The sequence below is a fragment of the Plecotus auritus genome (assembly GCF_963455305.1).
Source record: "Plecotus auritus genome assembly, chromosome: 9".
Classification (NCBI taxonomy): Eukaryota; Metazoa; Chordata; class Mammalia; order Chiroptera; family Vespertilionidae; genus Plecotus; species Plecotus auritus.
Genome location: NC_137783.1, coordinates 6,293,365 through 6,430,184, shown reverse-complemented (window position 1 = coordinate 6,430,184; position 136,820 = coordinate 6,293,365). Strand labels below are relative to the sequence as shown.

General features: G+C 53.5%; 9 protein-coding genes across 18 annotated transcripts; 5 read left to right on the top strand and 4 right to left on the bottom strand.

The window, feature by feature from the left end:
* Positions 1–15,895: 15,895 nt before the first annotated feature.
* SYCE1 (synaptonemal complex central element protein 1) lies at positions 15,896–20,893 on the top strand (the record flags this gene model as incomplete). The annotated part of the gene is made up of 12 exons (XM_080641204.1): positions 15,896–15,938; positions 16,578–16,637; positions 17,000–17,074; positions 17,736–17,783; positions 17,990–18,044; positions 18,751–18,840; positions 19,084–19,147; positions 19,857–19,923; positions 20,053–20,176; positions 20,245–20,355; positions 20,498–20,585; positions 20,816–20,893. The coding sequence occupies exons 1-12, from the start codon at positions 15,911–15,913 to the stop codon at positions 20,891–20,893; spliced, it is 888 nt and encodes a 295-aa protein (XP_080497330.1). The 5' UTR covers positions 15,896–15,910.
* Positions 20,894–22,210: 1,317 nt separating this feature from the next.
* CYP2E1 (cytochrome P450 family 2 subfamily E member 1) lies at positions 22,211–30,154 on the bottom strand (the record flags this gene model as incomplete). Its single annotated transcript, XM_080687859.1, is given in 8 exon segments — positions 22,211–22,238; positions 22,240–22,399; positions 23,170–23,311; positions 23,990–24,144; positions 24,147–24,176; positions 28,876–28,998; positions 29,259–29,310; positions 29,978–30,154. Coding segments are annotated over 8 exon segments (867 nt in total).
* Positions 30,155–41,634: 11,480 nt separating this feature from the next.
* On the bottom strand, positions 41,635–67,347 carry SCART1 (scavenger receptor family member expressed on T cells 1; the record flags this gene model as incomplete). Its single annotated transcript, XM_080687858.1, has 24 exons — positions 67,029–67,347; positions 63,086–63,403; positions 61,697–61,993; positions 60,643–60,951; positions 59,919–60,224; positions 59,465–59,779; positions 59,060–59,374; positions 56,429–56,881; positions 56,207–56,275; positions 55,817–56,131; positions 55,499–55,534; positions 54,769–54,903; positions 54,025–54,303; positions 49,942–50,265; positions 48,197–48,511; positions 45,703–46,008; positions 45,252–45,566; positions 44,862–45,176; positions 44,478–44,792; positions 43,933–44,001; positions 43,538–43,852; positions 42,863–43,009; positions 42,329–42,430; positions 41,635–41,723 (listed from the first exon to the last, which is right to left on the bottom strand). The coding sequence occupies exons 1-24, from the start codon at positions 67,156–67,158 to the stop codon at positions 41,635–41,637; spliced, it is 5,889 nt and encodes a 1,962-aa protein (XP_080543984.1). The 5' UTR covers positions 67,159–67,347.
* A 7,525-nt stretch (positions 67,348–74,872) lies between these two features.
* On the top strand, positions 74,873–78,846 carry SPRN (shadow of prion protein). Of its 3 annotated transcripts, none has more exons than XR_013959139.1 (3): positions 74,873–75,050; positions 75,798–76,783; positions 77,058–78,846. XR_013959139.1 is itself a non-coding variant. In XM_080643194.1 (2 exons), the coding sequence occupies exon 2, from the start codon at positions 75,814–75,816 to the stop codon at positions 76,246–76,248; it is 435 nt and encodes a 144-aa protein (XP_080499320.1). In that variant the 5' UTR covers positions 74,873–75,050; positions 75,798–75,813; the 3' UTR covers positions 76,249–76,866. The 3 variants fall into 3 exon arrangements, 1 of the variants encoding a protein (XP_080499320.1); XR_013959140.1 differs by lacking the exon at positions 77,058–78,846 and having other exon boundaries at positions 75,798–76,400; positions 76,487–76,509; XM_080643194.1 differs by lacking the exon at positions 77,058–78,846 and having other exon boundaries at positions 75,798–76,866.
* A 171-nt stretch (positions 78,847–79,017) lies between these two features.
* Positions 79,018–89,724, bottom strand: MTG1 (mitochondrial ribosome associated GTPase 1). Its single transcript, XM_080643193.1, has 11 exons — positions 89,537–89,724; positions 88,762–88,825; positions 87,645–87,750; positions 85,627–85,707; positions 85,102–85,158; positions 84,723–84,813; positions 83,080–83,141; positions 82,472–82,568; positions 82,191–82,272; positions 80,053–80,165; positions 79,018–79,513 (listed from the first exon to the last, which is right to left on the bottom strand). The coding sequence occupies exons 1-11, from the start codon at positions 89,646–89,648 to the stop codon at positions 79,353–79,355; spliced, it is 1,026 nt and encodes a 341-aa protein (XP_080499319.1). The 5' UTR covers positions 89,649–89,724; the 3' UTR covers positions 79,018–79,352.
* A 1,261-nt stretch (positions 89,725–90,985) lies between these two features.
* PAOX (polyamine oxidase) lies at positions 90,986–101,208 on the bottom strand. 3 transcript variants are annotated; one of them, XM_080640535.1, is made up of 7 exons: positions 100,885–101,208; positions 97,547–98,033; positions 96,376–96,575; positions 93,859–94,111; positions 93,158–93,270; positions 92,551–92,708; positions 90,986–91,368 (listed from the first exon to the last, which is right to left on the bottom strand). In XM_080640535.1, the coding sequence occupies exons 2-7, from the start codon at positions 97,912–97,914 to the stop codon at positions 91,225–91,227; spliced, it is 1,236 nt and encodes a 411-aa protein (XP_080496661.1). In that variant the 5' UTR covers positions 97,915–98,033; positions 100,885–101,208; the 3' UTR covers positions 90,986–91,224. The 3 variants fall into 3 exon arrangements, with proteins under 3 accessions (XP_080496661.1, XP_080496659.1, XP_080496660.1); XM_080640533.1 differs by lacking the exon at positions 100,885–101,208 and adding an exon at positions 98,546–98,828; XM_080640534.1 differs by lacking the exon at positions 100,885–101,208 and adding an exon at positions 98,546–98,768 and having other exon boundaries at positions 90,987–91,368; positions 92,551–92,805.
* Positions 101,209–101,283: 75 nt separating this feature from the next.
* Positions 101,284–110,412, top strand: ECHS1 (enoyl-CoA hydratase, short chain 1). The gene is made up of 8 exons (XM_080643206.1): positions 101,284–101,482; positions 104,359–104,556; positions 105,052–105,179; positions 106,198–106,297; positions 107,558–107,662; positions 108,104–108,223; positions 109,163–109,230; positions 110,270–110,412. Exons 1-8 carry the CDS (start codon positions 101,395–101,397, stop codon positions 110,333–110,335), a joined length of 873 nt encoding a protein of 290 aa, XP_080499332.1. The 5' UTR covers positions 101,284–101,394; the 3' UTR covers positions 110,336–110,412.
* Positions 110,413–114,304: 3,892 nt separating this feature from the next.
* FUOM (fucose mutarotase) lies at positions 114,305–118,182 on the top strand. Of its 3 annotated transcripts, XM_080688494.1 has the most exons (6): positions 114,305–114,402; positions 115,055–115,123; positions 116,452–116,522; positions 116,680–116,778; positions 117,472–117,545; positions 117,785–118,182. In XM_080688494.1, exons 1-6 carry the CDS (start codon positions 114,318–114,320, stop codon positions 117,849–117,851), a joined length of 465 nt encoding a protein of 154 aa, XP_080544620.1. In that variant the 5' UTR covers positions 114,305–114,317; the 3' UTR covers positions 117,852–118,182. The 3 variants fall into 3 exon arrangements, with proteins under 3 accessions (XP_080544620.1, XP_080544622.1, XP_080544621.1); XM_080688496.1 differs by lacking the exon at positions 116,680–116,778; XM_080688495.1 differs by lacking the exon at positions 117,472–117,545.
* Positions 118,183–123,059: 4,877 nt separating this feature from the next.
* Positions 123,060–133,252, top strand: CALY (calcyon neuron specific vesicular protein). 4 transcript variants are annotated; one of them, XM_080641214.1, is made up of 7 exons: positions 123,088–123,234; positions 123,388–123,512; positions 128,693–128,844; positions 130,109–130,222; positions 131,390–131,503; positions 132,514–132,848; positions 133,099–133,252. In XM_080641214.1, the coding sequence occupies exons 3-6, from the start codon at positions 128,713–128,715 to the stop codon at positions 132,808–132,810; spliced, it is 657 nt and encodes a 218-aa protein (XP_080497340.1). In that variant the 5' UTR covers positions 123,088–123,234; positions 123,388–123,512; positions 128,693–128,712; the 3' UTR covers positions 132,811–132,848; positions 133,099–133,252. The 4 variants fall into 4 exon arrangements, with proteins under 4 accessions (XP_080497341.1, XP_080497340.1, XP_080497342.1 ...); XM_080641215.1 differs by lacking the exon at positions 123,388–123,512 and having other exon boundaries at positions 123,060–123,234; XM_080641216.1 differs by lacking the exon at positions 123,088–123,234 and having other exon boundaries at positions 123,319–123,512; positions 132,517–132,848.
* Positions 133,253–136,820: the final 3,568 nt, after the last annotated feature.

The following is a 136,820-nucleotide window of genomic DNA, read 5'->3' as shown; positions in this document are numbered from 1 at the left end:
CTTGCTATTCATCTCTTTGAATATTTCTTGCCACTCCCGTCTGGCCTGCATAGTTTCTGTTGAGAAATCAGCTGACAATCGTATGGGTGCTCCCTTGTAGGTAATTAACTGTTTTTCTCTTGCTGCTTTTAATATTCTCTCTTTGTCTTTTGCTCTTGGCATTTTAATTATGATGTGTCTTGGTGTGGTCCTCTTTGGATTCCTTTTGTTTGGGGTTCTGTGCGCTTCCTGGACTTGTAAGTTTATTTCTTTCACCAGGTGGGGGAAGTTTTCTGTCATTATTTCTTCCAATAGGTTTTCAGTATCTTGCTCTCTCTCTTGTTCTGGCACCCCCATAATTCTGATGTTGGTACGCTTGAAGTTGTCCCAGAGGCTTCTTACACTATCTTCAACTTTTTGGATTCTTTTTCTTTTTTTTGCTTTTCCGGTTGAGTGTTTTTTGCTTCTTTGTATTTCAAATCTTTGACTTGATTCTTTCGTTCCTCTAGTCTGCTGTTGGGTCTCTGTATAATATTTTTTATTTCAGTCAGTGTATGTTTAATTTCTAGTTGGTCCTTTTTCATATCTTCGAGGGTCTCATTATATTTATCGGCCTTTTCTAGGATATTCTTGAAAAGCCTTATAACCGTGGTTTTGAATTCTATATCCAGTCATTTGTTTTTCTCCATTTCTTTCGTTTGTGATCTGTTTCTTCGTCTCCCCATTTTTCACTGCTTCCCTGAGTTGGTAGGGTGGCTTTGTGTGCTAGGTTTCCTATATGGCCCAGTGGGTTGGCCTCCCCAGTTAACCTGAGGTGGACACTCTTGGTGCACCCCTTTGTGGACTGTTTGTACAGACTTGTTGTACTTAAGTCTTGATTGTTGTTGGTATCACTGGGAGGAATTGACCTGCAGGCCAGTTGGCTATGAGGATCAGCTGTGTCTACACTGGGAGATTTTCGGTGCTGGAGACAGCCTTATAGTATTAGCCTTGCCAGATTGCAAAAGCCTCTGTGCTCAGCTTGGAAGGGGTGAAGTCTCAGGGCGGGGCAGACAGTCTTGGCTTCCCGTCAGCCCTGCCCTTGCGCACATGCGAGTCTCCAGACCTCTGCCTTCCGTGGTTCCCGAGTTTCTGCCTGACAGTCCAGATTTCCTCTGTAAGAGCGTGGTTCCCCAGGGGCTCGCCTGGAAATGCGGTTCAGTGCAGTCAGAACTGGGGTTCAGTGCAGTCAGGAGCTTCTGACTCCCTTCCGCTAGGGATAGCCTGTGGTAACCTCCTCAGTCTTTGTGCGCACTCGCACCTCCAGACCCCTGCTGCCACGGCTCCCCTGAGTCTCCGAGTCTCCGTGTGCCTTTTCTCTACCTGACAGTCCAAACTCCCCCTGTATGAGCCTGGGTCCACAGGGTTTCGCCCGGAACTGAGGTTCAGTGCAGTCGGAACTGGGGTTCAGTGCAGTTGGGGGCTTCCTTCCCCCTTCCACCAGAGAAAGCCAGCCAGGTACTCCGCCGCCCTTCCTCTCTGTGCGCGCGTGTCTCCGTACCTCAGTTCTTTGCCGCTCCTTCTCCGTGAGCTTTCCTCTTTCCTTCTAGTTGTAGAATTTCCACTCAGCCAGCTTTCCTGTGGTTCTGGATGGCGTCCGTTCTGTCTTTTAGTTGTAGTTTTGAAATTGTTGTGCGGGGCAGCAGTTTAGGTGCTTACCTATGCCGCCATCTTGGTTTCTCTCCATGTCAACATTTTTTAAAGAGGGCATTAAGTAACCCTATCTTCATATAATTACTGAGGGTTTTGGAAATACTGGGGTGGAAAAAAAGACACCATCCTTGCGCACATGGAATGTACAGTCCTGTGAGAGATGTATCTTACTAATAAAAGGGTAATATGCTAATTAGACTGAATGTCCTTCCAGACAAAGCCATGGTGGCAGGGCCAAGGCAGAGGCAGTTAGGGGTGATCAGGCCAGCAGGGGAGAGCAGTTAGGGGGATCAGGTTGGCAGGGGAGAGCAGTTAGGGGAATCAGCTCAGCAGGGGAGAGCAGTTAGGGGAATCAGGCCAGCAGGCAGGCGAGCTGTTAGGAGCCAGGATTGCAAGAGGGATGTCCAACTGCCAGTTTAGGCCCAATCCCACAGGAATTGATTCTCCTCTAAACTGGCAGTTGGACATCCTCCAAGGGGTCCCGGATTAGAGAGGTGCAGGCCAGGCTGAGGGACACCCCCTTCCTGTGCACGAATTTCGTGCACTGGCCCTCTAGTTACTAAATAATTATTCATTTACAACTATAATAGGTGTTAAGCAAGAAAAAGTGAAGTTCTGCCTGGCCAGCATGGTTCAGTGGTTGAGCCTGGACCTATGAACCAGGAGGTCAAGGTTTGATGCCTAGTCAGGGCACATGCCTGAGTTGCAGGCTCACTCCCCAGTGTGGGCTATGGAGGAGGCAGCTGATTGATGATTCTCATATTGATGTTTCTATCTCTCTCTCCCTCTCTGAAATCAAGAAACAGTATTTTTTTAAAAATAAGAAAAAGGAAAAAGTGAAGTTCTGTCGGAGGGATAAACAACTCCATCTTCTCTCCTGAGGTAGGAGGAGGATGCTTCAGGGTTTTCCTGAAAATACGACATGTACACTAGCAGTTAAAAGACAAATGAAAGTTAGCTAGGTGAAAAGTGATGCAAAAGTGTTCCAAGCCTTAACACGAGGAAAACAAAATACTAGTATAGATTGTGGCCTGGGACTGAGGAAACTGATTCTAAACAACTGGAGAACCAAAGACCAGGGACTTGTGTTCTGGATGGAACTGTCTTCCAGCTCAAGGAGATCTGACAAGCCCAGAGCTGAAAAGCCAATTAGACTGGGAGCCTGACACACACAAAAAGGGAAGCTCAGAACTTTGAGGAACTTATCCATGGCCCTCCAAGATGATGAGAAAGACCTTGAACTCAAAGGGTTTGTGGGGTCCCATGCCTGTGTTTCTTGTTGTCCCCAATACCTTCAGAAATTCACTTCAAATCCCATTGCTGCCACCAAATCTGTTCAAAAACAAAAACTAAAATAAAAAAAGAACAAAAATTCACCTGAGTAAATGTGAAGATATAATTGGCTTTATTGAATAATTCATGAATTGGACGGTACCCTATTTAATAAATAGAGAGGTGCTCTTCGGAGCTGTACACAATGTAAGGCTTTTATAGGCAGGAAGACAGGACAAGGAAGTTATTAGCGAAAGAGTAAGGACTGTTTCAGGCAGTCACCTATCTTTTGGGAACGCTGAAGGCTCTTATCAAGCAGATTACCTCACTAGAGTTGATCAGGAAATTCCAGACTGATTGGTTTAAGGCCACATTCCTGGGAGGAGCTGAAACTGCAAGTAAGTCTTGATTTGCTGTTCTAGGGGCTCCACCTTGGGCCAGTTTCTTTTTCTTCAACAGTATCATGTTTTCTGTATCCCACAGTGGGAAAACTCTCTTAGCTTATTCCTTCATTTGGCTGGATCATCTCCTCCATTGCTTTCTTAGTACGTTTGGGAGGTAAATAGTTTTGGAGCTGAATTCCTTTCCCTTTGACCTGCTTTTCTCCTTTTGGAACATTTAGGGATCTTGTCTCCATGCTCTGTGAAATATTAAAGTCGCTGTGTGTGGGCAAGCTAAATAGCCATCTCTGACTGAGATGAAAGAAAATTGAATTTATTTAAGAAAAGGGGATGGGGGGTGGAGTATCTGAAGGGAAGGGCTGCCCCACCAGGAGATATTGGGTAGATGATGGCTCCACCCAGAAGCTGGAGTTTCATCCATATATGTAGTCACTGGTGGGAAGCTTTTGTCATCAGTGGGTCTGGGGGCAGAGTTGGTGGGCTTGGAATGCAGATGGAATTCGGGTGTGCGATTAGGTGTCTTTAGGACAATTTCTATCTGGTCTGATTCCAGCAAGTTTTTCTGGTCTTTGTCCTCCTGTGGTGGGAAGCTTACAAAAGGCCATTAAGGTTATATGGCCCTATAGTCCTAACACTCCGGTGTGTGTCTGTTTTCACCAACTGTGCTGGGCACTCAACTCTTAATCTGAAAACTTGTATTCTTCATTTCTGGGAATGCATTTTCTCTGTGCCTATTCTTAGCAGAACTCTTAATATTCAGATATAGGATTTCCTGGCCTAGCACTAATTTTCTTATGTTTGTCTTTTAGCTTCCATGTTTGTCTTTTTTTGCTTTACTTTTTGGGAATTTTCTTACATTTATTTTTCTTCTATTGACTTTCATTTTTCTTTACTTTTTCTTTTTAAAATCTTATTCTCTTAATTCTCTTCAACTAATCAACATGACCTCCAATAACACAACACTGTTGTTGACATACAACAGTCAACAGTGGGGCCTCTCTTCACTCCAAGGGTTATTGACTTTCTTTTTTGTTTCTTGAATTTCTTTTCTTTTTAAATGCACCTGATGCTATCCTTGGTTGTTGATCCTTTTATCCCTCTGAAGATATAATTCATAGATATTTTTAAAATATATTTTTGTTGATTTCAGAGAAGAAGTGAGAGAGAGAGAAATAGAAACATCAATGATGAGAGAGAATCATTAATCAGTTGCCTCCTGCATGCTCCACACTAGGGATCGAGCCTGCAACCCGGGCATATACCTTGACTGGGAATCAAACTGTGACCTCCTGGTTCATAGGTCCACACTCAACCATTGAGCCACACTGGTGGGACCATAGATATTTTGTTTTGCTTTCTGGAGTGGGCTGCTGTTTCTTCTAAGTTGCTACTTCCTGTTCCTTTGTGTGTGTCTTGTTTTGCTATCTTTCATGTTAAAAGATCTTTTTTAAAGTGTGGGGACTAAAAAGGTGATTGGGAGCTCAGAGCATATAACTAGGCCCCGGTGGGGCTTTGTTGCTGTTATTGTTTGTTTAGTCTAGATGAGTGTATTGTCAGAAAGATTTCATAGAAACAGGAATGTACCAGCCACAGTCAGGGTAATAGGAAACAATTAAAAATATAGGTTTTTCCCTGTGGGAACGGGCTTTCCCAACATCAGGCTCAGCGGCTGCAATGTCTGATGCCTTTCTGCAGACACAGCCCTGGGCGCACGTGGTACAACACGTGGATCAGCAGGAGCAGTGGCTCTTCTCGCAGGAGATGCATTTGTACTCTTTACATTTGCAGGAGCAGTGCAAATGCAAGTGCAGGGGCCACCCAGCAGAACAGTCAGGGTTCGGGGTTCATTTCGAGCTGAGGTGAGCCCAAAGTTCCAAAGCAAGTGCTGAAGAAGTACTTGGGCAAGTGGAAGGTGTGTTCTGGGGCGTGTTGTGGGTGGATCTGGCTGGGGCATCTTATTGGGAAACCCTGATTTCAGTATCTCTAGTTCTTTTGTTCCCATGACCCAAAGAAGATTCTCCTGATATCCTCCTGCCTAGAGGCTGAAGTCTGGGCAGCTAGTGTTCTTGGAGCTGAGTAGATATTGGGCTGGGGTTGTGAGATAAGTTGTTTTATTATTCAGTATGTACATTTTTTTGCATAATCTTCCTTTTGTTTTATAGTCTTTTTTCCAAGAAGGGGGATGGGTAGTAATCCAGTAACTCAAGTCAAGGAGGGGACTTAACTGGTTCTTAAGCAGTTTTAACCAATCCTAGTTATAGGACTTCTCTCTGCCCCTTCACGGCCACTTCCAGAGGTGCCTGAGGTAATCAGATCCTAAACCTCTTGGTGAGTTTTATGGTGCCAATAAAATTGCCTTTGAGTTATCCTCGTTACTGGTTTTCTAAATCATCTAGTACTTGTTCATTTTTTTTTGGTGCCTTCCAAAATGTTCTTGCTGTAGCATTCTCCTCATCCTTATGGATTTATGCTTAAAAAAACAAACAATCCCATTTGTGTCTTTAACAGTTTCAGGAGGAAAAAAATGAAGATATATCTGTTCAGTCTAACCTCTTTCCTGAGAATTACTCCTGTTTCTGTTCACTCCTACTGCAGTCACTCGAATGTCAGCCACCCTCATCGTTCAGCGGGTTCACTGCCGCAGCCTGCCAGCTGCTTGTCCTGCTCCCAGGCTTGCCCCGTCCTTATCTGTTTTATTACACTGACGTCAGAGTGGACTTTCTACAAAGCAATATTATTTCTCCACCCTCCCTTACACCCTTCTGATTCCCTTTTCCTCTTAACTTATAAGGCCCTGCAGCATCTAGCCTTGATCTCCTAGCGGCGTTCGGCACCAGAATGTGACCAATGACTGAACCTTGATTCAGCAACCTCAGTGCTTGAGTTCTGGGGCTAAGAAAGAGTTCAGAGTCAAGACAAACAAAAATGTATTTAGAAAGTCACAGAGATAGAAAAAGTGAGACAACCGGGCTGCGTGGGCTCAGGAAACAAGTTAGAGAGGCAAACGAAGGGCCCTTGGAATTTAGGAGAAAGAAAGCAGGGATATTGGTGCCTGGGGGAAAGAGAGGGGGAAAGGCATAGGAGAGAGAGAGAGAGAGAGAGAGAGAGAGAGAGAGAGAGAGAGAGAGAGAGAGAGAGGCTGGGTCCTCTGTCCTAAGGGTTTTTATCTGCTCTCTAAAGGCGGGGAAATTAGGGGAGGTCTCAGGGGAGGATCTCAATGGAATATTCCTGGAAGGCAATCTTTGGCACACTGTGGCTTCCCAATGGGTCATTTTTCATTTCATGAACTCTGGACTCTTTCAAAGGGATCTGATCATTTTGAATTTTGCACAGCCCTAGATATAATCCCTTTTTATAAAAAGGTCTTTGTCCTAGCTGATTTGGCTCAGTGGTTAGAGTGTTGGCCCTCGGACTGAAAGGTCTGGGTTCGATTCCAGTCAAGAGTACATTTCTTGGTTGCAGGCTTGATCGCACATGTGGAAGGCACCCAATTGATGTGTCTCTCTCACATCGATGTTTCTCTCTGTCACTCTACCTCCCTTCCACTCTCTAAAAATCAATGAAAAAAATATCCTCGGTTGAGGGTTAATAAAAATAAAATAAAAGGTCTTTGCTCCTGACTATAGGAGCACTGTGGCATGTCTGTAAATATGTTTTTATAATTCTGTTTTAAGTTGGCGTACACTCAAATGAAACCTGTCACCGGCAGCTGCTGCTCCCTGGACAGGTCAATGATGGAATTCAGAAGGAATGGGGAGGGGGGTGTGGAATGAGTGTCTGTTCCCTGCAGGCCAGTGTGGTCTCAGACCTTTAGACTCATTGTAAGCTGCCACTGCCAACACAAGACCAAAGCCTGTGACTTGTCAGTGTGCGGCGTGACATCATCAAAGACTGATGCTAGCCTCGGAGCCTTGAAGCCTAGCCTTGGGCCTCAGGCCCTAGCCCTGCCTCTGAACCAGCTTTTCCTGGTAATCTCCTCTAAGGTGTTGTTCTCAACGTGCACCTGACACCGCAGAGAACTTTCCTGGTGACCTCTACTCAGGTGTTATTTCCAAGATGCACAGCAGATGGCAGCAGAGAACAGCATTTCTGGTTGTTTTCAAGACGGAAATAGTGGGCAGCAGAGAAAAACTCTCCTGGTGACCTTCACTGGGGTGTTCCTCCCAAGGTGCCCACAAGCTGGAAGAAAAGAGCATTTTCCTGCCTTGAGGGCTCTGCCCACTCTGCATTAAAATGAGGATACAGACCGCTGGTAATAAACTCACTTTGATATAATTCCTATCTTAAGACCCTCACTTACTCATCTGACCTACTGCCCCCATTTGGTAGATGAGGCAGGGCATGTGTTATCTCCATTTTACACGTATTTAAGCTGAAGACTGATTCTAACATAACTGAGGCCTTAGATGGGCCAGAAGAGCGAGCACACACAGTATCCTGGACAGATGGAGGAATCTCACAGTCCTCACCGCTTTGGGTCATTCTATTTGAAGAAAACCTGCACATTACCGAATGGTCCACCTTGCCATACACTCACCCCAGCTGGTGTCGGGTAGGACTTGGGCAGGCAGCTGGGGAAGGGGACAGGGAGGGACGGAGGGAGGAGGTGCCCTGGCCCTTTACAGGAGCACAACCAGCACCAGAGGCCTATGATGGGGGCTTCCCCACTTCTACACCCTGCCGGCCCTCCAGCCGTTTAAAATCTGTTCTTCAGGCCCTAACCGGTTTGGCTCAGTGGGTAAAGCATCAGCCTGCAGATTGAAGGGTCCCAGGTTCGATTCTGGTCAAGGGCATGTACCTTGGTTGCGGGCACATCCCCAGTAGGGGGTGTGCAGGAGGCAGCTGATTGATGTTTCTCTCTCATCGATGTTTCTAACTCTCTCTCCCTCTTCCTTCCTATCTGTAAAAAATCAATAAAATATATTTTTAAAAAAAATCTGTTCTTCAGTCCAGAGCACAGGTCTGTTCTGCCCACGTGATCTTCCTCTGAGGCCTCACCTGACAAGAGCTTCCTAGAAGCTCAGCATGGAATCTAGGGTGACAGGTGCAGAACTGACTTCTGGCCCCATCACTTACTGGCTGTGTGACTTCAGGCAAATAAATGTAAACTCAGTCTCCTCATCTGTCAGATGGGGATAACCGCTCCCCCTCAGGGTGGCTGGAAGGATTCAGTGAAGTGGTGTGTGTCAGCTCCTGCCCAACATGTGGCCCGCACCCACTCTCAGTCTTTCCTACCCTCTGTGCGGGATAAATCAAGAGAATAGCAACTAGTCTCCTTTTAGCAGAATGAGCTCTTCCATTCATGTCCAAAGAGCCAAGTCCCCCAAGGTACCAGCTCCTACACCCGTGTTGGCTTTATCTTCAGGACATTGTTAGCCACTGCCTCTCTCAGGTCTTCACACCCCTGTCCTCTCCAAACCCATGGTCCCTGCCTCAGCTCAAGCCAGCACCACCTCTCTCCAGTGTACTCACTGCGCCTCCCTCATCCAGTCCAACTGCCACACTGTGACCAGTTTGACCTTTTAAAATTAGGGACCTCATCCTGTTGTTTCCCAAGTGTAAGAACTACCAACCGCTTCCCCCTGCCCCGCCCCCAGCCTCGAGAAGAAAGGTTCTATTATCCCCACAGTGTTGAGACGCTATCAGGCTCATTTGCTCTCCTGGCCTCATTTCCTATCATGCCACCCCAATTCAGTCACTGGGAACCCCCACTGTCAGCATTAACCTCTCTGGTTGGAAGATCAGTGAGGGCTTTAACATAGAGGCGCCAGCACTGAGACTGAGCCTGCATGCAGGAACCCGAATAAAATATACATTGTAGTAAATAATAATGAATCAGTATTTGTTCATTACGTGTAACTTCTCTGTAAAATAAAAACTAGAAAGACAGGAGAAATTAAAAGTCAAATAAGAGAAACCTCTCGTATCAAACTGGAAACCTAGAGGAAATAGGTGATGTCCTAGTAAAAATCAACATTAATAAAATGGACCCTAAAATTAGGAAAATACAAGCAGACCAATTAGCTGTCCAGGGACCTCTTCCCGCTACTGGTTCTCCTCTCATTGTGCAGGGGTTTCCCTCTCCTGGGACAGGAAAGGAACAGGGACAGAGCTGTTCGGCAGCTCCCTAACCTGGGATCCGCCCCACCCAGTGTTCATCTCCCCCAGCCGTGCCCGGCCCAGCAAGCACCTGGTGCAGAGGGAGGCTCACGGATTATTGATCACAGCCACTGGAATGAGCCTAGGCTGGACTGCCTAGACCAGCAGTCGCCAAGTGGTGGTCCATGGACCACTGGTGGTCCGTGAGGTCTGAAAGGTGGGTGACCGCTGGCCTAGACGCAGGAAAGGGGGTTACACTAACAGAAGTGAGCCTGGCTGTGCTGTGTGGACTGAGGAAACAAGTTAGAGGCAAAGGGAGACAGGCTCAGAGGAAGAGCTGCTGCTGCTTGCTGCTCCCCTGGTTGCAGGTCTTGTGGGAACCTGTAGAGCTCAGCAGAAAGAGGAAGGAGGGGGGTATGTGTGGGCATGCTCAAGGGAGAGCACTAAATGGCATCCGTAGTCTTAAGGGGTTTTACTCTTTTCTAAAGGCGGAAGTTTTACAGGAGCCTGGGAGGGTCTTACAGAACACGCAACAGCTTTCCAGGTGTGTCCTCTGATATGCTAATGCAGTGGTCAACAAACTGCGGCTCGCGAGCCACATGCGGCACTTTGGCCCCTTGAGTGTGGCTCTTCCACAAAATACCACGTGCGGGCGCGCACGTACAGTGCGATTGAAACTTCGTGGCCCATGCGCAAAAGTCGGTTTTCGGCTCTCAAAAGCAATTTCAATCGTTGTACTGTTGATATTTGGCTCTGTTGACTAATGAGTTTGCCGACCACTGTGCTAATGCATCAGATTACAGGGGTCCTCAAACTTTTTAAACAGGGGGCCAGTTCACTGTCCCTCAGACCGTTGGAGGGCCGGACTATAGCTTAAAAAAAAAACTATGAACAAATTCCTATGCGCACTGAGGGCCCAGGACGAGTTGGCTGCTAAGCAGGACAGGCAGCGGCACCCGGCGGGCCGGATAAATGTCCTCGGCGTAGTTTGAGGACCCTGCATCAGAATGAGCGAATAGGGAGTTGGGATCATTCTCTAGTCAGCTTCACTTTTATCTTGGATTTGTCTGGCTCTAAATGGGTTGTTTTTCATTCCCCTGCCTTCATCTGTTCTGCGGTTTGGTGGACACTAATGGCACCACCTGGCTCTGTTATCTATCTCCTTGACTAGGGTGATTTAAGCTACTCACTCTCTGGTAGGGGAGGAGAGGTGTAAAATCGCTCCTTTGTCAGGGAAGATAAGATTTTTTTTATTTATTAGCTGGCTGTTAATTGCGCCACTCTTTGTTCAGCTGTCTCAGTTTCCCCATTCCATTTGCCAAGGAATTTCCTAGCTTCTTTTTTTTTTTTTTAATATGTTTTATTGATATTTTACAGAGAGGAAGGGAGAGGGGTAGAGAGTTAGAAACAGCGATGAGAGAGAAACATCCATCAGCTGCCTCCTGCACACCTCCTACTGGGGATGTGCCCGCAACCAAGGTACGTGCCCTTGACTGGAATCGAACCTGGGATCCCTCAGTCCGCAGGCTGACGCTCTATCCACTGAGCCAAACCGGTTTTGGCATTAATTTCCTAGCTTCTTACTAACCTGCCTCACCCTGACCCTAAAAATGAAACGTGATTCTAAATCTGGCTTCTGACAATGACCACTGACCCTTCCCGTGATCTTGCTCTTGACTTAGAACCTTACCTTGACCCTCAGTCCTAACACTGACTCTGTGATTTATTTCCATAACCTTATCCATATCATGGGAGGCATGGATTTGTAAAAGGCATATTAGCCTTGAGGTGAATCCGGGCTTTGACCCTTTGGAAGCGTGCTCTTGGTAAAGCTGACGTCCTTTGTAAGGGCTTGAGGTGGTTTAAGGTCCTTTGTTTTGAGGAAGAAGGCGGGTGGCTAGAGCAGAGTTAGTGCCGGGGAGCCCCATCGGGTTGGGTGTTGTCTGGCTGGGTAAAAGATTAAGTTAAACAGTCCTGTACCGTGATAAGAATAGGAGCCATCACGCAGGAAGCGCCTATTCAGAGTTCCTTCTTGTTTATTATTACTATTCCCGGTCTGCAGATGAGGGTACCTGCGAGTTGGCTCTTAAGAGTAGGGCTTTGCACACACAGCACTTCACACTGCTCCTTACGGTTGGCCCATCCCAGAACAGACTTTGTATACCGTGAACAGGCTGGAAACTTTATCCCGCAATGACTGCACCCAGGTCCACCGGCCCGGGGATGGCCCCGCAGCCATGCCTCTCCCCGGAAACGAGAATTCCGCGCCTCCACCTGCACCTGCACCCGCATCTGCACCACCCAGGTAACCACCTGCCACAGTGTGGGGTAGGGCACCTGGTCCCCTGTGGGCAGGGTATTCCCGCACCCCCTGCCCTCCCTGCCGACCGCGAGACAGTTCACCCCCTCGGCCCCACTTTCGGCCCCTCTCTGTCCACAGGTAGCAGGGCCAGCCGTGGGATCAAGCTAGGAGGAAGGAGGGTCATGCTCCACCCTGGCGCTCTCCCCTGCATCCTACCTAGACGTGCAGCCAAGGCTAGCCCCGTGGAGCCGACACAGTCTGCCTCGCTCCAGATGCCTGAGCGGAGTCTTCGGTGACACGGTAAAGCTCTGGTGTGCGCCGCGAGGAGCATGGCAGAGATGGGGCTCTACCGGATGGACTGCGCAGGAGCACGTGCTGCAACGCCAGCGACGTCCAGTGGGGCGCACGCCGGGGAGGCCTCTGCACATGCGCAGATCAGATTCCTCATACTGGCCACCCGGCAGCCCGGAAGTCTGCACGCGGGCCCTCCCCTCTTCTACCTTTAAGGACTTTCATTGGCGTTTGCCCCAACCGTTATCCTGCTGTAGCTCTCTCGGAAGGTGGTGTGAAGCGCATTGCGCAGGCGTGCTACAGACGCTCCGCCCCCTCGCAGGTGTCGTCCAATCCCAGCGGAGGTGCCAACCAGGCGCCCACGAGCTGAAAGGAAATGGCTGGGCGGCCGGGGCCTTCGAGGTCTGAGTCCACGGGGACGGGGACGATGGACCAGGCTGGGAAGGCCGAAGGTAGTGCTGGGGGTACGGGGTGCGGGGTGCGGGCCTCCGTCGGGGGCGGGCGGGAGCGCAGGTGGCTTCCCCTCGGTATCCGCAGGTCGGGCCTCCGCGGCCTAGCATCTGCGGGAAAAGCTTATTATCTGCGCGGGGTGCACGGAAGGGCTTCTGACTGCCGAGAAGGGGTTTGGATTCTGAAGGGAGCACACAAGTGAGGGCACATTTTTAATCCTATTGTTTGGTTTTCTGCGCGGTCTGTGTAGTTACTATTTGGGGACATTTTTTAACCGTCGTTCGAGGGTCAGATGTTAATGTCGGCCACAAGGGGTCACTGCAGGGCGAGTGTCCTTGACCTCCGACGACCCCGCAGGGTGTGCTGGGTAATGAAGCGTTGCGTCTGCAGCTCAGCTTCAACAGATGGGGCACCTGGGAACGGGCATGCAGGAGGTGTGGGTTCTGTTTTTACCACTTTTAAGTAAATTTGGAGTTATTTTAAAATAAAAAGTCAAAAATAGGGGACTCACACTACACAGGCTGTTCTGTGAGAGTCGTTGGCTCATTCGACAGCTATTTGCTGCTTCCCCATTCTGCCCTTCCTAGGACAAGCGCTGGAGAACGAAAACAGTATGGATAAGGCCCGAAAAGAATGATTGCTTGGACAAATTGTAAAAGTCATTTTGGGCCCCAGCTGGTTTGGCTCAGTGGATAGAGCGTCAGCTTTCGGACTGAAGGGTCCCGGTTCGATTCCAGTCAGGGGTACATGCTTGGGTTGCGGGTGCGATTCTCAGTAGGGGGCGTTCAGGAGGCAGCCGATCAATAATCCTCTCTCATCATTGATGTGTCTAGCTCTCTCTCCCTCTTCCTTCCTCTCTGAAATCAATAAAAAGGTATTTTTTTAAAAAAGTCACTTTGGGGTCACGGGGAAATTTATTAACTTAATATAACTATATGCAGAAGTGTACGTGAACAGTAAACACTCTTTCCTGTCCTTCCAGCCAGAGATTATGTAGACGCGGTAGGTGCGTATTTGGGGACTGATGGCTGCACAGAGCCCTGTTGTGGGGATGAAGCCTAAGTTCTCCACGGGTGGACTTTCAAGTGGTTTCCCGCTTTGACATCAACAGACATTGCTTCAGTGTCATCTCACATGCCCTTTTGGATATTTATCTGAGTATATCTGATGGATAAATTCCTAGAAGTGGGATTGTCTTCAAAGTGTTGCCGCAGCCACATAGTTGCCAGAGGTCGCATTGCTCTCCAGTCTGTCAGTGTGTGTAAGGAAGGGCCTGTGGCCCAGGTCATCCCAAACACACGCTGTCATACTTCCTCATCTTCACCCACCTCCGGGACACAAGGCGTTATTTTCATCTCTTACGATTTGAGGATGTGCATCTTTTCAAGTATTTCTTGGCCATTTGTGTAATTTTTGGTAACTATTCTTTTCTCCACTCTCATGTAGAAATGGTTGTTTAGCGTCTCTATATTGGTTGATTTTCATAGTTTTTATTATGAAAAAACTTCAACATATACAAAGGTCAAGAACAAAGTATAATTACCCTACGAGCCTGTCTTTCAGCTTTAACAGTGATCAGCTCTGGGCAGTCTGCTTTGCTCTTTTCTCCTCACCCACTCCACTGTTTCATTTCACAGCATTCCAGGCACAAAGCACGTAATCCATGGATATTGCCATGTACATCTCTAAAAGTTCTCTAAAGGATAAGTGCTCTTTTCAGAAAGCTCATCACAATACCATTGTGACATCTGAAATACTAAGAGATACAATCATTCTTTTGTTTCATCAACGTATCTGGTCAATTTCCAAATTTCCCTGATTGTGTCATCAGTATTTTTTAAAGTGCATTTGTTTGAATCAAGATCTAAATGTAGTTTGATTAGTTAACATGTCTCTTTAATCCCTTTTAGTCTGTAAGGGTCTTCCTTTCTCCCTTTTCCCCAGAATTTATTTGTTAAAGAAGCTGGGTTGTTTTTCCTGTGGAGCTTTCCAATCGGAATGTTGCTCATTTCATACTCATGAGCCATTTAACATGTTCCCCTGTCTCTGTGTTTCCTCTGACTTGATATTTAAATTGATAGGCTTAATAAGTATGTGTCATTTTTGGTCAAGAATCATACCTTGTATTTTTACTTAAGTGTCCCATGATGTCCGGTTATCTTTATTGTGATGTTAATGCCATTAGTAATAATTGCCTAGATCTACTACTTTATTAGGGAGTGAAAAACGTAAGTGCCTATATTGGTTATAAACAAGTCAACATGAAATACTTTACTGGGAGGCTTCAGAATAACAATTGATTGTATACAGGGAAGCTCTTTATCCTATCTAATAAAAGAGTAATATGCAAATTGACCATCACTCCAACACACAAGATGGCCGCCCCCATGTGGACACAAGATGGCTGCCACAAGATGGCCAGCAGGGGAGGGCAGTTGTGGGTGATCAGGCCAGCAGGGGAGGGCAGTTGGGGGTGGCCAGGCCTGCAGGGGAGGTCAGTTTGGGGGGACCCAGGCCTACAGGGGAGGGCAGTTGGGGGGACCCAAGCCTGCAAGGGAGGGCAGTTGGGGGCGATCAGGCCTGCAGGGGAGGGCAGTTAGGGATGACAGGGCCAGCAGAGGAGGACAGTTGGGGGCGACCAGGCCTGCAGGGGAGGGCAGTTAGGGACAATCAGGCTGGCAGGGGAGCAGTTAAGTGTCGATCAGGCTGGCAGGGGAGTGGTTAGGGGGTGATCAGGCTGGCAGGCAGAAGTGGTTAGGGGCAATCAGGCAGGCAGGCAGGCAGGCAAGCAGTTGGGAGCCAGCAGTCCTGGATTGTGAGAGGGATGTCCGACTGCCCTTGAGGGGTCCCAGAAAGGGTGCAGGCTGGGCTGAGGGACAACCCCCCCACCCATGCACGAATTCCATACACCGGGCCTCTAGTATTTATATATGCTTAAATGAGACATCTTATTAAATGTTCTTCCTATTCCTCATGGGATTTTAAAAATAAGATCTCTAGCACTTTCTAGTTGATTATGCTGTCTGCCAGGTGCAGTGATTTCTGACTCCTTGTTCCCAGTTTCTTCTATCCCTCTCTTTTCTTTCTCTATTACATCACAAGCATTGATCCAGTCTTGAACAGTAGCAGCAGTGAGAGTGCATCCCTTCCTCCTCCCTGAGTTTTAGTAAAAGGATATCTGTGGTGTCATTTACCCTTTAGTAAAAGCTGATCATGAAGGGACTCAATTTATCTTTCATGCAGTGTCCACCTCAAGACAAGGAGCCGGGGCATCTCTCTGACAGGAGGTCTGCCCTCAGCCCACCTCAGTCCCAGCCCAAGGTTGTCGGATCCTTCCTCAACCCTCTCACTCCTACAGGGTTCTGAAATGTTCTGTTTTGTCTCCACAGGGCAGGCCAAGTCCTCACAGAAAATTGAAAACTTGATGGATATGGTGAAGAAGTTGCAGAAAGGTCATCTGTCTCCATTATAACTGAGGCTCAAACAGAAGTGGATTCAACTACAGGCCCCACAGTTCACAACCTTTGGAAATCAATTCATTCACTCTTACTTCTAAAACTTAATTCTTGAAAATAAAAGTATAAACCCATGATCCAAAATTAAAGTATAAGGGGATAGCAGGCAAAACATTTTCGCAAAACCCAGTTGCAACCCCCTTGCTGACTACCCACTTGACTGTCACTGCATAAAAGGAATTAAAGTTAGACCCATGTTTTCACCTTCACCTCCCTTCCCTCCACCTCACCTCTGCTACTCTGCTTGCTCACCAGGCTCCTCCCAGCCATGTTGCCATCTCAGGCCAGACCTCTGACTGACTGCCTGCCATTCCCACCCAAGGAGTGCAGGGCCTACCCCCTCACTTGATTTGGGGCCTTCAAGAGGCCTTCCCATATCTGAAGAAGCATGTCCCACTCTTTCAGTCTTTGATCCCTAGCCCCTCTCTTTCTCTTGACTGCAGTTACCACAGCCTGGGTCAATATCTTGGTTTATCTCTTCCTCGTCTCCCCTACCTTGAAAGTGAGCCCCTGGAGGGTCCCCATGTGCCTCTGCCTGCCCTGTCATCTTCACTCAACCTCCTTTCCTTCCTGCAGCGGGAAGCCTAGAGCCCAGGGTTGAGGTCCTGATTAACCGGATTAATGAGGTCCAACAAGGTGAGCTCAGAATTTTAGCTTGTCAGCCAGGAGCAGCCAGATGATTTGCAGGGCCCGTTGTGAAATGAAAATGCAGGACCCCTTGTTCAGAAATTACTAAGTATTTCACCACAGCAACTGCAGAGCATTAAACCAAGCACGGGTCCATCCAAATGCAGCTGTTCTAGTCCTGGGTCCATTAGCCTGGACCTGCGGCAGACAGAGCCCAACAGAAAGGACTCTGGAAGCCTCATTCTTCTGCTCAATAAAATCTGGGCCCCCCTGGGTTTGCTTGAAGACAAATGTGAAATGTCCCTGTTTGCAAGGAATGGTGTAGCTGGAGGCTGCACTGACAATGCCTGACCTTCTGCTCTTTGGCACAGCAAAAAAGAAAGCCAGCGAGGAGCTGGGAGAGGCCCGGACTGTCTGGGAGACCCTGCAGAAGGAACTGGACTCACGTAAGTGTGCCAAGGTTCACTCAGAGGTCCCCAATGTCATGCCTCCCTGAGCCCAGTATTCCAGACACTGAGCATGTGTACTGTGGCCAAGGGCCCCTGCCCCCTCTCCAGCCTCAGGTCGTAGCCTACCAAACTCCCCCTTGCCTACTGTGGGTAGGGTACTTCCAAAACACCCTCCAAAGCATACTTTCACCTCAGGGCCTTTGCTAGGCTGTTCCCCACCCCTCCCCAGATAATATCGGTTCCCATTGCTTTACATCATCATTCAGCTCTAGCTCAGATATTCCATTCTCAAAGAGACCCTCCCCCATCATCCCATCTAAAGACAGCAACCTGCACCACCTGATCACATGCCCCTTCCTGCTTGACGTGTTTCCTCACAGGCTTTACCCATTTCATATGACGTGTTTCCTTTTTCTCTCCCCTCCATATAAACACACCTGCATCCACAGGGTCCTCCAGTCACCCTTTCTCAACATCAGAGCCCTTTGGTGCTCACAGCGAGTATGGTCACGAGAGGGGAGAGGGTTTGCCTTGAGAGGTCCATTTTGGTTTTTCGGAGGAGTGCTGTACCAAACTGCCTGTGTCCCTGAGGGTACCGTGGGTGGTCCTTGGTACCTGAACGTGCATTGATACCTGAACCTGTTACTGTGTTTTCCAGTGAGTGGAGAGAAAGTGCGCCTGAAAGAGATCTTGAGTAAAAAGCAAGGTAATTACAGCTACACTGCCCCCAGGCTTCTGCCTTTGCGCCCGCCCTGCGGAGCCTTTGAATCAGCTGGCATCCCTCCTGTGGCTCCCCCATCCCCCGATTTGCAGCAAATGACAGAGTCCCACCCCGTGTCCACGAGACTCCACATGATGTAACCCTATTACCTCTCCACAAACCTGACGCCTTGGCGGTTCCTCTCCCTGCAGAGACGCTGAGGATCCTCCGGCTCCATTGCCAGGAAAAGGAAAGTGAGGCACAGAGGTAAGCGCTCTCCTGGGCCTCCCTCTCACCTGGGCCTCACTCTGCCCTGCCCTTCATTCTGGTAAAGAACGTGAGGGGAATGTCTTAGACCACAGCTCTCCTTCACTCCTGTCACATGGAAAGGCCAAATGAGTGTCTTCCACCTCAGCTCTCGAAGTAGGCAGGCATGTTATGGGTGTTCTCACTCACTGGGGATAATGGTTCTTTTTGCTAGCATCCCAATTAAATTCTTACAGCTGGTTTTTATTCTAAGCCTTTTACTCTTTCCACAGTCTCCATGGCTGTCTATTCACTCACCTGCCTATCTGTCCCTTCATCCGTCTGTCCACTCAGCCTCTCATCAATCATCCATTATTCTTCATCCACCTGACTATTTGTGTATCCATCTCTGCACCTCCTGAACACTTATTCAGCTCATTTTGTGACCAGAGGCACCAGGCCCTGGAATCCTAAGATTGCTTGGGAAATTCAGATGAGATTAATGTGTGTGTGCTTCTGCACTTGACCCTGTCCATGCTGATCTCCCTAATCCTTACCAAGATATTTCCAGGGGGCATGTGCTCATGTCCCTCCATGAAGTTATAGAGAAGGACTCCACCTAGAGGGCTAGAACAGACCTCAGGAGAAGGAGGCAGAAGCCCCACCCCAGCCCCTTCCTGGAGAGACATTCGGAGAACATGACTGAGGGCTGTCTTGCCTCTTCCAGGAAGCAAACCCTGCTAGAAGAGTGCAAGGAGCGAATCTGTGCCCTCAACTTCCAGATTGAGGAAGAGAAGAGCAAACAGAGGCAGTTGAGGTAAAGCCCAGCGCCCGAGGCCTTCGGGGGCTGGAGTGGGTTGTAGATGGGGATGATATCAGGGCTTAAAAGAGGAACTGGCCAAGCTAAGGCTCGGAGGGTCAAGGTGGTGAAGTTTCCACAGAAGAGCAAAGAGTATGGGCAAGCCCCCCACCCCAGGACTGTACATGGAGACCCTTAGCCTGGGCCAGGATGTGGGGCGTCTCAATCCAGGACCCCTCATCCAATGTGGTTGCCCCCCAGATTGGATTTCGAGGAACAGTTGGAAGAACTGATGAGCCAGCACAAGGACCTCTGGGAATTCCACGTGAGTCACTCAAAGCCATTCCTCCCATTTCCCCATCTTCCTTGGCAGAACCAGGCCCAAAATTCAGAGTCACCCTCCAGAAGTCATTCCTCTCACCCGCCACACCCCGTGCCTGAGCAAGTTGTGACGGCCATACATCAAAATCCCCTCCAGTCAGACCCTCATCACCACCCTCACTGCCACCCAGTTTCATCCTCTTCGCTGGTCCTGCCCACCCATCCCTGCTGCCTTCTCAGGGCCCTTCAGTGGTCAGGAGGAATCCTGATGAGCTAAGGAGGGGTCATCCATCAAGGAGATCGATAGATATGTTTGGGGACATCACAGGTAGGGGGTGGGGGTCAGTGTTTGCCACCAGGGATTCCAGCCTCCAAACCAGAAACTAGGCAGAGAGAATGAATGTCAGGATGGAAGGGCTCAAGGAGGGGCCACGCAGAGGGATGAAGAAGAGCAACAGGGCTGGGCTGGTCCCGATTCTCCAGAGGACAGCCTCCTGAGCCTCTGCAGCACAGCACCGTAGGCAGCGGGAGAAACGTTCCCGGCAGAGGCAGTAGCCAGTGCAGAGGCCCCGGGGCTGGACCGGCCTGGCATGCTTGGAGGGCCAGGGTGGTAGGAGGTGAGGCATGCTGAGTGAAGACAGATGCAAGTAGGCTTCTTGGAGGCAAATGGGGGGCAGTGGGAGATAAGCATGGGCCTCCTTTCTCCCCCTCAGAGTCCAGAGCAGCTGGCCCGGGAGATTGGTGCCCTGGACAGCAGCAAGGAGCAATTGCTCAAGGAAGGTGAGAATGGGGGCGCCCTTCCCTGCTCTGCCCTGCCCTGCCCTGCCCTGCCCTGCCCTGCCCTGCCCTGCTCTGCTCTGCCCTGTCCTGTCCTGCCCTGCCCTGCTCATCTGTCCCTTCCTGCTGCAGAGAAGCTGGTAGAAGCAAAGCTGGAGGATGTGAAGAATCGTCTGAGCTCCCAGTTTGGTACCAAGGGCTGCTCTGCCATCACTGAGGGGCTCTTCCTCCGCAGCAAGGAGGCAGCAGCTGCCGTGTAAGACAGGGACGGGGTGGGGAAGGGCAGAGGGAGGGAGCTGCCAGCACTGATGGCCCCACCCTCAGGCATCTGTTTGAGGAGGAGACCAGAAAGGCCCAGGAGCTCCTGGAGGACACTGCCCAGCGCCACGAGCAGCTGCAGGAGGAGTGCCAGCAGCTGCAGCAGAGGAGGCAGAGGTGGGCATGGAGCCCCTCTCCCTGTCTGTAAGGGGAGGCTGGCTCAGGGAGCCTCTCTCCTGCCTCTGTCTCATGCCCTCTCCAGCTCTCTTTTCCTCTCCTCCCCTCCCCTCCCCTCTCTTATCCATCCCTTTATGTCCAGGCTGAAGGAGGAACTGGAAAAGCTCGGCGTGCAGGTCACTGCTCAAGCCCAGAGCAAACAAGAGGATGGGACCAGCCCAGAAGAAGCTGTGAGCCCCAGAATCAAATGACAGCTCATGAAAGGAACTGGGGGGCGGGAAGGCAAGGAGAGGGTCTGGGGCGTCCTCAGAGGATGATCTTTAAGGAAGGGCATTCCCACAGGGGCACAGCCAAGGCAAAGTCTAGACCAGAGGCTGTCAATGGTGGGAGGCAGGCCCCAGAGAGGGTGTGGGGACACGGATTCGGGGAGACTTCCATCTCAGACCCTGACTTCCCACAGGCCAATCCAAAGCCCCTCGGAGTCAGCGAGGAGAAAGACCCAGAGCTGCCCGCTGAGCAGGGCCTGATACCCTCCTAGGCAAGGAGGTCCCCCCTGCCCTGGAGCTTATGCCTGGGCTTCAGGAAATAAAGGCACTATTTCTGTACAACTGCCTCAGCTGTGTCCATGCTGGGGGGCTGGGGGAGGGGAGGAGAGGCCTCTGAGGCTGGTGAAGCTTTGGCCGCACTCGGCCTCTTGGCCTCAGAGGGCACTCAATGGTTCCCTCACCCCCCAGTCTCTGGTCTGCTCACCTCCAGGACCCACTGCTCTGCGTCCCCAGGCAGAGGGATGCAGGCCCGAGACCTCTCACGATAGGTCTAGGGGTCCTGAGAACCCACCCTGTGATTGTTTCTTCCATTCCCTAGTCAGGTTTGGACAACACAGCACCCCCGAAATCCCAACAGTGAGGACCAGGGTGCTGGAGACCTCCACCCCAGGACTGTACATGGAGACCTCCACCCCAGGACTGGACATGCCCACACTCACCACTGACTGGCTGAGAAAAAGAAATGCAATGGAGGCTAAGTGTGGTTTGTGCTCTCATGGGCACAAAATGTATCACTGAGACCCTGTTATAAGAATATAATGTTAGAAATCCGCAGTGTGCTGGAGGCACTCAGGACTATTGTGTGCTTCTGAGGCATGTTTCAAATCCCCCAAAATGCATCAGCCTGGTTAAAGGCAGTGTTGGGAGTGGAGGTCTGTGCTCCGGGGTCAAAACACAGCGAACTAAGTACAGAGATGTTCCTTGTCTTGAAAGGCTCCCACGCTCAGGTAGGACAGTGAACGGTGGGGGCGGAGAGAGACCCACACAGGCCCCAGACTGAAGAGCACCGTTTCCATGGAAAAGGAAGAACAGGCCTCAGTGGGACTCTTCTCCCGCCAGCAGGAGAGCTGAGGCATCAAACCTGAAATCCAGACTCGGTTTGAACAACAGGCCCAATGGCATCCTTATCCTAATCCCAGAACTTGTGCCTATGTTACCTTACCCAGCAAAGGGGCCTCTGAATATGTGGTGAGGGTCTTGGGATGAGGAGATTGTCCTGGGCCATGTGGGAGGGTCCCTACAAGAGGGAGGCAGGATGGTCCGTCAGAGAGAGACTGGCAGATGGCACCACTGCTGGCTTTGAAGCATGACCCGTTTTTTTTTGTTTTGTTTTTAATTTTTTTTATTAAGGTATTATATGTGTACATATCTTACCATTGCCTCCCCCACCCCCAAAGCATGACCTGTTTCATTGAGGACAGTGTGTGCCCAGTGTCCGGAGGCCCTGCATCCCTAGTCGCTCCCCCCTCACTAGCACAGCTGAGAGCAGCTTCCTCACGTCCCTTTACCATCTTCAGAGCACACGTGCCTCACACTTGTGAGCGGGGAAGGAGACAGTTTGTAATCGGGCGGGATGCTGGCAAACGCATTCACGATGGGGGTGAGGTCAATATCCTTGGGGTCGACGAGAGACTTCAAGCTAAAGTGCTGAAGAATGGCGGTGAAGAACAAAAACCACTCCATGCGAGCCAGGCCTTCTCCGACACACACCCGCTTCCCTGCAGTGACACGTATACATGAGACAGGCGGGAGTGACACAGTATACATGAGACAGGCGGGAGTGACACAGTATACATGAGACAGGCGGGAGTACGCTGCCGCCCTAAAGCGGGATGGACCCCCTCTGCCTGTTGAAATAAGCACAGAATGTATTTCAGGATAAGAGTACCAGTACCACATATTCAGGGACCAGCCTTCACACATAACCACCAGGACGCAGCTGCCTAAACCCATGGGAGGTTGGAGTATGCTCTGTGCCCACCCCATGCTCACCCATGTCCCACAGGCAAGAAGCCAATGCTATACCATCAGGTGTTAAAGTTAGCGAGCTGATAGGACCTTCCCTCACACCAACAGCTGAGAGAAGACCTGGGGAGGAGACCCAGGCCCAGAGGTGACAGCCCGGGAAAGGCTGAGGGTCCCATGATGGTCCAGGTAACCAAAGGTTACATTCTGTTTAGTAACAGATAGAGGATTAGGTAATATCGTTTTTGTAAGATTTTTTTTTACTAAGTTCTATTAAATAAAGAGTTTTAGCCCTGAATGAAGTGAAATATCTACTGTTCGGAAAGATAATTCATCCGCAACACCTCATTCCCAGGACTTACGGTGAGAACATGTCATTAACCTCTCTGAACAGGGAGGCACACACTGTGAATAGAAATGAAGGACGTGATGCAGGTCTGAGATGATGGCAGATGACCCGGGGAGCAGAGGACGGGAATTCGGGACAAATCCTGGGAGGGGGCTACAATTGAACTCTTCTTATCTGCAGAAAATGCCTTGAAATAGTCACTGTACTTGAACTTCCCTTTTTCATCCAGAAAATGCTCTGGCTTAAACTTGTCTGGATCAGGGAATTCTTGGTTATCAAACAAGACGGGGTCCAGTGTCGGAATTAGGACTGTGCCCTAGAAGAATAAAAGCGTTCTCAGTCAAGTTAGCAACCCATGGGCTTTGATCTGGGGGCCCCCAGTGAAGAAGGGGGTTTTGCATTTTACCTATGCAAGAGAGAAAGTGTTCAGTGGGGGACTAGATAGGAAACTCAGGGGTCAGGTCTAAACAGCAGTGAGAGCGCTAACCTTTTCACTGGAGCAAAGGGCTGGTTGTTGCTGTTTGTTTTCTGCTGTTAGAACATCCCACCAACAGCCCTGGCCGGTGTGTTTGGCTCAGTGGATAGAGCGTTGGCTCATGGACTGAAGTGTCCCAGGTTCAATTCAGGTCAAGGGCATGTACCTTGGCTGCGGACTCCGGGCACTTGCAGGAGGCAACCAATCGATGTGTCTCTCTCACACTGATGTTTCTCTCTCTCCCTTCCACTCGCTCTAAAAATCAATGGAAAAATATCCTCAGGTGATACCACCAACCCCAGGGACTATCTCAGGAGCCCATTTTCCATATTTCCCCGATCTCTGTGGTCACCAGGTCCATGTGAGGCCTGCTAGGGAAGGGGTACTCTGCAGCCAGGGGTGGCCGAGCCACATCTGCCAGAAGGAGATGTCCTTGGGCCCTCCATCCTGTCCCCAGGCAGGATAGAGGTTGAGCTGGTAGGATGGTACTCGGGGTGTGCAGTCCAGCTCACATCTGACCTTGGGGATGACGTAGCCTCTGAACACTGTGTCCCGGGTTGCTTCATGATTCAGGTTGGAGGGCAGGAGATTGATGAACCGCTGAATCTCATGCACCACGGCGTCCATGTAGGGCATCCCTAGCTTGTCCTTGATGGAAGGGATTCGGTTTGGCCAATCACCCTGTCAATTTCTTCATGAAATTTCTCTGCCAAGATATGAATGGAAAGGTGAAAAGGATTGACTCTAGGCTGGCTCAACAGCCAGCCAGCCAGCCATCTAGGGAGCCCTCCAGGCCAAGAGTGCTTCAGGGTGCCAGGAGCCTTGGATTGTTGGACAACCCCTCCACAAATGTCAGCAAGAGCCAAGCTCGTCAGGTTCTAGTCTACAGCATGTTTTGGCATCCACTCTCTTTTTTAATTATTCCTGAGGTAACATCGGTTTGTAGCATTATACGAGTTTCAGGTGTACAGTGTTAAAATTCAACATCTGTATGTACTACGTTGTGCTCATCACCATCCATCACCACAATTAACCCCTAAACCCAGGGGATATTAACACCTTATCATGTATGTGATTTGCCAATCTATATATTCATATTAATAATCTGGCCACTCAGTGTATATATATATATATATATATATATATATATATATATATATATATATATATATTAGAGGCCCTGTGCATGAATTCGTGCATGGGTTGGGTCTGGCCAGCCTGGCCAGGGGGAGGTGACATGGGCGGTTGGCCGGCCTGCCTGCTGGTCCAACTCCTGGTCGAGGGGACAATTTGCATATTAGCCTTTTATTATATAGGATATACACTGAGTGGCCAGGTTATTATGCGTTCAGAGATCATAATAATCTGGCCACTCAGTGTATTTTCCCATTCTGTAGGTTCCCTTTCATTTTGTACTGTGCAGAAGCTTTTTAGTTTGATGTTTTATTTGTTTATTTTCACGTTTGTTTCCCTTGCCTTTAGAGTCAAATCCATAAAAACATCACTAGGACTGATATCAAAGAGCTTAGTACATGCCTTCTTCTTCATATGTTATGGTTTCAGGTCTTAGGCTCAGCTCTTCAATCCACTTTGCGTTAATTTTTGGGTATGGTGTAATGCAGTGGTTTAGTTTCATTCTTTTGCATGTGGCTATCCACTTTTCCTAACACTATTTAACTACTAGAGGCCCAGTGCACAAAATTCGTGCATGGGGGTGTGTGTCCCTCAGCCCAGCCTGCACCCTCTCCAATCTGGGACCCCTTGAGGGATGTCTGACTGCCTGTTTAGGCCCGATCCTACTGGGACATCCCTCTCACAATCAAGGACTGCTGCCTCCCAACTGCTCACCTGCCTGCCTTCCTAATTGCCCCTAACCACTACTGCCTGCCAGCCTGATCACCCCCTAACCTGATTGATGCCTAACTGCTCCCCTGCCAGCCTGTTTGCCCCTAACTGCCCTCCCCTGCAGGCCTGGTCCCACCCAACTGCGCTTCCCTGCAGGCCCGGTCACCCCCAACTTCCCTCCTCTGCCAGCCTGGTCACCCCTAACTGCCCTCCCCTGCAGGCTTGATCGCCCCCAACTGCCCTCCCTTGTAGGCCTGGTCCCTCCCAACTGCCCTCCCCTGCTGGCCATCTTGTGGTGGCCATCTTGTGTCCACATGGGGGCAGCCATCTTGTGTGTTGGAGTGATGGTCAATTTGCATATTACTCTTTTATTAGATAGGATAGAGGCCTGGTGCACGAGTGGGGGCCGGTTGGTTTGCCCTGAAGGGTGTCCCAGATCAGGGTGGGGGTTCCCTTGGGGTGTGGGGCGGCCTGGGAGAGTGTCCTGTGGTGGTTTGCAGGCCGGCCATGCCCCCTGGTGACCCAAGCTGAGGCCCTGGTATCTGGGATTTATTTATCTTCTATAATTGATACTTTGTAGCCTTGAGTGGAGGCCTGGGCCCTCCAGGGTGTGCGGAAAGCTTGGCTTCCTCCATTGCCGGGGGTAACTCAAGCCTCCTGCTCTCTCCAGCTCCGTGGCTGCCGCCATTTTTGTTGGGATTTATTTATCTTCTATAATTGAAACTTTGTAGCGTTGAGCAGAGGCCTGGGCTGGCCAGGGTGTGCAGGAAGCTTGGTTTCCTCCATTGCCAGGGAAACCCAAGCCTCCTGCTCACTCCATGGCCACAGCCATTTTTGTTGGGATTTATTTATCTTTTATAATTGAAACTTTGTAGCCTTGAGTGGAGGCCTGGGCCCGCCAGGGTGTGCGGAAAGCTTGGCTTCCTCCATTGCCGGGGAAACCCAAGCCTCCTGCTCGCTCTGTGGCCGCAGCCATCTTGGTTGGGGTTAATTTGCATACTCGCTCCTGATTGTCTGGTGGGCGTGGCTTGTGGGCGTAGCGGAGCGATGGTTAATTTGCATATTACTCTTTTATTATATAGGCTACAGATCCCGTCCTTTTCCATCTCCCCTTTTATGTTTTTGTTGCCACAAACTATCCCATTTTATGTTGTGAGCTTGTTACCGAATTGAAATAGCTATAGTTATTTTTAATGCATTCCCCCCCTTTGCAATTTTCTGATTCCATCTGTCTCTTCATCACCTTACTTGAAGTTGTGTGTAGTTTCATCTCAGGGAAAAGAGCTCCTTACATTTCTTATGATGCAGGTCTAGTGGTGGTGAGCTCCTCAGCTTTTGTTGGTCTGGGAAGGCCTTTATCTCCTTCATATCTGAAGAGTACCTTTGTGGATAGAATCTTCCTGGCTGGCAGTGTTTGTTTTTCAGTATTTTGAATATGTCATTTTACTCACTTCTGGCCTGTGGAGTTCTGCTAGATTTCTGCAGATAGCCTAATGGGGGTACCTTTGTAGGTTACTACCCTCCCCCGCCCTCCACCCAGTTGCCTTTAAAATTCTATGTCGTTAACTTTTGACAGTTTTAATATAATGTTTTGGAGAAGTTCTTTTTGTGTTGAGGTAATTAGTTGATTAATAGCTTCCTATACTTGTATGCCCAGCTCCTTCGCCAGGTGTGGGAAGTTCTCAGCTATTATTTCTTTAAATAAGTTCTCTGTTCCCTTTTCGCTCTCTTCTTATTCTGGGATACCAAGTATCCCATGTTCCATTTTTTTTTTTTTATAGTCAGTTCTCTTAGAGTTTCTTCATTTTTAAAATCTTAGGTCTCTCTCCTCTTTCATGTGATCATTTCTAGATTTCTGTCTTCTCTCCCCTGTGGTCTGCTCTATTCCCAGGGCTTTCTGGTGAGTCTTCACCTCTTATATTGAGTTCTTCGGCTCCAGGATATCTGTTTGGTTCTTCTGTAGAGCTTCAGTCTCTTTGGTAAAGTGTGTTTCTGATCATTAATGTTACTCCTCAGCCTATTAAACGGTCCTTCTGAGTTTTCTCGTAGCTCGCTGTTTCTTCATCCCAGCTATTTTGAATTTGCTATCAATTCGGTTACAATCTTCTGTAACTTTAAGTTTGACTTCTGGAGAATTCTCATTCTCATGGTGTCTGATGAGTTGTTCCTCTGCCAGTGCATTTGAAGTAGCCAACAGTTTTCTTGTTTAGGTAAGGCGTTGTTTACTTTAATTCCAAGATCCAACAGGTCGGTAATTAGAGGCCTTCTTCTGCCTTCCAGTAGGTGGCGCTACAGCACACGTTTTTAGTTTCTCTTACCTGAGGTGCTTCAGGTTTGAGAGGTGGCACGTTCCCCCTCCACTGCCTCTGCCAGAGGTGCAGCCCTTGCTGTCCTTAATGCTGCTAAAGTGGCCGGGGCCTTGCTGCTGCTGGTGTCATTGTGGTAATGGGCATTGATGCCAAGGTCACCAGCCTCTCTGCTACCACCAGGGATGTCAGGTTTGAAGGCGCCACCACAGTCACGGGTAGGGGCTGAGGCCCTGGGCTCCGCCTTGGCAGGGGGGCTGGGGTTGCAGGCCCGACCTCCACTACCACTCGGTTCCTTGTTAGCTTCTATTATCTCAGCTGATCAGGACCACTCCAGCTCTTGTCTTTATGCCAGAAATAGAGACTAACAAAGTGGTCTTGGAAATTTCTTTTGGGAGAGGAATCTCTCTGTTCATGACTTCTAAGAAGTCTGACAGTGAATGACAGAATGAAGACCAACATGCATGTCTACCGCTTGGAGAACTCCCAGGAAGCAGAAGTCCGAAGTCCCTGTTTTTCTCGGCAGAGGTAGCGGCCACCTTTGGCAAGTTGCTTGGCCTCTCTGGGTTTGACGTTTCCTGTGGGCCTTCACAACATGCAGCATGAACTGCAAAATTACATCCAGTGCGGTACCAGAAGAAAAATGTAAAACACGTACAACAATACAGATTGTATGATGGTACTTAGTAAACGTTAAATGTACAAAGTCATGCCCATGTAGGTACTTCCACAGCACAACCTTCCACACGGTGGCAGCCATGTCTTCTCCTCCAGGCACCCTGAGTCGCACCTAGAAGGAGGGAAGGGGTTCCAGGGCAGCGGGCAGCCTTGGAAAGCTTCTCCCTAGGGCTTCTTCCTTCTGATCCGAATTCCTCCTCACCCCTGCCCGGCCCTCCCTCCCTGCTCTGCCCAGAAGGCCAGGTCTTCCTCGGGGGCAATGCAGACATTATTTTCAGGGTCATAAACAGGTCCTACTATGGAGCAGAATGCAGACGGCATCACATTTTCCCAACCTGGTGCTGGCTCTCCTTTCCTGTGATCCGGAGGTCAGTGGGGTACGGGAGGACAGGTGTTCAAGAGTGCCAGCTGGCTGTCATGCACAAGGACACGTCCCCTCAAAGAATGTGTCTGATGCCCTGCAAGGGTTAACAAGCAGCGCCACTTGCAGACTGAAAGCTGAAGCCTAATGCGTAGGCTGACCGCCCAGGTCAGACAGCCACAGGGCCCTGGGCTCCTTGCCTGCCGTTTACATGCCTCCCACCTCTGGGTGTTTCATGAGAACCAGGAGCCCGTATTTCAGAGAGACGCTGGTGGTCACTGTCCCTGCAAAGAACAGGTCGGCCACGGTCGAGGCAATGTTGTATTTTTGTATTTTTCCTGTGGATGTCAGGGACAGACAGGTAAGGGGACGAGAAAGAGACCCTTGCGTCCCTGAGCAGCACAGAAGTCGCAGCCCTGCCAGCTCCACAGGGAGGAAGGGCGGGTGTGGACACGGCCAGCCAGAAAGGTGAGGGGCAGGGCTCCTGGCCCAGGCGTGGGGCTTTGTGCTCTTTTATAGCACCGAGGGCTGTCCTGGGGCGAGGTTCTCCCTGGTCCTGTGCCATGACCTCCTTCCACCTAGGGCTGAGCTGTGGGGCCTCTGCTACGACCCAGCGCCTTTGGGTCCCAGGAGGCAGGGGAGCCAAACACCTGGAAAGGCAGTGAGAGGGGTCCCATTGATGGAGGAGATTCTCAGATAACCTGGGGCCATTATCCAGGGAAGTCACATGCTGGCTATAACCACAGTGACATCCAAGGACAGAGGTGCAGGGGGACCCAGAGCCCGCACCCTCTTGACCCCTGGGAGCCCACCCCAATGTGGTGCGTAAAGCACCATCAACACCTCTCTTAACGAAAACATTTTCCAAGCCTGCCCTGTGCTGTGTGGCATTCTTTTACTAACTCATTTAGTAGATTTATCAGCTCGTTTCGTTTTCAGATTTCTTAGCTCATCCACTGTTCACCACAATCATAGGAGGAGGTCTGTCTCTGGCATCTACAAAGGACTCCAAGTTGACACCAGCCCTTGTGCACCTGGTGTGAATGCACGACACCATGTATGGCAGTGGCCTCACCAAGCCAGCCAATGACAGAGGCAGTTAACACCCGGCTCAGGCAGGGGCCTCCAGGGCCATCCACAGCCAATCCCCATTCAAGTGCTCCGTGCCCAAGCTCTACCATCAGCTAAATATTTTGAATATTGCTCTTGGACACTACTGTTAATTCAGTTAATTCGGAACAATTTGTCTGACAATGAGTTGAATGCACACATATTACATCTAATTCTCCTCCCCAAAATTAACAGTATTTCTCTTACCCTGGTGAAGGATTTTGGCACATCCTTGAGTTCCAACTGAAATAAATTCCCAACAATGGGCAGTGGGAAAGGGCCTGGGGGCAATTTCCTGCTGCTGTACATCTGCTTCCAGAAGAAGGCACACAGCAGAGCCATCACCCATACCAGCAGGGCGACCGTGACACCCAGGGCAGTCATGGCACCTGCCGTGGTCTCTGCCGAGCTCCGGAGCGCTTCTGTGGAAAGACAAAGCTTTTATAACTCACCCTCCAGAAGGAGGGTGACTGGCCAGCCAATGCCACCTTCCTTCTCCTCTGGCCCAAGATATTAGTTTATTATTAGCTGCTGATTTCTGTAGTGACTGCCTCTGAGAAGCCCCATCCAGGCTCTGCTGACACCGGTTGCTGGCACTTGCACCAATTCCAGTGTTGACTTAAGAACGTCCAAACCGGCGGCAGGTGTGGGTCAGTGGTTGAGCGATGACCAGTGAACCAGAAGGTCATGTTTTGATTCCGTCAGAGCATGTGCTTGGTTGTGGGCTTGATCCCCAGTAGTGTGGGCAGCAGCCAATGAATGATTCTCATCAATGCTGTTTCTATCCCTTTCTCCCTCTCCCTTCCTCTCTCTGAAATCAATAAAATCATTTTTAAAAAGAACGTCCAAATTGCCCTAGCCAGTGTTCCCCAGTGGTAAGAGTGTCGGCCCGAAGGTTCAATTCCGTGTCTCTCTCACATCATGGTCTCTCTCTCTGTCTCTCTCTCTCTCTCCCCACCTCCTTCCACTCTCTCTAAAAATCAATGGAAAAAATATCCTTGGGTGAGGATTTACAAAAACAAAAACACCATCACCACCACAACAAAAAGAATGTCCATGGATGGAACTGGAGAGCATTATGCTAAGTGAAATAAGCCAGGCAGAGAAAGATAAATACCACATGACCTCACTCATTTATGGAATATAATGAACAACATAAACTGATGAACAGGAACAGATCCAGAGACAGAGAAGCATCGATCAGATCATCAAACCTCAGAGGGAAGGTAGGGGAGGGTTGGGGTAAGGGGGAGAGATCAGCCAAAGGACTTGTATGCATGCATATAAGCCTAACCAATGGACACAGACACCAGAGGGGTGAGGGCATGAGTGGGCGGGGGTGTTGGGGGGTTAATGGAGGGATGAGGACACATATGTAATACCTTAATCAATAAAGAAATTTTAAAAAAAAGAATGTCCAAACCTGTAGAGAATTTTTATAAAAATTTATTTGAGCCCAATAGAGGATAAATCTGGAAGCAAGATCTCAACATTTGGAATTAAGGAAGGAACAGAAGGAAGATTACGTTCAGGTGGGGGTTACAAGATCGTTAACAAAATCACGTGCTCCTTTGAGACCCTGAAAGGAGAATCACTCTGGCATTTCAAAGGTTTCAGATGCACAGAAACTGGGCAAGTTGCTTAAAGCAAAGAGTCTCAGAGGGCCTGGCCAGCGTGGCTCAGTGGTTGGACATCGATGTATGAACCAGGTCACGGATCAATTACAAGAGATTACAGTTTGATTCCCCGTCAGGACAAATTCCCTGGTTAGGACACATGCCTGGGTTGCGGGCTCAGTCCTCAGGAGGGGGGCTTGCAGGAGGCAGCCAATCAATGATTCTCTTCCATCATTGATGTTTCTATCTCCCTCTCCCTTCCTCTCTGAAATCAATAAGAATATATATATTTTTTTCTTTTTCTTTTTTATTTTTATTTTTTAATTGTTTTAAGTATTACAAATAGTAGTACATCTGTCTCCTTTTTTTTTCTCCCATTGACCTCCCCCCGGCCTCCCCTCCCCCCCCCCAGTACATGCCTTTACCTGCCCCCCCCCACCACAGTGTCTTGTATCCATTGGTTATGCTTATATGCATGCGTACAAGTCCTTCGGTTGATCTCTTACAGCCCACCCCCCCAACCTCCCCTGCCTTCCCGCTGTAGTTTGACAGTCTGTTCAATGCTTCTTTGCCTCTGTATCTATTTTTCCCCCATTTCTTTCCTTTAAAAAATCTTGCCTCTGCAGACTAGAAATAAACATATAATAACAAAAAATGTTTGAGTCCCAATTTCAATGTCCAACAGTTCTGAGTCCCCATTTCAATGTCAAACAGTTCCTTATGTGTACATGTCAGCAATGATATCTGGATGGTGGCCACATGGTGGCAATGCAGGTCCGACCCTCTCTGGTTTGGTCCTAGGCAACCTGCTGCGTCGCACAGCTGCTGACTGCTAGCGTGGCAAGGTGTCGTCAGCGTCTTCCATCTCTGGACTGTTTCTCCTCTTGTCTTCGTGGTTGGAGCAGTCCTGTCCATTCCTCTCTGTTGCAGGAATCCACATGGTCTTGGAGTTGTTTTCTGAAAATATACAAACATATTCTCGACCAAAAGTTAATAAAGGAATCTTTTCTATGTAATTGATTTGGGATCCTTTTTATTTTTGCCCAAACGATTTTCATTTGTCTTATTTAGACACCATGTGTGTTTTTCATGGGTGTCTTGCTTTATCGGGGGGATCGCTGTCCTTCCCGGCTGCAAAGTGTCTCACCAGTTGCGCCTCCTTCGCCAATTCGGGCTGGCTTCCACTCGTTTCAGCTGCTCCCTCTATCTGCTCCGGGACAAGGCTCAGGACACGTCCGTCTTTTCCGCCGCCATTTTGTCTCCTCTCCAAGAATATATATTTTTAAAAGAGTCTCAGAGGGCCCTAGCCAGTTTGGCTTAGTGGATAGAGCATCAGCCTGTGGACTGGAGGGTCCCAGGTTTGATTCCGATCAGGGACACATGCCTGGGTTTCGGGCTTGATCCCCAGTGGGGGACGGGCAGGAGGCAGTCAGTCAATGATTCTCTCTCATCATTGATGTTTCCATCTCTCTCTCCCTCTCTCTCCCTCTCTGAAATCAATAAAAATATGTAAAGGGAAAAAAAAAAGAAAGAGAAAAAAAAGAGTCTCAGAGGAAAGGCAGAGGAGGATGGGTGGGGAAAGATTAACTAAAGAATTTACATGCATATGTGCATAACCCATGGACACAGACAACACGTGGTGAAGGCTGAGGGAATGGTTAGGGGGTCCATGGGGGAAAAAAGGAGGACATCTGTAATGCTTTCAAACAATAAAGATAAACTAAAAAAAAAAAAAAGCAAAGCTAAACCACAACAAAGAAGCTATAGACCTGGGGTATGACTACCCACATGACCCACCCAGCTGGAATTTATGATCAGGTCACCCTGTGAGGGTCCTTTCCGTCGGATTAATTAGGAGCCCGTTTTTCCTCCACATCAGTAAACACAGCATCCGGAGGCACCAACCCGCAGGTCAGAACGTGGGGTCGCTCCTGGCGCCCTGGGTTCCTGTGACCTCCCAGGATAGAAATCTAAAGTTCACCAGACTGGTGCACTGGCCAGGATCGAACCAGGGGGCTCCATGGCAGGTGTCCACCATCGAACCGTCCCGAGTTCTTGGGATAGAAATCCAGAGAGTTCGCCCCAAAGTGGTGCTCAGGTGAGAGGTTTCTTACAGACAGCGCCAGCGCCGAGGGAGACAACATTAAAGGGAGAAAGAGACAGGTTGCCCCCAAACAAAAGCTGGGGACAGTTTTACAGACGATGAGGCAGGAAAGACCTCTAAGTGTGACGTAACGTGTAGAGAGATGGGGACGCTGGGGCCTGCGCAGTGGAACTACATGCTTCTTCATGCACTGCATGTGTCCTTAGCATGCTAAGTCTCCACCCAGGACTGTGTGTTTTAGCATGAAAACGAGGAAGGGTTCCCGAAAAGACAGTCTTTCTTGCTAGTGCGCACGCATGAGTGAAAGGCACAAAACGTACGCCCCCCCAAGTCAACCCTGCAGAGAGCAGCGTCCCGCAGTCCAGCTGCTAACTGGCTGGGGGAAGGGAAAGCATTGGGCAAACTGCCCGCCCCTTTGGCGCTAGCTGGCAGGGAGGGTTGTGATTATGTTTGCCTTTGAGTGTCTGGGGCGGGGTTTACGCAACATCAGTTTTGTGCTGACTGTCTCCATGGCAGAGTGCCGGATCTCAGGCTGGATTCTCTTAACATCTGATCAGAAGGTTTGTCTGGCAGCCCCAGACAGTACCTGAATCACCAGCAGCCAAACTCATAGGCCAGAGATGGAAATTCACCACCTGAATTCTATTACACTTTGTCAGATCAATTGAAAAAAATTAGTGAAGGAGAAAAAAAGGGTGGTGAGGTGGCGGGGGGGGGGGAAGAGTTGACCAAAGCTGAAAAGTTAATCTGATTATTTTTAGAAAGGTATATTTTTTATGATAAACAATTAGGATCCCTGACCGGTTTGGCTCAGTGGATAGAGCGTCGGCCTGCGGACTGAAGGGTCCCAGGTTCGATTCCAGTTGAGTGCATGTACCTTGGTTGCGGGCACATCCCCAGTAGGGGGTGTGCAAGAGGCAGCTGATCGATGTTTCTCTCTCATCGATGTTTCTAACTCTCTATCCCTCTCCCTTCCTCTCTGTAAAACATCAATAAAATATATTTAAAAAAAAACAATTAGGAGATAATTATTCTTGAAAATCATGTAATCAAATTAATTAAAAGTTACACTAGAATTTTTATTGGATTTGCTGTAAACCGATGAGTTAACTTGGGTGGACGTGTTTGTGACGTCTTACCTTTGCTTGTCTGGGCACACTATACACTCCACGTTCCCTACAGCTTCTGAGTCGCTGTGCTTCCTTCCCCAGGCCCAGCGTCGCCTTTCTGCTCCCAGGTGCGTGTGAGGAGAACTGTTCACCTAAAAAACCCAAGGCCGGCCCTACCTGGCTAGGCTCAGTGGATAGAGCATCGGCCTGCAAGAGCCCAGGATGGAGACTGAGCCGCCTGAGCCCTCTGCTCTCTTCTATCTGTGAGGCCTGCTGGGCAGACACCTGTGTGGTCCACGGAGCATGTCCTCCTGTTGCTGCTGGAGGGAGAAGCAGAGGCTGCCTCGCTCAGGCTAGAATTAAGCCTGCGGCTCCCCTGACTGAGCATGCCTAGGGAGGGAGGGCAGGCGCTGGTGAGCACGGACCCCCCAGGGGCAGCTGTGGGCAGAGGCCGGGCCCCGCGATTCCAGGTCCTCCGGCCATAATGCTTTCGGATGCCCAGACGACATCAAAGTCTAAGCACAGGAACACATGTCTTTGGAAGACATTGGTCGACACTGGTGAGCACTTCTTTTAGAAGCAAGGCCTTTTGTCTGGCATCTCATTTGATGGCTATCAGTTTTGGGGTGCCTTTTTTGTCTTTTATTCCTCTATTATTTTGTGTGTGTTTGTATGTGTGCGTGTTAAATAGACATTTTCAGGTATGCTGCTTTAATTTCATAGTGATTTTTTTTAAAAAACAACAACCCGATATATCCATGTAGATTGTAATGTAATACTACATAATATTAACATACAGCATAACTCTCCATGCAACATACCACTCCACTCTTAGGAATCTTAGTTTTAGAATATTCATTTTAAATTTGCTCACAGATATTTTCTCCTGTCTTATAAATTGATTTTAGCTGTTTATAGCCACCTTACCAATTATCTGCCCTGAACTACTCTTTACAATGTCTTCTCCTGTTACTTCCACCTGACATCTTGTCTTCCTTGGATTCCTGATCCTAAATGTGTAAAACCTATGCTCAGCCAGGCGCTATGCAGAGAGCACGGGTTAGAGGAGAGGCACCTTTGGGAGATACACGGAGCCCTTTCCCGCAGACGTTGCTTGGTGTAGGGTCCTGCGGGCTCCTTGGCCTCCGCCCCAGGGCCGAGTCCTCCTCGGGGGTAAAGGTATTTCCTGTCCGATAGACTCAGTGAAGTGATTTACCTTCCTTTACACTCACAAGGAGACAGTGTAACTAACCCAGAAGTTCTTCAGGAGGCAACTCAGTAGCCATGAGTCCTCAGACCACACAGGTAAAGCATGGGAGAGCATTACTTCCCTGGGCACCCACAAGGCTGGGGGTAGCAAGAAAGCCTAGAGTGGAGATGGAGTTGACCATACACTCAGACATGTCATTCCAGGACATGTCCTCTTCTTTTGTTTCGTAAAAGGGTTGAGAACCTCCAAATAGAATTGGCCCAGACAAGTATATAAAGCTTCATGCATCGCCCTGATTAAGAATGAAGTGCAGAATCTCCTTATACGTTTGTAGCCTCTTCTATGAAGTGCCTGCTCCTGTTGAGCTCTCCTCGTCTTGTGGGGTTTCTGTCGTCCAGTGTTGTGGGGAATGCTTCAGATTGGTTCATGGTCCTTTGTCAGTTGTATGTGTTGCAATGATTTTACTCAACTCTTTGGGCCATCTTTTCACAGTATTTGTGCTATGTGTTTTTTTAAATAAATAGATACTTTAAAATGATCGATCTTTTAGCCCTGGCCAGTGTGGCTCAGTTGGTTGAGCATCATCCATTACACAGAGAGGTCACCAGTTCAATTCCCGGTCAGGGCATATGCCTGGGTTGTGGGATCTCCAGTAGGGGGCGTGCAAGAGGCAGCTGATTGAGGTTTCTCCCGCGCGCTCTCTCCCTCTCCCTTCCTCCAGCTCCTTTGGGAAGGTCATCCTTGGCCACAGTCCATTAGTGGAGACCACAGCTGCCCCTTCTTGCCTGGCCCACTCTAGGCCGTTCCCTCGGGGAGCTAAGACTCCCACGAGGCAGGAGTATGGAGCAGGCTCCCTGCTGGGCCAGGCTTCTCTTACAGAACCTGACCCACTTAGAGCCCAGACCACATGGCTGGCTCTCCCTCCTGCTGATCTTTGGCTCAGATAGGCCGCAGATGAGCAGATGTGTGGAGGTTCTGGGGGTTCTACCATTTCAAACGGAAGTAAAAGGCATAGCAAAGCAATTCTGGTATTTTTTCCCCCACAATAAAATAGGTCAAGGCAAAAGCAAATTTGTCTTTTCAGAAACATCTAGAAGAAAATCAGGGACTATTGTCCAAAAGGCAAGACTGGAATGTAATGGCATACCCCGCATCGTCTCCTGCCTAAATATAAGACTTCCACATTTTCAGGAAAAGACGCAGGGAATTCTTACTCCGGCGGAAAATGGGGTGCAGTGTGAACCGTCTTCCCAAAGTTGGTGACTCCTTCATTTGCTGCTGGTCTTTAAGCACAGTCTGTCCCCTTGGGGTGAAGGCTGAGGTGCTGGGAGCAGGGACTCCCACCCCCAGGTAAACAGGGACCCCTGTGGGCACAGTCCCCGGCTGAGCACAGCCAGCACCCTGAAGGGCACAGAGAAGGGCTAGGGCCCCCGGGGCCCTGGGGGTGGGGGGACAGCGTGACCTCACTGACCACTGGTTTGCCAAGGGTCTCTCCCCTGAATGTATCTCAGACGACCAGTCCCTGAAGGAAAGATGGGATTTTATTTTAAATAGACTATTGCTTAGATTATTTCTAGATTTACATAAAAATTGAGCAAACCATACAGAAAGTACCTGTGAGGCTCACACCCAGTTTCCCTATCACTAGCACCTTATATCAGTACTAGTGGCCCGGTGCATGAAATTCGTGCACATTAAAAGGGGATTAATTAGAGGAAATAATTTAATATTGCTCTTTGCCCTTTCTCTATAATAGAAGTGTCAGAGATGAAAGAAAATTAGTAAAATGTATATGAAAACTTTCCTCCTGTCATAGTCTGGGGCACACCACGGGACCCAGAGTCAAGTCCCCGCCCACCCACATGCACCTCAAAATCGCGTGAGACCCAGACCCGGCCGCCCACCCCCCCATTGGGCTAGATCGAGACCTGGCTAGTCCCACCCTTGTCAAGCCCCACCAGGCAGGGGGTGTAGCCTCAGGTCCCCTGACCTGGTGCTAGAATGGGGGGCATGCCTTGAGGTCCCCCATCAAGCCCTGCCAGGTGTGGGACATGGCCTGAGATCCCCTGTTAAGCCCCGCTGGGTGGGGGGCATGGCCTGAGGTCCCCTGTCAAGCCCTGCCAGGCGGAGGGGGCATAGCCTCAGGTCCCCCAGCCCAGCACTGGGATGGGGGAACACCCTCAGGTCCCCTGTCAAGCCCCATCGGCAGGGGGGTGCAGCCTCAGGTCCCCCCTGGGCGGGGGGCGCGGCCTGAGTTCCCCCGACCCAGCACTGGGGGTGCACCTTGAGGTTCCCTGTCAAGCCCTGCCAGTCAGGGGGTGCAGCTTCAGGTCCCCTGGCTCGGTGCTGGGTCAGGGGGTGCAGCCTGAGGTCCCCCGGCCTGGTGCCAGGGTTGGGGGCATGGCCTGAAGTCCCCTATCAAGCCCCACCTGGTGGGGGGCATGGCCTGAGGTCTCCTGGCCTGGCGCTGGGGCCGGGGGAGCAGCCTGAGGTCCCCTAGCCCAGCACCAGGATGGGAAGTGCACCTTGAGGTCCCCCGTCAAGCCCCTCTGGGTGGGGGTTGCGGCCTGAGGTCCCCTGGCCTGGCGCAGGGGCGGGGGGAGCAGCCTGAGGTCCCCTAGCCCAGCACCAGTATGGGAAGCACACCTTGAGGTCCCCTGTCAAGCCCCATGGGGGCCGGGGAGGGCATAGCCTCAGGTCCCTGCTGATTGCTTGTTAAGGCTCCTTATGGGAACTTGGCCTCAGCTGTGGGTGCAGCCATCTTTGTTACGGAGTGATGGTCAATTAGCATATTCCCTCTTTATTAGATAGGATTATTAGATAGGATGGTATATTTGTTGTCATTAATGAATGAATATTGATGTATTGTTATCAAGTCACATTGTACAGATATTAAAGGACAATAGGTAATATTATGAACTACTTTATACCTATAAACTCAGAAACATACACAAAATGGACAAATTTCTTGAAAGGTACAATCTAATGAAGCTTATACAAAAAGGAATAAATTACATGAATAGTCTTTCCCCCCCCCATCACCATTTATTCCCGTCTCTGGCCTCTTCCACCACCTCCCAATCCCCTGTCCCCCCCCCCGCCCCCCAGCCCCCACATTAATAAACTTATATCCACTAAAAATTGAAATTGTAGTTAAAAACATTCCTGCAAACAAAACTCCAGGCCTAGGTGGCTTCACTGGTAAAATCTCCCAAAACTTTAAGAAATAGATAAAACCAATTCTACACAAACTTTTTTGTAAAATTAAACAAGAAAGAATACTGCCCAAATCATTCTGTGAGGTCAGTGTTAACCTTGTTTTAAAACCAGAGGAAGACATACGAGAAAACTTAATGCCAATATCTCTTATACATTTAGCTGCAAACTTTATTAACAAAATTTTCTAAGGAAACTTTCTAAACACAATAATTATGTGAGTGAACAAAAGCCATCCGCTCCCCCAACACCCAGAAGAGTACATGCTGTATAATTCCACTTACATAAATTTCCCAAAATACAAACTACTCCACAGCGACAAAAAGTTGAACAGTGATTAGCTGTGGGGTGGAGAGAGACATACAAAGGGACAGGAAAAATCTTCGGGGAGTGATGGATCAGTCCACTCCCACGACTGCTGTGATTGCTTCCTGAATGTATACGTGTGTCAAGACTTATCGCCACTTACATACTGTAAATATATAAAGCTTATTGTATGCTAATTTAACCTCAAAGCCGTTAAAACTAAAACAAAAATACAGCCTATAACTCTTGGTATGTAACTGAAGCGACATTACAAGGAAAGGTTATAAATTCACATGTATACATTAAAAAGAAGAAATGTGGAAAACAAGTGGTCTAAATATCACTACCAAAAAGCTACAATAAGTAGAAAGAAAAAGATTATACAGATCAGAGCAGAAACAAGTGAAACTGAAATCAGATGATCAATGTAAAGAAATGAAGGAAGTCAAAGGCACATGTTTCCTAGGCCCTTGAACATGCTAGTGAAGTGGTTAGCAACACTGATCAAGAATAACACAGCAGTCACAAGGTACCAATATCGGCATTGAAAAAAGGCACATAAGTATAGATGTTACAGACATTAAAAAGATAGTACAAAGATATTATCAATAACTTTATGTCAACAAATTTAAAATGTAGATAATATTGTCAATTCATTGATAAAAAGATCTAAGAATAAATAGAAAGCACAAATAATTCAATTATCTACAGTTTTAAAAATTAAATCTGAAAAGGAAAATTCCCCAAAAAATAAAATTGTAGGCCCAGATGGCTTGTCTGTCAAATTCTTCCAAACATTTAAGGAAGACATAAAACCAATGCTACATAAAATTTTGCAATTATTTCTTAAAAGAGGGAAATCTCCTAATTTTTATGAGACCTAAATAATCCTCAGACCAAAAGAAATGAAACAGAAGCATTCACAAAAAAGGAAAATTACACACCAAGCCCTCTTCCAAATATTGATCCAACATATTGCCGAACGGATTCCTGTAATATATATAACGAATAATAAATATGTCATGACAGAGGTTAGTTTGCTTAACCCAAGGTTGGTTTAACATTTGCAAATCAATCAATGCAGCTCACCACATTGACCACAAAGGGGAGGAAATCAGGTATAATCTTAACAGATGCACAAGCATTTGATTAAAGTCAGCACTTCATGATAAAAACCAAAACCCTTAGAAAATTGGCAATAGACTGACTTCCTTCATCTGATAAACGGCATTTACCAAAAAAACACATCCATATTGTATTTAATGGTGAAAAGAAACCGGGAGACTGTCTCTAAGGCCAGGAGAGGCACGTGGTCACTGAGCTGCCATATTCGACACGGGACGGAGGGGGCTGGCCCTTGAAATAAGGCACAAAAAAAGAGGTTAACGGTATAAAGGAAAGGAAAGGGTCTGACGTTATTCACAGACGACAGGATTACACGTGTAGAAAAGCGACGAACACTGTGGATCCAATTAAGGAGAGTTTACAAGAAAAAAGAAAAAGCAGGCCTAGCCAGGTGGCTCAGTTGTTGGAGTGTTGTCCCATACACCAAAAAGGTTGTGGGTTTGGTTCCCAATGAGGGCACATACCTAAGTTGCGGGTTCAATACCTGATTGGGCAAGTACCAAAGGTGACGGATCAATGTTTCAATGTTTCTCTCTCTCCCTTCCTCTCTCTCAAAAATCAATAAACATATCCTCCGATGAGGATTAAAAAAAACAAGGAAAGCAGATGCCTGCCCAGTGACACAGAGCCCTCCAGTGAGTGGTTCCTGAAGATGTTGCCAAATATGTGTTTTTTGTTTTGTTTAATCCTCACCCGAGAATATTTTTCCATTGATTTTTTTTTAAAGAGAGAGTGGAATGGGGGGCTGGGAGAGCGAGCGAGCGAGCGAGAGAGAGAGAGAGAGAAATACCCATGTGCGACACATTAATTGGTTGCCTCCCGCATACGCCTCCACCAGGCCCAGGGATCGATCCTGCAACCCAGGTGCAAGGGTCAATGCTCTAACCACTGAGCAACCAACCAGGGCTCACCACATATGTTGTTAAAGAAACGGAACCATAACAATGCATTTCTACAGGCGTTTGTGTTTGTGTTGTGGATGCACGGAAAGCCTGCAGGTGTATGTCTCCCGGAAGGGATGGGGGCGAGGGGACAGGGTGGAGGAAGACGGGGGTTTCACCTAGAGGCTTGAGGACAGGCCAGAAATGCTCCTGTGCGTTCTGGATTCAACACAGTCGTAAAGGGGAACAACGAACTGTGCTTTCCACACTGTCAGCGGCATATCTACCTCCAGGTCTTCATAGCGTCATCTCCTCCAGGGGAAATGCAGCCTCGTCGTAATCCTCCTCGGGCCCAGACTGTCCGTCTGTGAGGCTCGCTGCCCCTTCTGAAATAGGCACGCGAGGCCCCATGTCACCGATCGCCCCAGAAGCCATGTCTGATTCATCACCAGTGGTCTGGCCTGATGACTTCCCTCTTGATAGGAAAGCTTAGCAATGTCACCAAAAACACTTGACAGGCCGGCCGGCGTGGCTCAGTGGTTGAGCATCGACCTCTGAACCAGGAGGTCACGGTTCGATTCCTGGCCAGGGCACATGCCCGGGATGCAGGCTCGATCCCCGATGTGGGGCCTGCAGGAGGCAGCCGATCAATGATTCTCTCTCATCATTGATGTTTCTATCTCTCTCTCCCTCTCCCTTCCCTCTGAAATCAACAAAAATATAATAAACAAAAAAACACACACCACTTGACAGAGATCTCTGGGCATCTGGATACCGGGCGCCTCAATCATCCGGTCACAGCACATGACTGGTTCTGTCACGCTCCTCCTCCAGGTGAGGACGCTGAGGCTGCGAGCTTCAGCCACTCAGAAGCACAAGTACACCCCCTCCCCAAGGTTCCCACCTGCTGGACCCCCCGACCTGGCTTCCGGAGCTGGGAGCGCAGACACACCTGCCGTGGCCGCCCTGACCACACCCTGGTCCTCCTCACCCTGGGGCTCCTCTCCGATTTCCTCGTACAGCCCTGTGAGAGGCAGTTCCCCGATGACATCATAGGTGGGCTCCCCAGGAGACACCTCCAAACTTGCCAGGCCTGAGGAAGAGTGGAGCAGGGTCACACACAGACCCCCGGTATGGACGAGTCCATGGGCTGGGGGCAGGGGGTGCGCAGGACTTGCATGGGGGGACCCACTCGGGCAGCAGAAAGGCAGGATGCTTTGGGCAGGGCCTGGGAGGTGCAGTGATGGGACCAGGCCCGCAGTGCCCTCCCACCCCTGGCCACCAGCCCGCTCTCAGCAGAGCCTGATGCTGCTGCCCAGGGAGCCTCCAGGTGCTTTCCAGGTGGGACCTCCTAGGGTCAGCACCGAGTCCCAGGGGCCTGAGGCTGGCTCAGTTCTAAGTCACTGTTTGGCCAAGAAAAGGCCACTCACTCGAAGTGAAACCCCACGTCAGGGACCCCAACACCAGTTTTCAGCTTCCATGGTTTCTGCCATGCTGGCCACCGGGACCCGGTGGGTGTACATACCTCTCTGCTTGGCTTGTGTGATTCGTAGCAGGATCAGGAGGCCCAGGAGGCCCAGAGAGAGAAGACCAAGAAGCGCTCCCAGGACGGTGCTGACCGCCCTGAGCGCCGGGCAGGGCTCTGGGTTCCGCAGGGGAGCAGGGCCCGGCTCTGCGGAAGGAGAGGCCACGAGCGGTTCCTGGTGGCTGAGGCGGGGAAGGCAGCCCCCAGGGCCCACACCCTCACCCTCAGGGGCCCCCATGCGGCTTCTGAATTGCGGAGGGGGCATCTGCTGGGCAAAGCACCCCTAAGTGACTGGTATGTGCTGGTGAGGGCTCGAGGTTTCCGCTTTCCTGGGGCAGTCCCCTCCCCCCCCCTTGGTAAAACAGTGACTATTGTGGGACCAAAACGGAGGCTCCGGAGCAGCCACACTCGGTGACATAGCACAGGGGGCTAACTCCTTCTGCTCGGTGAGACACCCACACTGGGCATCACTGTGGTCATTTTTGTTCTCTGCAAACAGAATGAGGCTACCGCACTGCACTTGACACGAGGTGGCCCCCACTCCCCAGGAGCAGACATGAATTGGGGGTAAAAACCAAGAGCTGTCCCCCAAATGTTAGCAGAAACCACAACAATTCAGCTTATTCCCAAGAGAATGCAGCGAGGAAACTTCCCGTCGCACGCCGGCCCACTCACGGGAGCAGCGCACGCCCGCGTCCTCCTTGTGCCCGCAGTCTGCATGCCCCCAAGGCTCCGCGGGGCAGCCCCACAGGGACGCCTCGCTGCCCCGGCACCCCACCTCGTCCAGCCACACAGGCCCTGAGCCTGGACCAAAGGCGGCCCCTGCCAGGGCGCTGATGGCCCTGCCACAGCCCAGTTGGCGGCACACGACCTCCGCGTCCGCCAGGTCCCAGGAATCGTCGCACACGGTGCCCCAGGAGCCCGCGTGCCAGAGCTCCACGCGGCCCGAGCAGCTGTCCTGGCCCCCGCGCACGCGCACGGAGCCTTCCTCTGGAAAAGGGGGCGGTGGTCACTGCGGGGCAGGGCTGGGCTGGCATGAGCAGGGGGCGGGCAGAGGGGCAGAGGAGTACCTGGGCAGCTGCGGGTGGCCGTGCAGTTGAGGGTCTCCCCGGGGTCCGGAGGCGGTCCTGCTGCCTTTTCTGTAGAGGAAAGTGGGACTCATCGGATATTTGCGAGGTTGGCAGTTTCCAATTCTGTGAAATACTTTTCTTTTTTCTCTTCCCAGCACCAGGAATGTCTGCTTCAAACGAGGAAAGGTCTGTATGTTTAGCCGAGGGGTACGCACACAGGGTGAGGGGTTCCACACACTGTCCTGGGCTCCTCCAAGCACAGCGTTTCCCTAGGGGACGCCTGCCCGGCACACAGGGGTCCTGCTCCCCACTGTGGGGGAGTCAGGAGGTCTCAGAAGACTCCAGATGACGCCCGCCAGCTCAGACCCTCAGGGCAAGGACTCTCCCCCTTGCTGGACCAGCACCCCCAGAACTCCAAGGCAAAGTGACGGTGGCAGTGTCATCCCTTAGAGCAAAGGGCCTGAGCCATGACCGCTGCAGGGACTCCATGTCAGGCCAGCTCTGGGGCTCGATCCTTATAGACCCCAACACACCCGCTCCCTCACCTGCACACACCACCCAGGCTTCCTCCTGGCTGGAGCAAGAATGCTGGTCCCAGGGGGCGGATGGGCACTGCCACAGGGACAGGTCGTGCCTGTGCCGGCACTGAATGGAGGCCACCCAGAGCGTCCCAGAGGCCTTCCGAGTCCCCACCGCCGCCTGGAGCTGCCCCTGGGGCCCACAGCCCAGCTGCCCACACAGGACTCGCAGGGAGGCAGGGCTCAGGGGCCGGCAGACGCCTCCCCAGGTCCCGTTGTAGAACACTTGCAGGCGCCCGGCGCAGGGCTGGCTGCTGTCCCGCAGCCTCAGGTGGGTGAGCCCTGCAGAGGGAGAGGCTCCGTGAGAACCGCCCTCAGCGCAGGGGGCCGGGGACGGGTGGCTGCACCGACCTGAGCAGAAGACTCCGGCGTCCTCCTTGTGCCCACAGTCGTGCTGGCCCCAAGCCCCCGACGGGCACTGCCACAGCGCAGACTCGTTGCCCTCGCAGCCTAGCTCGTCCATCCAGATGCGCCCGGACCCGGGCCCGAAGTGCGCCGCCCCCAGGGCGCTGAGGGCCTGGCCGCAGCCCAGCTGCCTGCACACCACGTGCGCGTCGCGCAGGTCCCAGCCGTCATCGCACACGGTGCCCCACGCGCCCCCGTGGAGCACCTCCACGCGCCCCGCACAGCGGCCCGGGCCCGCGGCCAGGCGCACCCGGCGGCTCCCTGCCGAGACACCCAGTCAGCGCGGCCCCAGCTCCAGGCGGGGGGCGGGGGGCGGGGCGCGGGGTCCCCACTCACCAGCGCACACGACGCCCGCGTCCCGCGAGGTCCCCGCCGGCGCCAGCAGGGACGCAGACACGTTGCACTGAGCCAGGCGGGCCTCGGTGCCCAGACAGCGCACGCGGCTCAGCGCCACGCCGGCCCCGCGCCCCGGGGCGGGAGCATCGTAGGCCTGCTCCGCCTCTCCGCACCCCAGCTGCCGACACACCACGCCCGCGCCACGCACGTCCCACGCGTCGTCCAGGACGCGGCCCCACACGCCGTCCAGGGACACCTCCACGCGGCCATCACAGCGGCTCTGTCCATCCCTCAGCCGCAGGGCGTGGGGGAGACCTGGGGAGAGAGGCGGGGCGTGGGAGGGGCTGGCAGGGCTCAGGGAGCACCCTAGGCCTGGAAAGGGGAGAGGACCGCCCCTGCCCCAAAGCCCGTCCAATCCCAGCCCCTCTGCCCATCGCTCTTGCTGACCCACCTGAGCAGACCACGGAGGCCGAGTTTCCTGGGGCACAGGGGGGGGCGCCCAGGGTGCTCACTGGGCAATTCCACAAATAGGGCTCTGTCCCCACACAGTGAAACCTGTCCGGCCAGAGGGGAGCGCTTCCGCTCCCAAAGTGACCTCCTGCGGGCGCGGCCACGGCACTGCCACAGTTGAGCTGGTGGCAGAGGACGGTGGCGTCTGCTAGGTCCCAGTGGGCGGCACAGAGGGGTGCCCAGGCCCCCTGAACCTGGAGCTCCACGCGCCCCTCACAGCTGCTGCTGCCGTTGGCCAGCCGGAACCCTAGGGTGGGGGGGTTTGAGGGAAGAGGGTGTCAGCATTGCTCCCCCACCCCGCAGACCCTTCCTTAATGCAGGCTTTGTTAATCTCAGCCACTCCCACACTAGGGAAGGACAGCTGAGAGCGAGTAAACATCGTTGGGGAGTGACATCGCTGTCAATGGCAGATAGAGAACACCAAGATGCCGGCTCCGCGGCAGTAATGGTTAACCGGGGGAAAAGGAAAATCAGCTTCTCCAGCAGCCTGGCTGCAAGCAGAAACAGGACCCCAATGAGCAGCGAGGTGGCGGGATGCTGCCGCCGTGCCGGCAGGAAGAGGACAGAGGCAGGGCTCCGCTCTCTGCACAGCTGCTGCCTCTACTGACCCGCCAGGACCCCAGAGCAGCAGAGCCTCACAGCCTCACTCTCAGGCCCTGATCACTATGAACCTCAACCTACCCTGCACCCTGGAACTGGGAAGGAAAGCCTGAGACGTGGCAGAGGAGGGAACCCCCAAACTGCGTCTCTCCTCTAAATAATGTTTAGGCTTATTCAGGGACATGGAAGCGTACAACACGCTGATAAATCTCAGAGAGAAGTGGGGAGAAGGGCGCACGGGAAGAGGTTAACCACAGAACTTATATGCATAACCCATGGACACAGATAAAAGTGGGGTGAAGGCCTGGGGAGCGGGTGGGAGCGGGGAGGAGGGGGGTCTATGGGGGGGAGAGGGGCATCTGTAATACTTTCAACAATAAAGATGAATTTTAAAACATAAATAAATAATGTTTAGGCTTGTAAAAGTCATAACCAACTTTTTTGAAACTCTAGTCTAATCTAATCAAAAACTCACAACAATTAAGAAACACTTCAGGAAGCAAAAACTTGGCAAGTTTGGCTCTGGCAGGCAGGAAGTGAATGAATGCTAAGGCAGAGTTGAAAAATGGCCTGCCTCAGCCTTGAAGATATGCTCCAACAAAGAGCTAATCTGCAAAGACTGAAACAAATTTTATGTTTTATTTGTTTGTTTTTGGCTGCAAGCATTTAAGAAAATCTCTGTCAAATGGCTATCACCACTAAGATAACAAAACCTCATTGGTCACACACGAGAAAGAGTAGAGTCTTTACACAAAGAGTTTAAAAAGTCACTAAACAAACAACTATGACCCACAGCAATTAGCAAGAATGAACACTGGGTGGGAGAGAATCTGATTTTTTAAGTAACCATACTATAGTAAGATAGCAATGTCTCGTTCATGCAAAGCATCAAGAAACTAGGACACATTCACATGGAAAAAACACACAGAAACTGTCCCTGAGGGAACGAAATCATTATACTTAAGTAAGTGTCTTAAATATGCTTAAAGGGCTAAAGAAAACCAGTTTAATGCTATTTCATCATATAGGGAATTTCAATTAAGGGATATAAATTATTTAAAAAGGGACTAAAGAGAATTTATTGAGTTTAAAAAGAAAATTAATGGAGCCTGGCTGGTGTGGCTCAGTGGTTGAGCATCTACCTATGAACCAATAGGTTACCATTGATTCTGGGTCAGGGCACATACCCGGGTTGCAGGCCTGATCCCCAGTGTGGGGCGTGAAGGAGGCAGCCGATCGATGTTTCTCTCTCATCAATGTTTCTACCTCTCTATCCCTCTCCCTTCTCTCTGAAAACCAATAAAAACATATTTTTAAAAAACGAAACAAAGCATGAGCATCTCCGTTGAGGCAGAAAAAACATTTGACAAAATCCAACAGATTCTCATAATAAAAACACTCCATGAACTAGGAAAAGAAGGGAACATTTCTCAACATGATCAAGGGCATTTATGAAAAACCCACAGCTAACATACTCAATGGTGAGAAGCTGAAAACGCACCCCCCCCCCCCCGAGGTCAGGAGGAAGACAAGGATGGCCCCTCTCGCCACTGCTGTTCCACATTATCTTGGAAGTTCCAGCCAGAACCATTAGGCAAGAAAAGACATAAAAGGCATTCAGGTTGGAAAGGAGGACTAAAACGATCTGCATTCAGAGACATGATCCATTCAGAAAATCCTGCCGACTCCACATAGAACCATTAAAGCTAATAAATTCAGGAAAGCGGAGGGCGCAGGATCAATACACAAACATTATTGTGTTTCTATATACTGGCAATAAACAATGCTAAAGGAAAATAAGAGACAATTCCCTTTACAATCCCATAAAAACTTACTTTCCCCTGAGCACCTGAGCCCAGCCTCCTGGCCGTGCCCACACTGGTGCCCAGGCGCCCGGGGGCAGTGGAACAGCAGGGACTCGTTGCCCGCACAGCGGAAGGCCTCCGTCCACACGACTCCAGAGCCCTGGCCAAAGTGCGCAGCCCGGGGTGTGGACAGAGCTGAGCCACACTGCAGTTCCCGACACACCACGTGGGCTGTGGCCTGGTCCAGGTCCTCGTCGCAGACGGTGCCCCAGGTCAGGCCACGCCTCACCTCCAGGCGCCCAGCACAGGGGTGCTCGCCGCCCGCCAGCTGGGCCTCAGTGTGTCCTGGGGGCAGATATTGGACTGAAACAGCCCCTCAGGGGCAGGGCAGGAGCTTTGCAGGCCTTCCCGCCCTCCAGTCCCACGGGGAGGAAGCACAGGAGGACCAGAACCACCTGGCTTGGCCCAGCCCTAGGGGCACCGGGGTACCTGGGACCTGCAGGCGGGGAGGACCCTCCCATCCCTCAGCATCTCACTCCTATTCCGACAGCAAACATTCATTTCCCACCCCCTGGGGCTCCCCCAAGCCGGGGATAAGTGAGCACAGCCCCCATGTCCATGCACCCAAAGGGCCCAGGGCTGGGCTCCCACATCTGCCCTCCCCACGCTCCCCCTCCCCCCAGCCCCCGCCCCCAGACTTGGACGCTGTGTCTGGCCGGCACTTGAGTCACCTGGTCAGTTTAAACCCCAGCGCTAGCTGCACCCAGTACCTCCCAGGGCAGGGATGCAGGCTGGTGGCAGGGGGTGGACTATCCCCCACCCCCCACCCCGCCTCTCTAGTCAGTGGATGTCCCCTTCAGTCCCCTGAACACAGCTATGAAAGGGTGCCTGCCTCTCACAGACCGGGCGTCCTTACCTGAACACACGACCTGCGCATCTGTCGGAAGGTTGCACTGGTCCTGAACGTTCAGATTGAACCTGCAGTTGAAGATGTTGGACTCTGTTCCCTGGCAGGTCACCATCTTAGGTCCCCAGCTCCCAGAGCCCCCGGTGAGGTGGGGTCTGGATGCCTGGAGCACTGGGCCACACCCCAGACTCCTGCAGAAGACACTCGCCTCCTCCAAGTGCAAACCACACGTCACACGAGAGCTTTCAGTCCATCTGATCTCAAAGGTTCCCGCACAGGGACTGCCTCCTCCGCTGAGCCCCACTTTCGCCAGCTTCCCACCTGCAGACAGCACAGGAGCCCGCCCGCTGCTCACCTGAGCCCCACTGGTCTGGGGCGTGCACCCCACGCTGCACACAGTGGCTCCCGGACAGAGGCAGAGCCCTGGGTTTGTCTGCAGAGGCCCTTCTTTCCCACCCAGAATCCCTCAGGAGGGGAGGGGGGAGCAGCTGCATCCCCTCCTGCTGCCCGAAGGCCTCCAACAGTGGACGGCGGGACTGAGCTCCAAGCACTCCAGCTTCTGGGACTCTGGCGCCCTGGGGGCCCCGCCGGAGCAGGTGGAGAGGGAGACAGGCTCCCTTTCCTCGGGTGGTCACCCTGGGCCCAATGCTTGACCATCGGCGGGAGGAGGCAAACTAACGCCGAAAGGGCTGCCCTGGGTGTGCAGCCCGCAGCTGGGAAGCACAGGTGTTCCTCACCCGGGCCATCCCGGCCCTGCTCCTGCGGGGCCAGGCCAATGCCACGAGGGCCTGAGGGTCACGGTCCTGGAGTCCTGGGCTTCTCCCCGGGGGCTGCCTCCGACATGCCCCCCCTCACCAGGGCCTCCTACCTTTGCAGTGGACCGCGCCGATGCACTCACACGCGCAGTCCCTCAGCGGCTCCCACGAGCCCGGGGCGCAGTCCCAGAGCGAGGCCTCCGAGCCCTGGCACCTCACGCCCTGCAGCAAGGAGGGCTGCCTCTCCTGGGGCCACACCACGTATGTGGGCGCGACGTGGGCCCCGCCGCAGTCCAGCTGCCTGCAGACGACGGCCGCCTCCTGCAGGCCCCAGTGGTCCCCGCACACCGGGCCTTCCAGCCCGCCGAGCTGGACCCGCACCAGGCCCTCGCAGCGGTTCCCGCCTCTCAGCAGGGCCACGGACTCTGCCGCCGGGCCTTGGGACAGAACACAGGGAGGGCGAGGTCGTGCATGGCACGCTCAAGAACTTTGTGTCCAGAATTTTCAAAAATTTGACATCGAATTTTCGCCTTCCGTCCTAATCTGTACCCTTAACTTCCATTTCCTCGTTTTCTCACACTTTACGTAGATGACATTTATGAAAGAAAATGGTAACAAAAAGGAATGTCTGAGGACCACTTCCTGTGGCCTTTCCCACATGCGCGGGTCATCGTCACTCGCCTGCAAAGGGCTGAGACCACCCTCCCCTCGGAGGCCCTGGCTGAGCTCCGGGGATGCACACACCAGGCGACAGTGTCCCCTCCCTTGGCAGACCGTCCTCGGAGCCCCAGCCCTCAGGACAGCAGCACTCACCCGCAGGGAGGGTCCAGCAGGCCAGGAGGAGGGGCCACAGCCTCAGAGGGGACAATGCCATCCCTGGTCACCTCTGGTGCTATGCCAGCTCAGGCACGGTGGGTGTGCTCTGCCCAGGTGCAGGCGGTGGACTCCAGCTCAGCGCTGAGCCCTTCTGAGAAGGAAGCCGGTGAGCCCCGCCCGCCTCCCCCACGTATCAGTGTCATCATCTGTCACTCGGAGCAGAGGCTCACCCCCAGGCCTGCGCCCAGGCAGCCCCGCAGCACTGGCGAGGCCGGGGCTGGACTTCCTGCAGGGCCAGGCGTGAGGCTCACGAGCCAGTAACCACCTTGGAGCCAGGAGCAGGCTCCGGGGGAGACGCACCTTTCTCTGCCTCACACGGAGGGTGTGTTGATGAGCATGGATCGTTCCAATGTGTCATCAAGGACCCAGCAATTTGACCAAAACCATTACAAACGGGCATGACCTGTGACCAGCAATAGGAAAGGAGGCGGACACCTCTCTGTGCGGAGGGAGTCCTGGAAAAGCAGCCTCGTGTCCGATCGGAGAGGAACAAGCACTCGATGGAAGACGCGTAGGAAGGAATGCTAGGAAGCCGTTTAACATGACGGTGTGGACAGGTGCATATGTTAGCGCATGTTTTAGGCGGGAAACTCACAGGAAGCACAGAATGTGCACCCGATGCGTTGCTGTAGCTCATGCTTATATCTGTGCATCTGTTCAAAGAAAAGTTCTCAATGGCTGTAAACCCAGGAGAGTTGATGTATTCATTTCGGAGTGAGAGAATCATGGTTTTCATTTTCTTTTTGTTTATTTTATTATGTGAGGTTTTGCGTGTGTGTGTGTGTGTGTGTGTGTGTGTGTGTGTGTGTGGTTTTCATTTTCTTTCTTGGTTCCATGAGTTTTAAAATTTATAATAATGTGTATTATTTTCTTTTTTTTTTAAATATATTTTATTGACATTTTACAGAGAGGAAGGGAGAGGGATAGAGAGCTAGAAACATCGATGAGAGAGAAACATCGATCAGCTGCCTCCTGCACACCCCCCACTGGGGATGTGCCCGCAACCAAGGTACATGCCCTTGACCGGAATCGAACCCGGGACCCTTCAGTCCGTAGGCCGACGCTCTATCCACTGAGCCAAACCGGTTTTGGCTGTGTATTATTTTCTAATCAGAATATCATCAGTGAAAGTTACTTTCCAAAAGATTTGCCAGAGAAGCAGATTAAGAGAGGACAGCTCGGTCCTCCTCCCCTTCCCGAGAGGGAGGAGAACCCTGTCAGCAGGACCCTCTGTGCTGAGGCTCCACCCCTCCCACGCCGCAGCCTGGCCATGCACTTAGCCCAGCTCCTGGCTCCCACGTCAGGAACACCCAGCATGCACCGCGAGCCAGGCTGGCTACCTCTTGAGGCCAGAGGGAGGCTCCTGTGTGTGCACAGGGGTGCAAGGTGAGCTCAGACATCCAGGACACTCCTTCTTGTCCCCCAAGGCTCTGTCAGGAGCTGTTCCTGCCACATTCCCAGAACCTGGCAACTAGCCTTCCTCACTCACTTCACCCCGGAGGCCCCGTCCAACCTCTGTGGACATCACCCCATCTCCTTCACTGGGCTTCCTGTCCAGAAGGGACTGACTTTCATCGTCTGCAGCATAGTGGTCCTTGAGACCACAAGCTGTGCCTCTCTTACTGCCCAGGGGGTGGGCACAGGGGGAGAACTGGGGGTGGGAGGCAGTGCTCAGAGAGAACCCCAGCCAGCTGGCCAGACCCTCAGGGGGACCCTGAGAGGTGGGTGGTAATTGCTGCCATCACTGGGAGACCCAATAGATGAGGGACTCACAGAATGATGAAACCTGGTCTTTCCCAAGGCGTTTACGTGGGAGAGTGAGTCAACAGAGATCAGTTACATGGTCATTTGCAAACCTACCCCAGACCCACACAGAGAAACACTTCCCAGAGAGGGTGTGTGAGGTGTGGTCAGGGAGGTGTGGTCAGGGAGGTGTGGTCAGGGAGGTGTGGTCAGGGAGGTTTGGTCAGGGAGGTGTGGTTAGGGAGGTGTGGTTAGGGAGGTGTGGTCAGGGAGGTGTGGTGGGAGGTGTGGTCAGGGAGGTGTGGTCAGGGAGGTGTGGTCAGGGAGGTGTGGTGGGAGGTGTGGTCAGGGAGGTGTGGTCAGGGAGGTGTGGTCAGGGAGGTGTGGTTAGGGAGGTGTGGTCAGGGAGGTGTGGTCAGGGAGGTGTGGTGGGAGGTGTGGTCAGGGAGGTGTGGTCAGGGAGGTGTGGTGGGAGGTGTGGTGGGAGGTGTGGTCAGGGAGGTGTGGTCAGGGAGGTGTGGTCAGGGAGGTATGGTCAGGGAGGTTTGGTCAGGGAGGTGTGGTCAGGGAGGTGTGGTGGGAGGTGTGGTCAGGGAGGTGTGGTCAGGGAGGTGTGGTCAGGGAGGTGTGGTCAGGGAGGTGTGGTGGGAGGTGTGGTCAGGGTGTGGCCAGGGTGAGTGTGTCATAAAGGGCTTGGTGGGTCATCAGAGCAGGACAGCTCTGGGTGCTGGGGACTCTGGAACAACACCTGAGCCAGGTGGAGGGCTGTCTGCAGGCGAAGGTAGAGTGGCCAGGAGCTGGGTCATAGGGAGCCCACCCCACACCCTGTAGAACCTTCGGGCAAAAGGTTGTGGGTGAGGAGAGTTGAAAACACTCAGAGTCCATATCAGACCAGGGTGAGGCAGAGAATGGGGGGCGGGGAGGCAGAACCTGGCCACAGTGGATGTCTGGGGAATGTTCTGAGGTGAATGAATGGATGGATGAATGCGTTCAAAGGGAGTTTAATAGCATCTTTTTTAGAAATGAGGAACATGAAAGCCCCCAGGAGTCCTGCTGGCGTCCCCGATGGCCAGCTCCGGGTCATCACATCCTGCAGCCGGGGCCACGGCGGTGTTCCGTCCCAGCCTGCACTCTGGGGCCCGGAGGGGGTGGGGCCCACCTGTACTTAAGGAGAGAGACATGCATGGTGTTCTCAGCAATTCCTCAGAGCCTCCAGGACGTCTGGGCGCTAGTTTGCCATTGCATCTCAAAGCCAGAGGGCCAGACAAGGATGGACATGTGTTGGGGTGAGAGTAAAGGGGTGCTCACACCATGTCTCCTCCCACCATCTGCTCCCCCCTCCCCCCCACCGCTGCTCTCCCCGCCCCCGAAGCTGACTGGGAACAGGGTTCTAGAAGGACTCTGTGCACAGCCATGAAAAGAAACCCAAATAAAAATCTAGGGCCCTCCCTAAACCCCACGTCTGCTCATAAGAGTCCAGGGTAACAAGCAATGCTGAAGGGACAGCCGAGTATCAGAGCCCAAGCGAGACAGCAGTGAGGGTCACAGACACATGGAGAGGGGCTCTTGGCGTCTTTAAATGTAGGCTCTGGCCGGAGCAGAGCCGTGGACATAGCAGCAGTACAGCAGGACATGCAGAGCGGACGCCACGGCGCACAGGTGCACACCCACGGAGCTCAGGGCCGTCCCCTCCTCCTGCTCCTCAGGGCCTGGCTCTGGCTCCCAGGCATCGTCATAGTCCTCTTCCGGCACCAGGTCCGGGGACACACTGGACCCTTCGGCCTTCTCCCCCATGGGGACAGCTCCAATGTCCTCATAAACAGCTTCCGAGGGCAGATTCCCCAACATTCCAAAGCCTGCAAAGGCCACACCCAAACCTGTAGTCCTGACACTCCTGCTGCCTAAGCCCACGGCTGCCGGCCCCCTGAGGGGAGGGACCCTCAACCCCTCAGCTCCTCCTGCCTCAGTTCCCATCAGGAGCACGAGCAACACACACTTCCGTGGGCACCCAAGACAGAGAGCTCCCCAGCTATTCAGGTGACACAGGAATGGGGAACCCTCGAGACTGTCCCACACCCAGGCAGCCCTAGGACTACGAATCTTCTCACCCAGCTCCTGTCAGAAGCAGAGCAGAGCCCAGAGCCCCCTGTCCCCGACAAGTCGACAAGTCGTGGGTCACTGACAAGTCATCACAGGGGAGATGGGGTGACACCCAGCATGCAGGGCAGTGCCCAGGACAGAGAGGGCCTGCAATAGGCTGGGATCTCAGAGTGTGCCCCCCAGGCCCTGTGTCACCCTCACAGGCCATGCCTGCCACCTACCCCTGCAGGCTCCTCTGCGGTACCACTGCACCCCCAGGATCAGGGAGACGAAGCCCAGGAGGGTGCCCAGAATGAAGCAGAAGATCATGGGCAGGGTCCCAGCCTTGAGGGGAGGTAGTGGGGCCAAGGCAGGGCCTGTAGGGACAGTGAGAGGTAGGTCTTCCCTGAGTGCTTGCACTGCCTGGGGAATTGTGACCTCCGGCCTGGACCACCTGAGTCAGGGGGGGGGAGGGGGGGAGGGGCACCCAGAGGAGAGATGGGCTTGTCCTGCTCCTCCCCCAGAGATGGCCCTGAGCGGGTCACACAGCTCAGGGCCAAGGGGGAGGGCGCAGAAGGGAGGGGCAGAAGGACAGCTCCTACCATCCTGACAGCCCACCGCCCTCGCCTATGCTTTGGACATAGCCACAGTTTCTAAGAGGCCACAGCATACGGGGGCCAAAACCCCAGTTGGCAAGGGAAAGACCCCAAAATTAGCTGGGGCAGGACCCAGGCCTGCAGTCCCTCCTCGCAGCTCTCCACCCGGCTGGCACGAGGACGGGCAGCCGTGTGCCTCCGACCACAGGGTGTCTCCGGCACTGTGGCCCTGCCCGATGACCTCAGCACCCCAGACTGAGGCACAGGTGCCCACAGGAGACTCCAGGGCGCCCCTCCATGCGACCCCAGTGCAGGCTCCTCTGGGTCAGGGTCAGACAGGAGGGTGTGAGTTGAGGCTGAGGAAGAACACATCTACCTGATGCTGGTGGTAGGACTGCGGTCCCGCTGTCACCTGCAGGAGAAAGGGCCACACCTTGGGGCGAGTAAGAGGCGGCGGCCATAGCCCTGAGCAGCCCAGACCCTCTGAGCAGCGCCCCAGCCCCACTCAGCCTGAGCCGGTCATGTCATTGGACCCCCCCAGAGGCAGCTTGAGCCCCACCCCTCGGAGGGACCTAGCACAGGGGCGGCCTCGGGGCCCTGCGAGCACCCACAGTGAGGGGACACTCCAGAGGAGCTCCCCTGAGACGCCCTTCCCAGCCCCCAACAACACCCCCCTTGCCTCCCGCCCACTCACGGGAGCAGCGCACGCCCGCGTCCTCCTTGTGCCCGCAGTCTGCGTGCCCCCAAGGCTCCGCGGGGCAGCCCCACAGGGACGCCTCGCTGCCCCGGCACCCCACCTCGTCCAGCCACACAGGCCCTGAGCCTGGACCAAAGGCGGCCCCTGCCAGAGCGCTGATGGCCCTGCCACAGCCCAGTTGGCGGCACACGACCTCCGCGTCCGCCAGGTCCCAGGAATCGTCGCACACGGTGCCCCAGGAGCCCGCGTGCCAGAGCTCCACGCGGCCCGAGCAGCTGTCCTGGCCCCCGCGCACGCGCACGGAGCCTTCCTCTGGAAAAGGGGGCGGTGGTCACTGCGGGGCAGGGCTGGCATGAGCAGGGGGCGGGCAGAGGGGCAGAGGAGTACCTGGGCAGCTGCGGGTGGCCGTGCAGTTGAGGGTCTCCCCGGAATCCTGCTTTGTTTTCGCTGACAACCCTATTGGATTAAACGGTGGCAGTCTCAGAGTAAATGCCCCGAAAAGCTTCAGAATGAAGTCTGTGAAGCCCAAGTGACCCCCAGGCCCCCAGCCATGGGTCAATGGCAGCCCCTGAGGGTGCCCAGACCTGCCAGAGACCGCCAGGGGCCCACCTGTACAGGTGATCCAGATCTCTTCTCCGTGGGCACAGGAGTGCGGACGCCAAGGTTCTGAGGGGCACTGCCACAGTGTAGAGTTTTGCAGCCTGCGGCACTCAATGTTGTCCACCCAGGAGATGCCCAGGCCAGTGAGGACGGGCCTGTTCTCCAGCCAGCCCTGCTCCCCACAGCCCAGCTGCTTGCAGATGATGGACAAGGAGTTGTCCTTCAGGGAGTTACCGCACACGGCGCCCCACGTGCCATTGTAGAACACCTCCAGCCACCCAGCACAGGGTTGGGTGCCCCCCTGCAGCCTCAGGGCCACGGACTCTGGAAGACAAGCACAGTCAGGCCAGGGGAAGTCTCTGAAGGAGGGGCCCCAGCACTTAGACAGATGCCGCTCAAGGCCATCGGACCCAGAGAGGCCCTGGCATCGACCCTGCACCCCCACAGCGGTCTCCCAGCCTAAGGAAGCAGCCAGCAGTTAAGCACAGGTAACCAGAGGGAAGCCCCAGTTGTGATGTCTTAGCAGGGGTGCCAGCTGATTGTCTAGAAACCCAACCTTGGAAATTACTTGACATACAGAATAAGATTTTTGCATAAGATGACCAATTTAGCAGTGACTATACAAATTAAAAAAAAAAAAAAAAAGGAGTCCTAACCGGTTTGGCTCAGTGGATAGAGCGTCGGCCTGCGGACTCAAGGGTCCCAGGTTTGATTCCGGTCAAGGGCATGTACCTTGGTTGCGGGCACATCCCCAGTAGGGGGTGTGCAGGAGGCAGCCGATCAATGTTTCTTTCTCATTGATATTTCTAATTCTCTAACCCTCTCCCTTCCTCTCTGTAAAAAAAAAAAAAAAAAAATCAATAAAATATATTAAAAAAAAAAAAAAAAGGAATTAGCCCAGAGCATTTGGACACAGCATCAGTCCAGGCTGGCCAGTGTCCAAGGACTGTCATAATACCATTGGCCAGTGTAATTCCAACAGGGGAACGAAATATTGCCACATATCAGAGTATTAGACAATCCTTTAAAATTGTTATGAGGGCCTATAGACTTATATACCAGGATCAATGAAGAAAGTTGGGTATGAATTGCATGTGACAGTCATAACTAATTAAAATAAGCTTACAGAAAACACGGGAAGGAAATACATCTGTGACACATTAGAGAAGTGGTCACAGAGATCTGCCTGTGTCCACGCTCCTTGCCATGAATGAGTCTATTCCCCGCCCCCCCAATCTGGCCTCCGGACTCTAGCCAACTGAGTGAGTGGGCAAGAGTGACCACGCCTGGGCCTCTTGCTGTGGAACCCTGCTGCCAGGCTCGGTCCTATCAGAAACAGAGCGTCCCCCACCCCTGCCAAGCTGATCCCCAGCAGCCGCAGCTGCCAGAGGGAGTCCACCAGTCAGAGGAAGAACTGTAAGGAAATTAAAAACACAATGACAACCTGGCCAGCGTGGCTCAGTGCTTGAGCATTGACCTATGAACCAGGAGGTCAATGGTTCGATTCCCAGTCAGGGCACATGCCTGGGTTGCAGGCTTGGTCCCCAGTAGGCGGGGGGCATGCAAGAGGCAGCGAATCAATGATTCTCTCTTATCATTGGTGTTTCTGTCTCTCTCTCCCTTTCCCTTCCTCTCTGAAATCAATAAAAATATATTTTTAAAAAACCCACAATGACAATTTGAAGAGTACATCCAAGAACATAGATCAGATTGGACAGACCAGCAAATCAGCAATCTGGACAGCACCTGGAGAAAACACCTCCAGAGAGCAGAAGGGGAAATGCAAAACAATGAGCCTCGGTGTTATTTAAAAAGAAACCCAGCCCGGCCAGCGTGGCTCAGTGATTGAGTGTCCACCTATGAACCAGGAGGTCACCTGGTCTGCACATGCCTGGGTTGCAGGCTTGGTCCCCAGTGGGGGGCGTGCAGGAGGCAGCCGATTGATGATCTCTCTCATCATTGATGTCTCTCTCTCTCTCTCCCTCTCCCTTCCTCTCTCTGAAATAAGAATTTTTTAAAAAAGAAACAGAATGATTGAAATAGATGCAATCTTCTAAACACAGTTTAGGAAAACTTTCCTAAAGCAAAATAGGAACCAAAAGCAATAAGAAGAGATCACACTTGGACACCCAGCACCTCCCCAGGCATCTCCAGGCTCACACCTCCGATCAGTGGCAAAATTCTGTCACTCAACAACCATCACACCCAGTCAAGGACCCCATAAAGAGCCTCAGATATGCGTGAGCTGAAAACCTTAAAGATACTCTGGAAAAAGTCCTGCAGCACACTCAAATATACATCAAGACTCTGACACTGGGGGGCTCAGCAGGAGTGTGAGGTGAACTCCTGAGAAGGGAGAAACACCGCAGGCATGGCAGTTCAAGACCACCGGCACCAGAGGCCCAGGCACCCCTCTCCCACCCCCACCCACGCACCCCCACCCCAGACCCCGCCCCGCACACAGGGAAAGGTGCTTGGTCCTGCAGCGTCGCCCGCCGGAGCCAGAGGACACTGACCACCCATTGTGGAGTTCTCTTTGCGGGGAGAGCCCGCAAAGAGCCAGTGCGCACTGTTACCACGAAGACGCCACGACCATCACACACCCGCTGCCCCGGAAAGAACTCAGCTCCCGGGACCGACCTGAGCAGAAGACTCCGGCGTCCTCCTTGTGCCCACAGTCGTGCTGGCCCCAAGCCCCCGACGGGCACTGCCACAGCGCAGACTCGTTGCCCTCGCAGCCCAGCTCGTCCATCCAGATGCGCCCGGACCCGGGCCCGAAGTGCGCCGCCCCCAGGGCGCTGAGGGCGTGGCCACAGTCCAGCTGCCTGCACACCACGTGCGCGTCCCGCAGGTCCCAGCCGTCATCGCACACGGTGCCCCACGCGCCCCCGTGGAGCACCTCCACGCGCCCCGCACAGCGGCCCGGGCCCGCGGCCAGGCGCACCCGGCGGCTCCCTGCCGAGACACCCAGTCAGCGCGGCCCCAGCTCCAGGCCGGGGGGGGGGGGGGGGGGGGCGGGGGGCGGCGCCCGGGGTCCCCACTCACCAGCGCACACGACGCCCGCGTCCCGCGAGGTCCCCGCCGGCGCCAGCAGGGACGCAGACACGTTGCACTGCGCCAGGCGGGCCTCGGTGCCCAGACAGCGCACGCGGCTCAGCCCCACGCCGGCCCCGCGCCCCGGGGCGGGAGCATCGTAGGCCTGCTCCGCCTCTCCGCACCCCAGCTGCCGACACACCACGCCCGCGCCACGCACGTCCCACGCGTCGTCCAGGACGCGGCCCCACACGCCGTCCAGGGACACCTCCACGCGGCCATCACAGCGGCTCTGTCCATCCCTCAGCCGCAGGGCGTGGGGGAGACCTGGGGAGAGAGGCGGGGCGTGGGAGGGGCTGGCAGGGCTCAGGGAGGCACCCTAAGCCTGGAAAGGGGAGAGGACCCCCGCCCTGCCCCAAAGCCCGTCCACTCCCAGCCCCTCTGCCCATCGCTCTTGCTGACCCACCTGAGCAGACCACGGAGGCCGAGTTTCCTGGGGCACAGGGGGGGGCGCCCAGGGTGCTCACTGGGCAATTCCACAAATAGGGCTCTGTCCCCACACAGTGAAACCTGTCGGGCCAGAGGGGAGCGCTTCCGGGCCCAAAGCGACCTCCTGAGGGCGCGGCCTCGGCACTGCCACAGTTGAGCTGGTGGCAGAGGACGGTGGCGTCTGCTAGGTCCCAGTGGGCGGCACAGAGGGGTGCCCAGGCCCCCTGAACCTGGAGCTCCACGCGCCCCTCACAGCTGCTGCTGCCGTTGGCCAGCCGGAACTCTGTGGGGAGGGGGTGTCAAGCTCCCCTTTGACCCGGAGACCCAGCAAAGGGCAATTTCTTTCTTTGTACCCCATGTGGTGGTCACGGAGCTGTCACCTGGCTCTGACCAGCACCCCCTGTTCCCCAGGCTCAGCACTGGCTCACACATCTATGCAGAGAAGCCCACACTTCGTGGCCGGCCCTGGGGGCCCGGGGTAGAACATTCCTCTAGGATCAGGCTCCTCCCCCTCTCCTCCCCTTCCCTCAACCCACAGCAGCCACTTCCTCTACAGGGCACCACCCCCCCCCCCCCCCCCCCCCGCCCCCGGCTGGAGGCACCTTTGTGCGCTGGGGTTGGAGCACCCAGGAGGAGTCCCAGGGGAAGGCTGGCTGGAAAGTAGGCAGGGGGAGCCTCAGAGCCCACCCTCCTGGCCTCACCTGAGCACCTGAGCCCAGCGTCCTGGCCGTGCCCACACTGGTGCCCAGGCGCCCGGGGGCAGTGGAACAGCAGGGACTCGTTGCCCGCACAGCGGAAGGCCTCCGTCCACACGAGCCCAGAGCCCTGGCCAAAGTGCGCGCCCGGGGGTGTGGACACGGCCATGCCACACTGCAGCTCCCGACACACCACGTGGGCTGTGGCCTGGTCCAGGTCCTCGTTGCAGACGGTGCCCCAGGTCAGGCCACGCCTCACCTCCAGGCGCCCAGCACAGGGGTGCTCGCCGCCCGCCAGCCGGGCCTCAATGTGTCCTGGGGGCGGAGACAAATTCTCAGTCAGGGACAGGTGTTCTCAGGTAAACAGCTCACCTGGAGCCATCTCCCTGGACCACAGGACGCTCCGGCCAGAGGGGGTCCTCTGTCTCCAGGCAGTGGGTCCGCCAAGCACTGGACAGACTGACAGCCAGAGGCCTGTCCGCCCTGCACGCAGAAAGCAGGGTCCCTGGGTGCTTCCCCCAGGACAGAGGTTAGAGCAGCCATGGGCAAACTACGGCCCGCGGGCCGGATCTGGCCCGTTCGGCTGTTCTATCTGGCCCGCGGAGCCGAAAGAGCGGAGGGTTCTCTTGCTCTCCCCTCCACTCCTTTACTTTGAATTTATATTAGTTCACACAAACACTCCATCCATGCTTTTGTTCCGGCCCTCCGGTCCAGTTTAAGAACCCATTGTGGCCCTCGAGTCAAAAAGTTTGCCCACCCCTGGGTTAGAGTCACCTGCTGCAGGTGTCCATGCACGTCACAGGGTGGTGGCATCAAGGCCCTGTATAATCTTGGAGGCAACGTCAAGGCCCTCAGGCCATAGGGCACTGCCTCTTGGGGGCACCACGGAGGTCCGTTCACTTCACTTCAGCCTGCCCTAACTCTGGGGTGGATGGGGGCAATGCCCTCTCACCTCTGACTCAGCGCTTTCCCCTCCTCCCCCGCCCCCCACCTGCTCCACTTCCTCTGAAGCCGCACAGGTGTCCCCGAGGGGAAGGGGCGGGCGTGGCGGCGGCCTCACCTGAACAGACCACCTCGGCGTCTTGCTGGAAGTCGCAGCCGCTGCGGAGGTTGTTATTGAGTCTGCAGTTCCGGATGGTGGGCTCCGTGCCCTGGCAGGTCATGAACTTGCCGCCAGTGTCCACATCTTGGCGGGAAGCCTGCAGCGCGGGGCCGCACCCCAGCTCCTGGCAGAACACCGTGGCCTCCTTCTGGTGCAGGCCACAGAGGCGGTCCATGCCGTTCAGGTTCTTGATCTCGGGGAGTCCGGAGCAGGGGCTCCGGCCCTTCACCAGCTGGATCTCCCGAAAAGTACCGTCTGCAAAGCACGAGCCGCACTCAGAAGGGGCAGCCTCTGCCGTCCCCGCCTCACTGGGGGCTGCGGCCGCCTCCACAGACATTTCCCCTGGAGCATGGCAGCTCCTGCTTGGCTCTCCACTGGCCTGGGGTCCCGGCCCCAGAGGCGGGCCCTGCTCCTTCCTTGGGTGTCAGTGCTGGGCTGAGGGGGCCCCTTCCGACCAGGCAGTCACAAAGGGCCCCTGGCTCAGAAGGACGCCCCTCAGAGGGGCCGCGCCTGGTGTGATGCGCTGCTGTCACGCTCCTGACAACCTTACTCGTTTTTGAAAAGGGCGCCTGCACCCCACAACCCGAGCAGTGGGTCTGCGTCAGAGTTGGGACACTATGAGGGGCCTCGGGAGTTCTCACTCACCTAAGTGCCCACAGACAGCTGAAAACCCTAACGACAGACATACCTGCCATTTGGGTAAGAAATCCCAATTAGAAACCCACATGGGCCCCTCAGGCCTCCTCAAGTGTCTAGAAGACCGGGTGGTCCCCCTGCAATCCCCCCTCCCCCCGTCCGACTCCTGCTCCTCATTCCAGCTGCTGCTTTACTGGGGCGTTGGTTTATTCCAGGGGTCCTCAAACTTTTTAAACAGGGGGCCAGTTCACTGTCCCTCAGACCGTTGGAGGGCCGGACTACAGTTTAAAAAAAAAACTATGAACAAATTCCTATGCGCACTGCGGGCCCGGGACGAGTCGGCTGCTAGGCAGGACAGGCAGCGGTACCCGGCGGGCCGGATACATGTCCTTGGCGGGCCGCCTGTGGCCCGCGGGCCATAGTTTGAGGACCCCTGGTGTTCTCTGTCTGTCCCTGGGGAGCCCAGGCTCTGCCCCGCAGGAAGGTGCCCGGTTATCCCCAGCCGCATCCCCAGCACCTGGAACAGTGCCTTGCAAGGACATGGAATGGAGATGAGACTGGGCCTTGCCAGAGGGGTCAGGCCAGCTCCTGTGCCCAAAAGGAGTCCCCCCAGAGAGCCACAGACCTGCCTGCCTCCCCTCCCACACCCCCTCTCCCGACTCCTCCCCTTGGCTCCCCCTTCCCTCTCCCACGGTTCCGGCACTGACTTACTGGAGCACAGCGCGACCACCATCCACTCGTGGGGGCACTGGGTCTGTGTCCACGCCCCGAGGTTGCACTCCCACAGGGAGGACTCGTCACCCCTGCAGGACACGTTGTGGAGCAAGGGCTGCACCCTCTCTCCGGGCAGTGGGACATACTTGGGGGCCCCCACAGCCTGGCCGCAGTTCAGCTGCCTGCAGACCACCGATGCCTCCGCCAGCGTCCACTCCTGGTTGCACACGTGTCCCCACACCCCCTCGTGTTGGACCAGCACCAATCCGTCACACTCACTGTATCTGTTCGCCAGTCTCAGGTTGCCCGGTCCACCTGCAGAGGGACAGGCCAGCCTCAGCGGGGACAGACCACTGGGTGCCAGGTGAGGGGAGGCTGAGCGTGGGCCAAGTGATGATGGCCTCTGCGTTTGCCTGGGGCCACCCCCAAGGCCTTGCTGCCAATGGAGCCAGATTAGAAAAGTGACCCCGGAAACTTGCCCCCAACCACACCCTTTCCAGGCCTCTGCACCCTGGTCTTTTCCTCAGCCCCTGGCAACCCCCAGCTCATCACAGCCCCTGACCCTCCACCCTCAGCCCCAGTCCTGGGCTGGTGCAGGGAAATAGAGCAGCGGCCCCAGGACATCCGAGAGGGGGGCCACCTCGTCCCAGCCTGGGTCATTCCAGACCACCACCAGGGCTGTCCGGGACTCACCCGGGGAAAGAAGCGAAAGGGCAGACCCGCCAGGGCCCGGAGGAAGCAGGTCCTCCCACCTCCGCTGGGGCCTTCACCATCGCTGCACTGCTCCCCCGAGCCTCCGCCTGGGCCTCCCAGCCCGTGAACTGCACCAGTGTCTGCGTCCCTAACACACAGCAGGGCCCCTGCAGCCATTCCCCCGCCCACCGCCTCACTGCCTGCAGATTCCCACCCACCCCCTGGTGCCCCCTCTGTCCAGATGTGCAGTCACCTCCTCGCTGGACCCCGGGTCAGCCTGGGCAGTGACGTTTTCTTCCGTCAGCTTCCAGGGTACCGAATGCTGCTACCCTCTCCTGCCTCTCTGCCCTGACACACACTCACACTCGTACACTCACACGAATGCACACTCACATGCATATGCACACACGCTCACATTCTTCTCTCACACACATACATGCACACGCACCCATGCCACTGTAGGCAGGTCCCGCAGGGGCTGGGCCTCGCCCGCAGCCTCTCCATGCTGTTCCTTCAGGACTGCATGCAGGCCCCTCTCCGCAGCTCCCTGCCCGTGACTCTGCCTCTCGGCTTCTGGACCGGCAGCTCCCCACACCCCTGGGCCCCCAGCCTGGTGTGGCGTCTCCCTGGGGCTATAGCTGTCCTCCATGTCCCAGCACCATGGCGGATGCTCAGCCTCACCTCTAGGTGTAACAATTTCCCCCACCCCGCCTCCCAGCCCTGCTCCAGGGTACAGGGGGTGGAACAGCCCCCTGTTGGACCCATCGCACCTCCTGTCAGTCTAAGTCAGTGGTCTGCAAACTGGCTCGTGAGCCACATGCGGCTCTCGAGCCGTAGTTTGCTGCTCTGTTGACTAATGAGTTTGCTGACCACAGTCATATACTACCCTTTACCTCTTTGCACACAATATGCCACAATTGCCTAATCCTCACAGCTTCCAACTACACAGTAATATTTAGTCTAGTCCAGTGATCAGCAAACTCATTAGTCAACAGAGCGGCAAACCGCGGCTCGCGAGCCGCATGTGGCTCGCGAGCCGCAGTTTGCCGACCACTGGTCTAGGTCATTGAGACCAGACCCCAGCCATGTTCCTTCATTTCATCCAGGCTCTGACCCAGCCCACACCCTAGGCTCTGAGCAGTGGGGCGGGAGGCCCTGGGTTCACCCTGGGATGGGACCTGCTCAGTGTTGGGACAAGAGTCTCCAGGGGTCTGAACTTACCCTCCTACCCCAGGCTATCCCACCCCCTCTGAGCTGAGCGAGACCCAGGCAGCTGGTTATAGCAGGGGATCCTCACACTCAGCATCTCGGCATCTACAGAGCCGCTGCCTCCAGAAGGTTCCGTGGATGAAGGGAGAAGAAACTCACCGATGGGGACTGCCCAGAGAGTGAGGAGAAAGGGCCCGACTCCCAAAGCCCAGAGAGCAGCCCTCATGGCCCCTCCGCCCCCAGGGCGTCAGCCAGCTCTGGCCACTCGGCTGGGGCAATGGCAGGGATGGAGCCCAGAGTCACATATGCAGACGTGGGGGCTGCCAGTGGCCCCTAGCACCAGTGGAGACAGCGAGAGCCTTTCCAGGGCTTATCAGTGGCTCCGCTCTCGGTCTGTGAGCAGAGCAGCCAATGGCCTCGGCAGCTCTGAGCATCGCCAGGCATGCGCAGAGGGCCCGGCTGTGGGTTTCCTCTCCTGCTGGGAACTGCTGACGGGGCTGCTTCCCCCAGACCCATGATCAGGCAAGTGGTCCAGTCTGCCCGCAGCTACAGCAGCAGGAAAACCCACCCCCATAGACAGTGACCAGCGACTCTGGACTCCCTGGGACCTGCAGGGACTGAGCGGGGGCCCGCAGCACCAGGACAGTGAGACAGGCACAGATAGCTTTGCAGGGGCTTTGTAAACTAAACTGTCATTGGAACCAAAGTCCACAAAAGAAGGCCCAAACCTATACTCTAAGCTGAAACAGGTGACCACCTGCTGAAACAGGACATTTAAAAAGAATCAAGAGCCCTAACCGGTTTGGCTCAGTGGATAGAGCGTCGGCCTGCGGACTGAAAGGTCTCAGGTTCGATTCCGGTCAAGAGCATGTACCTTGGTTGCAGGCACATCCCCAGTAGAGGGTATGCAGGAGGCAGCTGATCGATGTTTCTCTCTCATTGATGTTTCTGACTCTCTATCCCTCTCCCTTCCTCTCTGTAAAAAATCAATAAAATATATTTTTTAAAAAATAATAAAATAAAAATAAAAAGAATCAAGAGCCTTCCCAACATCCTAACCAAAATGCCCAGGATACACGTGAAAATCCCTCGCCACATGAAGCACACAATTCGATGATAAAGGACAATCAGCTGATGGCAATGCCAAGGTGAACTAGATGTCGGAATTACCTGACAAGGATTTCAGAACAGCATCTCACAGAGCCTGACTGGTGTGGCTCAGTGGTTGAGCATCTATCTGCCTCTGAACCAGGAGGTCACAGTTTGATTCCTGATCAGGGCACATGCCCAGGTTGTGAGCTCAGTCCCAGTGTGGGGCAGGCAGGAGGCAGCCAATCAGTGAGTCTCTCTCATCATTGATGTTTCTCTCTCTCCCTTCCTCTCTGAAATCAATAAAAATATATTTTAAAAAATGAAATAACATATGAATCATATCTTAATAAAGCTGTTATTTTTTAAGTAATTCTAAGACAAAAATTATATTGACTGATATTTACAGAAAGAGAATGTAAAAGTTATGTTTTGAAATTTTAAGGATATACACTTAGTACTCATTATAATTCTTTTAATCCATGATCTGAATCTGTCTCCCACACTATGAAGTGAATCATTATTAATCTACAGTACAAAGAAAAGCATACAAAACCCTGGACTGTTATTAAATCACTAAACTCAGAGAAAAAAACAAAAGTGCAGCCCTAGCTGGTTTGGCTCAGTGGCTAGAACGTCGGCCTGCGGACTGAAGGGTCCGGGTTCGATTCTGGTCAAGGGCACATGCCTGGGTTGCGGGCTCAGTCCCTAGTAGGGGGCATGCAGGAGGCAGCCAATCAATGATTCTCTCTCATCATTGATGTTTCTATCTCTCTATCCCTCTCCCTTCCTCTCTAAAATCAATAAAAATATTTAAAAACAAAAACGAAAGTGCACAGAGAAACTCACACTGGAATTATCTGATATATTACTACTAGCTCTATTTTTTCATTTCTTTCCTATATTATTTCCAAAGCAAAATATACTCATTATATTCAAAGAAACATACTGTAATGTGTTTGATTGCAGGTGGCTGCTTTCTTATTTTTATTAATGTCATTATTGAAGTCCTGTATTCTAAGGTACACTTTATACCTTGTATCCATGGGCCCTCCTTGATACCGTACCTGCAGTGTCATCAAATATATAAAAAATAAACTGGTTAGATAATAAAGCAAAAACAGGACAGTAAAAAAAAATACTTTTCTTTTTTAAGCAAAAGTGTTCTTAACAATTGCTAGCTATTAGCTCATGGAACTAGAGAATATACAGGGTGTCCCCCGAAAATGTATACACACCTTAATGGCTGATAGTCAACTGATGTTTCTTTCTTTTCAGACTTAGCCCATTGGAATTAAAACGGCAGTCGACGTGTGCATACATTTCTTTGGGACACCCTCTCTATTAGAAACCAGTCCTCAGAAAACGATTCCCCTCGGCTACTATTTGTCTAAGAAGTGATAAGCCATTTAATTCACAAGAAGAACACTGCTGACTCCTTCAGAAAACACAGCCTGGCCGTCTATCTTCAAAGCAAGACAATGAGGTGGCAGGAGTGTGATGGGGAAACCGGTCTTCGAGAACATCATGGGAGGGAGCCCAGCTGTGCTCGATGGCCTCTCGCTTGTTACAGAAATCCGACGGCTCCTCGTGACTGAATGCCACGGGAACCTTCTCCAGACCCTCTGCATCCTCCTCGCGCACTCCCGGCTGTGCCCCAGCTGGAGGAGGTTTTGGTTCTGCTGGGCAGAGGGAGCCCTCTGAGGAGCCAGCTGCCATCCGGCAGTCGCTAGCTTGTGGGAAGCAAGACTCCTCTGCCTGAACTTTTTGACTGTTTCTCAGCCCGTGGAAGACCAAGCACTGACAAATGCTTCTGCTTTGTCTTGTCTAAGAGGAATGTTTTCTACCTGCTGCTGCAAAGCTGCTGGCTTCCCATGGTGACATGCTGCCTGTTCTAAAAGGAATGATAGTGTGTCAGGAACCACGTGAGGATCGTGTCTAGAAAAAACGCAGCTTCAAGTTTTCCTTCCTCTTCTTCACTGAAACTGCTCTCAGCCTTCAGGTGAAGTGTTTGAAGAATCAGGTGAGCAATCATGGAAACCTTCCTGTACCCGTTGCATTTACCAGCGCCACTGCTTGCTTGTTTCAGTGTGTTTTTAATTCACTGAATAGACTCACTAGTAAAATGGAAATGACGAAGGACAGCATCAGTGAACTGAAGACAAGCCAATAGAATTTACTCAATGTAAACAACAGAGAGAAAATAGGAAAAAATAATAGAGCAGCAGAGACCTCTGGCACAGTAGCAAAAGTTCTTATATTTCTATGACTAGAGATCTGAAAAGGAGAAGAGGGAGGCTAAAAAATATATATATATTTTTAATATGGCTGAAAACTTCCCAAATTTGGTGGAAGACATAAACTTATAGATTCAAGAAGCTGAGCAAACTCCAAAGAGGATAAACCGAAAGAAATTCCCATCAAAACACATCAGAACTAATCTTTTGAAAACTAAAGACAAAGAAAAGAATCCTAAGACAGCCAGAGAAAAAGGACACATTATCTACAAAGGAAAACCAATGTGCGCATTTCTCATCTGCGCGGAGGCAGCAGGCGGAGGAACAACAGGTTGAAGAGCTGAAAGAAAGTGTGTCAAGCCCGCACCCTGTGTCTGTGAAACCACCCTACGGACATCAGCAATGAAGGGGAAACAAGGACATCCTCTAAGAGAACGTGTTGCTGGTAGGCACACCTGTAAGATACGGTTAAGCAAAGGCCTCCAAACAGAAAGAAAATGCTAATACTGAGACGGGGCTTCCAAGAAAGGAAGGAGCGATGCAGAGGGTAAAAGCAGAGGGAACCTAATAGACTGTCCTTCACCTTGTGGGTTTCTCCATCAAATGTTTGGTTTGAGATCTCTCTCTCCTGGCGGACTCCACACACCCCTCCCCCACTCCTGTGCTGAGGAAGGCTGTCCGGTGGACTTTGAAATTTCACCTAACTCACCCAGGTGCCAGCGGTTCCCAGGGGTTCCCAGGAGGATTTAGAAATTTCCCCAAAGCGAAACAAGCCCCCTCTGCATCATTTGCCATCAAGTGGGTACCCTTTGTGGGCAGAGAAACTTGACTGGGTTAACCCATAGGTAGTAATAGAAATGGTCACGGCAATCAGTGCAATGATGATGACAGTATTGCGTGTTTTCTGTTTGTTTTTAAGAAAGGTAGAAATTTATAACGTTGTGATAAGTTTGCACAGTGACAAAAACTGACCAGACTTCGTGGGGTGATCAAACTGTAAGCTATGTAAATATCGAACTGCTGTATTATACACCTGAGAGTAATGCATGACTGTGTATTTCTTGAAAAAAAAAATGTGACGTTTGAAGCAAAAGCTATACCACTCCCTGAAGTGGTGTTCAATGTACACAGAGGAAGTATGTAGGACAACTGTATTTTTAAAGTGGGAGGGTAAAGGACCTAAATGTAAGCAAGGTTTCTATAGTTCACTTGAACTAGTAAATTGTAAATACTATTAGGCTGTGATAAGTTACATATGTATTTAACATCTAGGGCAATCAATAAGAAAATGGCACAAAACTCAGAAACATAAATACATCAAAACGGAACTCTCACAATGTTCACACAACTCTCAGGGAGGCGGAAAAACAACAACAGAGGCATGAGAAGCAGCGGGAACAAATAAGAAACAAAAAATCAAAAGCTAGACTGAAGCCCCAGCATATCAGTAATACTTTAAATGGTCTAGAGCAGTGGTCGGCAAACTCATTCGTCCACAGAGCCAAATATCAACAGGACAACGATTGAAATTTCTTTGGAGAGCCAAATTTTTTAAACTTAAACTTCTTCTAACGCCACTTCAAAATAGACTCGCCCAGGCCGTGGTATTTTGTGGAAGAGCCACACTCAAGGGGCCAAAGAGCCGCATGTGGCTCGCGAGCCGCAGTTTGCCAACCACAGGTCTAAACATATAACTCAAAAGAAAGATATTGGCAGAGTGCATACAAAAAAAAAAAAAAGCCATGACCCAAAGATGTGTTGTTTACAAGAAACTCTTTTCAAACACAACATAGGTAGGTTGAAAATAAAGTAGAAAAAGATATCTCTTGTAAACATTGATTTACAAGCTATATTGATATCAGAAAAAGATTTCAGATAAGAGAAAATTACTCGAGAAAAAGGGGGACATTATCTAATGGTTAAAAGACCAATCCACCCAAAAAAGAGAGAACAAGCCCAAATGTGAATGCGCCAAACCACAGAGCATCCAAATGCATGAAGTCAAAACAGGTAGAGCTGCAGGGGGGAACAGACACCTGCACAGTCCCACGCATGGCAATTGCTAGACAGAGAAGCTGCAGGGAGCCCGGAGAACGGAACATCACTGCCGTTTACAGAACACTCCGACGCAAGAGTAGACTCTGCGTGTGTTTCATGCACACACGGAACATTTACCGAACTTGATTATATTCTAGAGATAAAGGAAGGGCCCTTGGAGCTTGGGAGGGAGGAAGCTAATGATAAAGTACCTGGTGAGTGGAGGTGGGGGGGCGGGGGTAAGGGAAAGAAAAAGGTATGGGTGTGCTCCTGGAGTGGGGGTGGGGGGGAGAGCCCACTGGGTCCTCCTCCTAAGCGTTTTAAGGGCGGAGACTTTAGGGGAGGTTCCAGGGGAAGATCTCAATAGAATAGTCGGTAGCTTTCCAGGTGTGTCCATTCAGGGTTGTGGTCTCCACTGATGGATTGGCGGCACCAGGGCAGGGGGTCATTATCCAGCGCAGCTGGTCCTGGTGTCCGCAGTGACTGGTGTTGCTTATCTGGGCCTGGAGCTGGAGCTGAAATAGAGCTGAGGCCTAGATGTTCATCTCTGGCGGAAAGGTCAGGGGGTCCAAACCTCGTGACCAGAGATATTCTAGGGGAGGAAAAGTCACCCTGGGGGCAGGATCCTACCCTACAACCGATTGTCCACTGTAGGCACCTGGGGCTTCCCACCCCGTGACCTTCCGGACCTGGCCCATCGTCCTTGCCCTGCTCATGTCTGTCTAACTGCCTACAACAGAAATAGCAGAGAACTTCCTTAATCTGATAACAAATATCATCAAAACACAAACCACAGCAAGTGTCCTACTTTCTGAGATCAGAAACAGCACAGGCCCACTCTCACCTGGACTTCGCCTTGGAGGTCTTAACCAGGGCAGTAAGTTAGGAGCAGAGAAGTCGTAGGGTTGGGAAGGAGGGTGAAACCCTCATCACTCACAGACAATGCCACTGGGGATTTAAAAAATCCAGAAGAATCTACATATAAGTTAGTAGAATTCACAAGAAAGTGTAGCAAGCCTCTGGACACAGTCAATAAATGAAAGTCACTTGTTTTTCTACAGAGAGGCAAACAGAAAATGAATTCTTTTAAATAGCTAGCTATTAAAAAGGCAAGAAAAATGTTAAGTATTGCCCAGCCAGTATGGTTCAGTGGTTGAGTATCCACCCACGAACTAGGAGGTCACGGGTTCAATTCCCGGTCAGGGCACTTGCCCGGGTTGCGGACTCGATCCCCAGTGGGGGGCATGCAGGAGACATCTGATCAATGATTCTCTCTCATCATTGATGTTTCTATCTCTCTCTCCCTCTCCTTTCCTCTCTGAAATCAATAAAAATACATTTTTTTAAAAATGATTCTACAGTTTACATGGAAATGCAAATTGACCATCCAGTCAATACAGCAGAACTGGGAGGCCCCACACCGGTTAGGATGACGGTGGTTGAAGCTTGTTGGCTGGAGTGTGGGATGGAAGGGTGGCAGGGACAGTCTGAGCCCCTCCAGGGCCAGTCACAGGGACTTGGGGGCCAGTAGGCGTGAGCAGGGGAGCGGGGTGGGGGGGGGGCACATCCTATCTAATATAAGACAGGAGTCTGGAGAGAAAGAAGGGGAAGGGTCCTCGTGGGAGGAGGCCAGCCCTGCGGCTTTGGCAGGAGGGCCCCCGGAGGTGTGTGGATAAAGATAAGATCTCTGCAGAAAAGGCAGGAAGTGGTGCCCCTGCCCTGGCTTGTTTTCCGAGAAGGGGGTGCAGTTAAGGAAGCCTGTGGGGAAGCAGGCCAGCTGTGGCAGTTCCGCTGCAGGCATGAAGGGGGGCTCTGCAGGGGCTGGGCACACTGACCTGGGAGTTAGGGACTCCCAGGTCCCAGGTCTTGGGCGCTCACTGAGGTGACAAGGGGTGCTGTAGGAGTGACCTGAGAAAAGGGCCTTAATCTCACGCCTGGGCCAGGAGGGGGAGCTCTGGGCAACGGGAAGCTGGGTCTGTGGGAAGGTGTCTGAGATGGTGGGGAAACAGGGCCCGGGGAAGCAGGGGGTCTGAGAACCAGCACCTCAGTCAGAAGCACTGTCCACAGGTGCTGGGTTCCCGGAAAACATCAACCACTAATCCGAGGAGCCTCCTGTTGGGTAGACCTGGAGCTAACCCGGCTCCGAGAGTCCCGGCCACGGTGACGGACAAATGTCCCATGAGAGATGCTTTTATGTCAGAAAAAGCACTTCCAAATCACTCCAGAGCAGTGGTGCTCAACCTTTCTAAGGCCGCGACCCTTTAATACAGTTCCTCGTGTTGTGGTGACCCCCAACCATAACATGATTTTCGTTGCTACTTCATAACTGTAATTTTGCTACTGTTATGAATCGTAATGTAAATATCTGTGTTTTCCGATGGTCTTAGGTGACCCTGCTAGCGGTTCTCAACCTGTGGGTCAAGACCCTGCTAGCGGTTCTCAACCTGTGGGTCAAGACCCTGCTAGCGGTTCTCAACCTGTGGGTCAAGACCCTGCTAGCGGTTCTCAACCTGTGGGTCAAGACCCTGCTAGCGGTTCTCAACCTGTGTTGAGAACCGCTAGCAGGGTTGCGACCCACAGGTTGAGAACCGCTGCTGTAGAGCCTAAGACCATCGGAAAACACAGATATTTACATTACGACTCATAACAGTAGCAAAATTACAGTTATGAAGTAGCAACGAAAATAATTTTATGGTTGGGGGTCACCACAACACGAGGAACTGTATTAAAGGGTCGCGGCATTAGAAAGGTTGAGAACCACTGCTCTAGAGTCACACTGAGTCTAGACAACTAGCACCACCCTGTGTCTGGAAGAATTAAAAACAAACAAAAAAATCCCTTCAGGAGGGAGGAAGGTAACACCCGGGAGTGCGCTCCAAGCAGGTAATTCTTCTATTACAGGACTCAGCGCCCAATCAAAGATGAGCTGGCACATCCTATCTAATAAAAGGATAATATGCAAATTAACCATCACTCCATCACAAAGATGAGCTGGCACATCCTATCTAATAAAAGGATAATATGCAAATTAACCATCACTCCATCACAAAGATGAGCTGGCACATGAAGAAATAAAAGGTCAGGAGTGGCAGCAGGTGTGGCCTTTCCAGAGGTAAACTCAAAAACAAGTGTGTGTACAAGACCCAGCGAGATAAAACAGGTGGAGAGTCGGATGGATACAGACTCACATGACTGACTGGCACTCCACCAGCACAGAAGAGCACTTGGAACAAGGCAGACCCATATTCTAAGCCATAAACCAAGTCTAACTTCAAAGAATTTAAAGCAATACAAAGTATGTATGCTGACCATAATAGAATTAAAGAGAAAGCACTAAAAAATTAAGATCTCTGGGAAATCTCCAAATATTTGGAAACAATACACTTCTAAATAATCTATTAGTTAAATAAGAAATCAAAAGATAAATAAGAAAATGTTTTAAAATGAATAGGAAAACACAGCATATCAAAAATTGTGGGATTTGCTTTAGCCAGTTTGGCTCAGTGGCTAGAGCATTGGCCTGTGGACTGAAGGGAACCACATTCAGTTCCTGCCAAGAGCAGGTATGTTGGTTGCAGGCTCCATCCTGCCCCTGGGTCGGGGTGTGTGCGGGAGGCAACCAATCGATGTGTCTATCTCACATTGATGTTTCTCTCTCTCTCTCTCTCTCTCTCTCCCCTCCCACTCTCTCTAAAAATCAATGCAAAAATATCCTTGGGTGAGGATTAACAAAAAGAAAAAGAAAAAGAAAGAAGGAAGGAAGGAAGGAAGGAAGGAAGGAAGGAAGGAAGGAAGGAAGGAAGGAAGGAATTGAAAAGAAGTGCGAGTGCACAGGAGCTCTGTGGAGCGGAGATTCTAAGTCTTTGGGATCACGAGGATCTGATGCAGCTAAGAGAGATGCTAAACACATAAACAACCATGGGCAGCTGAGAAGGCCCCTGCGCCCACTCCTAAGCCCCTGGCAGGTGGCTGGGGTGAAGACCTACTGTCCAAGGTGGGAGGGGAAAGGGCCCAGAGGCAGGACAGCACCATTTCAGGAAGTGGCCCCAGGTCCCACCTGGAAGCCTGTTGTTGGCTTGGGCAGTCGGGTTACAGGTGACCTGGCCATGGAGTGGCCACCCCCATGGATCTACCCTATGCACACTGCAGGCGGAGGAGGGGGCCATATCCCAGACCTGGGCCTGCTGTGCTGGCGCTGCAGCCGCTGTGGGGCCTGGTCAGCAGGACCTTGAGCTCAGGTTGCCATGGCATTCTGTCCCTGTGTCAGGGACAGCCCCCTGACACAGGGATGAAGATGAGGATGTGAAGTGGGTAGGAATGGGGTGGAGGGTGGAAAGGTGGGCAGGAGGGGGGTGAAGTGGGGACAGATGTGGGCACAGTGCACGCGGGGATGGAGATGGAGACGTGTGGGGAGTGGGGGATGGATGGGGTGCAGCGAGGAGGGTGGTGCTGAGAAGGGAGGGGGCTCTGCGCTCCTAGAGCCGCCTCCATCTCCTCCCTTCCCGTCTCCCGAGGGACAAGCCGAGCCGAGCCTCGGCGTCTGCCCGCCCCCAATCCTAGGGCGGCGGCCTCACACGGATCCGGGCTCCAGCGCCCCGCACGGGCGAAGGATCTCCCCCACAGCCCGCGGCTTTCCTCTCGGCTGCAGCCCCTGGAGCGGCCACCTTGGCCGCGGTTCCGACCGAGCCCGGTGGAGGGTAAGGCTGAGCGGGTGCCCGTGGGACCAGGGATGCAGGGGACTGGCGGGCCCGGGAAGAGGTTCGAGCCGCCGCCCAGATCGCTGCGCCAGGAACCGGCCGGCGTCCTGTCCCGGTCCCCGTCCCGGCTGTGGGGCCAGGCAGGCGGGGGAGGGGTGGAGTGCGGGGCCGGGGTTGGGGGGAAGGGACGGTCCGCTAGGTCCCGGCTGGGGGGTGGAGTCAGCCCCGCGTCACCAGCCGCGCGTTCCCCCGGACTCTGGCCTCGCCACCGTTGCGCGCAGCCGGGAAGGGTCCGGGAGAGCCAGGCAGGGGCACACGGGTCCTTGCTCCAGACCCCGATCCGGGTCCTTGGGGGCCCTCGGCCCATGAGACTGCGGCCTCCAGACACAAACCCCACCGCAGCGCGGGCCCGGGTGGGTCCTTCCAGAGCAGCCCAGGATGTAGAGCCCGCCCCGGCCTCTCGACCCCACCGCAGGGTGCTCACTACCTACCCCAGTTTGCCCCCCACTCGACTCCGGGTCACAAAACATCTCCCAGGCGCTGAACCCTCTCATCCCCCACCCTCCCCTTCCCGGTTACTGAACAAGACACCCCCCCCCCCCGCCCCGCCCAAGGCCTGAGTCCCGAATTCCAGGCATTCAAGCCCCTCATCGCCGTCTACCGGCCCTGAGAGGGTAGTGAGCCCCGTCCCAGGCACCCAGCCCCCTGGTCCTCGGAAGCTGAGGTCCTTTCCTCCGTCGTCCACAGGTTTTGCCCCACGAGAATGAACTGGATGGCAGCGACGTGCTGGGCTCTGCTGCTAGCCGCCACCTTCCTCTGCGACAGCGGCGAGACCAAGGGTGGCCGTGGAGGGGCTCGCGGCAGCGCGCGTGGAGGGCTGCGCGGAGGCGCACGCGGAGTCCCCAGGGTGCGCGTGAGGCCGGCGCCCCGCTACTCTGGGTCCTCTCTGCGCGTGGGGGCGGTGGCGGCAGCGGCGGCGGCGGGGGCGGCGGCAGCGGCCTCGTCGGGCTCAGGCTGGAGGAGGGCCCTGGGGCCCTGGGAGAGTGACCTGGAGGACGAGGACACTGCATCCGGAGGCAACAGGACGGCTGTCTACAGCTACTGGGCATGGACGTCGGATGCAGGGCCTATGTGCAGCCTGCACCTCTGCCTGCTGCTTGGCGGGGCCCTCAGCGCCCTGGGGCTGCTGCAGCCCTAGGCATGGCGGGGCCCAGAGCCAAATCGGCCCCCCAGCCCGCACCCTCCCCGCAGGCGCAGCCCACAGCCCACGGTCCTAGTGTCCAGAAAGGCTGCCTGGGTGATGCCGGCCAGTCCCAGCAGGAGCTGCATCCTTTCTTCCCTGTGACCCAGGTGCCACCTCCTGCTCACCATCCTGCCCAAGCCCCTCCAGAGCCTCCCCACCATCAGCTCCAGGATGCCTCACCCACCACTTACAGGTTAGCGTGTTCCTCCAGAAAGGAGAGTGTCCCATGGATCCTGTACCATCCGGGCCAGCTGCCTACCATCTCTCCAGAGCTGCCCCAAAGACAGGTGCCAAGACAGGCTGTTCCGGCCACTCCGTCTCCTTGGAACCCACCCTGGACACTGGAGGGGTGTGGACAGGGTTGACCACCAGGCAGAGAGGTGCGCAGAGGGCTGTGGTGGCCTCCCCCACAGAAGCTGCCAGGATGGACCAAAGGAAATGATTTGGAGGAGAGGTTTCTGCTCACGGACTGAAGCATGGAGAATGTCAGGTGCTGCCCCTCTGTGGATCTCAGAGCCCAGGCTTGCCCACTCGTGGTTCTGTGCAAGGTCCCAGGACACCCCTGCCCACGGGCTGCCCTGCCCGCCCCCCCCCCCCCCCCCGGAGCTCTGTGCAGATGCTCTGTGAGACCCACTGCCAGGGACTCCCTTGGAGCGACTGTGCTCTGACTTGAAACAAGTCACTTGATTCTTCTTGGGACCTACTTTGAAAAAAGCAACCTTCTGTTTGAACATCAAGATCTTTCCATTCCCTTTGAACTTCAGGTTCCAATCCCGGACCCAGAGCCCTGGCCTGCGCTCAGGGACTGCAACTGCCACTCCCACTGAAGAGCCCGCCCCGGCCTGGCTGGCTGTGTTCCAGGCAGACAGGTAGCAAGTGGGCAGTGGCAACCCTCAGCGAGCAGCACCCCGTGGAAGGTGAGGCTGTGGTGCAAATGGAGGAGGCTGGGAGCTCCAGTCACATGACCATGGGCAGTACCTGGAGGAAGGCGGAGGTGGCTGGGCCCCAGGACCCAGCAAGCACACTGGGCGTGAGAGCCTCCCTCAGTAGAAGGAAGCTTCCAGAAGGCAGAGCTCCTCCAACACCATCTCGGGGTGTCTAAACACTCCAGACGTTCTGAGGATAGGGCCACAGGGCCGATGTCGAGGAGCTTCTAAGGAAACACAGGGTTTGCCCATGGCACCCAACACCCCTACATATAAGGCCAACCCTTAGCCTCTGGGGCACCTGTGAGCTCAGCCCTTGGGGCGGGGGGTGGGGGGGGGGCGGGCAGCTCTTCACTGTGTACTCCAGCTCTAACACCACCGCACCCCAAGGCACGACAGCTCCCAGGCCGGCTCCTGGGACCTCACCCTCCCGGTGCTCAGCAAGAGCCTCCCAGAATGTGCCCTCGCCCCCTGGACCTCCGGGCCTTTGGACTCAGTGACGGACAGCAGTGCTGAGACCAGGCCCTCGCAGGGAGCCTGCCACCTCTGCTCTCCCACAGCTGGCTCTGGTCAGGGGCCAGGGGGAGAAGGGGTCTCTAGGCTTTCGGCAGGACTCCGGATCAAGTGTTCTTCTCCAAAACACGAAGCTGCAGGATGAAGCTTCGGCAGCCTCCTGTGTCCACACTGCCAGTATTCTTGGGGTGCAGCGAGCCCAGATGCTCCTCTATCCATTCCAGACCAAGCTCGATGCTACCAAAAACCAGTGAACCGTGGCCAAGCCCTGCCCGGGGCCTCAAAGGCAGTGTGACCGTCCTGCCACTTTGTCCGCAGGGAGCAGGAGTCATCTTGCACAGGGCCGAGCTATTCTCCCCAAGGGCCCCGACATGTGGGCCCAGTGCGCTCAGCCACTCAGATGTCCACCCGGATGACAGGCTGCGTGGCACAGTGTGAGCCATTAGCTCCCTCTGGAATCAAGATGCCACACTCCGGTCAAGAGCTCATTTCATCCCCTTGGGACCTACGTTATCCGCAGGGAGCAGGAGTCATCTTGCACAGGGAGCGCGTCTGGCGTTTGGTGTGGCCCTGAATCTTTGAATCCCCCCGGCGCCCCCCCACACACACACACATGCTCAGGGTTCCTGCAGGAGGCAGAGGGTGCTCAGGGTGGATCATCTCAGGGGGGTTAGCCAGGGTTTGTGGAGTGTGGGAAACCCACATGGGTAGTGGGACCTGGGGGGGGATCCCACATAAATAGTGGGAACTAGAAGGGAACCCACATGGGTAGTGAGACCTACAGGAAGGGAGGCCCCTGGCAGCTCCAGGAAGGTCAGGCCTCTCCAACAGAGCAGCCAGGGCTATTGACCAGAGAATCTGCCCCCCCCCCCCAGCCCACCCATCCTTCCTGTCCTTTTCCTGCCCCGTGGACCCTTTCAGGTGCAATGACAAGTGCTGGGAGGCACTTGGGAAGTGCCATTGTCCATCAGCTAGAAGGTGCTCAGAAGCAGTGGGAGCCCTAGGTCCCCGCTGACCATACCAGAGACCCTCCCAGCCAGTACACATTACTGAGGGGACAGGCCAGGCCTTGGGTTCTGCCACGAGTATTGGAACCTTCTGTCCACATTTGTGTGCACATTTCAGTAGCGTTGTGAAATAAACACTGTGCTGGCAACGACGCCTCCTCATTGCAGGACCCAGGACGCTGCATCAGATGACACTACATCCCCAGCTGCCAACCAGCTCGCCTCCCACTTCTCCCTGGTGACAGGGGCCCTGACACAAGCGCCCAAGGTGCTGAGGGTGACTGGGCCAACAGCAGAGATGAGGCTTTTAGTTTAAACATTTAAATTAGATTACAGCTTCACTCCTTCCGGGACAATGTCAGCTTCTCCGTACGAGAAGTGAGCGTGAGTGAGTGTCCTCGCCAGGCCAGGCACGCAGGACTGCTCAGGGATGTCGGTGCCTGACGCCCACACCCCACGCACTGTCCCCTGGAACCAGGAGCTGGCCTGGCTGTGGAGCGGCAGGAGGGCGGAGCCCCCTTCCTGGAGCAGAGACCTTAGTGTAGTGACTGGCATAGAGCTTCCGGAAGAGGGAGCCCTGAGTGTCAAAACGCAGACATGAAGGTCTGGGACACTACACGTCTCCAGGGCCTAGAGCCTGGCTGGGGTCTGCGGCGGGGAGGCTCTGCAGGATGTCCCGGTCCAGCATCACGGGGCCCAGCAGCCCGCTGCGGAAGGTCCGGAGGAAGTCACGGGCTGCTGCAGAGTAGTTGGGCTGGATGACGTTCACGTTGCCTGAGGAAGGCAGGAGGGTCTGGTGAGGAAGGGGCTCCCGCGCAGGATCCCACCCAGCCTGCCCTCAGGAACAGGGACCCTCAGGTGGGTATCTGTGGAGCTCAGGCACCTACTCAAAAAGAAAACAGAGCCAGCCCGGCTGGTGTCGCTCAGTGGTTGAGCTGAGTCAACCTTTGACCCAGGAGGTCACGGTTTGATTCCCGGTCAGGGCACATGCCCAGGTTGCGGGCTCCATCCCCAGTGTGGGGTGTGCAGGAGGCAGCCGATCAATGGTTCTCTCTCATCATTGATGTTTCTATTTCTCTCTCCCTCTCCCTTCCTCTCTGAAATCAATAAAAATATATTAATTAAAAAATAAATAAAACAGAGCGAGCCTCCCGAGGAAAGGGTGAACACGGAGTGCACCCAGCACCGCCTGGGCCCACGGCAGGGAGGCTGGACAAGAACCTTCGCTCCCACAAGAGCTTCATGCCCCCCAGTGTCCTCCCTGGACAGCCAGGCCTGCTTCAAGGACAGGTCCCCTAAGCCCTGAGTCTCACCTGTGCCCGTGAGCACCTTCACCTTCTGCGTCTTCCCCAGCTTCATGGCCACACGCTTCAGCACACTTGCCACGTCATCGCAGGCCTCGCCCAGGCCATAGTGCTGCACGTACCTAAACAGAGCAACCGTCAGCCAGCAGGAGCCAGGGCGGCCTGTGAGGTCACATCTGGGACCCTTGTGGGTGTGGCTGACTGTGGTGTCAGTGTAGGTGACAAGGTATGGGGGTGTGGGTGACTGCGGTGTCAGTGTAGGTGACAAGGTATAGGGTGTGGGTGACTGCAGTGTGGGTGACCACAGCGTGGGTATGGGGGACACTGGCATGAGTATGAGGGGCTGTGGTGTGGGTGTGGGGCTGGGCCCCATGAGGGCCCACTGTAGAGTCACTGGCATCTGTCCTCCATCTGTGTGGCCATGGCCAGCTTCCGAGCCAGAGCCCTTGGCTGCAAAGCAATTGCTGTTCAGGAGCATCGACCACCACACCCTGAGCAGGCCCGTGGTCAGCGCGACAGGCCACTCCGATACACGCAGACTGCATCGGTGCCTCTAGCAGCCAGGCAAGGTCAGCACAACTGGAGTCCCCTGCACTTCCTCCCGCCGGCGGACTGACTAGCGTTTTCTGGAGCCATGGCACATGGCCCCCACCACTGCGAGGACTGCCAGTGACTCTCATGACATGGGTCCTGACCAGCATGAGCATCGACTGAACCCTGAGGAACGCAGATCCCGCAGCAAACCGAGAGCAGTGCCCCACGGTCCCTGCCCCACACTTCTGACAACCTGTCCCTGGGATACAACAGGCCCCGAGGAGGACTCCACCACCACACATCTGAGACCTGCCACCTGCAGGAACTCCGTCGCTATACTTTCCAGAACCACTGCAGAACTGCGCAGGTCCAAACTGGCTTCCACAAAAATGAAGCAAAAAAAGTTACATCCAAAATTCTACCTCCAGGCAAAACACAGTGAAAGAGGCTGGAATAAGCCCATCTGAAACAACCAAAAACACACAAAATGATGGTTTTCAAGGCACCAGACATTAGTCCATGAAGAAGGTGAAGAAACCCACAATGGCCCAGCTGGGTACCTTGAGACCTGGCAGAGCCTGAGGAGAAGGCGGCGAGGGGAGACCAAGGCAGCTAAAGGTCACACAAGAGAGCTGGGAGAGAATTCCAGAAATCTGCAGAAGCCACCACACGTTCAGCAGAGGAGGGATCAGCACCGGAAAGGAACTCCCCAAGGCTGAAGGGCAGAGGTACAGAGACCTCGGGACCCACGGGTGCTGAGGAGGGGACAGGCCTGCCTCAGTCAGGGGCACCATTCTGGACCCACAGGTCTGCCTGAAAGGACCACAATGTTTCCAAACAATTGTCCCAGATCCAAGCCCAGGGTTTTCTACAAGAATACAAAGATGCCCGTCACTGAAAAGGTAAAATTCAAAATGCCTGCCATCCAGGCAAAAGGGATCAGGCTCACAGAGCAGAAAACAGACCCGCTGGGAGGAAATCAATCAGATGCCAGATCAGCCGACAGAGATATAAAAAATGATCCACCTCCAACTTCTAGGGGTGGGCACTATGGAACACGCTGGGGAGAAGGACTGAGCATCGCTGAGCAGGGGACAGTGTTGCGCCAACATGTGGTAACTGCTGTCCTGAGGAGGCAGATCAGCTCAGGAAAACCAATGGCTGCAAATCACCATATTTGATAAAAACTGCAAAGCCATAGAAGATCCAAGAACTCAATGAGCTGAAGAAAAGGGCACCAGGACCCATTGTCTTAACAATAACTGCTCCAGTCTGAAACAATCGGCACGCCGTATGATCCATTCATAGGAAAATCCAGAAAAGGACAGAAAGCAGAAAGCCCCTGGGGTGAGGGGTGGGGGGGAAGGGATTACAAAGCAGCTTCACAGCTGTATCTGTGTATCAAACGCATCCAACTATATACACTTTAAATTAGCGGTCGCCAACCTTTCGGACCTCACGGACCAGCAGTGGCCCATGGACCACCGGCTGGCGACCGCTGCTTCGAATGAAGCAGACTGTAGTTTGCCTGCAATACCCTAACAGTGCCACTTTGGAAACTACGCTAGCATAGGAGAGAGGATGGGCTGACCTGCCCTGCATCCGGCACTCACCCAAAGAGCTGGTGCCTGTTGAGGGTGTAGAGAAGGTAGTCGGCCAGAGTCTCCTCCCCAACCAGGTGGTCCAACACGGTTCCTGGAAACAGGCAGTGAGGGTGAGTGCACGCCCTCAGTCTCAGCCAGAGGCTGCAAGGAGAAGGCCATGCCCAGTCCTGACCATTCTGCCCGGCTGTACAAGGGACAGCGCTGAGGGTGAGCATGGCCTGCGGGTTAGTGTGGCACAACCACAGGGCTGGGGCTGCACTGGGCTGCAGGTGGGGCCGAGGGTGGCTCACCACATAGGGCCAGCTTTAGGCCCGTCTCCACACTCTCAATCCGAGGAGCCAGCACTCCAGGAGTGTCCAGCAGGAACATCAGCGGCCGCTCACTCACCTGTGGGCACAGAGGGCAGTTGGCTCACCACTCAGGAAGCGTCAAGCAGCCCTCCGACCAGGCCTTCTGTTGGGTAACCCCTCAAGCAGGAGACTCCCAAATGAACCTGCCCTGCTGGGGTCATTTTCACAAGCTCTTGGCTTCCCCACAGGAATCTGCTCCCATTCATTTGGAGATAACAGCAAGAGCCCCCACAGCCCCATCTTTTCCTCCCAGGAGGAAGGAAATGTGCAGAGAGGTAATGCAACTCGGCTCTGCCCTGACTACTTGCTGACCTTGGGCACGTGACGCAACTCCTCTGTGCCTCAGTTTGCTTATCTGTAAACAGGGACCAGTGTGCCCTCCCCACAGGTCCGGTGTGAGGCTGGTGCAGTGCCTGGCCCGTGGCCAGCACTCATGGGAATGGAGATTGAGGGAAAGGACAGAGACGAGCACACCACCTTGCAAGCCCTCAGGAGGTGACCGGCATCTGTGTGTGTGGAGCTCTGGGCCCAGGAGCCGAGGCCCCTACCTGAATTCTGGACATCACAGCTCTAGTGATCCCAGGCTCGCCGCCCACCCTGGTGGCTTTTCCTGCAGGAGAAACAGGGCTGTCAATATACATCAAACACACCTGGCGTATCAGGCACAGAACAAGCAACGAAGCACATGGAAACCTGCAAACTTGAGTTCAGGGCTCTGCCCTAAACCTGCTCATGGCAATGACCTTTTCAAGCAGGACCCTGCAATGCCTCCCATGGCCCGCAAAGGTGCTCCAAGACCTGTGGAGGGAAGGGGCAAGGACCTGACTGTGACGGTCAGACCACAGCTGCTCCTTTCAGCACATCTCCCTCCCTCCTACACTTGACCCTGCACCCTCCTAATCTGCCCCACGGCATTGCCCACAGCACCGCCCCGGGTAGGCCGTCCGTGATGCTGACCTGACCAAGGGCCAGCCTGTGCTTTGGGGCCCAGTTCAGGGTGTGTCCCAAGCAGACTCTGCACCCTCTGCCAAATCAACTGGAGGGTAAAGGGACATGTGTGTCCACTGGCGGATGAATGGCCAGCAAATGTGGTCCATCCACACAATGCTGTATTATTCCGCCTTAAAAAATATGAAGTCTGGCACCTGCCGCAACCTGGATGGACCTGGAGGCCATTATGCTCAGTGACATCAGTCACAGGTGCTACATTCACAGATCCTCAGAGACAGGAAGGAGATTCCAGGTTCCCAGGGCTGGGAGAGAATGGAGTGTTGAGCTATATAACTTAATGCCACCGGTTTTTTAAGCCACAATTAAAGAAAAATGAACTTTAAAAAATAGATGACTATGACCACCCTCGAAAGAGTACCAGAAGCAGCGCCTGTCAATCACAGTTCAGTGCCGTTTACAGCCTTTGGGTTGTGCACTGTGGTGAAACAATGCTAATAAAGACCACACGCTGACACTGACGGGGTGATGTCAATGCAGACAGTTTTAAACTTTCAAATACTTAAGAAAAGGGGACAGGCACAGTTAGAGTACTGTGGACACTCCTGTGTGCCTCGAAATCAGAGAACATGCATGAAGCAGGCAGAGAGCCCGGGGCTTCCAGATGTGATCCCCATGCAGGCTCCGACACCCCTGCCTGACATCAGACCCCATGGGCTGTGTAACGCGTTGGGCACAATGGATCAAAAACTTAAATGAAGCCCTAGCCAGTTTGGCTCAGTGGATAGAGCGTCAGCCTACGGACTGAAGGGTTCCAGGTTCGATTCCGATCAAGGGCACATGCCTGGGTTGTGGGCTTGATCCCCAGTAGGGAACGTGCAGGAGGCAGCCAATCAGTGATTCTCTCTCATCATTGATGTTTCTCTCTCTCTTTCCCTCTCCCTTCCTCTCGGAAAACAATAAAGATATATTAAAAAAAAAAAAAAAAAAAAAAACTTAAATGAAAAGACAAAATCACCAAAGTTTAGACTCGTCATCCAGGTATCAAGCAGAGAGAGAACAAATTAAGTGTGAAATGTCACGGGAGGACTCTCACCGTGTAACCACACAGCAGGCTGCTAACTGGGTCCTTTTGGAGGGAAGAGACAAGCTGAGGACTGTGCCCGAGGACTTAGGGGCTGAGTTTCGTCTCAGGACAAGAGCAGCTGCTCTGAAGGAATGATGAGGACGTGGCTGGCAGTACCTTTCCTGAGGTGCTGTCTCCTGAGCGAGTTGATGAGTGAGGACTTGCCCACGTTGGGGACGCCAATCACCATGATGCAGAATTCCATATTCTGCAGGGGCACAACAGTGGCCATCAGGGATACAACCAGACCCCCACCGGGAACCCCAACAGCCCACGCCACGGGACCCAGGAGCCTAGGCCAGCTAAGGGGGAAGGAAGGTCACTGCTGAGGCCTGCCCACCCTGACAGCCCCCCACCCTTCCTGCAGGGGAGCAGTGAGGTGAGAGGCTCATGTTTATGCCAAGGGCTCAGTCTGGCCCACTGTGTTTAGCAGGTGAGCCTCGGGCTCCTCAGCAGAAGGGACTGCCCCAGGGCCAGCACTGGCCCATCAACCAACCTCTCCGCGGTGGTAGCGGTAGCTGTTTCCAATCAATTCCGTGACCATCGGGATGACCTGCAACCACACAGGCACTTTCATGAGGAAACCGGCTTCTCCCTTGGTTTCTGGAGGTGGCACACTCGGGTTCCATCCCCATCAAGGATTGAGACTGCCCTATGGTGGAGGGACTACCTGTGCCCTGTCCTGTCCCATCCCAGGAGGGTGACAACTCCTTGTAACAAAGATGTACACTAGCCAGTGAAATCCTCTGACACAACCAGCACAAATAAGGTCCTACACTTTCCAAGGGCCCTTCCTACTTGTAACCAGAAGTGTATTTTGCAGCCTAACTCTGCCCTTTCAGACCATCGGACTGTCCAGGCCCATCCGCTCTGGGCACCGGGAGACAAGTGTGCCCCGGGAATCCCAGCAAATCTGTGGGCTGCCTCCAAAACTCTCCTCCTATGAAAGCATAGAACATTTTGCAGTGTTTTCTCACAGTCCTTCAGCAGAAGCATTTGAGTGTAAAACAGAAAAGCCCACCTGCTTGATATTTTCATCCTTGACACAGTTGGTAAAAATGACGTTTCTTAGGCCTTCTCTTTCCAAGTGCCGTAAAATTTTCTGAAAGAGATGTTTCTATTTTAAATACTAAGTAAAAATAGGGGTGGCATAACACCCTAAGGTCTGAGGATCGGAGATTGCCCAGGCATGCACTTGGGCTCCGAGCCACTGGGGCTGGGGATGCAGGGAGGATTAGGCCCACGTCGGGCAGACGTGGGGACTCAGGAGACAAGGCATCGAGGGCAATACAGACTGTGTGAGGGGACTTGAGAGGGCAGCCTGGCCCCACCAGTGGCCCAGAGCAGCTGGCTCCGTGTAAGGACAGGAAGGAAGAGCCGGTCTCAGTCCGAGGGCTCTAGGCTCCACCGGAGGTGAGCATCCCACCTTTTTGGGGCCCCAGGACCTTCTTATAAAGTGAGGCTAACCTAGGTTATTCTGAAGCCGCAACCGGCACTGAAATAATAGTTTCATTTTCCGTTAGTATTTTTGTCACTCCTGTGCATTCTAACAAGCTCTCACAAAGTGAACTCCGCTTTAAAGTTTGAACCCAATCTGATTACAAAGTATATGGAATACTTTAAAAGCCCAAAAGTAAACTCAGGCTAATATGAGTTCACTGGTCTTAACATTAAGTGAAATCAGCATATAAAACATAGTTGTTAAAACCAACATGGTACTGTTTGGTCAGCTATTGACCTAAACATGATTGATATTTAAATGAACAAAAATGTCACTAATTCAGTTAATTTTAGTTATGCATTTCAGTTACTCGTATAATGATGCAGATTAAGATACAGCCAAAACAGACATATGTGAAGCCACTCTGAAGTGTATAAATTCACACAATGCTCCCACCCACTGCCCTGAGGACCACCACTGGAACCTCTCCTCTCCCCTCCCCTCCAAGACCTCGGGGAAGCAGGACCTCAGAGCAAACACGCCTGCTGCCTCCCAACTAGGTGAACCACCGCTGTGTCCTGGGTTAGGTAACCTCAGTGCGGCCAGCACAACAAAATTAGCGTCTAGGGGCAGAAGCATTCGCTGAGAAGATTGACGTTTCACTGATACAGCCATGGAAAGCCGTGAAGCTATGAGCCTTGCACACCAGGACGGACTGAACTGATCAGAGGTGGGCTCCTGGGTTGTGCAGTGGGTGGGAGTCAGGGTGGGACAAAAAGACCTCTTGTGGTTCAGCATGTGAAGTTTCCCTGGAAAACTGCGGTGGAGGCTGGGGTTGGGGTTTAAATAACAAACGTACCAAGTAACCTGGAATGCATTCCTGAGGCTGCAGTGAAAGGAAAATCTCTGCACCACTAACAACTTGAAAATAAGTGGAATTCAAAGACTCTAACACATACTCTGCAAAGGATTTGACAACAGAGCAAGGAAAGTGAAGATGCATATTCGCAAAGGGCATTCCAGAATCACCACGTTTCTCTACCTCTGGGACCCAAGGGAAATATCCTCCAGTTGATCACTGTATCCCCGGGTTCTGCCTGGCTTTGGAGAAATCCATTCTCTACTCCGGGCCTTCCCCACCTTCAGATCACACAGCGGGCAGGAGGCGATCTACAGGCCAGGTTGGGGGTCTGGGAGGCCCTGGAATTGGTGAATGTGAACACCTGGGGGAAAGCAGCCATCACAGGAGACCTCCAGGCCAGCGCTGTCCAGGCCTGTGGCCAACAGCCTCATACGGCCACTGAAATTTAAACTAATTAAAATGAAATCATGTGAAGGTCAATTCCGCAGCCACAAGAGCCACATCTCAAGTGCTCAGAGTCACATGTGGGCACTGGGCTCCAGCAGCCCATCCTGGCCACTTCCCCTGGGAGACACACATGAATGATCGGGACCATAAATTAAACATTAGAGGAAGCACGCAGACCCAGGGTGGAGTGCCAAAGTAAGCCTGCCTGACCAGCAAACTCCAGTCTGTCTCAGCAGTGACTGTCATTGGGGCCAAGGGAGCCAGTGCCGAAGCAGCTGAGGGGCCTTACCTGCTTCTCCTTCAGATCCGCCAAGTCCATTTTGTTGAGGACAAGCAAGTGAGGCTTAATCCCGAGGGCTTCCTGAAACAGAGGGTTGCGGCCCGAAAGTGGGATGTGGCAAAATTAAGGCAAAAATTCCTTCAGAGCCTTTACCAGCCGATTAATTTATTTTGTCTTGTTGCCCAGAGTGCACCACCTCAGAAGGAAATCTTTAGAAGGAACCGTCTCAGGGCGAGCGCACACCCAGCCTCACTTTCCGGGAGCTGTGACACCAGCCTCTGTGCTTCCCTCCCCTCACAGCCACGGAGCCACGGCCACGGCTTCCTGCAGAGAAGAGGCGGCAGGCAGGGCAGTGGCTCTCACGTGGCTTCTCCAATGGGAATGATGGTGACAAAAACAAAGCTCAGTGGGAGGTTTTAAAACTAGACCATTGTTTGGTTGTCAAGGTCCGAAAGTTCAAGATGACTATCTGATCACTCAGAAAAGTGACGTCCTAACTAGTGTGTCTCACACCATCACTGCCTCCTCCGGTGACCACTGAGACCACTCTCCCCAAATCTCCATGTGTTCACCAACCCGGAAGCTCTCCGAACCTCATCATTTGGATTTTATGGCAGCTTCATTACACACGCAAGACTGATGAAATCACTGGCCACTGGAGATCAAGTCAACCTCCAGCCCCTCCCCCCTCCTAGAGGTCAGGGGTTAGAACTGGGAACCCAAATCAGATGGGTTCCTGAGGGGCTTTCCAAAAGTCGCCTCATTAACATAACAAAGGATGCCTTCGCCTCTCTCATCCCTTAGTACCGTGGTCGGCAAACTGCGGCTCGAGAGCCACATGCGGCTCTTTGGCCCCTTGAGTGTGGCTCTTCCACAAAATACCACGGCCTGGGCAAGTCTATTTTGAAGAAGTGGCGTTAGAAGAAGTTTAAAAAATTTGGCTCTCAAAAGAAATTTCCATCGTTGTACTGTTGATATTTGGCTCTGTTGACTAATGAGTTTGCCGACCACTGCCTTAGGACATTCCAAGAGTTTTTGGAGCTCCAGCCAAGAATGGGGACAAAGGCTAAATATAAATATGTATTTCTTAATAGAAGTTCCAATATCACGACCAGCAAAGGATATGCGGGCATCATGGACCTCGATGATGCAGTCCACCAGCTTTAGGCTGCTCTGCATCTTCTTCAGCCCTGGAAAACAGAACACCTAAGGCAAGGGGTCCGTGGCCTTTCGAGAGCGCTACAACATTTAAGCTGACGGGTCAAGAAGGACACCACAATCGCCTAAAAAAGAACGTCTCTGAGGAATGTGCTCAAGTAATGATAACTGGTAACTATTTGCTGGGCCTTTCCTTCAAGTTCAACAGCAGTGCCCTGCCTCAAACATCTCACCTCACCCCTTCTTCCCACCCCCACTCCGCGCGCGTCCCCTCGGGACACACGCGCACAGCATTCGGCAGGAGCCTGGCATGGCGGGCACTGGGTCACTATTCAGGGTGAATCTGAGCGACCCCGAGGCCTGGAGCAGGAAGGCCAGTGGCAACCGGGACGCGGAGAAGAGCTGGGCGGGTCCTAAAAGTCTCTTAGGGCCACATTTTGACAAACACTAAGAAACTCCCAGAGAGGTTTCGGCAGAAGACAAGACATGACTCTACGTTTTAAGGTGCTGCAGTGAAAGCCCTTGGAAAGTACTTTCCTGCCCCAGTTCCTCTGGTCCTCAAAATAATATCCAGGACTATTACTTCTTCTTAAAAAGAGATGTGGAAACGGAGGCTTCGCGGAATAAAGCGGCAGAAGGGTCTTGCTGGGAATCAGGGATCAGGTCGCTCCCGCAGACGCGCTCGCGGCGACCCGAGAGCAGCCGGGCACCGGGGACGCCGCCCCCTCCTGCCGGGACCTCACCTTTGGCCATGTGGCCCGGGAACCAGCGTGCCACATCGTGACCCCCCAAAGGGAAGCTCTCCCGCCAGGCGGCCCTGGCGGCGCTGCACAGTGCGCGCGGGGCCAGCCTCATCGCGCCGCGTCCCCGCACACCGCGCAGCGCGGGGGGCCGCTCCCGCTACGGACCTCCCCGCTGGGCCAGCAACCCCGGCCGAAGGTTCCGGCACTCGAAGGTTCCGGCACTCGAGTGCCACGGGGCGACCCGCGCGTGCGCACAACGCTGCCTCGAGTGGCTGACGGAACCTAGGGGGCGGGGCCACGCGCCGGGGCGGGAGTTTAGCGGTCTCATTTGGCTCCTTTTTACAAACCTGGTTAAAATTTTCAAGTATTTAAGGTTTACCGTATAAATGTCTTATCCTCCCTTTCTCCCCCGAAGTACTCCAGGTTTTAACGTGACAGACAAACCCTCTGCAAATACTGAGTGTAGTTACACAATGAGTTACACAGGGAGTCCTCACTGTCCGTGTGACGTATCGGGGTCCCAGCAGCTACTCAATCGCACACTGCGTTACAAAACTATTACCCTAACGGGATTTTTGAAACGAGCTCCTAAAATTCAACATGCTCAGATTCTCAACACAAAAACATCTTCAGGGTGGTCTTGATGGTCTTAAATGTCCTAACCCTCAGCGCTAAAGGTCCCTGCGGCTGAGACACGCGCCCACCGCCAGAGACTAGTCCTGCCAGGTGGCCTCCCGGCTGAGTGAGCCTCCTGATGCGTCAGAACCCGGAGGGGACCCAGCCCCCCAGTCTCTCTCACGAAGCCGCCTCCCACCCAGGAAGCGGCCTGCATCCTGCCTTTGCCCCTTGAGAAATGCCTCCCCAAGCCTCATGCCTTGATGAAACTGTGGATGTTAACGATGCAGACCTGTGCGTCTGATGGGAGCTGCATCGTTTCTCAGCCTCGGACCATGAGGTGAATACAAACCCCTGCTGAAGTCTGGGCTCCTCACAGCTTTCTGCCTGGAAGCTGTCCAAGCAAAACCGCTCCAGTGACACAACGCCGGGGGCACACATACAACTCCAGGGCAGGGCAGGAAGACCCCTTGAGGGGCGATTTGACCCAAGACAGGAAGGATAAGGGGCTATGCCAACATACCCCAACATCGCCCAGCGCACCCCTAGCACACTCTCCTCCCTCACCTTCTCACACACCCGGCTACCCTGTCCCTCTGCACTCTTGAGGCCTCATTGTTTGTTCACTTCCTCCAGAAATCCTCAGGATGGGGTGCCTCCTGTGCCCTCCCATCTCCCCACTTGCTGGCCTTCAGAAACACCTGAAGATGCCCAGGACAAGGGGCAACCACAGCACCCAGAGTCCAAGGGCCCCGCAATGACTGGGCCAGGGGGGAGTCGAAGGCAGAAGCCACAGATGCTGCAGCCCTGAGGCGTAAGGACGACTCTGGACACAGAGGTTCTGACACACTTTATGTGAGCCACCAGCATCAGCAGCTGGTCACACCTGTGTCTCACTTCTCCAGGAAGACTCCCCCCATCTCCCCCAGCTCCAGCTCAGCCATGGCCAGACCCAGTGACAGTCGTGAAAAATGAGAGCAGTAACCCGTAACAATACATCCCAAGTCTCCAGCCAGGCTGAACAGAGGAAAGGATGGTGGCAGCCTCCCCTGGCAAGGGAGGAACGGGCTGGCTCAGAGCCTGGGACCATGCAGCTGTGCCTGGGGGTCCAGCAGCGCGATGAGCCGGTCAGCCTCCCTCCAGCCAGAGAGCAGAGCCCCGTGTGTGGTCGAGTAAAACGTCCGATGTGTGGCTTCTCCTGCAAACAGGACCTGGAGCTGCAGAGAAGGGTGGGGTTAGAATGGGGTGCTGGGGTCGAGCAACAAGCCACATGCCTTCCACGTGTGGCTACAGAGCTGATGGTGAGGGGGTGGCTTTGTTCTGCACCTAATCCCGCACCCTGATGTGGCCACAAAACAAGAGCGGGTGCTTCTCGCGGAAACAGGGCTCAACCAGCAAACATTCGGGATTAAACGTGATCACAAAATGGAAAATGCAACAGAGGGCCTGGGAGACAACGCGGAGAACATCCCCCAACATGCAGACCAAAAAACAGAGATAGAAATTAGGAGAGAAAACGATAAGAATATTTGAGGACCAGTCCAGACGTCTACCATTCAAACAACAGAAGTTTTAGGGGGGTAAAGAAAAGAAGAGAAAGCAGAGAGAAGATGAGATTATTCACAAGAACTTCCCAGCTGACTGAGGGGCTCAAGGCAAGCCATGGGAAGTGAATGAACGCCTGGCAAGGGTGGCATGCCTCTGGTCTCCATGGGTGCTGGAGCCTAATGCTCTTCTAAGCTTCCTAAGAGTTTGCAACACAGGACACAAGGAAGAAAGGACTGCAAATGGCTTTGGACCTCCTGACAGCAACATTGGAAAACGTTCCAAACCCTGAGGGGCAGGAATCTCAAACCACGGTTTTATACCCAAACTAGGAGACTCCTACAGAAAGGTGGGGTCCATGTCTGCCCCGGGAGGGTGCCTTCTGACTTCTCAGCTTGGTCACAGGGGGCGATGCAGCCGCCCACTCCACTGGGACGCCTGTACTGAAGCCCTGGGAAGCCACATGAGCATGTGCCCTGAGGCCATGTGTATGTAGAATTCGGATGAAAATAATACATTTTAAAAGTATTCTTAATTTCAAAAAAGAAAAGGGATTCTCCTGGCCGGCGTGGCTCAGTAGTTGAGTGTCGACCTATGAACCAGGAGGTCACAGTTTGATTCCCAGTCAAGGCACACGCCCGGGTTGTGGCCTTGATCACCAGTGTGGGGTGTGCAGGAGGCAATGATTCTCTCTCATCATGGATGTTCCTGTCTCTCTCTCCCTTTCCCTTCTTCTCTGAAACCAATAAAAATATAAAGAAAAGGGATTCTGAGTCTCAGGGGTCCCAGCCCCACCCACACTCTCGTGCTCCAGCGGGCCCCCGGTGCCTTACCATCCAGGGGCCACATCATACCTGGGCCTTCTCTCTGTCCGCAGGGAGCGGCTGAGCCAGCAGGTCAATGTCATCCCCGGTGCTGCCCACGGCCACGTAGCTGTAGGAGCCCCTGGAGTAGGGGGCGCTGTGCCAGCGAGACCTCAGCACACTCTTGGGCGCAGGAAGCTGTGGGTTCCCTGAACCACAGAGATGCCGCACGTGAACCGGGGCTCCTCCTACAAGTCTGCAATTGGGCCTTCATTTTCAAGGCTGAGCAGTTCAAAATGAAAGAAACTGCCCAGGAAGAAAACCAAGCCATGAAGTGTATGAATAAGAGGCTCTCCCAGTCTTATCCGCTCTGTCCAACTGGGGACGCCATCACTGCATCCTCACCCCCCGTGACCATGTGGTCACTGTTCTGTCTGAGCCTCCATGCCCTGATTAAGGGCAGCTGTGTTTATTTTGGTGGCATATTTTAGAAAAGGGAAGTGGGAAGTGTTTGCAAAACCATTTCAGTTGCTCAGGTACAGGGACTCAGGTAAGTTCATAGAGGCAAACTCAGTTCTTCGCTGTTAGGCAGTTTGGTTCCCCTTTAGAGACCATACAAGGAGCACAAGGCGGAGCCGGGGCCGTGCGCGGTCAGTACCTGTCACCCGGCGAAGCATGCGGGTCAGAGACAGAAGCACCTCCTCATCCGACAGCGTCTCCATGAACTCGGACTCAAGTCCAGCGATGAACCCGCAGAGGACGTGGGAAGACCTACGTGGAGAACACACCACCGAGACAACCCATGTTGGGCTTTGCTGGGAAAATCAGTCTCTCCCTCCCTAATGATTCGTGTTCTTACTTCTGAGTGAGCACCAAGCCCACACACGTGGCTGTGCTTATGCTGCATGTCTGGGACACACGACACACGACTTAGCCCTTCAAGTGTGGGTCTCTGATCCCATGACTTACAAGGATGCTTTGTTCAATTATTGCATCGGGTTTAAGCACTGCCTCCCGTGATAGACATGTCCACGTTTCAGACTTCTTCTGGGACCTACAAGCCTGTATTTCAGCAAATACTTTCTTACTGACTAAACATGCCTTCCAGCCACCAGCACATTCTGGCCCTCAGCAATGCTGACAAGCCACACACAGTGTGTGCCCATCTGTCCCACGGGGGTTAGGCCCAGACGGTCTGTCTACCATCAGCCCTTTGGGGACTCTCAGGATCCCCACCATTAAACCCTCCAGACACCTCACAGTGAATCAACACACTGTTGGCTCCTCAACCCAACAACGCTGAGGAGCCAGCCCCTCTCAGCACTCACGCTTCCTCAGAGAAATGGGGAGTGTGCATACTCGAAGGAAGGCAGGACCAAAAAGCCAATCAGCTTCTTGACCCAGGCGTCCTGCAGCGGGGGAGCGGTGTCCTCCAGGGGCGATGTGTCCTCCCACACCACCTGGATGTGCTCGCAGTCCGGCTCCCAGAAGGGCTCTTCAAACTCCAGGAAGACCTTATTGTTGGTCCCAAAGCCCATTTTCCTGATCGCTTCTGCCTTCTCAGCGGGCAGTGGTGGCTGGAAGAAGGTGTCCAGGTGTTCTTTAAGAAAACCTGGAATTTATCATTGGACTCGACTTACACCACAGAAATATCCTTAACTGGGATCAGAAACCCACCCTGAGCCCGTCAGAAGAGTCAGAGAGAGGCCTCTGTAGGGACGGAGTCTCATGTGTGACCCTTCTGCCTCTCACCCCCTGGAAAGCACACCGCTCAGGATCGTGGGGAGAAACAGTAAGAGGCACAGCACAGGCCTTTTCAGAGGTGACATAAAAATAATCTGCCAGCCCTGACTGGTTTGGCTCAGTGGATAGAACATCGGCCTGCGGACTGAAAGGTCCCAGGTTCGATTCCGGTCAAGGGCATGTACCTTGGTTGTGGGCACACCCCCAGTAGGAGGTGTGCAGGAGGCAGCTGATCGATGTTTCTAACTCTCTATCCCTCTCTCTTCCTCTCTGTAAAAAATCAATAAAATATATTAAAAAATAATAATAATAATCTGCCAGATGGAAAAATTAATTTAGCCAAGTCAAACAAAACGGGAAGAAATAGCCACAGTGCAAGCCAATCCCTTAAGATGCACATAACTCGCTAGTCAGTGAGAAAAGGATGGACAACCCACAGGAAGCAAGGCATGGATGGGGTGGGGAGGACCAGAAGGGGTCGCCACCCTCCACAGCCATCCCCACCTGTCCAGATCTTCAACTCAGGTCCTACAGAGATATCCGTATAGAGAATATATATATATATATATATATATATATATATATATATATATATATATTGATTGATTGATTTCAGAGAGGAAGGGAGAGGGAGAGAGAGAGAGAAACATCCATGATGAGAGAGAATCATTGATGGGCTGCCTCCTGCACACCTCACACTGGGGATTGAGCCACAACCCGGGTATATGCCATGACAGGAAATTGAACCGTGACCTCCTAGTTCATAGGTCAATGCTCAACCACTGAACCACGCTGGCTGGGCCGCACAAGTATATTTATAGAGTTGTGTAATAATCATCACTATCAAGCTTAGACCATGTGTTCTTAAACACACATGTATAACATTGTGTGAAACAGAAATAGTAAAAGCAACCTAAATTTCCATCCATATCTATAATAATAAAAGCGTAATATGCTAATTAGACCAGATGGCCGAACAGTGGAATGACCATCCGGACGACCTTCTGGACGAAGCTGGGGCTGGGAGGGCTGAGGCAGCCATCTCGGCTGCGAGGGCCAAGCCCCTTGCACAAATTTCATGCGTCGGGCCTCTAGTTAAGTAATATTAAGGAGCAATGGCACCTGCATAGAAGAAAATTCTATGTGGCTGTAAAGAACAAGTGTGGCACAGGCCCTGGCTCCCTGTGACCAGTATGGACAGTCGTAACAATGCTCCTACTGATCACAGCAAGGGCTCAGTAAGCACCAGCAACTATGAATGAACAAAGGGGGAAAAGAGAAAGAAAGAAAGAAAGAAAGAAAGAAAGAAAGAAAGAAAGAAAGAAAGAAAGAAAGAAAAAGAAAGAAAGAAAGAAAGAAAGAAAGAAAGAAAGAAAGAAAGAAAGAGAGAAAGAAAAAAAGAAAGAAAGAGGGAGGGAGGGAGGGAGGGAGGGAGGGAGGGAGGGAGGAGAGAGGAGAGGAGAGGAGAGGAGAGGAGAGGAGAGGAGAGGAGAGGAGAGGAGAGGAGAGGAGAGGAGAGGAGAGGCAAATGGAGCAGCAGAACAAGATTCCACTTGTGGGACGCGGAGGAGACTTTATTTTAAGTCAGCCCTGGCTCCTGCTGGCTTTGTGAACTTGGGCAACTGACTAATCTCTGTTGACATTGTCAAACAGGGGATGGGGCCAGTTAAGTCCTCAGGCTGCGTTGGGGGTAAATGAGACAACGCTGGCAAAACTTGGATTTCAATCATCTCCACCTTTTTTCAAATTGCCCACTCCTACTCAAAAGCATCAACTCTAGAATTAAATAGATTATGTACTTGACTCCTTCCTTGACGACGGCTGGACCCAACCTTGAGGTGTGGCTTTCATGCTGTCCCCTAGGTGAACCTCTATCAGGAGGCCTCCCAACCTTTGCAGAAAATACCTCCAAAGGATGAGAACAGCTGACTTCCCTTTTCTCTGTGAAACTCTCAATTCCTACGCATGGGATTGCTACAAAACACAACAGAGTCATTCTATCCAAGACTTAGAATGAAGATGTGAGCTTAGTAGCCAGGCAAAGCCCCAGCTCCCACTGGGGTGGGAGAGAGCCAGAGGCCGGGGCACCTGGGGCAGAGAAGAGAGGAAACCCTGACTGGATGGTGACCTTACCTAAGGGCACGGTAAGGACCACATGATGTGCTGGGAAGCTGTCTCCGTCCTCACACTCCACCAACACTGGAAACTTCTCCCCAGGAGACCCAGCTTCTTGGAAGGACCCATTCCAGTGAATAGTCTTCACGGGCTTGTTAAAAACCATCACGTCCTGGGGCAAGGAGGCCATGATGCAGTTTGTGAGTCCTTGGTAGCCCCTGGGAGAGACAGGGTGTTGGCGCTGAGGAGAGGACCAGCCTGGAGGGAAGACACTAGAACAGCCCTCCAAGAAGCTGCAGCAGCTCTGTCCCCACTCAGGCTCAGCGGGAGGAGGCTGGGAAGGGTCAGGGAGGGCATGGGCGCCCGGAGCCAGGCTCCACCCTGTGGTTTCTGATCCACCACAGGAATGTTAATACCTGGCTCCTGGCTAATGGGAGCACGAAACGGGCAAAGTTCCCAAGGGAGTGAACAAGGTCCCTGCTGCCTGCCCAGCACTCTGGTTCTGCACAAAGGCTCTTCCCTGTGCATGGGGCCTGGGAGGACACCTGGGAGAGCCCCATGGGAATGTCTCACCAGTGCCTGGGGGCAGACTGAGTCCCCCTTGACCCTCCCACCACTCCCCTGCCACTGAGCCACAGGGAAGGGCCCCTCACACAGTGCTTAACACCTGAGGGGCCTCGTAAACATGGGAGGAAGAAAGCATTACAAGATGCATTTCCTTCTTTTAATCACTTGTTCTTGAAATTAATTATTTCCCTTTTCTTAAATGAGAAAAATTAGGGAAACAAATGACCAACTTTCTAGAAAGAGAAAGCCCTGGCTGGTTTGGCTCAGTGGATAGAGCGTTGGCATGCAGACTGAAGGGTCCCAGGTTCAATTCTGGTCAAGGGCACACGCATGCCCGGATTACGGGCTCAGTCCCCAGTAGGAGGCATGCAGGAGGCAGCCGATCAATGATTCTCTCTCATCAATGTTTCTATCTCTCTCTTCATCTCTGAAATCAATAAAGATATATTTTAAAAAATAATAATAAAAATAAAAAGAGAAGACAAAAGTCCCCCTTGACCCTCCCACCGCTCCCCTGCCTCCCAAAGCTTCACCTGAGGTACATGGAGGGGGCCTGGGTGGGTGCATGGAGGGGGGCTGGGGAGAATGGAAGGCTGACTGGGTGGGTGTGGCATACACGTACCCAGGAAAAGTGCAGTCCAGCCCTGGCAGCACGGTGTACTCCCCAAAGGGTGCGAGGGCCACCAGGTCCATGCTGTGGGTGCCACTCACACAGCACTCTATGTTTAAGAAGTTCTTCAGAATGGCCAGCTTGAGTTTCTTGGTCTCCTCATCCTCTGTCCAGCTGGCCAAGTGCTGACTGATCTCCTTCTTGAGGTACTCCCCAACACTGGGCACGGGGGCCTCGGCCGCGTGCAGGAACTCCCGGGACTGGTCTATGAGGCTGTAGTACAGATTGCCCATCTCCACCACCAGCTCAAGGCTCACACTTTCCCCGGAGCTGGCATAGGACACCGAGGGCAGTGCCACGTGACCTCCAGTATCGATCATCTGGTTCTCCTCTGACAACTCCTTGTCCCCCAACAGCCCGTACTTGGCAGCCAGCTGGAAGACGGGGTTGCCCTGAGAGGGCCCATGGATCCAGTGAGCGCCTACCTCCACCACACCACCTGGGAGGGGACACAGATGCCACCTTGAGGTTCTGTCCCCGCGAAGGTGAACCCTGAGCCCTTCTCCTGGACCACAGCCAGCTCTGCCCCTCCCCAAAATGCTCTGAAAATCAGCCCCAGGGCCACAGGTCCCTGAGGACCATAGTCCCTCACCGAAGGGCCTGGCCTGACCTAGTTTAAGGGGAACACCTGAGGAGGGGGGGTGCTGGCCTGCACCTGCTTGGGGAGCACACTGGAGGGATGACCTGGGACCTAGCACAGGCTGCGGTGGGTACTGTCAGGGGTTACCTTCCCGCAGGGACGGCCCTGCCAGCTATGGGCAGCTGAGTTTCAGGGACCAGTGAACTTTGGCTGATTAACTGGGGCGCGGCGGGGATTCACTTAGGGGGCAGGTAAGGCTTCCGGGCCGGTTAACCCTGGGCGCAGGCCGGCCGGGAGGCGGCGGAGGTCGGGCGGCACCGGTTGGGACCGGGGAATGAGCTCGGGAAGGGAGTTCCGGGAGAGGCCGTTACCGAAGCTGCGCTCCGAGCGGATGCGGCCTCCAGCGCGGGCGGTGGCCTCCAGGACCCTCAGGTGCCCGAGGGCCGGGTGGCGGCAGAGCCTCTGCGCAGCTCCCAGCCCCGCGATGCCGCCGCCCACCACCAGCACCCGCGGCCCGCGGCCCGGAGCCTCCTCACCGCCGCCACTGGACTCCATCGCGCGGTTCCGGGCAGTCCCTGCGCGTTCCCGCCGCTGCGAGGTGCAGATAAGCGGGCGGGCCAGGGGGCGGGGCCTTTCCTGACACCCAGGGCCACCTACTGCAGCTACTCGGGGACACTGCCCATGTGGCTGAACCAAATCAGGCTGTCCATTCTTTTTTTTTTTTTTTTTTTTTGTAAACGGTTTTATTGATTAGAAGTCACATATCATACGTTTCACCCAGTTAACGTGTACAGTTCACCATTTTACAGTATATTTATGTAACAATCATCACTACCAAGCTTAGAACATTTCCATCACCCCAAAAACAAACACCGACACTTGAACGGTGCTCCACAGCCCCATCTGCGGCCTCTGGCACCCACTAACCCACTTCCTGTCTCTATGGATCTGTCTGTTCTGGACATTTCATATAAACGGAGTCATGCCCTTTGTGGCTTCTTTCACTCAGCATAATGTTTTCAGGGTTCATCCACATCATAGCATGTAGCATGTATCAGTACACTTCATTTCTTTTTTTTTATTGCCAAATAACATTCCTTTGTATATTCTCATGTACCATTGTATGGATATATCACATTGTGTGTATTCATTCATGAATTGATGGCAATTTTCCTCCACTTTTCAGCTGTTATGAATAATGCTATGAGCATTCATGTACAAATTTTGTGTAGACATATGTGTTCACTTCTCTTAAGCACATATAGGGATGGAATTGCTGGGTCATATGGTGGTCTTTCTTTAACTTTTGAGGAACTGCCACACTTTTCCAAAGTGCCTGCATCATTTTACATTCCCACTGGCAGTGCATGGAGATTCCAGTTTCTCCACACCCTCACCAACACTTACCATTGTCTGTCTTTTTAGCTATCCTGGTAGGTATGAAGCAGTATCTCGTGGTTTTGATCTGTGTTTCCCTTATGACTAATGATGTTGAGCATCTTTTCGTGTGCTTATTAGCCATTGGTATGTCTTTATTAGAGAAATGTTTGTTCAATACATTACCCATATTTTTAAAAATATATTTTATTGATTTTTTACAGAGAGGAAGGGAGAGGGAGAGAGAGTTAGAAACATCAGATGAGAGAGAAACATCAATCAGCTGCTTCGTGCACACCCCCTACTGGGAATGTGCCCGCAACTAAGGTACATGCTGTTGACCGGAATCGAACCTGGGACCCTTGAGTCCACAGGCCGACGCTCTATCCACTAAGCCAAACGGTTAGGGCATGTAACCCATTTTTAATTAGTTTGCCTTTTTGTTATTGAGTTCAAAGTGTTATTTAAATAAACAAAAATTTTCATTATTAAAATTTAATGAAAGCTTATATTTGTAAAAATAAAACTTTTCATAATTTAGTTTCAATAGCTATCTAGTTGCCAATGTAAAAAATCAGCATTGTGTTGCCCGGCTCGTGTGGGTCAGTGGTTGAGCATTGGCCCATGAACCAGGAAGTCATGATTTGATTCCTGATCAGGGCACATGCCTGAGTTTGGGGCTCAATCCCCAGTCGGGGTTGTGCAGGAGGCAGCTGATCGATGTTTCTCTCTCTATCCCTCTCCCTTCCTCTCTCTAATATCAATTAAAATATATTTTTAATCTTTATTGTTGAGAGTATTAGATAAAAATATATATATTTAAAAAGAATCAGCATTGCGCTTCATGCCTGTTCCATTTAGACCTATAAATACATACATTTCAGAGTGATATGCATTGTTTAATGTTTCTCGTCACCTTGTGCAACTGCTGTGAATAACTCACTACTTCATGAGTACCTCTGGGCCACCAGACAGGCAGAGGAACAAGAAAAGGAATGTCTGTCTTTTCCTTGTCTAAACACTCAGCTCTCCGCACAGCACATTTACCTGGTTTCTACCATCAGCCGCTCTTCATGGAGGGCGTTGGGTAAAAGAAGGGAAGTGCTGGAGCCTGAGCTATTGATCCTGAGAGAAGATTTCAGGCTCCCAGGTTGTGTCCCTCCTGAGGGAAGGGCGCTCGAGAGCCTATTCATTCCCTAATATGGTTGGATTTCCGTGCCTTGCGTGCAGCTCAAAGTCCGGGCCTCCTGGGAACCCAGGTGTGGCTGGCCCTCAGACACCCGGGAATATGGTGGGGCAAGGGCTGAGGGCCGAGGGCCAAGCTAGTACCCACCTCTGCCCAGGAGAAGCAAGGAGGCGACGCCCCCAGGTGGAGACCGGGGAGCTGGACAGAAGCCGCGGGCCACGCCGGGCGTCCCGGGCCTAGGCCAGCCGGAGTCGCCGAGGTCCCCCGAGGACGCTTAAACCCCGCCGGGCTCGGGCGGGCGCCCTCCAGGCGGGGAGGGGCACGGCCCTGGGCAGGCGGGCCCGCAAGGTACCAGAGGTCCGCACTCAGAGGTCTCAGGGCTACTTCCAACCGCTAGGAGTCAGATAGCAGCCCGCCCCGCGGGAGTGTGACACCACCAACCCAACTTCCGGCCCCCAGACCGTCGTCCCCGCCCCAGACTCTTCTCCGCTTCCCTCCGGCTCGTGGCCACGCCCCAGTCTCCCGGACTGATATCGCGATACGTGCGCGGTCTCGCGATGCCGGGCTGTGGGCGATGCTGGCCTGTGGGCCGGGCGTGCCCTGAATGGCTTGGCGGGGGGCGGCGCCGTGGGCAGGGCGAGTCGTCCCCTGAGTGCAATGGCCGCGGTGCGTGTCCTGCTGCTCCGGGCCCGCGGCCCGCTGCTCCCCCGGCCCGGCCGCGTGGCGCTGCGCCCCTTCGCCTCGGGTGAGTGCGGGTGGGGCCGCCGCCGCCGCCGCGCCGAGTTCGCTGAGCCCTGGGGATCGGTCGGGGCCACGTCGTGTTGGGGGAGTCCGCTGGGTTTACCTGACTATGAGGGGCTGTGCAAGGAGCGCCGCGGGCATTGCAGTGGTCGCGCGTTCGGTCCTGCCCGGTCCTTTCCCTTCACCCCTGTATCCAGTTCACGACCCAAGTACCGAGTTGTGTCGGTGTTACCCTGAGTTCTCCTTGACCCTCCTGCACCCTGGCTGTAATCAGCCACCGTTTCCAGGTCCCCCGACAGGCTCGCTGCCGCTAAACACCTTACCTGTTATTCCAGTTTCTCCCCAGCAAGCCCACGGGGCAGGTACTGTGACCCCTGTGTTACCGTTCACGAAAGCGGCCACTCCAACATGCAGACACACATACACGCCTTTGTCTCCTCAGGTTAACCCTCTTCCTCTCCAGGTCATTGCTGACCCCCACGTCTGAGCGGACAGTTGCGGTCGGTGGAAGTCACCCGTGCCTGTGTGTGCCCCCCACTGTTAGGGTCGCTGAAGGAGGAATGCACGAGGCCAAACACGGTGAAGAAGTATGAATTTATTAGGGTCATCTGGATACCCAGATGGGCTGAGCCCCAAAATGTCATCAGCACCTGAAGACTGGGAGTCAGAGGTTTTTAAAGGCCTCTAGGCAGGTTTTTTCTGGGCAGAGATTCTCTGTGCAGGTCCCGATTCTGGGGAAGTCCGGAGGGGAGAGAGAATGGTCTTAACAGGTGGAATGTGGTCTGAGCAAGTGGAATGTCCATTGTGAAGTGGCCTAAAGGTCAGTTCCCAATATGGATTCAATTATTTGATCAGACATAACATCCCAGCCTTTTTGTTTTATGGAATAGGGACGAAGGTCATATCTTCCGTATTGACTTCCTGCTGAGGGGGGACGTGGAGATCACAGGGGGATGGATTTTGATAGTAGTCAGCTGGACGAGGGGTCGCAGCAGCATGATTTCCCCAAGAGACTGGTTGGGCAAGGCTCAGAAGCGGTCCTGTTGAGTGACTTGGGAGGTAAAAGCTGGTCCTGAGGCTGCCACAGTGTCACTTGTCTGGTTTTGCTGCTTTTCTGGGCCTGGAGCTGAAATACAACTGAGGCCTAGGTGTTATCTTTAGAGAGGAAAAAATGAGGGGTCTAAACTGCCTGACTAGTTATTGCTAGGGGAGGGTAGGTTACCCTGGGGGCAAGGTTCTTATTTCCCCAGTTTTGCCCCTTGCTAGGCATCTGGAGTTTTCTGCCCTGGTAAGTTTCTATACCTAGTCCATCATCCTTGGTCTGGGGGTCAGAGGGATGATAGGGCCTGGGCACAAAAGGAGGTTGTGATGGTGTCTAGGGGTGGTATTTCCTGAGTACAAGTAGGGCTTGTAACCTGGTGGAGGCAAACTGTTTTATAAATTTTAGTATTACTGGGGCAAAAGCTAGAACAATAAGAATTATAGCAAATGATCTGGTGAAGAGAGAGAGACATTAGTTTGGAGGGTTGTAGTTTAATATACCAAAAAAAGGCTTATTCTCAAATCATTTACTCTTAAGTGTCCTTGGTTTAGGGCAGTGGTCGGCAAACTGTGGCTCGCGAGCCACATGCGGCTCTTTGGCCCCTTGAGTGTGGCTCTTCCACAAAATACCACGGCCTGGGCGAGTCTATTTTGAAGAAGTGGTGTTAGAAGAAGTTTAAGTTTAAAAAATTTGGCTCTCAAAGGAAATTTCAATCGTTGTACTGTTGATATTTGGCTCTATTGACTAATGAGTTTGCCGACCACTGGTTTAGGGAAGATAGGGTTTTCTAGATGGCTGCAAACTGCCGTTCAACTATCTCAGTATCCTTAAGCTGCCCGGGTTTCAGCACCAAATGTCAGGGTTGCTGAAGGAGGAACGCATAAGGCCAAAAGGGGTGAAGAATTATGAATTTATTAGGTCATCTGGGTACCAGATGGTCTGAGCCCCAAATTGGCACCAGCACCCAAAGACAGGGAGTCAGTGGTTTTTAAAGGAGTCTAGGTGGGCTTTTTTTGGGTGGAGAATTCTCTGTGCAGGTCCCGATTCTGGGAAAGTCCAGAGGCGAGAGAGAATGGTCTTAGCAGGTGGAATGTGGTCTGAGCAAGTGGAGTGTCCATTGTGAAGTGGCCTAAAGGTCAGTTCCCAGGAGAAGGGGTGTGGATTCAATTATTTGATCAGACCTAACACCTTGACAGGTTGCTGCCGCTAAACACCTTACCTGTTATTCCAGTTTCTCCCCAGCAAGCCCACGGGGCAGGTACTGTGATCCCTGTGTTACCGTTCACGAAAGCGGCCACTCCAACATGCAGACACACATACAGGCCTTTGTCTCCTGAGGTTAACCCTCTTCCTCTCCAGGTCAATGCTGACCCCCACGTCTGAGTGGACAGTTGCGGGTGGAGGAAGTCACCTGTGCCTGTGTGTGCCCCCCACCAGAAGGGCCACTCAGCAAGGCCAGAACTCTGTTCTGTTCACAGCTTAAGTCCCTTCACCTAGTTGGCATTGGTTGAAAACACGAATTCCTCCTTCCCTTGTTTCTGCGGAATCACAAGTCTCTCATGCTGACGGAGGCCTTCAGAAGGAAGGCTGCTATGGGCTGTTGTTCATTGCTGGGTTTTTTGTTTTTGTTTTTTTTTAACGTAAGGAAAGATTCAAACATCAGTGGAAGCAGAGTGATGGAAAGGCCACCCATGTGGCGGAGAGCTGCGTGCTGCAGCCACCAGGGTCTAGTCAGGGGTCCCTCAAGTCTGTCCAGGTCACTGTGTCCACTGATGGGGATACATCCCCCCAGTTTCATGCCTATATGAATAAAAATATCTCCTTTCTTCTTGTCCCAGGTGCTAACTTTGAGTACATCATCTCAGAAAAGAAGGGGAAGAACCAAAACGTGGGGTTGATCCGACTGAACCGCCCCAAAGCACTCAACGCGCTCTGCGACGGCCTGATCACGGAGCTCAACCAGGCGCTGGAAGCCTTCGAGAAGGACCCAGCCGTGGGGGCCATCGTCCTCACGGGCGGGGAGAAGGCGTTTGCAGGTGTGGTGGGCAGCGTGGTGGCAGGTCACCCAGTTGTACGAGGGGTGGTCTGACCGTGATCACGCCCATGGTGTGGTGTTGCAGACAGACTTACACCTCTGAGGTAGGGTCAGAAAAGCTCATACAACTTGGGGTTGACTTACATGTAAAATGGAAATGGGCTGGGGAATTGCTTGGATGAGCTGCTCGGTATGTTTCAGGTGTGCTCTGCCAGCAGAGTACGTTTATTCAGGTCCTCCATAGTCAGGTGTTGTGTGTTGAGGGCTCAAGTGACCAATGAATAAGCCAGCCTTCTCTGAGTCCACCTTGAGTCTATTTCTTATCCCGGGTCCCTCCGTATCACCTCTGTGAACATGTATCACAGCGATTTGCCACTGTCCACCACTGCGCAAGCCAGGTCTCCCCAGGAGCCCCAGTGCCTGCTCACAGTGGACACTCAGTAGCTGCCTCTTGGGGTCTCTGCACTCTGGTTAACTGTGGCCTCACTTCCACCAGCTGGAGCTGACATCAAGGAGATGCAGAACCAGCGATTCCAGGACTGTTACTCCACTGGGTTCTTGAGCCACTGGGACCATCTCTCCCGGGTCAAGAAGCCAGTCATAGCTGCTGTCAATGGTTACGCTGTGAGTGTCAGCCCGAGTCTCCCTCTCATTCAGAATTCCTTACGGAACCGTACTTGTGAGTGTGACGTATAATCGGTTTTATTTTGAAAAGGCCTAAGCCTAGTTCCCAGGCCAGGAGGCCTTTCCCACTCGATGCCAAAGAGCCAAGGACTATAAGGAGGGGAGGTGTTTTAGCATCTGCTTTTGTCAGCGCCCCTCTCCCCCAGTGTTCTTGACGACCTTGTGACTCCTGTAATGTTCCTCCCCTCTCCTATGTTAAAGGCATACGTGTTGGCTTTTTGTAGTTGTAATGACTTTCCACCCTGCACTGCACCTATCAACTAACCTCTTTAACTACCGTTGGAAGTTCTGTGTCTTGTTTGATGCATTGAGGTCTCCTGCAGGCATGTCGACTGCTCAGAGATGCTGGGCTGGTCATAGCCTGAAGAGGTGTGATGAGAGCATTTCACTTTGTGACTGTTTAATAAAGCTCCCTTGGGGTAAGCCAGGATCAGCAATTAGAGTGTATTGGAACAGCCATGCCCGTTGGTTTGCTCACTCCCTGTGGCTGCCTTCGAGCCTCGGCAGAGAGATCTGAGGACCCACAGAGCCGAAAGTGTTTGCTCTTTGGCCATTTACAGGAAGAGTTGGGCAGCCTCAGCCATTTTATAGGAAATTTTTGGAACACTTAACTAACATTGCACCACTGTATTAATCTTTGCCATACCCCAGACTGTTTCTTTTCTTTTCTTTTTTTTTTTTAGAAAAATTACTAATTTCTTTTTAAAAATATGTTTTTATTGATTTTAGAGAGGGAGAGAGAGAGAAACATCGATCTGCCTCCTACCTACCCCTTACTGGGGATTGAGCCCGAAACCCAGGCCTGGGAATCGAACCTGCAACCTTTTGGTGCATGGGACTATGCCCAACCAACCGAGCCACACTGGCCAGGGCTGTGTTTCATTTTAATAGACTATTTAAGTAAGAAAATAGAGTGATTTTGTGATTGGATTCCCTGATGACACCTCATGTTTTGCAGCTTGGTGGCGGCTGTGAACTTGCTATGATGTGTGACATCATTTATGCTGGAGAGAAAGCCCAGTTTGCACAGCCGGAAATCCTACTGGGAACCATCCCAGGTAAAGCGGAGTGACATCTCCAGCATAAGCTCTTCAGGTCACTCCCCAGAGTCTGCCCACCTCTTAGGAGCTTGAGGGCTTTTCCAGAAACAGACAGAGCATGTGGCTTGCACATGACAAAGGACGTGAGGTTGTCGTGTGAGCACTGGACAGGTGGCTGCCTCTGTCTGCCCATTGCTCCCTCTGCCCCCAGCTCACTAAGTGTAAGTGGTCACAACAGCACTCAGAGATGGCCATGGGGGTCACGGAACTATGCCGGCTCCTTGGGTGATGGCCACATCCCATGTCAGACGCTGTTAGGAAGAGCTGACCACACACTGGCTTACAGTCCTTGTAGGTTAGAAGCTCAGAACATGGTGACTGAGGGCCAGCCCTGAGAGCTTGTGCCCAGAGGCGACACCTGTCACATCTGCTCATGTTCCAGTGGCCAGAGCAAGTTTATGGCCTCACCCAAGTTCAGCAGCGCAGGAAATCAGACCCTCACACACGGAGGTCGACAGGAGCAATGGGCAAACAGTGCAACCTCTGCCCCTGCGGTCCACCTGGTCAGGATTCCAGGCCTGTGTCTCCACAAGATCTCTGCCTCACATGTCTCTGCCCAGGGCATCTCCTGAGCCAGCTGGGTGGGCAGGAAAGTGTGTCCCATCAGCGAAGGGCAAGGACAGCCCGCATGAGCTCCGTGACCAGTGGGCTCTTCCTGTCCCAGCTCCCAAGATCGGAGTTTGCTGCACTGTGGCTGTCACCCTCAGGTGGTCCCCTTGACTCGTCCTGGTGTCTGGGGTTCACCATGGGGCAGGTGACTGGGCAGACTGCTCTCTTTCCAGCTGGTGGAGGGTGTGGGGACGCGTGGAGGGAAGCTTCATAGGCTGGACACCACAGAACGCTGGGAGAGAAGGGCACGTTCAGAGTGCCCCAGGAGGTGGGAGCCCTGCTCTAGGCTCAGACCCTGAGGGGAGCAGGTCAGATCAGAGGCCTCCCCCCAGCCAGGTCTGAGGCCGGAAGCTGTGAGCTCCGTGCATCTGTCTGGAGTCTGACTCCTGTATGAGGTGCTTATGTAGGGCCCTGAGGTGCCAGGTGGAGCAGGGCCACAGCATGGAAAGGAGGCCTCCCCAGGGTTCCTCGGGTCTCCTGCCTCCCCGCTGCTGGCTGCCTCGCCCCACCTGAGAGACCCATCTTCAGCCCCTCACACCTTGTGTCTGTGCATGTTGGCTTATACTGGCCACAGAGCCAGCTGAGACCCACAGCCTTCTGCCCCTGCAGGTGCGGGGGGTACCCAGAGGCTGACCCGAGCTGTTGGAAAGTCTCTGGCCATGGAGATGGTTCTCACTGGTGACCGGATCTCAGCCCAGGATGCCAAGGAAGCAGGTACAGGCTGGGGTCACTCCACTAGGAGTGGAGAGGGGAGAGTTGCCTGCAGGTGCCCCAGTGGACGATCATCACAGTGCTTTTAGGGGTCCTGACAACCCAGGGGACCGCTGCCTTATTGACATCCCCTATGTAAAAAGAGTAGCTAAGTCATATGCACAGGTTACAGAATGGTGTTAAACCATTCATTTCCCAGAGCTCAGTGTAAGCAATGGGGATTCTCTGAGACCTGGCAGCGCACCCTGTCCCCGCTGCTCAGTGACGTGGTCAGAGTCGAGTGACCACGCATGCAGCCAGCAGCATCGCCCCAGCGTGGGGACGAGGTGGAACCCTCCCTGTGTTGCTGCAGCCCCTCGTTAATAGCCCAAAAGACCTCTGCTGTCAAAGTGTCAAACATAACCAGAGCTGCTTCCTCATGTTGTTCACCTTTCTGTGTTTTAGGTCTTGTAAGCAAAATTTTTCCTGTTGAGAAGCTGGTGGATGAAGCCATCCAGTGTGCAGAAAAAATTGCCAGCAATTCTAAAATTATAACAGCGATGGCCAAAGAATCAGTGAATGCAGGTAGGGCTGTGCCAGGGGGAAGGAGAGGCCGCCAGGACTTGTGCGGCTTCAGCCGTTTGGCTCTGAATTAGGCACCCATCCTGGACAACAATTGTTGGGATTCTCAGTATTTTGAATTTGGCTCTTTGTAGAGTTTTTGTTTCTAGTCGCTCGCTCACAAATTCTGTTCTGAGCTCCTGTTGGTACTGAGACCAAGAATATGTCCTCCTGGGGGACAGACAGTCACAGGTGCTGGCTGTGCAGGGGGAAGGCCTGATGTCGGCTTCTGAGAAACTCAGTTTCCCTGGGAGCCTGGTGGAGAGACTGCTCCTTAGTGGTCAGGGGCTGTGCAAATAGCCCGAGGCTTGGCCCAGGGGGTGCAGACTCCCTGGACCCTGTGGGAGCCAGGACAGAGGCCACACGCTGCTGTTGCCCTGCACTCTGTTCTCTCCGACGGAGCTACCTGGCCAGGACCTTTAAGACTTTTTTTTTTTTTTAATATATTTTATTGATTTTTTAGAGGGGAAGGAAGAGGGATAGAGAGTTAGAAACATCGATGAGAGAGAAACATCCATCAGCTGCCTCCTGCACACCGCCCACTGGGGATGTGTCCACAACCAAGGTACATGCCCTTGACTGGAATCGAACCTGGAACCTTTTAGTCCGCAGGCTGATGCTCTATCCACTGAGCCAAACCAATCAGGGCCCTTTAAGACTTTTAAAACAGTTTCATGGGCTGCCTCAGGTCCTCTGTGTTTGGACAGTTTGCATTCCACCTTTCATGCAGTTTCTCGCCCCTTCTTCTGGGGGAGGCACTGAGCTGGGGTGGTCAGGACACCCCAGGCCACATTCTACATCAGGTGCAAGTGCATGGGGCTGTGGAGACTATTTCCTGCCACCACAGAAAAGCACTCCCAGCTCCAGCATCTCACTTCATAACGTCAGGGTTTTCTCTTCCAGCTTTTGAAATGACATTAACAGAGGGAAATAAGTTGGAGAAGAAAATCTTCTATTCAACTTTCGCTACTGTGAGTAAAGAATCCCACATGTTCCAGCCATACAAGCTGCTGGGAGTGTCCTGGTAGACTTTGTCAGCCAACCCTGCTCCCCTTTGGTCAGAGCTGCTAGCGTCCATAGCTGGGTCAGGGGCTCCATCCGTGAGTGGAAGTTCAGAAGGACGGACGGAGCGAGGCCATTTCCTGTCACAAGAGGTCTTCCAGGTGGCCCTTAAATGCAGTCCATATACCCATGATTTCCTGTCACTCCAGTCACTTGGAATGGGGTTTAGAACAATGTTTTATAGGATTTCTGCCAGTGACAAAGGAAATCATTCTTCTAATACAAACTTACCTCTTTTATTATCAGAAGGTCATATATAGATGTTTTATGAAAGAAAGATAAAAAATGGCTTTGGCTCTTGAGGAAGTGCAGATGTGTGTGTGCAGGCATGTGCACACACATGTGCATACACATGTGTACACACAGGAAAAGAGGCAGAGGTAGAGTCTGGATTCCTGCCTCGCGACACCCAGGGTACTGCTGAATTCAGATGACGGTTTGGTGAATGACCCAAATAGCGTGCACCTGAGGTTCTCTGTAAATGAGAGTTTATTTGACACAAAGGTTCGTGGTTCCTGAGTGAACATCACCTGGGGGTCAGGCAGGTAAAAATGCCCATTCCCAGGCCAGCCCTACTCGGTCAGGGAATCCGGACCATTCCCAGGCTTCCAGGTGGTCCTGCTGCTGCAGAACCCTCCCTGTCCCCCCGCCTGTGAGTGTGGAGGGCTCTGTGCCTGACCCACTAGGACCGTGGTCGGCAAACTGCGGCTTGCAAGCCACATGCGGCTCTTTGGCCCCTTGAGTGTGACTCTTCCACAAAATACCACAGCCTGGGTGAGTCTATTTTGAAGAAGTGGCATTAGAAGAAGTTTAAGTTTAAAAAATTTGGCTCTCCAAAGAAATTTCAAACGTTGTACTGTTGATGTTTGGCTCTGTTGACTGATGAGTTTGCCGACCACTGCTCTAGGACATGTGACGTCCAGCTCTGCTTTATTCCCTTTCCCCCAGGAGGACCGGAAAGAAGGGATGACGGCATTTGTGGAGAAGAGAAAAGCCAACTTCAAAGACCAGTAAGAGCTGCTGCCTTTGCCTTAAAACCTCCATTGAAAGAGGAAAAATTATTTTAGAACAAATAAACCCTCTCTTTTAAAGAGCAGTGTAGGTGTGTGCACTTCCTCTCCAAGTGTGGAGTTGTGAGAATTGGTGTCTGGAGAATGTTCACATTCTGACCTGAGCGTCTTCTTCTTTTTTTTTTTTCTTATGTTTTTATTGATTACCGAGAGGAAGGGAGAGGGAGAGAGATAGGAATATAAATGATGAGAGAGAATCATTGATCGGCCGCCTCCTGCACACCCCACACGGGATCAAGCCTGCAACCCAGGCTTGTGCCTTGACTGGGAATTGAACCATGACCTCCTGGTTTATAGGTCGATGCTCAACCACTGAGCCACGCCAGCTGGCCTAGAATTCTTTTTAATTGTGGTAAAATATGTTCCAGCCATGCTGGGAATTTTATGTACATTTCAGTGGCATTAAGTGTGTTCGCAGAGTCCTGCAGCCATCACCACCATCCACCTCCAAACTGTTACATCAACCCAAACAGACTGTATCTCCATGAACTCCAGCCTCCTTCTCCCCACCCCGCCAGCCCCTGGCACCCTCTACACTACTTTCTTCCTGTCTCTGTGAATCTAGTATAGCGTTTTCAAGGTCCATTAACATGTAATAGTTTCTTTTCATTGCTGAACAGTATTCCTACCAGCATTCTTTTAAAAGGCCCTGGAATGTTTTATGATATTGGTATGTTGGAATGTACGCTCTCCCAGGTGCTGAGTATTTAGACTGCAACATTTCCTTCTGTCGGAACGATCATGGATAACACTGCGGTGAATGCTGTGAGCAGGAAACCTTGCTCTTGACTGGAGCGTGTCTGAGATTGTGAGAAGGAGCCAGCACGTTGCAGGGCTGCGCGTGTGGGAACTCGATTCGTAGGTCAGCAGGGCCTCTTCTCAGTGTTGGGCTGGCTGAGTCTCCAAGATGGATGTCAGGACTCGCATCGGGATCCCATTCCCGGGCCTGGATCAGAGCTGCTGCATGCGTGGTGTAGGAGGTGCCCGAACAGAAATGTGAGTGGTGGCTGTCACACTTAGTGCCATTTGCTGCGGGAGACAGAGTTTACGTGCTAAATTCCCTCTGCTGGCCTCATTCTTGGGGCAGGCCAGCCGCATCCCCTGGGTCACTGTGCAGTGTCAGATACCACATAGGACACTGGGTAACCGAGTGACCCTAGTTATAGGAAACCACCCCTACCCCCACTGGATGTCTACCATTTAATTCTCACATCACAGCCCAGCTCAGAGCTCGGGACCCTCAATCTTAAACCAGGCTCCCTAGTATAAGTCCAATGGGAGAGAAACAAGTCCTGGGGCCTGGGAAGGAAACCCATGTCCTGGCACCTGGGAGGGCTTCATGGGTGAAGGGGACAGTTACTGCCCCCATGCCCCAGAACATCCTTAGACCTCCAAGGTGAGGGACCCTGCTGGCTGCCACATGCCCCCCAGTCCTACCCCATGGCTGAGGTCACTTCATGTGTGGGTCATGGCCTTGGGCTCGGATGGAGCTGAACACCAAGGAGAAACCCACCTGCATTTGAGAAAGAATTGAAATGATCTGAAAGCTTCAGCTTTCTGGATGCCTTAGATCACATGCCCTTGTGTTTTGGTTATATTTATGCAGCCAAGTGGGGCACTGGTCAAAACAGGCGTTTGACGTACTGTGCAGACTGTCTGCCTTGCAGGCATTCGCTCTTCAGTCTCCACCAGGTCTGTTCTGTGTTGTAATCCGAAATCCAGATCAGGCTTCAGAAGGAAGCAGTTCGAGAAGGAGGTGGCGGTGTCTAAGTGATCAGCCCTGCTTCCCAGTGCTGAGAACGGAGACATTCTTTTCAGAGAAGCCTCGGGTCTTTACCCTTTGACATGTGCTGATTACAGAAGTAGGTACAAGGGGAGCTACTTGGAGTGGGCCGGCCCTGGGGCAGTGAGCCCGGAGGCAGTCTGTTCTGCATGAAGGTAGATGTGGAAATACTCACTTATTGAAGCTGAATGTGTGACCAGGGCTCTGCTGCGTGACGTGCCACCTATCCTAGATTTGAGTAGACAAGCTGAGTATCCAGGGATGGAGCCTTAGCATTGAGAAAACCACCCGGCTGGTGTGGCTCAGTGGTTGAGTGTCGACCTATCAACCAGGAAGACTGGGCACGTGCCCGGGTTGTGGGTTCAGTCCCCACTGTGGGGCGTGCAGGAAGTAGCCAATCAATGATTCTCTCATCATTGATGTTTCTGTCTCTCTCGCCCTCTCCCTTCCTCTCTAAAATCAATAAAAATTTTAAAAAGTAAATAAGTAAATAATAAAATAAAGTTGAGAGAACCATTCGTTCACTGGTTTACTTTTCACATGCTTTGGGCAGGGCCTCCACACTTTGGTTTTGAGCTGCGGGTCCCCAGAGTTGAGTGGGGCCGGTTCTGAGGATCCTGTTGAGACCTCACACCCTTGTCTTTGCTGTGCTCAGTCAGAAGTCTATCACCACAGGGTTATTTGGGTTCCAGAACTTACAGGAAAAGGAGTCCACTCCCTGCCCCCCCCCCCAGGCCTGGTGGAATGGGACCTTCTCCCAGGGCTTGGGAGAGTGTGGGGACCTCGAGCTGTCAGGAGACTGTAGGGTGTGGCCATGTGCTCTATCGTGACTGACTGACGGGACCACAAACCCCAAATGAGCTCCCACTCCCTCTTGAGTTAATTGACCTCTGGCCTCAGATTGTTTTAGGGTTTTGATTTATTTCTGAAGCTGAAACTTCCTTCTCATCTATATAAAATCAGTTTTCCCCTCATATCTTTCTACTAAAAAGATAAAGCTTTGGAGAATGTTGACTGTAAGTCCCTCCACTTAAACTTGCTCAGGTACAGCCCTCACCCTAGGTGGACTCGGCTGCTGGCCCGCAGTTCTGGACTCCACTCTGCACCACCCGGCCAGGGCTGTGTGTCAGGGCACTGCCGGACACCAGCCTGGGTTTCCAGCCGAGGCTCCCAGAGCCAGGCGGTAAGACGTGGACAAGGCTTTGTGTCCTTCGGGTTTTCGCTGGCGTTGTCGTCTCTCATGTGCACACACAACTTCCCCAGAGCTGCCAGGCTCTGAGCATCTTGTGTCACCACATGGCTGAGATTGCACAGCCCAGTGTCCGTTTGGGAACAGAGTGGAGGATGGAGGGCTCTAATGGGAGACAGCCTGGACTGGGCTGGCCTCTGGGTGGCTGGGCAGGCAGCAGTAAGTACTCAGGAACTGCTGGGCAGGTAAGCAGGGCAGCCCTGCAAGGTGAGGGTTGAGGAGCCAGAGCAGGGAGGGCTAAGGCCCGCTGGAGCTAAGCAGGAGCCCATCTGCAGGCTGAGCAATGAGTTTGGTGGTGGGTTCTTAGGTGAGGGTGTGACTAGGCCAGTGCACTCAGGGGCCTGTGCTGCTGTCCGCCCCACAGCCTGAGTGGGGGGCGGGGGCTGGGAGAGAGCAGACACAGGCTGAAGGCCAAGGGCAGTGTCAGCAGGGCACAGGAACCACCTGCATTGGTCAGCTATTGCTGCATAACAAATGATCCCTAAATTTAGGGGCTTAACCCTAAATCAGTTATTCTTTCTGACAGTCTAAGTGGGTCAGGAATCCAGACAGGCCACAGTGGCTCTCAGCAGGTGAGCGGTACTGCGAGAGCCTCATCCAGGTGCTCCCAGTACACAGCCCTCGGGGTCCTCTCCAGGCCAGGCCCAGGGAGTAAGTCCACCACGGGGCCTTCCTACCTCAGGACACCGGAATGGGAGCGGGGAGGAAGCCCCGACCAGAAACACACGCGGGTGTCCGCGTCTTGGACTGGCCAGGGACGCGAGGCCCTGAAAAATGCCTTCTGGGCTGGGTCCCACACCGCACACCCGGGCGCAGCCCCACCCTCTTCCAGCTCCAGGGCCCCAACCTTCCCTGCAGGCCCCGCCCACGGCCACACCCCTTCCTCCTGCGAGCATGGTGGTGCTGAAGGGCATCCCGGCGCTTCTGTCCCCAGAGCTGCTTTACGCCCTGGCGCGGATGGGGCACGGGGACACCATCGGTGAGTCGGCGGGGGACCGAGCCCCAGGATCCGGAGACCCATCCTCGAGGCAGAAGTCAGGGGAGGCGCCCGGGACTGGGGTGGGGACTCCCTGCAGGGGTGCTGGCCCACACTGTCCCCATGCCCGGAAGAGCCGGGTCTGGAGGTGGAGGCATTGCTTTGGCCGCCCTGTCCGTCCTCGGAGTAGGACTCCACCCCCGGAGACTCAGGCAGGCCCAGGCCGCAGCCTTGGCTTTGGTTGGCCCCAGGCGGTCACGAGGACAAGTGCCCTTGGCCGGGGCAGCGTTAGGTCTGGGTTGGGCTGGTCGCTCCCGCAGCCGAGAATGAGGGGTGGGGAGGGGCCTGACGGCCACGGCCCTGTGTGCTGCTCATGCTCCAGAGCCCTCCCCAGATGGCCCCGGAGGAATCACGTCCCCCGGTGTCTGTGGCTGTTTCTCTTTTCCTGGGCTGTGGGCGGGATTCAGGGTGCAGGCTGCAGGTCCAAGCTCCACCCTCATCCTGCTAACACCTGTACATTTTCTCCTACACCTGGTAACTCCCTCTCCTCCCTGGCCCTTGGGTTTCCCTGTTGGGAAGGGGTGGGAGGCTAGCGGATATGGTGTAACAGAACACCCATGTGGACCCAGGTTGTCTAACCCAGCTGGCCCTTCAGTTCTTGCAGACATGAACTTCCCCACCTCCTCCATCTGCAAGTGTGGCCCAGAGGAGATCCGCGCAGATGGTGAGCAGGCCCGCTCCTGCAAGGCGGGGCTGGAAGAGTGGGCGGTGGTCCTGGCCCCAGCTCCCCAGGCGCTACAGCTCTGTGTCACCGCCACCCATTCCCCAAGCACCCACCAGTGACCCATGTGCCAGGACCCTCAGGGTGCTCCCTGCAGCCCCCAGCCCCCAGAGGTGACCTGGGCCTCCTGCTCCATTTCTAACACCCCTTGGTGACTTCTTGAAAATGGGGAAATGGAGGCTAGGCGCCGTGTTGGCTGACTGAGCAGTGGGGCCCCCACATCTCCCAGGTCAGTCAGGTTTTCAGCCTTTACCCTAATGTAAAAATCCCAGTACTGGTGACCTGGCCTCACAGGCTCCAGGTGTCCACATACTCAGAGAGCCTCTGACCCTCACGGTGGATGGGAGGTGCGGCTGGGAGAGACCTTGAACCAGATTCCAGAGAGGATGGTAGGAGCAGAGCCAGCAGTACTGAGTAGGGGACCCATTGCCTTGGCTACCACTCCCCACTCAGCGAGCTGAACCAACCAGGCCTTGGTGAGATCCTGGGCCAGGTGCTCTCCTTCCCCAGGAGGGTGGGACCAGGTGGGCCGTGGGAAAAGCTGGAACATAAGGGGTGTGTAAGTAAATCACAGTGCAGCCACCAAAAGTGACACACACACACCGTGCACATTAGTGGAGAACAAGCAATTAGGATTCAGAGTAAAAAACAGACAGAAAAGTCTAATCGTGTAGAAATGCAGAGAAAAAAGGCAGAAGTGATGAACTTCGATGGTAGCAGGTTTCCTTTATGTGGTAAGATCACGGCCGGTTCCTCCTTTCCATAGGCTTCTGTGTTTCCCAATTTTGTACAATGAACATGTGTTACTTTAACAATCAGAAACTCACTTTATGGGAGAGCGCGGGCCTGGGAGCCAAGGGGGACAGGTTTGGGGGCACCTTGGGCAAAAGAGGCCTCTTCTCAGACCCCACTGTCCTTGTCACAGGCTAAAGGTGGCAACTCCCGGCCTCTGGGGTCAAGGAGATGGCGGGGTGCTCCTCCTGGTGGATAGGTTTTGAGGGTACCGCCAACAACCTGCATGGTGAAGGGGATGGTCAGGGCTGCCCCAGTGCCAGGACAGTGACAGGTGCAGCGGCCAGGGTGAGGAGACACCAGTGTGACCTCGATGAGTGTCACCAGGGGGGCAGCCGTTGCCTGTGGCCCCTCTATCCTGGGCCCAAGTCGGTCCCTGATGGTTGAGTGAGACCGTGTGGCCAGGCCCAGCCACCAGGTGGTGCTGTGGGCACCTGGGTTGGGAGGGCTGGCGTCTGAGGCCAGCACTCTGCCCTCAGGCCTGGGCATCCCGCAGCTCCTGGAGGCCGTGCTGAAGCTGCTGCCACTGGACACCTATGTGGAGAGCCCGGTGAGGGCCCCTTTTCCAGACCTCAGAGGGCCCACCTGCTTTGGGGAGGGGGGGCATGTGTCCTCAAGGGTTCTAACCCTGATTAGAAGAGCCCTAACCATCACCCAACAAGGGGGGCCTGGAGGCACCCAGGGACAGACTGACCCCTCTGTCCCAGGCTGCTGTCATGGAGCTGGTGTCCAGTGACAAGGAGAGGGGCCTCCAGACCCCGGTGTGGAAGAGCTACCAGTCCATCCTCTTGGAGGCTGGCTGCTCGGTGAGCCTGCTGCCCCCACCAACAGCGGGGTTGGGACCCTCTATACTTCCTTGAAGGCCTGGGAGGAAGGAAGGACAGGCCCAAACTCTGCCCCATGGTTGTGTGAGCGCCTATTCATCCACAGTGGGAGCGTGACCCTGGGGCCACCCTCCTGCCCCCAGCTTCCTACGTTTTCCCAGGATCCTGACCTTTCTGCCTAGGGGCCCTCACCTACCCTCGCCTCTCCAAGTGGAGCCAGGGCAAGTAGGGTACAGCAGGCCCCCATCTTGTGGTCAGAGGCCTGGTCTGATTTTGTGTGACACCCCTCATGCCTTCCTACCCTGCAAGAGGTCGAGCCTGTCCTCCCGGGACCACCCACACAGGCAGGTCTTGGGTAGGACCTACCTGAAGAGAGGACACCTGGGGCTCCCGTCCTGGACAATGGCTCCCCTACCACACCCCTGGGGCAGATCAGAGGGGCTCGGGTCCCAGGAAGGCGGCCACCAAGCACAGCAGGCATCTCACCCACCACAGCCTGCCTCCCTCACATCCACCCAGTGCCTGGTCCTTGCAGGTAGGAGGCCGAGCATCCTAGGGACCCTGGCCTGGAGAACCAGAGAAATGAAGCTCAGAGAGACCATGCCTCCTGATGCCCCTGCTGGGCCCATGGGGTTTCTGGGCAGGGTCCCTCAACTGCCTTGGTTTGCCTTCCAGAGCCCCCTAGAGAAGATAGAGAGGTTTGAGTTTTATCAGCAAGCCAAGAAGGCTTTTGCTGTTGTAGCAACTGGGTGAGTTCTGGCTGGATCCATTGGGTCCTGATGGGTTGGCTGGGTCCAACTGGGTCTGGGCTGAGTGTGAGGCTCTCCCTGTCCCCACTCCAGAGCTCCCCCACCCTCTGCTCAGCCCCTGTCCCCTCTGAGACAGATGGTCCCCAGGGAATGGGGTCACTGAGCTGTCCATTGGTGGTGCACAGCAGGGGTCTGGGCACCCTAGCTCGGCGCTGGGTTCAGCTCAGCTCCTTATGCAGGGAGACGGCCCTCTACGGAAACCTCATCCTCAAGAAGGGGGTGCTGGCCCCCGAAGCCCTGTTCTAGACGGGTGAAGAATCAGGAGCCCGGAGCCCGACAACACTACCAGCAGGCCCTGCCCTCCTGGCAGCACCCAGACCTCACCCAGCCAGGGCGTGTGGACTGGCAGGTCCTTGGGGGGCTGCTGACAAATGATGGAGCCCAGCTGGTGTGGGCTCAGTGATTAAACCTAGAGGCCACTAGTTCTATTCCCAGTCGGGGCACATGCCTAGGTTTCGGGCTTGATCCCCAATGGGGGCATGCAGAAGGTGGCTGATTGAAGTGTCTCTCTCATCAATGTTTCGATCACTCTACCTCTCCCTTCCTCTCTTTTTAAAATCAATAAAAACGTATTTTTAAAAAAAGAAATATGATGAAAAAGTGTAATGACTTGTCAACGTTCAGCCCAAAGTTTTAAGCAACAGTACCCTTCTCACAAAGGCAGAGCGCAGGGAGGCTGCTGGCTCCCGAGAGCAGCTCCCAAGTGCCCGAGATGGAGCCTCAGATGGGAAGTAGGCCTCCACCTACCAATAGGTTTGGGCCTCTTGACTCGGTGAGTTCCTGGGTGTGAGACCAGGGTCACACAGGTAGACACCCTCCTGCAACCTAAGGACCTGGGGACCTGGGTGGGGGGCTGTGGTGACTCCGCACACTGCAGGAGGCCTGGAGGTAGGTGCAGCTGCTACTCAGGTGGCCCTGAGTGGAGTGGAGGCTTATACATCCGTTCCCCCAGCTGCAGACACTGGGGTGGCCCTTAGAGAGGGGACCAAGGCTTCTTCAGCCCCAAAGGCAGGGGCAGGTGGCAGGGCTGGTCTGGGGGTGGTGCTGGTGGGATGGCCCTGGGTGGAGGGCTTGAGCTGCCTGGGGTGCCAGCTGGACCCCATGCCTATGTTCCCTCAGCCCAGTGGTTGAGTGCCTACTGACTATAAAGAAGGCTGAGCTGTCCTGGGAAGTTAGGGTGGGGTGGTGCAAAAGATGGGAGGATAGGGACTGCCCAGGCAGAGGGCTGGCCTGAAGGGGTGCCTGTGAGGCTCTGATGGCACCCGGTGAGATGCTCAGACTGGGTCTCAGGGTGGAAGAAATTCCCGCCAGCCATTGTCCCAGACTCCAGGGTCTCTCCCTGAGGTTCCTCTTCCTCCAGATCCTTCTACAGCCATGTGAATGTGGGAGCTGGGATGACTGGGGGCTCCTGGGTCTCTGTCCCTCAGGGCTTGGCAGAGGCTCCCATGTGGGGGCTGGTGTCCCGACCTCTCAGAGAGCCTGAGGGACTGGCAAGCCCATTGGGTGGAGATCTGGGGCTCAGCCTGGGGAAGGGACCCTGTTTTGGGCCCATCACTGCAAGGGCTTAACCTCAGACCCCATGGCCACTGCTAGGCACACAAGGGCCTTTCTTTAAACAGTTTTATTGAGGTTTAATTGACAAATGATAAACTACACATTTCAAATGTACTAAGAAATCTATTTGGACATCACCCTGGCCATTGCAGCTCCGTTGGTTGGGTGTGGTCCCATGCACTGAAAGGTGTTGGGTTCAATTCTGGGTCAGGGCACATGCCTGGGTTGCAGATTCAATCCCTGGTTGGGGAGAGTACAGTAGGCAGCCGATTGATGTTTCCCTCTCACATTGATGTTTCTCTCCCTCTCCCTTTCTCTCTGTCTGTAAAAAAATCAACTAAAAATATATATACTGGCCCTAACCGGTTTGGCTCAGTGGATGGAGTGTCGGCCTGCGGACTGAAGGGTTCCGGGTTCGGTTCCGGTCAAGGGCATGTACCTTGGTTGCGGGCACATCCCCAGTGGGAGGTGTGTAGGAGGCAGCTGAATCGTTGTCTCTCTCATCGATGTTTCTAGCTCTCTGTCCCTCTCTCTTCCTCTCTGTGAAAAATCAATGAAATACATTAAAATAAAATAAAATAAAATAAATTTTAATATATATATATATATATATATATATGTATATATATATATATATATATATACTGTATGTCCTATCTAATAAAGAGGGAATATGCTAATTGACTGTCACACCCTCATGAAGATGGCTGCGTCCACAGCCATAAGATGGTGGCGCCCAGTCCCCTCAGCCCCACCTCATCCAGCCGGAATCCCTCAGTCCCCTCAGCCCTGCCTCACCCAGTCCCCACAACATCCAGACTTAGTACCCCAGACCCCTCAGCACCGCATCATCCAGCCGGAGTCCCCCAGTCCCCTCAGTCCCACAGGGGAAGGCAGTTGGGGGTGATTGGGCTGGCAGGGGAGGGCAGTTGGGAACGATCATGCCAGCAGGGGAGCAGTTAGGCATCAATCAGGATGGCAGGGGAGCGGTTAGGGGGCTATCAGGCTGGCAGGCAGAGTGGTTAGGGGCAATCAGGCAGGCAGGCAGGCAAGTGGGTAGGAGCCAGCAGTCCCGGATTGTGAGAGGGATGTCCGACTGCTGGTTTAGACCGGCAATCAGACATCCCCCAAGGGGTTCCAGATTGGAGAGGGTGCAGGCTGGGCTGAGGGACACCAACCCCTGTGCACAAATTTTGTGCACCAGGCCTCTAGTATAATAATAAAAGCATAGTATGCTAATTAGACTCGACATCCTTCCGGACAACCTTCCGGATGAAGCTGGGGCTGCAAGGGAAGCCTGGGTCCTGGGTGCCGGCTGGGGGCTGGTGGGAAGTCCAGGTCCCGGGTGCCAGAGGGAAGCCGGTGTTGTCAGCCAGGGGAAGGAAGGCCTACTCTTGCACAAATTTTGTGCATCGGGCCTCTAGTATATACCAGTATATATTTGGATATTGTCTACACTCAAGAGAGCCATGCAGCACTGTTGTCACCCTGCATCTCCTCTCCCCCCACCTCGCCTGCTTTCTGTCAGAACAGGTCAATTTACACATTCTGGAATGTCACATGAGTGGGACAGTGTGTGCTCTGTCAGCTGGCTTCTTGCACGCATCTGTTGTCATGGGATCATGCATGTTGTGTATATCGGTAACCCCCTTCCGCTGCTGAGCAGTGGGTTTCCCATCCTGTGGACGCATGAGCTGGGTGGTGTCTGGTGTATGGCTGTTACAGTTATGCTTGCTGTGGCCGTGCACACCCAGGTCTGTGGACAGACGGGCCTGGAGTGCGATGGCTGGGTCATGTGATAAGCGTATGTGTAACTTTTTAGGAAACTCCCAAACTGTTTTCCAAAGTCACCGCCCTAATGGACATCGCCACCACAGGGAGTGAGAGTTCTGACCCTCCTCGTTCTGGCAGCTCTGGGTGCTAGTCCTTCCTGTCAGCTGCGCTGGCGGGTGGGCAGGTGGTGGTGTCACCTCTAGTTTTGATTTGCGTTGCCAGGTGATTATTTTTATTTTTTTAAATCCTCACCCAAGGATATTTTTCCATTTTTAGAGAGAGTGGAAGAGAGAGGGAAAGACAGAGAGAAACATCGATGTGAGAGAAACACATTGATTGGTTGCCTCCTACACACTTCCCGACTAGGGCCTGGGCTGGGGAGGAGCCTACAACCAAGGTACATGCCCTTGACCAGAACCTAACCTGGGACCCTTTGGTCCGTAGGCCGACGCTCTATCCACTGGGCCATACTGGCTAGAGCTGGTGATTATTGATGTTGAGCATCTTCTCATGGGCTTATTTGCCTTCCATCTATTTTCTTTGGTGACATGAATACTTGCCCATTTTGTATTAGCACTGAGGCCTTTAATGAATCTGGTCACCAATAACAATGGGGGATTCCACACCACAGCAATTCTGGGACACTGGCTGGTGTCCCACCATTCAACTCCACTCTGACACCATCTGCCTGGCAATGGCATCAGACCCCACAGGTTAAGAGCTCAGTCCCACAAGACTATCCCCAGCCCCATTTTCAGACTCTAGTCCAGCCGTGGGCAAACTACGGCCCGTTTGGCTGTTCTATACAGCCCGCGGAGCCGAAAGAGCGGAGGGTTCTCTTGCTCTCCCCTCCGCTCCTTTACTTTGAATTTATATTAGTTCACACAAACACTCCATCCATGCTTTTGTTCCGGCCCTCCGGTCCAGTTTAAGAACCCATTGTGGCCCTCGAGTCAAAAAGTTTGCCCACCCCTGCTCTAGTCACACGTCCAGGTTGTCACCTGGGCTTCTGACCAACTGGCTATAGGTTAGAGGTTCTCATGACCTCCTGCTTGGGTTGGACTAAATTGCCAGAGCAGTTCAGAGAACCCAGATACGTTTTACTCACTAGATCACTGGTTTACTATAAAAGGATACAACTCAGGAACAGCCAGATGGAAGAGATGCACAGTCAAGGTCTGGGGAAACGTCCCCCCAAATCTCCGTGTGTTCACCAACCTGGAAGCTCTCCGAACCCTGCCCTTTTGGGTTTTTATGGAGGCTTCATTACATAGGCATGACTGACTGAATCCTTAGCCCTGGTGACTGGTTCAACTTCCAGCCCCTCTCCCCTCCCCTGAGGTCAGGGGGTGGGACTCACAAACTCATAGAGATGACTATAATTTTTTTAAAAAGACAGACAGTAACAAGTGCTGAGGAGGGTGTGTGGAGAAACTGAAGCCTCATACATTGCTGGTGGATGTACCATGGTGCAGCCACTTTGGAAAAAAATGTTATTTTAGCATTTTCTTTAAAAGTGAAATGTGAATTACCATCCTACCTCGCAACTCCACTCCTAGGTACCCACCCAAGAGAAATGAAGCTGTGTCCACACCAGGGCTGCAAGAGCATCCATGAAACACTATCAGACACAACCAGCATCGGTCCAGAGGCCTGTGTGGATGGATGGATAAAAGGAGGCCCATCTAGCCCTAGCTGGTTTGGTTCATTGGATAGAGCGTCAGACTGCGGACTGAAGGGTCCCAGGTTCGATTCCAGTCAAGGGCACATGCCTGGGTTGCTGGCTGGATCCCCAGTTAGGAGTGGGCAGGAGGCAGCCAATCAATGATTCTCTCTCATTATTGATGTTTCTATCTCTCTCTCCCTCTCCCTTCCTCTCTGAAATCAATAAAAATATATATATATTTTAAAAAGGAGGCTCATCTGAACATGGGATGGTATTCAACAGCAAAAGGGGTGGAGTGCTGATCCAGCTGCTGCCATCGCTGTCCTCCAGCTGTGAGCGGGGCTGAGCTCTTGGGGGAGGGGGGTCACGTCTCCCATGACACTCACCAGACACCTGCTGAGCGCCTTCTCTGCGAGCACTGAGCAGGTGCTGGGCCAACAGTGACCGAGAGTGACTGGCTTGCCCAAGGAAAGCGGACAGCCCCGGAGCTCCAGACGCTGAAACAGGAGAAGGAGGCCCTCCTCCGAGTGAGTGGGGTCCAAACCCAGCTGGTCCTCAACCCAGTTGACCAAGGCGGGCGGGAGGGAGGGTCTGAGTGCCTGACCAAAGACAGGACTGAGAGCCCCATACGCCCAGGTGAGGAGCAGTCAGGCCTCCGCTGGCAGAGTGCCTGTGCCCTGCGTGAGGTGTGCGCGCGCGCGTCTGAGGGGGTGTGAGGCTGTGGTGCCCGGTGCTGCTCGGGTGGGGGGCAGGCTCCGGGCTCCCCTCCCCCAGCCTGCGTCTCCCCAGCAACAGCAGCCTCGGTCTGGGGCTCGGCCCCACCCCCGCCCCACCCGACTGCGGCTGAGAAGCGTCTGGAACCGCATCCTCCTCCGGAGACCGCATTCTGCCGCAGCAGCGCGTTGGAGCCGCTTGTGAGCCATTTCCACATTTATCCCTATGGAGCCGTGGGGGTGGGGGTGGGGTGAGGGCGGCGGTAGGTGAGTGTGTGCGGGTGTGCAGGTGCGTGTGCAGGAGTGTATGGAGGGGAGCCCTGTGGCGGACTGGGGTCCTCCTGTGGGGTCTGCGCTGACCCGGACAACTGGGGGGCCCGGCGAGGCGAACCGCTGCCTGGACCGTCCAGAAGGGCCGCGGTATCTAGCCTTGCACGCATCCCCCGTCCTCAGCAGAGCGGGGAAGCTCGGGTGGGTTAGGACGGCTGGACACCAGCCCCCGCCATGGTGACTGCAGCCCCTCCCCGTGAGCCGGCTCCAGCCCCGCAAATCTGAGTCAGCGGTTGCGGCCATCCTGAGATTGGGGGAGGGGGGAGGCGGTTCCAGGACCCCAGCTCTGTCTGGGGCGGGGGTGTAGGGAGAGGGGAGTAAGGGATTGACAGAAGGAGCGTCGCGCCACAGCACGGAGAAACGCTTCGGGCTCCCGGAGGGGGTGGGGACGGCTGCGTGGGGGCCAGGAGCAGGGAGAGGGCAGGTATCGGAACCACCTGCCGCAGGCTCTGGATGCCCCGCCACAGGTGACGGACTGATACGTGGGAAGCCCAGGCCGGGTGCAGCCCTAGGTGTCCCCACCCCACCGCCCCCCGCCCCCCTCGGGGCCTCTCAGGGCTGGGCTGCCAGCCCGAAGTCAACCTGCCCTTGAAGCAGGAGCCAAACCCACGCTCGGCCTGCAGGGCGAGGGGCGGGAGGGCACCTGGGGCGGCTGGGCAGGGGGGCTGCCGGGTTCCAGCAAAGATCGCAGGCCCCGGCACTACGCAGTTGCCAGCCCGACGCGCGCAGAGCGCTGGTGCCCGTGCGCAGTGGCGCGCGCCTCTCCTGACGCAGCATCCCGAGGGGGTGGCGGGGGGGGGGGGGTGCGAAAGCGAGTCTGTGACTTGACCTGTATCCGAGCTTCGTGGGCTTTCACCTAAGAGTCCGTGGCCACCCCCCTCTCCATCCATCAGCACAGACTTGCCGTTCATCCTATACCCCCTCCCCAAGCCTCGGAGAAGAGGCTGCACCGCACCCCCCCCCCCCATTCTCCCAGGAGCCAAAAGCGGGTGGGGAGCAGGGGACCCACCGGAGAAGACACCATTACCGCGTGTGGAAGGAGCGGAGCGGAGCGGGTGGGAGGATAGAGACGACCCCTCCCCCATTCCGTGGACTTCTGTGTCTGTCATGTGAATGCGCTCAGCCCGCCTGCCCAGTAGGTCCCGTGACAGCGAAGGAAAGGCATGTGTGTGTGTGTGGGGGGGGGGTGTTACCTACACGCAGCCAGCCCCTCCCCCAGCATTCTGCCCCGGGGCACGGGGTCTGGAACTAGAGGCGGAGGGTCCAAAGGGCCCCACATAGCTTCTCCTCATCAAGACCAGGCATCCAAAGCTCATCTCGTTGCTGTGGAAACCCGCGATGATGTAACGTGGACGTCAAGCTGCGTTGGACCTTATGTTTGGCTCAAAGGGGACCGACCCCAGAAGCGGAGCTCCTTATGGGGGTGGGGGGGAGACCCTCGGCCTTCCAGCGGGCATGGTCACCAACCTGACACAGACCACGCTCAATCCTCAGCCACAGGCCGGGGTTTTTGAGCCACATGGGGCGTCCACTACGTGAAGGCCTCCAGTCTCCTTCCCTGGGTGGCGCACCCCTCCCTCCCCTCCAGCCCTGGGCACTTGCCGCCCCACCTCCCCCCGCCCCCTCATCTGCATCTCCCGTGGTCTTCGCGGCGGGAGTGCCGTTTCTTCCGCGCACTGGGTCTCTTTATATTCACTCTGATGGCTGCGTGACCACCTGTGCGTCACTGAGCGCAGACGGCGTCTTCAGGGGCTGCCTGAAGAATGCCCGCCGGCGCCCAGGTGCCCCCGCGCCCTCCAGGGCTGAGCCTCGGCCGGGCCCCGCCCCTCCTCGGGAAGCGCCCCGCCCCCAGCCTGGGGGTGGGTGTTGGGGGCTCTTTGCGGATCAGTAAGGGCCCTGGGCTAGGCGCACACCCCCAAGGAAGGGCCCTAGGAGAACCCTCCTCCCGGGAGCGCCGGGAGTCCACGATGGGGGCGGCCTCTCTCTGCCCAGCCTGCGGCTTCCAGTCCGCGTTGCAGTGGTGGTTCCTGACTGCCCCCCACCGCTCCCACCCCCCACCCCCGATACACACGCCCCGCACAGCCCTGGACTCCGTGCCCGGCATCTCTCTGCCTCTCTGCCTGGACAGGCCTCCTCCTCTGTTCCCACCCAGCCTGCCCACACCTGGAACCCGCTGGGGCAGAGACAGTGGTCACCTGAGGCCCTGGTGGGTACCCACGCTGGTGGGGCTGTTACAGGGAGAGTGTTTGGGGGTGGTGAGGTCACCCTAGGACAGGAGATTCACAGAAGTCTTTGCAGGGGGGTTGCAGGCAATAGAGAGGGAGGGGTGATGTTCGGAGGCCATTGGCTTCCTTGGGCTTTAGTAATAAATACTACAATTGGGTGGCTTGAAACAACAGACATGTATTCTTTCAGGGATCTGGAGGCCAAAGTTGGAAATCAAGGTGTTGGCATGCTCTCTTTGAGGTTCCAGGGGAAGCTCTTTCCTGCCTCTCCCAGCTTCTGGTGGCCCTGGTGGCCCTTGGCTGAGGCTGCATCACTGCAATTCCGCCTCCTTCTTCACATGGCCTCCTCCCTGTGTGTCTGTGTCCAAATTTCCGCCTTCTTGTAAGGAAGGACATCAGTCATTGGGTCAAGGCCCATCGTAAGCCAGTGTGACCTCATCTTAACCTTAGCATATCTGTAAAGACCTTATTTCCAATTAGGGCCACATTCACAGGTGCCAGGGGTCAGATCTTGTTGAATCCACAATAAGCCCTTTGTCATTTTTGGGGTGCAAACACCTTCTTGGTTTCTGTTCCCATTCTTTGAAGGCTATGTCTTTTGTTTGTGTGTTTGTTTTTAAATATATTTTTGATTTCAGAGGAAGGGAGAGGGAGAGAGAGATAGAAATATCAATGATGAGAGAGAATAATCAATTGGCTGACTCCTACTGGGGATTGAGCCTGCAACCTGGGCATGTGCCCTGACCAGGAATCGAACCATGACCTACTGGTTCATAGGCCGATGCTCAACCACTGAGCCACACCAGCTGGGCTACAGGCTATGTTTTGATGAGCAGTTTTTTTTTATTTTAAGATAGTCCCTTTATCAATATTTCCTTTATGGTTAGTGCTTATTTATCACATTGAAGAACTTGTTCTATCCCTGAGACCAGGAGGATATTCTGTATTATCTTCAAGACACTTCTCCAACTTAGGTTGATTTACTGAAAGTAGGCTTCTATGTGTGGTGTGAGGTAGGGATTGGGGTCGTTGTTTCCACATGGATGTGTGTTTATCAAAAGGTAGTCATCCCCCTTGCTTTTCAGTGACATCTCTGTCATAAATCTATGGTCTGAATGTATAAGGTGTGTCAACTAGGTCTTTGTCTACTGCATCAATACCGAACAGCTTAACCCATTGTCATGTAACAAGCTGGACACCGGGCATGAATTCCCCTTGTCCTTCTCAAGAGGTCAGGTGTGTTCTTGTTGCTCGGACTTCCATATGAAATTACAGTGCTTGTCAAGGTCACACACAAAAATTCTGTTGGAATATTTATTGGGATTTATTGATTCCACATACACATACACATCTTTTTGTTTTGTTAATCCTCACCCAATGATATTTTTCCACTGAACTTTTTTTTTAGAGACAGTGTAAGGGAGGGAGAGAGAGAGAGAGAGAAACATCAATGTGAGAGAGAGACATCGATTGGTTGCCACCCAAACAAGCCCTGACCGGAGATGGGGATCAAACTTGCAACCCAGGTACCTGCCCTTGAACAGAAATAGAACCTTTGACCCTTTGGTCCTTGGGCTGATGGTTTTCTACATGGAGGTCCTTCTCATCTCTTGTTAGACCTATTCCTGAGCATTTGCTATTTCTGATACTGTTTAAGGAGTCTTTCAAAAAAAGCATTTTCTAATATTTTGTCACTGATATATAGAAATATAATTGATTTCTGAATACCTTAAGTCCATCAACTTGCTGAGCTCTTTGTAAAAAATAAGTTTATATTGATTTTAGAGAGAAAGGGAGAGATAGAAACATAGATGTTACATCAATCGGCTGCCTCCTGCACTCGCCCTGCTGAAGATTGAGCCTACAACCCAGGCATGTGCCCTAACTGGGAATTGAACCAAAGACTTCTTGGTTCATGAGGTCTACACTCAACCACTGAGCAACACTGAACTCACTTTTCAATCTTCATAATTTACCTGAAGATTCTCTTGGATTTTCTATTCACAAGAGATGGTTTGCCTCTCCTCTTCTTCCTTTTCCCTGCCCCACAGAGTGGCTAAGTCCTAGCACCATGATTTACAGACATGGCAAAGGGCCTGTTGTCTCCATCTCCCACTCAACCTCCTGACTCTCCCCTCTTGTCAGGGATGCCCGCTTTCCAGGTGGCCCAGCCCTGTGTACACCACTGCTACTTTGTCCTCCCAGCTAGCATTTGGGTTTACTCAGCGACGTCCTCTTCTGTCGATCCTGTTACTTCTTGCATCTTTAGGAGGGTTGCCAGTTAAAACACAGGATGCCCAGTTAAATTTGAATTTCAAATATACAACAAATGACTTTTTAGAATCAGTATGCCCTATATTGCATGGGATGTACTTATACTGAAGAAGGAGGAGGAGGAGGAGGAGGAGGAGGAGGAGGAGGAGGAGAATCCTTTTTGTCTGAAATTCAGATTTAACCAGTGTCCTGTATTTGTATTTGCTAAGTCTGGCCACCCTACCCTCAGGCTTCTATCAGAGATTGTTTTCTGTTGACTGGAGTCACTGCCTTTAGACTGTCCTCTAGCAGGTCAGCCAGTGGAAGACTCTGTTGCCCTTGTGTGTCTGGGCAGTCACTGGTCTGAAGTGCCACCCCCGGCATGGCTGTGGGGCCCCGAGGGAGCCCAGGGGCCAGGAAGGGAGTTTGGCCTGGCCACTCACGGCCCACCCCAGCTCTGGTATGAGGAGCATTGGGGCCAGTCCTCTCTGAACCCTCTCTGTTCAGAGCCTGCTGGGGTGGGCATCTGCTAGGTGGCCAGTGTGCAGTGACCCTGTGTTTGCCTCTGGACAGGACAAGGACCACCATCCACCATGGTGAAGCTGGGCTTCAGCTTCGGGAAGTTCGGCAGAGACCTCGGGTACCAGGATGGTGTTACCATGGACAGCGTCCCTCTGATCAGCCCCCTGGATGTCAGCCAGCTCCAGCCACCATACTCTGACCAGGTGAGTGGCCTGGGCCAGTGGGGGGATCCTTCTCAGCCTGCGCTGGGAACAAAGGGGTGCAGAGAGAGATTTATTTAGATATGGCCTCCTCCAAGGTGCAGGAGGGCAGGCAGAGGAAGGGCCAGCTGGGTGGAAACCTAGAGCCACATGCAACCAGCTCCCTCATCCCCCAGAGCCACCCTGTCCTCATTTGTAAACGGAGTAACCTGGTCACAGGTGACTGAAGATTCACACACTGTTTAGAAGACAGCACCCAGCCCGTGGTGCTGCCCAGCGGGGACTCAACAAGCAAAATTCCCACCCTGTCCTGCTGGGCACACTGTGTCTTGGGTCAAGCCTGAGGCGGGGTCCTGGGGACAGTGGCTGGTAGTGGGAGAGCTTTCAGCAGGAATCTGTGAGAAGCAGAGCTCAGGGTAGCCCTGCCTGATCCCATGTGAGCTGCAGAGTATGAGTGACATCAAGACTTGTCCTAACTGGGGGCGGGGAGGTGGCCATCTGTACCCATATCTGCCAGCTATGGGCTGGGGACCATGAGGACAGCCCCCCCATCCCCCCAGACATTGGCTGAGAGCAGTTCTCCAGCGATCTGGGCTTCCACTGCATCTGCTACAGTTCTGGACCCAGTCCTCAGTGGACACCTTGGGAAGGCTCAGTCCTTGCTCCTATGGAACACAGGACCGCACCTGCCTGGGCCCTCTATGGAAGGGCCCTCAGGACTCTGGGACCCAGAAGAGGAATCAGGGTGACTCCCTGGAAGGGGAGGCAAGCTGTGGGGCCACTGAAGGGGAAGCTCCTGGCGGGAAGAGGTGGGACCTTCAGAGCTGAAGGCAGCCAGCAGACAGAGGGGCTCCGTCCATGGTCTGGCCAGGCCTCATGGCTGCATGGACCCAGCAGACTTACAGCACCCACTTTTCTTGGCCTCAGCTTGTCGTCACTGGAGCCCAGCCACTACCAGCCGTGGGCAAACTACGGCCCATGGGCCGGATCCGGCTGTTCTATCCGGTTCTCTTGCTCTCCCCTCTGCTCCTTTACTTTGAATTTATATTAATTCACACAAACACTCCATCCATGCTTTTGTTCCGGCCCTCTGGTCCAGTTTAAGAACCCATTGTGGCCCTCGAGTCAAAAAGTTTGCCCACCCCTGCTGACTAGACAGTCCTGGCAGATGATCAGTACTCACCCTATTGCTGAGCAGCTGAGCCCCTGCCCCATCCCTTCCTGGCCCTCCCAGCTCAGGGGCCTCCTGGGTCATCTCTTTGCACAGGTGGTCATCAAGACACAGATGGAATATGGACTGCCCTCCACAGAACCGCTGAAGAAGTTCCCAGACCTGGAGGCCCAGAAGCTGGCCTCCACCAACCCGGAGGAAGGACGCGGGGTAACCGAACCCTTCCCACCCAGTGCTTCTGGGGGGTCAGTCCCATGGAGATTCAGATTAGGATCAAGGGGCTGAGGCAGCCACAGGCCTGAGCACCCAGGGCTGGGCCAGGTGGGATGGATCCCCTTTCTCAGACTGCTGCTGTCAGGGAAGTTGGACAAGGAAGTGCCCGTTCAGAGGCATGGTGGGGTGGGCACTAAGGCTGGGTGCTTAGGGGTGGAGGTGCTGAGGGATTTGGGGCTGAGCAGCGCCAGGCTGACCTCTGGCCAGTGGGACCCAATCCTCCCTCCTGCTGTACAGTGGGTGACAGCCACTGTGGGCAATGCGTGCATCCGCCTTCCCAGCAGGTCATTTGTCTCTTCCTTGGTGACTCATTGGTTTTCTTTCTTTTCTAAAAAATATATTTTTGATTGATTTTAGAGAGGAAGGAAGAGGGAGAGAGAGATCGAAATATCAATGAGAGAATCATTTTTTTTAAAAAATATATTTTATTGATTTTTTACAGAGAGGAAGGGAGAGGAACAGAGAGTTAGAAACATCAATCAGCTGCCTCCTGCACACCTCCCACTGGGGATGTGCCCGCAACCAAGGTACATGCCCTTGACCGGAATCGAACCCGGGACCCCTCAGTCCGCAGGCCGACGCTCTATCCACTGAGCCAAACCGGTCAGGGCGAGAGAATCATTGATCGGCCACCTCCTGCAAACCCCACACTGGGGATGGAGCCTGCAACCTGGGCTTGTGCCCCGACCAGGAATCAAACCGTGACCTCCTGGTTCATAGGTTGATGTTCAACCCCTGAGCCACGCCGGCCAGGCTTGTTGGTTTTATACAAAGTATAGAAAGTCACTTTTCCTGCTAGGTGCTCTGGCAAATATTTTCTCCCACCCTTTTTTTTTAGCATTATTAATTTTACTAATAATGATTTTTCTCATTTTCCCTGTACTATTTCTAAAGCCTTTCATGTTTCAATAGTAAAACCTGCCTCTTCCCCCTATTGTTTCTGAGAAGGAAAGCCAGCCTCCCCCTCCCCCCCACGCCCCACGGGCTAGCAGGGTGGGGGGGCTCAGCTGGGTTCGCAGCCCCATCATGAGGACTGCTCCAGGAGCCCATCCTGGGTTCCGTGCCCCCCCCCCCATGGGTTCCTCTCCTCTCCCTCACCTGCAGATGCCCCCAGCACGTATGCTGGCCTTCGTCATGGCGCTCATGGGCTGCCTCCTGATCATGTACAAGGCCCTCTGGTACGACCAGTTCTCCTGCCCAGATGGCTTCCTGGTTCGGGTAAGGCAGGCAAGCTGGGCCCAGAGTGGGGAGGGGGTCCCCAGGCAGAGTTCCAGGGAGCGGCCCTGGGGGTCTCCAGTGGAAGCATGGCGACGGGTGCCCCCGGGGGAGCCCAGGGCGTGTCCTGCTCCTGTGGGAATATGATCTCCAAAGCTCCTTGTGCTCCCGTTACCTTCCCAGAAAACATTCCAATCCTCTTTTGAAAGATTCAAAGAAAAGGTGTTTTAGCAAGAGATGTCATCGTCCTGTGAGTAAGAACTGAGTAAAACCTCAGGGAGGAGGTGCAGGGACAGAGGGGGGCTGGCCAGTCAGTGCTTCCCGGCGGGCACCCTGGTCTCTCCCTCGCTGACCGGTGTGGGGGCTTTCTATGTGATATGCCATTAACATCTTCCCACAGTTGGCAAATATTTTCTCCCTTCTCTTTTTTCTCTCAACGTTAGTAAGGGTTTTTAGCATTTTTAGTGTCTTTCCTAACGCCTCTAATTTTTCAGTAGTGAAATCTGCTCCTTTCACCCTAACCCCAGCGATCCTGAGATGGGGCCTGGGAGGCCTGTCTGTATTCCCAGGGGTTCCCTATCCCCCACTCACTGGGGTTCCCTCCATGTCCTCTGGGTGGAGGTGGGCTGGGGTGTGCCCCTGGAGCCCCCTTCCCTTCACTCCTGAGGAGGGGCCACCACCCTCCTCCTGAGAGGGGTTGACGCCCCACGGACCCCCACTTCTGAATTGGAGGTCAACTTCGGTGGCTGGAAATTAGGGCAGAAACAAATGTATTTCGGGTGATTGTGCGCAGTATTATTGAACTGCTCCAAAGCAGAAGGGACAGGAAGGCCTAGAGGTCCCGGCCCTCCCCTCCTGTGGCTCACAAATGTGGCTGCCGCTCAGTGGTCGGTGTCGTCGGGAGAGCTCACCCCCATTTGCACACCTGAGCCCAAGGGGCAGCCCCTCCCCCCCCCGCCCCGCCGGAGACCCTCTGGCCCCGCCCCCTGACCCGGCCCCGCGCTCCCCCGCAGCAGCACAAGATGTGCACCCCGCTGTCCCTGGAGATGTACTACGCGGAGATGGGCCCCGAGCGCCACCGCAGCATCCTGGCGGCCATGGGGGCCTACCCGCTGAGCCGCAAGCAGGGCACTGAGCCCCCCGTGGTCTGGAGGAAGATCCATCCCGTCTTCAAGGAGGGGCCCAAGGCGTCCACCCAGGCGGGCCCCGCGACCACCGAGGCCCCCGGGAAGCCGGCGGCGGGCGCCGAGAAGGAGGCGGCGCTGAAGGCGGAGGGGAGCGCCCCGCCCCCGGCCCCGGCCCCGCAGTGACGGCCGGCCTCCGGGCCCGAAGCCACGAAGCCCCGTAGGTGAGCCACTGGACGGGGACTCTGGCCCCGGCCACCATTCAGAGCCAGGGACCCTCCTCCCGGCACCCCCCACCCCCATGGGGACCCACTCCGCCTGCCAGCCTTACCCTGGGGTGCTGTCCCCCCACGCGGCTGCTGGGACAGCGTCTGAGCGCCCGAGGCGGGGGCAGGGCGGGGCGGGTGAACCCGTGGTGGGAGAGGGGGGATCCCCACGGAAATGGGCGGTCTCACCCCTCCGCCCTTTCCGCAGCGCCCCCCGCCCGCGGCACCCGTGACCGCCCCGCCAGATGCTGTCCCACCACGTGGTCGTGCGTGCCCCTGTTCCCAGGACCCCCGCTGCCGCCTGCCGCCAGGAGCCTCTAGCCCTGTCGCTTTTCTCTAAATAAAGATTCACATCCACCTGGCCTCCTGGTTATCCCGAGCATCCTCGGTCGCTCCGGCCTTTTCCTGTCCCCCAACCCCCATGTGGTTGAGCCCCCGCCTCGTGTCCCCCTGAAGAACTGGGTGGACGGTGAGCTGGGCCCTGGGCACTGAGGTTCAGGAAGGCGGGAGAGGGAAAGGGGGCCCTTCGCGGTGGGCCTGGGGGTCAAAGCCACCCGTACCCAGGGCCTTGTGGTTTCTCTCTCAGTGGCTACAGTACAGTAACTTCACCTGCACCCAAGGGAGCTTCCAGGCCTGGGTGGCGGGGTGTGGGGGGCGGTCTGGGCAGCCTAGGAACAGTAGGTAATGCCAAGGAAGTGGGCTGTGAGGGAAACCGGGGCACAATGGAGGCGAGGTGGGTAGTGGAGTGGGAACAAACCTGGGGGTGTGAGGAGGAGGGTGGCTCTGGGGGGTCAGGGAAGGCTTGGCCATGCACAGTGCCCTTAATTGTTTGGCTCGTATCTATCCATCCATCCATCCATCCATCCATCCATCATTATCTAGCAACCCATTCATCTACCTATCTGCCCTGTATCATTTCTCTAGTTTCCATTTATCTAAAGTTTTTTCTGAGTCAATGGAGAGGCAACTACTTCTTTATCCTTAAATACCTCAATGTGGATTTCCTAAAAACAAGGGCATATTTTTTACATCACTCCATGCAATTATCAAAATCAGGAATTTAGCTTTGAAACAACCATATTATCTAATCTACATGCCTTATTAATAGTTTGTTAATCTTCTCAATAATGTTCTTTGTAGCAGAAAACAAAACAAACAAAAAACCCAACACACACACACACACACACACACACACACACATCTGACCCAAGATCCAACCCAGAACCCGCGTTGTGTTGTCTTACCGCCCGCCCCCCCCCCCCCCCCCCCGCCCCTTCATCTGGGACAGCTCAGGCTGTCATGACCTGGGCAGTTCTGAAGTGAACAGATGCTCTGCAGGCTGGCCTTGACTTGTGCGATGCACTCTCACAATCAGCTGGAGAGGCTGTGTTTCAGGGTTTGCATCCCTGGAAGTGCTGCTGTGCCCTCTTTGGCATCCAAATCTCCTTGCTCAAGAGCTTTCATAGCCTGGTATCTAGCCGTCTCCCCAAAGAGAGGTGCCTACGTTCTCATGCATTGGTCTTCTGGAGACCAGCCCTCCCTGAGCCCCCATCCAGATGCTGTCTGCCCCATCCTGAGTTATCTCATTGGCATAAACTCCTGCACTTGCCCTTTAGGTTGTTTACAGTATTTTGCAATACAAACAATGCTACAATGAGTAATTTATACTTTAAAAATAATCCTCACTTGAGGATATTTTCCCATTGGTTCCAGAGGTAGAGGAAGGGAGAGAGAGAAAAACATCAATGTGAGAGAGAAACATTGATATGAGAGAGAAACATCCATCAGTTGCCTCCCATACAAGCTCAACCAGGGATGGAACTCATCATCTAGGTATGTGCCGTGACCGGGAAACAAATCCAAAACCTTTCGGTGTACAGGACAACACTCCAGCCAACTGACCCACCTGGCCGGGGCCACATATATATTTTTTATTCTTGGAGATTTATCTTCAGGGGCAAGTTCCTAGAAGTAGTGTTGCTGCATTAAATTATTTTTAATTTATACAATTATAAAAATTTACAAATATAAATTTAAAATCAGCTTTTCTCAAGTTTTAAAGCTCAATTTAAAAGCTTCTTTATAAATCTAGTAACTTTTGTGTTAGTGTATGTCTTCACTTACTCTTAATGAATATTCTATTAACTCATATACTCGATATAATCAACTTCTCTAAAATTTTTAAGACATTTCACAGACATGACAAGCTTGGTCAGTTAGATTCCCTAGTATTTCAAATGCCCATCATAAATGGACAGACCTGATCTTCCTGAGTGCTCTGACCTTGCAATATTGCAGACCGCCAAACCTATCTTACTAAACCTCTGAGGATTTGCACGCTACTCGCCGTCTAATCAGATCTTAAACTGAAATTCTCTCTTGCATCCTAAAACTAAACCCCAAGATTACTGAGACAAAAATCAAGTTAAAACAAGTCCTGGATGCTACATCCTCTTAAGACTTTCACAGGTTTTCAGTAACAGACAACATGGATCTGCAAGGCTCCCAATGGCTTCTGGGTGAACCTCACCAGAGGCGGAGTGCAGAGCTCCATGCCTTTCTGACGCTTGTCACCAGTCACCGGTGGCACGGAGGGCAGGCAGTGTCCCTGCTGGCGCTCTGCCAGACCTGAGTGTGAAGAGGGTGTGAGTGTGACCAGGGTCAGGGCTTGGGGTGGCCCCTGCCAAGCCCCCTGCAGTCAGAGTCAGGCTCCAGTTTGCAACCCAGGCGCCCCTGCAGCCTCCAGGCATCCTTTACATTTGTTCACTCCCGTATTTTACAGAAACCTTTTCTAAAAACTCACAAGTTAGACGCCCTGGAGTAGAACCCTGAGCTGGCTTCTGTCAGCTGGCCTGCAGGAGTGACCGGGATGACCTGCCCCTACAGGACCCCCAGCCAGGTCGGCCACCTGCCCACAGCCCTGTCCCAGGCTTGGCCCTCAGAGGAGTCAACACTGAGACACGCAATTTGCTCACCTGTGGGTCTCATCGGTGAGGTGCGTGGTGTGGTGTCGGGGACCTTGAGTCCAGCTCACAGCCCAAAGGAGTCTCTTGAAGAAGGTGTAATAGCTGGTGAGGCTTTAATAGTGTCAGATAAAATGCCAAATTCAAAAACATGATTCTTACACATAGAGTGTGTCCCAGTCCATGGGCTCCCTGGCGAGGGACCCGATGATGGTGGGAACGGGTTCAAGGAAAATGGGAGAAACTCCATGTGTTCATCTGAGAAGAGACCTGGACCCTCAGAGAGAGACCACACTGGGGACAGTGGCACAGGGGGAACCAGGGCCTTGGGGTCATCCTTTTATAGGTCGGACCATGTGCAACATGTTAATCGTCTACAAGCTGACCTCACCTGGCCGCCTCCCACTCTGCTTCCCCACTTCCTGTCACACCCTCCACCCCTTCACAGTAAACCACAAGCGCAATCCTCAGATGCCCATGTCCTCAAGGTCGTTTCAAGGTTACATGCCCTTCTTCATCAGGCAAACACTCACTAGGGCCGGGCCTGGGGACACAGGGATGGGATCCAGGAGGTGGAGCCCCCTCTCAGGTCAGTCATCACAGCCCCTCACCGAGGTTGCTGTCCCAGAGACACACGTCAGCTTGTCGGGTCAGTCCCTAGCACAGAGCAGGCTCTCCTGCCAGGCGCCTGGGAAGCAGCTGCGGGAAGAAAGAGGAGCCTGGGACTCTGGAGGGGGGGTGATCCGAAGGAGGCCAGTTACGAGGTGACTCCAGGCCTGTGCCACGGTGCTCAGAACCTCCTAGAACTGCAGGTTCCTGTGGGACTGGGCAGGTCACACTGTGGGTCGCATGTCAGGGTCACACTGAGAGGCCACATGCCCAGTCCCACAGGAAGGTCACTCCCAGGGCAGTGGGACGTTAAATGAGGAACCACATTTGTGACTCTGCAGCTACTGCCTGCACCTGG

What these genes read in the sequence shown, in the direction of transcription:
- SPRN (XM_080643194.1), top strand. Translation starts at nt 75,814, where the DNA reads ATGAACTGGATGGCAGCGACGTGCTGGGCTCTGCTGCTAGCCGCCACC.
- MTG1 (XM_080643193.1), bottom strand. Translation starts at nt 89,648, where the DNA reads ATGAGGCTGGCCCCGCGCGCACTGTGCAGCGCCGCCAGGGCCGCCTGG. An exon ending in ATCGAGGTCCATGATGCCCG is followed by an intron (nt 87,751 to 88,761) that starts CATATCCTTTGC and finishes TTAATTTTGCCA; the next exon opens with CATCCCACTTTCGGGCCGCA. An exon ending in GAGACAGCACCTCAGGAAAG is followed by an intron (nt 83,142 to 84,722) that starts GTACTGCCAGCC and finishes TTTCTCCTGCAG; the next exon opens with GAAAAGCCACCAGGGTGGGC.
- PAOX (XM_080640533.1), bottom strand. Translation starts at nt 98,729, where the DNA reads ATGGAGTCCAGTGGCGGCGGTGAGGAGGCTCCGGGCCGCGGGCCGCGG. An exon ending in CTGGACTGCACTTTTCCTGG is followed by an intron (nt 96,576 to 97,546) that starts GTACGTGTATGC and finishes TGTCTCTCCCAG; the next exon opens with GGGCTACCAAGGACTCACAA. An exon ending in TTGGTCCTGCCTTCCTTCGA is followed by an intron (nt 93,271 to 93,858) that starts GTATGCACACTC and finishes TTCTCCACGTAG; the next exon opens with GTCTTCCCACGTCCTCTGCG.
- ECHS1 (XM_080643206.1), top strand. Translation starts at nt 101,395, where the DNA reads ATGGCCGCGGTGCGTGTCCTGCTGCTCCGGGCCCGCGGCCCGCTGCTC. An exon ending in GCTGCGCCCCTTCGCCTCGG is followed by an intron (nt 101,483 to 104,358) that starts GTGAGTGCGGGT and finishes TTCTTGTCCCAG; the next exon opens with GTGCTAACTTTGAGTACATC. An exon ending in CAAAGAATCAGTGAATGCAG is followed by an intron (nt 108,224 to 109,162) that starts GTAGGGCTGTGC and finishes TTTCTCTTCCAG; the next exon opens with CTTTTGAAATGACATTAACA.
- FUOM (XM_080688494.1), top strand. Translation starts at nt 114,318, where the DNA reads ATGGTGGTGCTGAAGGGCATCCCGGCGCTTCTGTCCCCAGAGCTGCTT. An exon ending in GGGGCACGGGGACACCATCG is followed by an intron (nt 114,403 to 115,054) that starts GTGAGTCGGCGG and finishes CTGGCCCTTCAG; the next exon opens with TTCTTGCAGACATGAACTTC. An exon ending in ACACCTATGTGGAGAGCCCG is followed by an intron (nt 116,523 to 116,679) that starts GTGAGGGCCCCT and finishes CCTCTGTCCCAG; the next exon opens with GCTGCTGTCATGGAGCTGGT.
- CALY (XM_080641215.1), top strand. Translation starts at nt 128,713, where the DNA reads ATGGTGAAGCTGGGCTTCAGCTTCGGGAAGTTCGGCAGAGACCTCGGG. An exon ending in ACCCGGAGGAAGGACGCGGG is followed by an intron (nt 130,223 to 131,389) that starts GTAACCGAACCC and finishes CCTCACCTGCAG; the next exon opens with ATGCCCCCAGCACGTATGCT. An exon ending in CAGATGGCTTCCTGGTTCGG is followed by an intron (nt 131,504 to 132,513) that starts GTAAGGCAGGCA and finishes GCTCCCCCGCAG; the next exon opens with CAGCACAAGATGTGCACCCC.